The 144179-nt window shown below is 39.2% G+C and overlaps 2 protein-coding genes across 2 annotated transcripts; one reads left to right on the forward strand and one right to left on the reverse strand.

The window, feature by feature from the left end:
* Positions 1-10470: 10470 nt before the first annotated feature.
* On the reverse strand, positions 10471-12051 carry Rag2 (recombination activating 2). Its single transcript, XM_076844348.1, has one exon. The coding sequence runs from the start codon at positions 12049-12051 to the stop codon at positions 10471-10473; it is 1581 nt and encodes a 526-aa protein (XP_076700463.1).
* A 364-nt stretch (positions 12052-12415) lies between these two features.
* Iftap (intraflagellar transport associated protein) lies at positions 12416-70317 on the forward strand. Its single transcript, XM_076844349.1, has 7 exons — positions 12416-12531; positions 29389-29544; positions 51584-51741; positions 52863-52934; positions 54324-54390; positions 63077-63216; positions 69399-70317. The coding sequence occupies exons 2-7, from the start codon at positions 29412-29414 to the stop codon at positions 69546-69548; spliced, it is 720 nt and encodes a 239-aa protein (XP_076700464.1). The 5' UTR covers positions 12416-12531; positions 29389-29411; the 3' UTR covers positions 69549-70317.
* Positions 70318-144179: the final 73862 nt, after the last annotated feature.

The raw sequence follows: 144179 nt of genomic DNA on the forward strand, positions 1-144179 counted from the left end.
GCTGGTTTTTGCAAATGAGTGTTCCTTTGGGTAGCACTGAGGTCTTCTCCTAGTTCCCTTCACTACTGTGTGTCGGGTTTCATCACCCAGGAGGTGGTAGGCTGAAGTGAGAGGGAGCAGATGCTGTAACAGTGTCAGAAATGGATAACTGATGAGCTGATTGCCTGAGCCATTTCGGGAGCTCAGAGAAGCAACAGGAGAAATCAGTTATTTGAAAGGTCAATAACTCAGAACAGGAGTAACTGCAGGGGAGCAGAGATGAATAAAGATATATGTGACTGAGTGTCATGAACATCAAAGCCAAGGTGGTCAGAGAGCAGCCAGTGAGGCCAGGAAAGGAATTTGTCTCGTGGTTTTTTTCCCCCCTCAATTATTATATTTTGTATTGAGATATAATAAGATTTTTCTGTAAGATTTCTATAATAAGATTTTTCTGTTTCATTTTTTTTCAGTTTCTTTATTTTATAAATTTCACATATCTACAAGATTCAAAAGAGCTTTGTAGGTTTCTCTAACAATATCTTACATTTGTTTGGCATGATGACCTTTACAAACTTTTCTCAATGCACTTTCACATTTGGTACATGTATGCAGAAATAACCTACATCAAGGAAGGTTTTGGGAATTCAGCCCTTTTCTAGGTTATTTAAACCAACTCCATCTCTATTGTCACCTTCACAGTTTAGGAGGTCATTTGATGTCCTGAATTTTTCAATTATGAAGTTAGAGAATATACCTGGAAGCTACATTTAGCTATTAAGTGTTTTTGGTCATAAAAGTTTACTTAGTTATCAGTAGTCAAGGCTGTTTTTAATTTCAAGTCTTTTAGAATCTTGAAACTTTTAAAAATCCAGATTGGTTGGCTGTCTATAAACAGATTTAATGTCTTGCTGAGAATTTCTCCCAGTTTTTAAAATATGAAATCTAGGACAAATTTTTTTTTTTTTTAAATCAAATCCAGGTTTCCTGGAGTCCTCCCTCTGCAAAAAGCTGTTCTTTCAATTATGATCAGTTTACTTGCAGTACATCCAGATTTTAGTAGCTGGATACCATTGTACTTTTCCCCCTTGTTATGTTTAGATGGAGACTTATTATAGTGGGAGAGTTAACATTTGTACATTGTTTGTTTTTTTTGTCATTTTTAGAAAATTTCTAATTCCTTTTGCTAATGATAATTCTGTGGTGTAGGTGTGGATATTGTCCTCATTTGATGGAGGGATAATGACTTGCTCAAAGTTACAGGGAAAATAATGAACTGATTTGAATTTGAACCTAGGACTTTTGTCTCCAAATTACAGTTCTTTATACCACAAAAATGAATAACTCTCTTTGAAAATAGCATTAGAACTTATTTGAGATCCACAACTTACCATATGGTTTATAAACCTTAAGATCACATTTTTGGGGGGCAGAGTTTTTTTTGTTTCAGTTTTGTAACTCTTTTGTAAGTTTTTAAGTAATTTGTATTTTTGAGGTCTTTTGATAGAAGAAAGTAATGCTAGACTTGAGAAGAGTCCTCAAATTCTCTGGTGGCTCCAGTTATTTGGAAACTATTGTGAGTATCCTTAGGAATTTGGGATTTGCCAGTTGCTAGCAATTCAGAGCAGGCATGGGATTTTATATACTAGTGAGTCATAATGACATGTTAGTGTTAATTAGTTTTTTTCTTCCTTTGATTTTATTGGCCATAATTGCCACTCTTCATACGCAGTATATCAAAGAGCTTTGTAATTTAGTTGTCAAATGCGCATCAGTGACATTATCCTAAATGATATGCATTTGGTGTGTTTGCAGGGAGTGAAGTCAGTATTTTCCATTAAAAAATACAGTAGTTTTCCTTGCTTTTTTAAATTTGCAGAATATGAAAGATATTCATAATTTAGTTGTCAAAAAACATATACATATTTTAATACTTTTTCTTGAAAATCTTGGGTCTGCATTTTGGAAATGAATGAGCTCCTAAGCTACCCCTTCCCTCCATCCTGCTTAAGCCTTACAGCATGTGTCTGCACTAATAAATAGCTAATTTCCATAATCATCCTATTCCCTGGAGCATGCTGATGCTTGTGTGTAGATTCCCCCGGCCCTGTTTCCATTCTTTACTCAACTGGTGGCACTGTAAATACTTTCCGATGTTAAATTCCCCTTTTCTAGCGTTATAGGGACTATTTTGAATGCATGTGACTAAGAGCATGATTTAAAGCACAACCTTCCTCATAATCCCTTAATCAGATTGCATTTTGATAACATCTGTCCCCAGGAATTTCAATATGTAGAAATTCTGCCTATAGTTATTTCTGTCCTCTTTGTGGAGATCACAATCTTCTCGACCCTGGTTCTATCTTAAGTTTTATTTTCAACAAAACCCATGGCAAATGCAGTCACACAATCCAGGGAAATCCACTAGACTGAATGGAGCATTCCCTGCCCCCTCCCCGCTTTTTAAAATAAGTGTAGACTGGGACTTTAGAAGTGCAATGCATTTTTCTCCTGTGAAACCCGCATCTACAAGTTGTCCTGCCAACCCACCGAGGTGCCCTGCAGGGACAAGTGATCATAGCTGATGAAGGCTGATGGATGGTCGGTGTGAGGTTAAGAAGTGCCCTGGGATTAATAAACATGCACCTGAATGCTGGGGCAGGCGGGAAAGATGTCTTTGTCTTCCAGGTAAACTGGACATTAGTTTTTACTTGAATTTGTTTTCACAAAACACAGATGAAGATGAAGATGGCTTTGGGTTGAAAGTAGGGAACTTGTATTACATCAACCAGAATTTAAATTCTGTACAACTAGGAGGCAGGATTTGTAGGTACCAGTTTGGGCTAGGAAGAATAAGTCATTGTGTAAGTGCACGTGGTTTTTTTGATGACAGTGGTGTGCACCTTCAGTTATTATATGACAAATGATCTTTTCTTTGCATGTTAAGAGATTTTATGTAAGAGTAGATACTTTATACCTGTTTCGCTTTTTTTTTCTTTAGGTAGAGTATCTATGTAACTATACTTCAGAATTAATTTTTGGTGACGCTTTTCTTTTTTGTGAAATTGTTATTCACTTTGTTTTCATTCAAATATTCCTGTATTATGTTGGACAGTTTCCAAGAGTCTTCTTATTTCTCCTTTAGAGAAAATTCAGGTCCTAGGACGCAACAGATTTATTGGATGAAGAAGACCTGTAAAACTTTTCAAATGAAAGTTCCAATACTTATTTTATATTTTAATATTTCCACTCATTAATGTTATGGTTATTGTTAACAGTTTTTTTTGAGTATTTGAAATAAAAGCTTAAGATTTGAAATGAGCAGGTGTTGTGATTTGTGTTATTATTGGGGTGTTACAAATAATGACATTGAGTGCGGCACTTAGAAAAATTAACACCTTTATTGTTGAGGGGAATAGAAAATAAATTTGGCAATCTTCAAAAGAGAGGGAGCTAGCATAATAATAAAGAGTATGATTTATCCTAATGTAAGTTGAGACAATTTGGCTCAGGATACTGAAGGTAAATTGTAAACATTTGATTTTCTTAAACTTCTTTGAGAATCTAATGAAAATATATAGGCTCTTCTCCAGAAAATTCTTGCATACTAAATACTTTGGTTAAAACTTTTAGTGTTGACTTGTCCAGGATCACTCAGATTATAGCGGAAGTAGCTTGAGACAGGTTCTTTTGTCCAGCGAAGATGATGGTGGTGGTGGTGGTGGTGGTGGTGATGATGATGATGATGATGATAGAAGCTACTTTTATCAGGTTTCTTGTTGTATCAAGTACTTGGAATGCATTTTTCCATTTGCTCCTTTTGGCCTGGGGACCACTGTTTTCTTCATGCTGCATGAGAGGTCACAGAAATGTATCTCAGCCAAAAATGGCAGAACCACATCCTCACAATCCTCCCTCTGGCTCTGCAACAGTTTGCCTTTGTAATATTTGATCATCTCCCCTCTCTGCTGGAGGTTTCCCTGCTCCCTCGAACTGAGGACTGAGATTTAATCTACCTCTCTGTAGCTATACCAGTTTTTTTTTTTAAGTATTCAAATATGTCTATACTTGCAGGTAAATAAAATAGCCTGTGCCCCAGACCCAGGTACCCCTATGGTACTCCACCCCATCATCCAAGAACCCTAGATCACTCTCATAATGTTAACTCCTGGCAGAACTGGGGGACTTCTTGATCTGGATTTTTGAATATTTGAATAATACTCCTGCCTGTGAGAATGTGGTATCTCCTTCCTTTTAAGGCCCAGCAGTTAAGTCTGGATCCATCCTGATACTGTTTCTAACTACTTTTGGCTATATTTTAAACAAATCTGCCTATCTAAGCAGGCTGTGTGTGCTGCAAAGGGCCATCATTAGAGATACGGTGGTTAACAACCTGTATAGTTTGGCTCACAAAGAGCTGAGACTAATAAATGCTAGGCAACATACTTTAGAAAGGTGTCATGAAAGCAAAGCACTAGATGCAACCAGGAGAATAGGTGCAGTAGGAAGAAAAGTACAATAGAATCTAAACTGGGGAGCCAGAGAAGCACCTGGGAAGAAGAAACATTTAAGTGGAGACAGGCAGGAGTGGGATGAGGTCAGGTGAGTTACCTGGGGTGATCCACCTGCAGTGGACTTAGTCTGTGGGGAGACTCTGCAGTAGAAGAGCAATAAGAAGTACTCAGAAGTTTCAGGAAGCAGAGGCTTTATCATGCAGAACGCAGTGGATTTCCCCTAGTTGCTCCATGTAGGTGCTTGATATGGGCAAATGATGTGATCCACACCATGTTAAAGGGGAGCACAAGTGGAGTGCTTTGGGGAGGTGGGTATTAAGAGTGAAGGAATCCATCCAAGTCTGAGAAGGGTCATGCATGTAAATCTAAGTAATGGGGTAATAATTTTAAGCATTTCTTTTCACTTCAATAATACATTGCTTATGAATTCAGTCTCACTCTCCCAGATGTCTGTGTCCAACCCTGGGCAGGACGAGATGAGGGAGGTTCTTAGCCTTTTCCAGCCACATCTTTTCATGAAGGCCTTATTTCTCCCCCTCCCCTCCCTCTTTCTTCTTTTTTTTCCCTCATCCAAGCTTTTATATAATCCATATTTTCCCTTCCTGATGACAAAAACATATTTCTGACTTCAAAAAAAAAATGCATCTTGACTTACTCGGAGGCTGAGATCTGTTTATTTTCATACTCGGGTCAATCAAGATTTAGATAAACACCCAGTCTCACTAGCTATCTTTCCATCTTTCTCTTGAAGAAGTGCATGCTTTTTTTTTTTGTGGTTCAAGGTCAATGATTTATCCATCTTTTGCATACACACAAAACCTTCCTCTTTTGAGTTATCATTATACATTTTCTGTGGCATTTCAAAAAAAATCTAGTCTTCATTTTCTGTTATCTTGGTCACAGCAACACTTCTGTAGAGGTCAACATAACAAAGAACATTTAGAGATATTTGGCCCAGGTTTGTAGTTTTACCAGTATATTCCAGGTTGAAAAAGGCTGTTTGTAAATAAATAGCCTGCACCACATTGGCTAGCTAATTGCTTTAGTGTATTATTTTATGTCCTATAACTCTCCTGTCCTGCCTGGGCTTCTTTCTATTAGGAGGTTACAAGTTTCCTAAAGATGAGGCTCCTGTTTCATGTTTCTTTTGCAGGTCCTATAATACTTCATGCAGATCTTGGAATTTTAATAAATGCTCACTGACAGACACTTTAAAGGAAACTCAGAGAGAAACGGATTCATTCATGCAGGGTATCTGTTCCCAAACTGCACACAGTTATCAGCCTTTTAAGAGAAAAACTATTGATAACTTTTCCTTCCTATTCTCACAAATTACGATTTGATTGAATAAGTATTTGTTGGATCAATAGCTGAAGACAGGTAAAAGCTTAGTTCTCTTAGAAATGAGTGCGCCGTATCCGATGTTCCTGGAAGGAGGAGGTTTGGGCAGATGCGATGTCAGTCATCTATGATAAATTCCTAGTCAAACAGCAATGCTCCATAGTAGGGCGGTGTTGGGGGTATATGAGCAATTTGTAATTCCTGTCACTGTGGATCCCAGTGGCTGCCCATTCTATCTAAACTCACTATAATATCCATTCTAATCCTGCTGAACTCTTTTCATAAGAAAGAAAAATAAATTTAACCCAAGATCTCATTTTCTTCTGTGAATTCTGATGTACTTTTATTTATTTGTTTTTGGTTTCCAAGTTCTATGTGATATTACAATCAGAACAAGAATTTATAATCTTTCATTTATTAAAGAATCAGAAAAAATGAGACTACGACTGCAGAAGTGAGTTCATTTAAGCCTACATATAATGAGCTTAACTCAATCCAATGAGTATGTAATGAGCAACTGTTTTTGCATTAAGGACACAAAGTTAAAAAGGAAACAGTTGCCACTCTGAAATAGAAAAGGCAGATATAAATAAATGTCATATAAGTCCACAGGTGCCAAAAGAGACAGCTTGGGTAGGAAGTGGAGTGTTCCACTTTGTTTAGGCTGAAGTCTTCATAGAAAACATGGTAGTTATTCACTGGGGGAAGGATTTTCCTTTGGAAGATGCTCAGTGTTGTTGGAGAATCAGGTTCAAAGGGGGCGTGGGGGAAGGGAGGCTAGGTGAAGAGAATCATGGCATGCCATACTGACGTATCTGGACTTTTCCCTAAAGAAAATGAGGAATCAAAGAAATGTCAATTTTTGTTTCTGAATGATTGCTGTGCTCTCAGAAGAGTCAGAGGATTGGAGGGGGACTGGGTGGAGGCAGGAGGATCATTGGGAGACAGAATAGTGTGAGTGAATGGTAATAAGGGCACTGGCCATGTATTTATAGAGAATGTAGTCTTATTTCTAGTTTAACAAAGACATTAATACTTAGCTTGGTATGGTGGTGCATGCCTGTAATCACAGCGACTTGGGATGCTGAGGCAGGAGGATTATAAATTTGAGGTCAGCCTCAGCAACTTAATGAGGTCCTAAGCAACTTAGTGAGACCCTGTCTCAAAAAATAAAAGATAAACAAAAGATTTGGGGTTGTTGTTCCGTGGTAAAGTGCCTCTGGGTTCAATCCCAAGCACCCCCACCAAATAAAAGAAAAAGCTATTTATATTTCTCATTAAATATACAGCATACAGGATACAGGTGAGATACTCATCAAACACATTTTCCTTTGTGGACATATAACTAGAACCCAGACTACTTGCATCTCATAGGGGCCACGTGACTAATTTTTGTCAATGGAATATCAGAGGAAATGGAGTCTCACCTCCACAATGAAGTATTTACAAGTGGGTATACCTTTTCCACGTTTACTTTTTCTTTTTTTTTTTTGTATCTGAAGTCTTCAGGACACACGATGGAGATAAAGATAGCAGAGTCACCTAATAGAAAAAAAAAAGCCTACATCCTTGAGATGCATCTTGGAGGAGAGTCAGCTGCTCAGGAAGATAGCTTGATAAAAACTAGTGCGTGGAATTTTTCATGAAATAAACCTTGACTGTGACAACTTATGGAATAGTTTGATTTTTTTCTAGTAGTGAGTGTTAATCACCCTGATTAATACTAATTTCCTACTCTTCCCTATGCAGTCAATTAGAGGTTTGTTGATTTCATTTCTGCTCACATCCTTGGCTTCTTTAGTTGTTTTAATTTATTTTCTTCCTTTTCTGCTAGATACTAGAGGTTAAATAATGAATAAACCAATAATATCTCTGCTGTGATGGAGTTCAGAGTCTAGAGGAAGAAAAGATAAGTAATAGGTAATTAGTATATCAAATATAACCAAGCATTCAGTACCTTATGCTAAAGCATAGGACACTTTGGTTACCTTCCATGGGAGACAAATGGAACTCACTGAGACATTTAATTCAGTTCAGCTCAAGAACAATTTGAATGTCTCCAACACGACAGGTATTAGGTTAAGCACTCCATATATAGAAATTCAAAGATTTTGTTCTAGTCTTCATGGAACTTATACTTAGTTGGAAGAGTCAGACACTTACATAGTTAGTAATAAGTACTTTTGCTGGTTTAGATGTAACAGCAGAAATCATGACAAGGTGCTGTAGCAGTAGCAAGGAGGGAATGGTGAACAGAGTAGTATAACATTGTGAGACAGTACTTGATTTGTTTTCCTCCTACTTTTTAAATATTAGGTTTGTGTTTCAAAAGTTTGTGCCTCAGGGTTGAATGAAGATATTAGCATTATAATTTGAAGAATATGCCCTCAGTCATTCATCATTCATTCATTCAATATTCATTTAGCCACTCAGTTGTATTTGCAGATATTTATAATCCCATAAAATGATCACCCCAGGAAGCCATATACTTATTTTTTGATACTACACTTTCATTCTTGTGCAATTTCTGGACTTAACTTTAGAACCCATCTATGACCCATATCTGAAAACCCATTGTGTTAGCTTGTATTCACGTTTTGCTTTTTATTTGAAGTGGCAATGTAATACTGAAAGTTACACACTATTAGGCTCTGAATGACATTTGACTGTTTCCAGAAATTAAATTCAGCTCTGAGAGGCAGAGGGACAATTATCAAACATCTTCAATGGAGTGAACTACAGATTCTGAAAGAGATTGAATGTGAACTCCCAAAATATAAGGGACAAAAGCAATGTTGGAATAAGTGTGTTAACTTCTAAAGTGATTCATTTGAATGCATATGGTTATAAGAAGGAGCCTCATTATCTTAAGGTCACATCTGATGGGCTCATTGGTGATGGCTTAAAAAAGGCCTATTTTTATTTGCAGAGCCCTGCTGCTTGTTCTACACACACACACACACACACACACACACACACACACACACACATAGAGTTTACTAGTGAGATCTGAGTTTGAGTATAGAACTCAGTGAATTCAGAATTGAATCACTTAGGTTGTCATATCTTGATCTCATCAACTATAAAACAAATATGGGATAATAATTCTTTAATTGTTGAGTCACTGTGGACAGATCAAGATAAGACGATCTATCTGTAAAGGATATTTCAGCTTCAATTTATGCTGTTTCCTACTAACAAAAAGAAAATAAATCAAGATAAAATGATTCTGAAACAATTAAGTTTTTTAATCTTGCCTTTATTTGGGTGACTATAAATGTTAATTATTTGAGTACATCAATAGAAACAGAGAATATTTATGTTTCATTATTTTTACATAGAGATAGAAATAAGAAATCAAATCAATGGTACAAACAATTGTTCAATGGCAATATTCATCAAGCAACATTACTGAAAGAAAAAATAAACATGATTTGGTTTATTAAAGTTAATTCCAGTATCTGAGACATGCAAGTATTAACAGAATTCATCTCCTGTATAGTTCATGTTTGGAAAATATTACCTTAAGAACTGTGGATTCTGAAGAATGATTAATAAGAGACTAAAGCTGAAGACCTTAAGATGAGGTTAAATGCTTTTCCAGAAAGATATTCTAGGTGGAAAACATTTGTTTCTAAATTCATTACTAACTGATGTCTTGAAGAGTCATAATTAACAGTCCTTTTAACTACCTAGGAAGTATCTAATTGAATTTTGGCCAATTTTCAGATTTTATAATATTCAAGGAGAGCAAACTCCACAAGTTTACTAGGCACACACTTGCACAGATTTCTTTTTTCCGGTTTGCAATCTGCTTCCTGTTAACTTCATAAAATGTTTAAAACTTTCATTATTTTGAGAAACAATATTTTTATTCTCCATGATATGTATTTGGTGGTCACTTATCAATGTATTTTCATTCCTGTCTTTTCCCAGGATCCTAGTAATAGAGGGTTTGTGTTTTCTGGTGAATATGCCTTCAAATAAATGGTACAATGAGTGTATTTGACACATCATCAGTGTATCAAATAATAGGGAGAATTATTTGATTCTTAAGGTCACATCTGATGGGCTCATTGGTGAATTGAAGAAAGTGCGTGCAGATGCTTCAAGGAAATATAACAAATTTGAGATTATTTCTTCAGTGAAAATTACAAGAGTACCTAAGATGTTCTGTTCGTGGGCATAATCCAAGGGGCTGCTTAAAGGCATATGAAAAGCAATAGTGTGGGAAATAGTTGATCTTGGTTTTAATTCCCAAATTGATACCTTGCACAAAATAATTCATTTAATCTTTTGTTTACTAGTTTCTTTATTGGTTAAGGTTGTCTCAACTACTCTCTAGGTTGTTACCAAAAATAATATAAGGAATATAAACATACTTTGATTATCACTACTGTTTTGTGTTTAATATGTCTTGAGTGAAAATATCAGATAATATTTTCATTTCAGATATCATTTCAGATATTTTGAGTCAAATATTTTAAAAATGTTTAGGCTTTGGGCGAACAGTATTTAACATTGTGTTAAACCTCTAACAACTCAACATTTTCAATTAAAATTGAAATATTTTTCTCATTGGTAAAATAAATGCAATAAATGTACTTGAATCTTAAAGCCCCCCACCCCGCCCCAACTAATCAAACAACCTTCTAAGAAAAGATTTCTTGGCAGGAGTCAAAACTTTCCCAGAACCTTTTTTGTGGAGAGATTTCATTGGAGGCTTTTGTAAGGGTAGGGCTCTTTTAGGAGTTTGTAGAGCTCTTGCAATCTTCACATGCTCATTGCAGTAATACTTACTGCTTCCTTCTGACAGATGGATGAGTGTACGTTCTGCCAGATCCATGCACTGAGCATGGACCCAGTGCCCATCTCCATGAGAACAGTAGATCATGGCAGGTTTGTTGAGCTCAGTTGAATAAAATGGTACCCACGTGTTGATATCCACATCACAAGTAGGGCAGCATGTTATCCAGTAGCCTGTCACAGACTCATCTTCCTCATCATCTTCATTATAGGTGTCAAATTCATCATCACCATCAAAGCTATATGCTTCTGCACTGAAACAAAATTCTTCTGAATCTTCAAAGGGAGTGGAGTCTCCTGGATCTTCTGTTGATGTCTGACTGTTTGTGAATGTTTTCTGATCTTCATTCAGGTCATCTTCAGAGCATCTTAACATATAAAAATAGAATGCATCAGAAACAGCCTGTTTATTGTCTCCTGGTATGCCAAGGAAAACTGTTCCGTTTCCCATGTTACTTCCAAACCATATCTTGCTATGCTTAATATCTGGGGTCCAATCCGGGGTCTCCATCTCACGAATCTCTATCTTGCTATCCTCTAAAGAGATAATGTTGCAGACCATTCTCTTTTGATTGTCAAACTGATAGCCACCAACAATAATGAATTCATCACTGTTAATTTGAGTCAGAATTGCACTGGAGACAGAGATTCCTCCTGGCAAGACTGTGCAATTCACAGCTGGGCTACCTAAGGGAAGATCAACCTTTATTCTGTACAGGTTGGCAGGGCGGATGTTATTGGCAAGAGAATGTCCTCCTAAAATATAAATGGTATCATTTTTGGCAATAGAGACATGAAAAGACAGCCCATCCTGAAGTTCTGGAAGAATGTATGATGTAGCACATCCAAATTCAAAATCCACCAAGTAAATATGGGGCAGGCAGTCAGTTACACTATTCCATTTTTCTGTGGTTCTTTGGGTGGAAGGCATGTATGAGCGTCCTCCAAAGAGAACACCCATGCTTTTGCCTCGACTATATACCACGTCAATGGAATGACCATATCTGGCTTCAGGAACATCTCCCACCAAGTCTTTCTCTGTGCAGCGGAAAGTAACTTTTTTGTTGTTCTTGCAAACAACAGACATGAAATAAATCTTATCTGAAAGCTCATTGTTTGGTGTTTTCCCTCCGTGAATGATATATTGCTTTTCAGACTCCAAGCTTCCTTTGAATGTGCAGATGGCTGGGTAGCGAAGAGGAGGAATGTAGCAGGAATCCTTAGAGAAAATTGCAGGCTTCAGTTTGAGATGGTTATGCTTTATGTCAAAATGGAAAACTCCAGTAGGGCAGGATCTCTTAGGCCAGCCTTTCTGGCCAAAGAAGAAAATTTGTCCATCAAAATTCATCAGTGAGAAGCCTGGTTGAATTAAGGCTATATTATTACTGATTGTTATCATCTGCAGTGACATTTTCTGATTGTGGGTAGATCTTTTATCTGAAAGAATTAAAAGATAAAATGACTTAGAATATCTTTATATATATATATATCACTGTTGAGACTCATTCACATGCGAAAAACTTGTTAAAAAACAAAATCCTCTCACAAACTTGCCCTGGAACCCAGTTAGCAAAATTCAGGGAGTTAGGTTTGGAAAGAGCCACAGAACATTCCTACCGAATTCAAGCCAAGTAGTTGGGACATATTTTAGAGATGGACTCGCCGCCATTTGATTTCTGGGTATTGTAGTTCTTTTTTTCTTAAAGACTCTCACACGTGAGCCGAAAGAACTACAATTCCCAGGAATCTGTGCTCTATGGGATGTGTGCCTGTAATGATTTGTCTTTGTTTCTTCGGGAGAGTAGACTTTCTAGTATGTCTGTCTGAGTAAAGACGCCAAAAGTGCGAAGTGACTAGATGGGAGCCAAGGCGGACCACTGGGGATCGGGAGGTGAGAGTGGCTGGCGCAGACCAAACATCGGGTTACGGGGGCGCTGCAGCACCGAGGGGTTTCGGGCAAACCGATGTCCCGGAATTGCTGGAGCTTCCCCTGGGGACTCTTAAATAGGTGACCCAGTAGGATGCACAACTGCTTCTGGCCCGCGCGTGGTTGCCTGGAAACGGCAGTCTGAGGGGACGCCACGGCGGACTCCTGCCCAGACGCGTTGAAGCTCCATTCAGAATTGCGCCCCAACTCAGAATTGCACCCTCGAGGATCCTGGGCTGCTGGGGAAGGGATTGAAGGGGAGCCAAGGTTACAATAGCTGTTGACTATCTTACAGAACCTAAAGACGAGTCTCCGAATACCTAGAGGACAGGCGAGAAATTGCTTGAGAATGATCTTACCACTCCTGCATTTAGTAGTGGAAATACAGTAATTAGACCTTTACAAGTGCCCCTTTGTTTTCTTGGGCGATTTACTCCAGTTTTTAGGATTCTTTTAGGGAGGAGGAGAAGGTTCCTAAACACATCTCCCCTTACCCACTCCTAGAAAAATAGAATCGCTGTTATTTCAGACCTCTTTTTCAGCCCAAGAACTTTGAGGTAATTCTTTAGTAACTCTGTAGAAAGCAGGCACTAAACAAAGAGGTGCAAGAGTTATTCAGGACTTTATATTTTTATTATGATATTAACGAGATGTTTACTAGATGAAGTAAGCTTGGCAAATTTTTATTTTATTATTACCTACCTTAGAGAGATGTGAAATATACTTACTGTTTGCAGAGTGAAGTTTTAGGCGCCAAATGTTAAAGCAAACAGAATAACACAGATTCAGTGACTTTTAAGAGTAAGTTGTTAATATACTTAAAGCAGAATAAAACAGTATGGATTTTCAAATGCTGACTGGCTAGATTCAAATCCTAGCTGTCATCAAGTACATGACTTTGGGCAAGTTATTTAACTTCTCTGTGCCTCAGTTTCCTTTTCTGTAGAATGAGATAATTTTATGTTGTATCTCATGGGTTGATGTCAATTATAATTAATAATTTAGTAAAACATTGCACATAGTAAATGATAGTTATTATTATGATTATTATCAAACTTATCAAAAGTAAGGTTGTGTGTGCACAATTATCTGCTAGGGATGACTGATGATATTTGTAATGTTGAAGATGGTTAAAAGACTTTGGAAATTTATGATCTGGTCAGTGGATAAGATAAACTTTTGAACTAGTAAGAGTGGGATAAATATATATAATGATGCTGGTGGTGGATTAATTTAAATAGCAGTTGATATTTCATTCTTCTTGTCAGTCTTTTTTCTAGCCCTTTATTAAATATACAGGATCTAGAATTGAATCTTCTGAGTCCAAATCTGGTGTTCTAACAATTAGTTGCTGTGTAACCATGGTGGGCAAATTATTTTTATCTTTCTTTTTATTTGCAAAGTGGGGATTGATACTATAGTTTATTTTAGTTTTTACTTATTCTTTTTAGTTATACAATATACCAGGAAACACCCTGACATTATCACAGAGGTAGGGAACTCAACCTGTGCCAATTCAATCCCCAGCACTTCTCCACCCCCACCCCCACCCCTCTCTTCCCTCCACTCCACTGATCTCTCTTCAATCCATTTACAGTTTACTTTTTTAAAAAATTAATATCCTGTGGATATCTCTGATGCCAGGATCCACTGTGCCACATCCATGCATACACATATGAAAGACTGTTTTATTTTTATTCTCCTTGTAAATGTTCCTTGGGCCATTTAGAATCCATGGTCACTCTAATGAGATGGTGTTTTTAAAACAAATTTTTTTTTTTTTTGCCTTAAGTACTTCTGTAGATCAGATTTCTCATGTACTCTAGGATTTTTAGTTTATTTTGGGTATCTCTTAAGGTGTGATCTTTTAATATTTTGGGTTATTAAACCAACTTTGGAAATGGGGCCTGAGAAGAATTAGTTCCAAAGCTATAAAAGCAAGCCTCTGTGGTCTGAGGACCATGTGGATTTGCAGATTCAGCAACTTCCCCTGCTTATGAAATAACCTGGGAAACTGTTTTATTTATTCATAACTTATCCACATAAACATGAAAGAAAGCATCTAAGAAATTAAAGGGAATTAAAGGAACTTAAAGGAAGCTAAAAGAAATGTTATTGACCCTCAATTCATTAAATGAAAACTGTAGGTACTTAAACACGGCATGAATTATTATTCTCAGAGTTGTCCCATTTTGGGTGGAGGGAGTCCCAAAGCCAAAGCTTGCTTATTTTAATCATCTGTGATGCCATACAGGGGTAATAAATTCCAGACCAAAGGAATTTCCCAAAGAACATTTGTTTTTAAACAGCAAGCTTAAAAAATATTTTCATTGTAGCCTGTTGACTTCATCTTAAGGTTTTCATAGGGATTTTGGTTTGTCATAAGTGAAAACATGATTCTTATAGATTAGGTAGAAACATTTTCTTGGGCAAGATGTAAAGAATATTATCCATTTTTGTAGCTTAGTTCAGGGCCCTAAAAAAAGTGGTAAAATTTATTGTTATAATGAATTATCTCCTTTTGTAATGCCATTTGTGAATTTAATTTTAGATTACTCATTTTAATCAGATGATTTCAATATTTAATAAATAAACAAGAACATTGAAAGTGTTTTCACATTTTTTTTTGCCATAGTTTTTGAGATTTTGCTTTACTGATTTATGTTTTCAGTGGAGCAGACCATTGTGTCTCTTCCATGGTTTTAATATGAGTATATTAGTTACATCTTAGTTTTTAAAAAGCATTTTTAAAAGAGTATAATAGACCTAAAATAACCTACTGAAAGGTTTCTCTTTAAATAGACTAAACTAAAACAGGCAGATTAAAAAAAAAGAGGCCTTTCTTCAACTGAGGGGAATTTCAAAGTCAACACATTAAAGATTCTTTTTAAAAGACAGAAATATAGGGCCAATACACACACAGTCTTCCCAGCCTCATGCTAACAGTCCGCAGCAGGGAGATTTTCATTTATTCACTTTGAAGGCAGGGCATAGTTGAGTATCAAAAGAGGACTAATGGTGTGAGGTCTGGGCTTGTAGTTCCTGTGTCTGAACTAACTTATTTTTCTTTCCAAAGAAAGACAGTGTACTCTGAAGCATTAAATCTTATTGCTCAGTACGGCCCATGTTTCCTGATTGCTCCAAAAGCAAGTAACCCCATGTAACTGCAGGTATTTAGTGCATAAATTAAAACTGTTTTACACGGTTAATCAGGTTTGAGGCATATATTATTTGATTTTTGCTGGCAGTAAAACCATGATTAGGTCTTTCTTCCCACACTTCTGCCAGCGAAGCATTTATGCACTAAGATTAATAATGTGCTCTGAAGGCATAGGAGTTAAATCCTCATAGCAACCTGAGAATAGGAAGCCCCACATTTTCCAAATTTACTCCTTCCCCATCTAGACACCCCATCCACCTGTAGTTACCATACTCTGAAGTAGGGCACCTGCCTTCCCATAATATCGGTTCCCATCTTTTAGCTTGGGGAGAAATGAAAACATTGGACCTACCTGAAGGCCAGAGGGGCTGCTCACCCCTCTCTGAATCTCTGTTGCTAAAGCAGTATTAGGAAGATTCACTACTGCCTACTATGCCTGCGGTAAGCAGAAGCTGATGTAAAGAGGGTGCTTATGTGCCTACAGATGTTCTAATGAACTCGGATCTAACAGGAGTAACTGACTGTGACTTTTTCTCTTTGAAGGTTGAGGGAGATAACCACCAGGGTGTACCCTCCAGATTTAACTATTTCATTACTAGTTACAATGGAAACACAATTCACTATTCATTTGTAGGAAAAAAAAAACATAGATGAAACCCAGTTTATTAAAATTAAAAAACATTTTATTAAACAGAAAAAATGAATGCAATTATTCTGGTTTAAATAAATACTCTTGTGAATCCAATGGGATGTTGCTCGCCCCAAAGCAAAGACCAAAAGTGCCAATTGTAGTTATTTGATCTTTTCATTGCTCTTCTGTGGTCTCCTTTCTTTAGTGCAGGCTCAGAAGGAAGGAGTTCTAATTGTTGGAGGACCTCTTCTCACTCAAGCAGCTGCCGTGTAGTGTTGTACAAGATAATATTTCTGAGAATGAGGTTTGGTGTCAAGTTGACCTGGTTTTCTCTGCCTGCTCTGCCATTTCTCAGGTGGTGTCATATTAACCCTCAAGCCTGCTTCTCCATCTCTGAAATAGAGATAACAGAAATAATGACCTCAAATGGTTGCTGGGAAAAGATTAAATGAGATAATATATCTAAAGCCCTCAGTCAAGGGAAATGTTAAGATTCCACAGTGATCTTGTAAACTGCCTTTATACTTTTTAAAAGTTGCATAGAATTTCATTCAGTTAATGACACATGATGACCTAACCATCCACTGGTTAGGTGGTTGGTCATTTGGTTTCCATGTGGCTTAGATGATATAAGGTAGTGATAAGAGGTGGGTGGATCTGGCTTTGCATTTCAGTGGTTGCACTTGCTAATTGAGTGATATTTTTGAGCTTTGGTTTTATCTCTAAAATGGGAATGATACCTTTTTTATTGTAAGGATTCATGGATATAAAATGTCTGGTATATACAGTGTACCCAGTAACCACAATGAATCTTGCCTAATGATGATGGGGCTATAGATATATTTGTATATGTTACTACCATATATTTTTTGAAAATATTAAGATACATTTTCAGGGGTGACTTTTCTTTCTTTTTTCTTTTTTTTTTAAATAGAAGTGTGGTTCAATTGTTTGGTTGATTTTTATCTTTTGAAATGTTGGTCCATCATTTATAAAAGCAACATCACCTCCTCTAATTATTTTCCATGATTTTTGTTTGCAAAAGGATATTTGGTTGTTTTTGTTACTTATTAGTGGTATTACATAATGATTATGATGCTTGAAATTACAGAATCAATAACAGTGATATATCTATAGTAAATACAATTAGAAATCATGGGTAGGTTTGTGTTTTTAGCTTTTGTATTTTATTAAAATAAGAAAACCTGGGAATTTGTAGTGTAGCAGTAAGTTGCTTAGTTGCTCCTGAGGAAACTGGAGGTTAGTACATTCGTCCTCCCTTATCCATTATTTCATTTTCCTCATGCTATGGTTTGGATATGGGGTGTCCCCCCAAAGCTCCTGTGCAGGAATGTTTGGAGGTGAAATGACTGGATTGAGAGAGCTGTGACCTAATCAGTCCATCCTAGTTTGAATGAGCAAGATGGTAATTGTAGTCAGGTGGGACATGGCTGGAGGAGGTGTGTCACTGGGTGTGTGCCCTGGAAGGGCGCATCTTCCCTGTGGCCCCCTGTCTGCTTCCTGACTTTGCCATGAGCAGAGAGCTTTCCTCTACTGGGCCCTTTTACCATGATGTTCTGCCTCACCTTGGGCCCAGTGCAGTGGAGTTGGTCGTCTATAGACTGAATCCTCTGAAACCTTGATCCCCAAATGTGTTGGATTGAGTACAGTGATGAAAAGCTAACAAAAACACTCTGGTTTAGTTGCCTGTGGTAAATTGTGGTCCAAAGATGTTAAGTGGAAAATCCCATAAATAAGCAATTTGTAAGTTTTAAATTGCAAGCCATTCTGGGTAACATTATGAAAATATTGTACCGTTCAGCTCCATTCTACCCAAGGCACGAGTCATTTCTTTGTCCAGTGTGTTCAAACTGTGTAAGCTACCTACCCATTAGTCACTTAGTAGCTGTTTTGGTTATCAGTTCCACTCTCATGGTATCACAAAACTTGAGTTTAAGCAATCCTTATTTTACTTGATAATGGCCCCAAAGTGCAAAAGTAGTTGTTCTAAAAATTCAGATATGACAAAGAAAAGCCATGAAGTGCTTCCTTTAAATATTACATAATCACAAGAAGGGTAAGTACAGTACATTAAGATATTTTGAGGTGGGGGGAAGGAAGAGAGAGACCACATTCACATAACTTTTATTATAGTGTATTAATTGTTTTATTTTATTATTGGTTATTGTTAGCACTCTTACTGTGTCTGATTTCTTCTTTTTAAGCAACAAAACATTTATTTATTCACTATTTTCCCTCCAGTATGTTCAATGTAACTGTAAAACAATGAAGCTTTAAAAAATAGTGAGCAAGTAGAACCTTAAATCAATAAGTTTCAAATGTAGTCATTTTATTTATGTAATAATAATAGCTGATATTATTGAATGTTTGCAGGTAATTATTATAAAATATACTGTCATTATTAACTTTTAAAAAATCTTTATTCTTCTTTAGTTATACATGACAGTAGAATGTGTTTCGATGTATTATATAAACATGGAGTATAACTTCCCATTCTTGTGGTTGTACATGATGTGGAGTTACACTTGTGTATTCATGTATGAACATAGGAAATTTATGTTTGATCCATTCCACTATCTTTCCTATTCCCATCCTCTTCCCTTCACTCCCCTTTGTCTAATCCAGTGAACTTCTATCCACACTTCTCCCACCCCTGTATGTGTTAGCAGTCCGTATTGGAGAGAACATTCTGCCTTTGGTTTTTGGGGATTGGCTTATTTCACATAGCATGATAATCTCCTGTTCCATCCATTTACCAGCAAATGCCATAATGTCATTCTTCTTTCTGTGTGCCTAATTTCTTTGTTACAATTATGTACATAGATCAAAGGGTTTGGTACTTAGTAGAGATTTTGGAACATATCCTCCTTGGGTAAGAGGTGACTACAGTAGTAAACCATGTTTATTAAGTATCCGCTGAGTGTAGTTGTGGAAAATTGGAAAAAAAAGTCAAGAACACAGGCCTTTCCCCAAAAGAACATACATGAATGAAGTAACTTTTGATTGCCAATCAGCACCTTACATTCTTGGCACATTCAGTCCAACCAGCCTGCCTGCCTTTCTTTTCCTCCCCTCCTCTTCCCACTGCCCTCCTCCTCAGGTTACTGAGGATCTCACTGAATTGCTGAGGCTGGCCTTGAACTTGTATCCTCCTGCTTCAGTCTCCCAAGTCTCTGTGATTAGAGGTGTGCACCATTGCACCCAGTTCCTAGAAATTCACAATTACAGGCTATTCAGCCATTCTTATACCTTGAGGCAGAATCAGATCCAAACTCCGACTAGAATATACTGATTTATCCTTCCTTTCATCAAAAACAAACAAACAAACATAGAGAATTAAAGAAAACAAGTCAGTCTAATTACAGAACAAAATAACTTTATTTCATAGGTGAGATAAAAGACTTAGTAACTGGATGTAGTAATATTATAATTAAAAAAAAAGGAAGAATTACTGGGAAAAAAAAGATGGGAGACAACTTGCTGACATTCAAACCATGTAAGTATAAAAAGTAAAATAACTTGCCAGGTGAATATCTGTGTACATGATGGGGTAGAGGAGGGAGAGAAGCATTATTTTGTGGGCTCATGGAAGTGTGTATCAAGAAGTGCAGTGTCCCTTTGAGCATTTCCATCCCCATTTTGTAAGTGAAGGAACAACTCAAACTACGCTGTCGCTTCCTGAGTTAACAAATGTTAAGGTAAGGTCAGTGACAACTTCTTTATAGTTTTAGGATTGGCATAGACAATTTGTAAGGGAATAATGTAAATAGTATTGGAAAGGGAAATGCTTGGCTTGTTGAGTGAATGCTGCAATAGGAGCCACAACTGAAACTGGCAAAGAAAAGAGGAAGGAAAAGGACATCGATGGAGGGAAGCGGCCTACAGTTAGCATGATGAATTGTCAAGAGAGGAGCATGACAAGTGACCTGTCAATTTTTATTCAAAACATTTAAATATGGCCACTTGACCAGGATGACTAGTTTTTTCTGATAATAGTTCCATACTCTCTGATTTAAGGTAGACTGTTTGCTTTAAAATAGAGTGTAGAAAAATTACAGAGGCATTTTGCAATGTTGTGCTAGAAAAATAAATCGCTTAAAGCTTCTTTTGTTAGAGTAGGGAGTTTGTGATTCCCATTTTCTTTGAGTATAGAAACCATTTTGGCTAAAGGAAATTTATATGAATGTACATGTGTGTGCTATGTTGTGTATATTGAGGCAAAAAATTGTCAATAAAATATTGAGAGAACATTCCAGCTGGGGAATCTTTTATTACTTCTGAAAGCCCATTTATTATTCCATAGTCATAGAAATTTAGAATTAAAAATAACTAAGCAGCACATCTCAAAATTCTTATTTCTTTTAAGAGAATGCCAGATGAAAAGGTCAATTTTGCTTGCAAGATCTGGCATTTTGAAACACTTAGAAATGTATTCCTTCAGGCAGAGTTGATTTAGTTCAGTTGGTCTACACCTGCTCCTAACCAGCTGTATGGGTTTTGCTTTAAAGTAGGCTTTTTGGTATTGTCAAAGTGCTGTGCATTGTGCAGGTGGCTGACAGGCTCAGGAAGTTGGCGAGAGGGATAATTTTAATCAAGCCTGGATGCCTTTGTGTTGTAGTTGTTATGCAGAACAGATAAAATAAGCATTAATGGGACATTGCATAACATGTGAAGGTGGGATTATATTTGAGCTAATAAATCTTTAATGATTGAAACATTATTGTGAGATTATAGAGCTATAAAGTTGACTTAGAAACCCTACTGCCTTGTGGATTAACAGCTTTCTCAGAGGCCTTGAGAAAAATGTTTACTGGAGCATTCACTCTTAGCAGCTGAGTCACTGATGTGGTTAACGCTTCTGAGGCTGGGAGGTCAGTTTTGAACATGGATGAAATATTTGGATGGCAAAGTTTTCTTGACAGATGTACTAGTCTAGAGGTCAGTTAGTGTGTTTGTAGGAGTTTTGTTAGGGGGTGAAGGTAGACTGTTTACTTGTGATTATACACAATTGTAAATTTTTCAAAAAAGAAAAGAAATGAAAACGGTAGTGGAAAGTCAATCTTCCTGATTTCAAGAGCATTGAATTTTCTGGGTTTATCCTATGAGTATCTGCTGCAGATTCCCTGTGCACAGTTGATCTGTTTTTTAAAAATGGTAGGAAATGAGTGGGGAGAAGGAGTTCCAATGCTTCACTGCTTGCATTTTTCATTGTTTAATGGAATTAATAACTGTGTAATTGAAAACAGTCGAATACTCAGTTGACCTGCCTCAGTGAATCAGTGCAGATATTTCTGGATTGACTAAAATGGCTGGGAGGAAGATAATATTTTGGGGAGATGAAATTGATTTTATGCAATCTGCTGATGAACAGAAAAGCTTAATGAATGATAGCCTCAAGAAACATCATTATGGTAGCTTGGGTGGATGAGCAGGAAAGGGAAACAAATTTTTCAAGAGGAAAGTTTCTGCTTAAGCATGTAATTGTACAGGTTAGTATTATTCCTGCCCCCCGCCCCCAGCTTTCTGCAGAGGAAGCAATCAACACACCTGGGTTCCAAGATTCTTGGTGAACGTTTAGTGGTAATTATTTTTCTAACTCTCTTTTGCCTTAATTGGTTTACCCTTCTTCTCTACCCTCCACTCCTTCTTTTTTTTTAACATTTTTTTTTTAGTTGTTGATGGACCTTTGATTAATTAATTTATATGAGATGTTGAGAATAGAATACAGTGCCTCACACATACTATGCAGGCGCTTCACCACTGCGCCACAACCCCAGCCCCTCCACTCCTCCTTTTTAAACTTTGTTTTTGTTTTCTTTTTTCCTAACAAGACACACATTTCCTCCCTTTCCTCCCTCCATATCATGTTGTCTCCTCTCCCCAGAAGCCCCAAGCCCCATTATTTTCCTGTACTCAGAGTGCTTTAAAACTTAAATCATCTGGTTTACCTTGGAGTCTCATGTTTTGTGTGATGTATATACATATGTGTGTGTATACACACACATACAGATACCCCACATATTTATATGTATATATATATGTAATCAAAATGGGTTTTCTCTTGCTAATCTGTCTATTGCTATTTTATTTCATATGCTCAATTATGGACCCTCCAGAGGGCAAAGGAAGAGTTTTTGCTCTCTCCTACACTTACAAACAGTTCAACTGCTTTTGTCCCTGTCACCAATCCAAACTACCATTATCTCTTTCTTTTACAATTATGGGGGCTTCTCATAATCTTCCCTTTGAGAGATTGAAGTGGCACCCCCACTCTAAGGAAATTATAAAACTGTAAGGAAATTGTAAAAACTTGTTCACAAATATCAATGCTGCAGACAGAGTGGTATTTTCAAATTACACATCTCATTAGTTAATCCCTTGCTTAAAACTCTCTGAAGAATTTTCTCTCAAGTTACAATGCAAACTCCTGGCCTGGAGTTGCAGGCCTTCAAAGATCTGTCTCCTGCCGACCAACCCCTAGTTCTTTCCCCACCTGCTACATTTTGCACCACCTCAGGTCATTTGTCCCTTTTTATACATTTGGTTTTGAAATAATTATGGAATTATAGGTCAGATTCATAGTGTTGTAGGGACAAATGAGGCAAGGCACCAAAGATAGCAGGTAACAGTTTTATTTGGCTGCAGCCAGGTTCAGAGGGCACAGCTTTTGCTGTTATCAATTAATCCCCTGAAACCCGAGTTCAGGTAGTGTCAGAGTTATATACCCAGCATGTAAGGGAGGGGCTCAGAAGTTCAGAGTCTGCAGAAGTTCACATAAAAGCAGCTTTTTCTCTCACTGTTTTGGGCAGGTAACCCTTCAAGGACAGCACCTGAGAAGGGGAGAGCTTCTCCCCTTTCTTTCCTCCCTCTGCCCAGCTGTTACCATGGAGCCCAATTAGTAACATCTTAAAAATGTAGACATTTCTGTGAAGCCCAGCTCAAGGCCAGAGGCCTTGTTTGCACATTTCTGTAAACTAGTGTACTGGATATGTTTATGAAAAACTAGTAAGGGGGTGTCCAGCACCTGGAGTGCTGGTATCTTCTTGGCTAGTGGCCAAGTAAAACAGAGGGACACGAAAATAGGAAGTTTATCTTCATTGAACTCTTTTGCAGAGATTCTTTTGTTGACAGTCCTAAAATCAGCCATGGTGAAGATTTCTGGAGAAGCCCAGTTAAGACTTTTCTGTGGAGAAAGGGGGTGCCACTTCAATAGGAGGATGCAAAAAATTCATAGGGAAGTCCATGCATCATTGGTTTAGCATTGTACATGATTAACACCTTGCATATAATAGTGTAAATGTAAAGGTTGGGAATTGATATTAGTAAAAAGCCACAGAATTTACTCAGATTTTATTTATTATGTCTATTCTCATTTGTGTATGTGTGTGCAGTTCAATTATATCACACGTGGTCTTGCATAACCACCCCCATCCTCTCCCTCATCCCTAACCTTAGTAACCATTAATTTTTTCTCTCCAAATATATTATTCATAAATACTACATAAATGAAATCATCCCTTTCAGTATATTTCTTTGAGGTTCATCCAAGTTCTTGCATGAAATGACAGTTTGTTCCTTTTGATTGCTCAGTAGTAGTCCTTGGTGTGAATGTACCGAAGTTTATTTAACCATTCATCAATTAAAGGACATTTAGGTAGTTTTCAGATTTTGGGTCTATGAATAAAGCTTTTGTGAACATTTGTAAAGAAGTTCTTATGTGAAAATAAATTTTTATTTTTCGGGATAAATGTCCAAGAGTGTAATTGCTAGTTGCCACACTATTTTCTGGAGTGACTGAATCATTTACATTGCTACCAGCAGTGTTTGAATTATGTAGTTTCTCTGCATGCTTGCTAGCATTTGGTATTATCACTATTTTTCATTTTAGCCATTCTGGTATGTGTGTAGTAATATCTTACTGTGGTTTTATTTGTATTTCTCTAGTGGCTAGTGATACCAAACATCTTTTCATGTGATTATTTATCATTTGTATATAGTCTGTAGCAATAGCTGTGCATGTTCTTTTTAAGTTGGATACAGTGTTGACTTTTGGAAGTTATTTGTGTATTTAGATGCTAGTCTTTTATTGAAAATATATTCTTCTAGTCTGTAAAAAATTTTTTTCAATCTTCTTAAGAGGGTTTTTGGTAGAAGAAAAAAATTAATTTTGATGAAATTCAATTAGTCAGTTTTTTTCTCTTTTTTTAAAAAAACATTTTAATTGTAGATAGACACAATAACTTTATTTTATATGTGTATTTTTTTTTGTGTGGTACTGAGGATAGAATGTGGTGCCTCGTATGCACTAGGCAGGTGCTCTACCACTGAGCTACAACACCAGCCCCAGTTGTTTTCTTTTTGATCATACTTCTGGGGTCAAATCTAAGAACTCTGTCTAATCCTGTGTTTTAAAAATTGCCTATATATTTTTCTGCTTGCTGTGTTTTGTCTTGACGTGTTTTTATTTTTCTTATTCCTGTTACCTCCTTCATTTTAAAATGCTTTCCCTGAATTGCTTTAACTTGAAGAAATCATGGAAAGGTTCATCAGAATCATTCATTACAGTTGGGGTCTATTTTAGAATATGTAAACTATCAATCTTCTCAGGGAAGGAACTAGATCTGTTAAGACAACCTTTGTGATCTCTCTGTTCATGGGAAGTGTGTACTGAACCTGCATTTAAAAATTATGTGTAGTTTTAATATGGATGTGTTCTTTCTCTTTTTCTTGAGTTATGTTTTTTTTTTTTTTTTTGGTCAAGAAAAAGTGTACAGCTATGGAGACATACCTATTTCTAAGACCTCTGCATAGGAGGTAACCATCTCTCTTCTAAAGCTTTGGAGTGGACAGTAATCCAAAACCCTTCCCTCCCTCCCTCCAAATACTTTCTTTAATAATGAAGAGAGTTTTACTGAGAGGAATTTACATAGAAATCTAGATGCTTATGCTATTAACTTTTTGGGTAATAATGAAGCATTTCATGCCTTTTATATGTTAGAAAAGCCTTGTTGGAAGAAGTTTATCACTTGAAGTGCCATGTATTCTTTGATGCTAGAGTTGTGTGTTTTTATCTCATCTTGATAAAAAACAATAAAGGAGTTTTAGGTTCTCTTCTATTTAATAAGCTATGTTTTGTTTTATGTTCTGCCTTCTTTCTGCCTTTTATCTCTTCCGTTGTTTTCTTGGGTGTATTTATAGGTCTCAAAAATAATGACACATGTATTTTCTCAGCCTTAAGGTGTTCTATGTATTATTGGGATTCAGAATGTAGCTGGAGGCCTGAGGATGCCTATCCAGGGGTAGCTTGTCACTTGGTAATATCCTGCTTACTTTGTGTGTCCCTTAAATTTCATAATCATGAGAATCTCATTATGGTTCAAAAGACTCATTAGTTGACAGAAGCCCTACCTGAAGTTTCTTTCGCAGATTCATTATTTTCTCAGATTGGACTAGATAAGTATCAGGTTTCTCTCAGCTCAGAGATTCTGTCATTGAATCTATTTCTCCTTAATATTATGTAAAGGACATTAAAAAGTCAGAGAATGCATAACTATTATAGTTCAGTAAAGGAAAAAGAAAGCAGTTCCTACCCGGTCTTTTCTATCATGTATATAAATCTGTGCAGTTACAGTGCAATTTGGTCTTTTGGAGACTTGAGCATTTGTACTAATATAAAAGGCCACCCACCTGTGAAGTACAGGGTAATGACTTTATTTCCTTAGGTGAGGCAAATTATTTTGATAATATTTCATCTTCCTTTCAACATAGCAGTAAGTCCTGATTGCACAGAACTATAAAGGTTTGAGAAAGTGGGCTTTGATAGACCCTGCACAACTCTTTAAAAATGTGTTATTATGTATTATTTTTGCGTTTCAGTAGTAAACCTTAATTTTTTTACCCTCTCCCACCACTTTTTGCAGGCATACTACCCTCTTTGCAGGCAATGCACTTTGAGAGTCTAGTTCATTTTAAAGCTTACCACTGATATCTCTGGAAGTTGTATTTTTTTTTTCCTGGGGGTAGGGAGGGGTACTGAGGATTGAGCTCAGGGGCGCTCGACCACTGAGCCACATCCCTAGCCCTATTTTGTATTTTTATTAGAGACAGGGTCTCACTGAGTTGCTTAGCACCTTACTTTTGCTAAGGCTGGCTTTGAACTCAGCCTCCTGAGCTGTTGGGATATCAGGCGTGAGCCATCCGCCTGGCTAGAAGTTGTATTTCTTTTGGGTAAGTTTATTAAGCAGCAACTGAAGATAAAAATTTAAGGTGTGCTAAGTCAATGGTAATACTTTTATACACCATATTTCATAATAGTACACTTTCAGAGAACATAAAACTTTAACTAGCTTAGATAATTGTTGGTTTTATTATTTGAAAATAGAAAATAGTTCTTCTAGGAAATTATGTAATTTTTACCCCCCTCTTACCCAGTGCTGGATAAAAAGAGAACCTGGTTCCTACTGGATGCTTTGCCTGTGAATGTATTGCTTCTAATTAACTGGTTGATGTTTATATACACTTCCTTATCCTTATAATATGTACTAGGTCTTCCATGTGGTATGCAAAGCCCTAAAACATAAACCAAACAATGAACCTTGTTGTCTAGACAAGTCTCCCCTATCTTTCCCCTCAGAATAATACTTCATGATAAAAACACAAAAGTATGTGAATGGTAACTAAAAAACCAGCTTCCTTTTAGAAAACCACTATGATTTGCATAAACCACTTGAGTGTCTGGCCAATGATTATCTGCTTTGTCAGTCCCTAGGGCCCTTTAACATTAGTTATTTATATTTTTATAGATAAGGAAAGTTCTAAATTTGAAGATGAATACTTTTAAAATTCTTCCAGTAATAATTTATATTCCAAAGTCTTAGAAAGTCATTAAAGTCAATAAAATCTGTATTGTCATAACCTTATGACCATATAGATAAAATTAAAGACCTTGAAGGATTTTGAATTTGTGTTGTGCATAACCTATTAATTGTTTGTTCCTGGTATTACTGAGATGTGTTAAGGGTAAATATTCAGAACATACCAATGCACAAATTGGAAAGCAAGTCTAAAAGTATTTCTGTCATTACTGTTAAAATATCCTCAAGAGCTGGGTGTGGTAGCATATGCCTATAATCCCAGCAGCTCTGGAGGCCGAGGCAGGAGGATTAGGAATTCAAAGCCAGCCTCAGCAAAAGCAAGGTGCAACTCGGTAACTCGGTGAGACCCTGTCTCTAAATAAAATACAAATAGGGCTGGGGATGTGGCTGAGTGGTTGAGTTCCCCTGAATTCAATACCCGTACCCAAAAAAAAAAAAAAAAAAAAAAAAAATAGTAGTAGAAACCACAGCCTGGCTACTTCTTTTGATGATTGTTCATTGAAGCACACTACCAGAGATGGCTCAAGGAGGAGATTAATATTATGCATTGCTGAAGTTTTGCTTGGCTCGAATTCTGGAAAAGTACATCGATGTTGAAATTCTTATAATTAGGTACACGTCCTACTGATAGTGAAATAATAGCCACCATTGAGATTATTTATCAGTATTTATTATCTAGTAACTGCAAACATAACTGAGTAAGCTTCATTGCTGAAGCCTGGTATTGTTACAGATAAATTTGCATAAGCCATAACTGATGAGTTTTCATGTCTAATTTTCCAGGTACCAATAGTTTGAAAGTTTCTTTCAATTTTAATTAGTATCTACATACACTTTTTATTTTCACCCAGTATTTTACATGTTTTATCTGAGACTGTAATGCATGGGGAACTATTTGGATTTATCTTATGTAACATCAGTACATTCCATGTTAGAGTGGTCACAGTCATGAGAAAACTTTGTGGAAGCAAAGGACAGAATACTAAGACTGGTCCTGTCCTCCATCAGTATCATCATCATCATCATCATCATGGTCATTATCCCTAACAGATCTTGAGATACATAGTAATTTAATCATCATAGTAATCCTGTGAGGAACATGTAGCATCACAATTCCTTATTACTTTTCCAGAAATTTTTTGGAGTAAAGCAAAGGCAATCAGTGCACATACCATCTATTATACAGATGTGCAGTGGGGTCTGGGAAAGCACCTCATAGGCAGCCCAGTAGGATTTCTTTAGGGAAACATGAATAGTTGTACTGAGTAGAATAAACAAAAGCCATAAATACTCTCATGTTAATTCAGATTAGTTCGCCCCACCACACGAGTTCAATGGGAGGTTAAGGCATTTGGAGAGAAACTGAACTTTGAGCTGGGATTTGACAAAGAAATGCATTCCAGTGAATAGAATGAGAAGATCCAGAAAGGAGAGTGTGGCCCAGTTTTAATGTATGAAAAGATGTCAGTTACAAGAAGGAAGGATTGAAATTATTAAGGACAAGCTCACTAACTCAGGGCCCAGTTGGGCTAGGGTATAGAGGTGATAAAGCTGTCCAAAGACTGCTCTGGAATGTCAGTGTTTCCAATTCCTGGATGTGTGAAAGCAGAGTCAAGTCACCTGTTTGTCAGCCACAGTAAAAGTGAGTCACAGGATAGAGTTAAGCATAGTGAAGTGCATAAGGACTTGATTTCTGGGATCAGACTCCTAGCACTGACACTTCTTTCTACTGGCTGTCTCTGTGACCTAAGCAAGGGTTATGATGATTTTCATTAAAGTGCTCAGAACAGAACCTGGTACACAGTAAGTACTAAATAAGTCACTAATAAAATGTGCTCATATTGTTGTCATGGGATGAGTGCTTAGTTGATATACCCTTTAAAGTTACTCTCACTTTAAGAGACTTTGAATTTCTAATTGTGTAGTTATGTGACAATATTCTTAAAAATTAAGAAGATGGAAAGGAGGAAACTGAAACTAAACACAAATGTGCAGATATATGAATAAAACTGATTTATTGACTACAATTTTTTCTGTCCTTTTGGGGCCTTGGAATCTTGCATTGCCCGTCCAGGGTATTTTCTGAGCAGCTGGGACTGCATGACTCTCTGTTCATGTTTTACTTTGTGTCTTAGGTTAAGTGGCCTCGTGGACTGGGATGCCTACCCAGAAATTGGGATTGGAGATAATGGATGAAGATCAATTAATGGAAGAAGTCTTGGATAAGTTTGTTAATTGTCATGAGCAAACATATGAAGAATTTCGGAGCACTTTTACTCATCTTTCAAAAGGTAAGATGGAGAAGTAAACTTTCTACAACAGTAGAGATAAAGAATTTTATTATATGTCTTTGTGTTTGCTGCCTTTTAAGAAGGACCATTTCATGAATACTCCTTCTGTTCCTTTATCAGGTAATTTTTATTAGGGCAACTGTGACAGATGTGTGTAAATACCAGTGTCTTTCTATATCCGAGAGCTGTGTCATGGAGTCAGAGCCATTGAGTTTGATAACTCAAATTGCCCTAGGAAATTATTTAATATAATCCCTTCATTTTATTTTTAAAGACATGCAAATGCAAAGAGTACAGGTTGTTAAAAGCATTTTAAAAACCTAAGATATACTACAGTGCATTTGGATCCTGGTGTCACCATTTGATGGCAATGTGACATTGGGGGGTAGTTGCTGAGTAAAGGGGGAATAATAATAATATACCTGTCCCAAGGGTTGATAACGACTTGTTGAGAGCCTTGTAAAACTCAGCATAGTGGTTAATGCATGGTAGGCACTTTATGAATTCCAGGTATTGTTAATGTTGTGATGTTGGTGATGATGCTGTGGCTTCTATAGACAGGAAACAACTTTTTAGACCTGCTGTAATAACCTGAAGCGTAAAGGTCAAACCCTTGCTGTGTGTTTCATGACATGCTTTGTTGCTTCACACAGTGTCATTTTTTAATTGTGCCAGTGCTTAAAAGTTGGACAGTTTTATAGGAAAACCTTGATTTGTGTCTTTTTCTTTTTTTTTCAGATCAAGTGAGGATATCTGTTATCTATTATTTCCCTTATGGTAATATGAGCTGAAGGTCAGGAGCCTTAGCCTTGTGAGCTCTCTTAGTATATACACTTTTGGATGCTCAGTCTAAAAATGTATGCACATGTTGTTTGCTTTTTCATTTAAGTGGCTTTCATGGGCACTGGAGTTGTAATCTTCATTTTAGGTTCTGCCTCAGGTTGTCATTAGTTGGCTGTGAATCTTTGTTCTTTTTGGACCATTGATCTGCATTTGAAGTGAGGTCATTTGTTCTCCACCTAGGAGCTTTAAGACCATATTAATACTAGAGCCCACTCTAAAGCTCAGCCGGGGCTAAGGACTCAGTATTTTGTAAAAGTTCCTCTAGTAATTCTGTTGTGCACGTAAAGTTGAGAACAGGGGTTTCATAATCTCTGAGGTCATGACAGTTTTAGGAAACCTGATCTCGTAATTATAAGTCATGATTCCTATGCTCTAAGCAGATGTAAAAGAAAGATAGTTATCATGAAGAAGAGGAAATGTGATGTTAGTCTGTTTTATCATGCAGGATACAGGTTAATCTAAAAATCTGAAATGATTTAAAATTCAAAACTTTTTGAGCACTGCTATGATGTCACAAGTAGAAAACTATATACCTGTCCTCATCTGATAAGTCACGGTCAAAACACCAGTGCCCTAAAAGTATGGTATAAAATTACCTCCTAAAGTGTCTATGAAACATGACTGGATTTTGTGTGTAGGTATGAGTTTTATTCTCAAGATAATGTCATTACTGTCTATTTCAAATATTCCAAAATCTGAAAAACCTGAAATTCAAAGCACTTCTGCTTCTAAGCATTTGGAAAAGTGATACTCAAGCTCTATAATAACATCGATACTTGTTTTGTTTAAACTCAAAAAAAAAAAAAAATAAAATAAAGAAACCCAAAAACAAAAACAAAAAACATGGAATGTGGGTTTTATTTACTCTTATGGGTCATAGAGATTTTAGGTATGGGATGTCAGTGAATGATGTGTTTTGATATGATATGCAGATCAAATCTGGAGAATGACCAAATCTCTTTTTAGTTTATGAACTTAGGTTTAGGAAGGTGCTTCCTTTTTCTGAGCCTTGATTTCCTTCTTACCTTCTGGACCCAAATATGGCAGTATGAATAGCTGGCTGGGGTGGGGTGGTGGAAACAAGGGTAAAACTGGTAAGATGAATGAATTTTGGATTGCCAGTGGCATTGTGAAAATCCAGATTATCTTGGAAATTATTTGTGTGACCCACTTCATTTTTGTAAGGTGGAATAGTAAAGTCTTATTACAAGGACTTTGATATTGTAAGGGGTTACACTGTGTTTATCTTTGGGGTCAGAGTCTAGTCTGTTTTCAGTTTTTTGTGTGGTTACTGCATGCAGAGAAAGCAACTGTTGCAGATGTGGTAACTTAGTTTTTTTTTTTTTTAATTTTATTTTTGGTAGTTGGAGATGGACATCATGCCTTTATTTTATTTGTTTATTTTTACGTGGTGCTTAGGATAGATCCCAGTGCCTTACATGAATAAAATAAATTATAAGACATATTAGAATATCAGCAGGCAGATTTTTTTTTTCCTATTGTTTGTAAAGATATTACAAGGCAAGCACTCTGCCACTAAGCTATAGCCCCAGCCTGGTAACTTTGTTTTGAGTTTGGTTTGGGGCCCCAAATTGAGCTGAAATGATGATGATGCGAGTCACATAAACTGCATCTCCAAGCACAGTTGTTTTTCCTTTCAAAATATCCCTAGGCACCAGTTCACATTATAAACTAATGACCTGAAAAAATTCCTCTTAAAGCACAAAGAATTGTGAGTGAAAAAATATTTTAAATCAGTGTCTGTTTTTCCTCTGAAACATTTAAACACCTTCTGCAAAACCAAACAGGACTTGGGGACAGGCCTAACTAAGAGTTGAATAAGAACCTGGAGAACTCATCTAGGTTTACATGATCAGTTTACTTGAGAAACACATTAAGGCTCATTCTTCAAAGCCCCTCCTCTTCCTTCCAGGCCCTTCATTTGTCCGAATATTTGTTTGTTTTGCTTATATGTAGTGAATCTTCTCTCTGTTATCACCATGCATACTTATGTACATTTCCTTAGTAACTTCTGTTTCTCAAGTCCATTACCATTTCTACTGATTGACTGTTCTGTTTATTTTTATAATAGTTGTATGCCCGAATGCTTATGAGATTCATTTTCTTTCCAAGAGTGTTAAAAGGGTCAGTAATCCTATTAAAAACATTTCCCTAGAAAAAATTAAATTATAGCCTTATTGAAAGAAATTCACATTACTGCTTCAGATTCTTGGAAAACAGTTGGAAACTGTTAATATTGCAACATAATTCTCACTACAGTACATTTATGTTGATAGTGTTTTGGAATTTTTTCTTTTATAAAACAGCTCTAGGTTTTTTAAGTCCTGATATGTATTTGAGAATAAATATACTGTTACATCAAAATATTTAAAGAGATATTAATTGTTAAACAGTTATAATTGAATTCTTAGTAGTGTCTTCAGTTCAAGAGGATAAAATAAATTATAAGACATATTAGAATATCAGCAAGCAGATTTTGTTTTTTTTCCTATTGTTTGTAAAGATATTATATTATTGACATTGTGGATAAATGTAAGTATCAAGTTTCAGTTTCAGTCTTCTGTGTCTCAGTTTCTTTGTGAACATAATTTATAGGTCTTTTCAGAGTATCTGTGGAAAAAGACTTCTTTCTCTTTTTCACATTTCTATCATTTTGTTTTTAGGTTCTAAAAACACAGGTGTGAATATTTCTTTTTGATTTTTTGTTAATGCATTTACTAATTTATTCATTCATTAATATTTTGGGTGGGATACCACTGAACCAACTTCAGGTCCTAGATCCTAAGACATTAAGTATAGCACAGGAAGGTTTGACGGGTAAGAGCAGAAGCTGACAGATGTTAAAATGCCTCTGCTGGGTCATGGTTCTGTTGGTTTGATACTGAGATATGTGTCTCTCTATATCTGTATATGCTTTTATATAATTCCACTTTTAAAACAGTAAGTATTCTGGATGAAGATGTAGCTTTGGTTTAGTAGGTTGAGAATTACTTCTAAACTGCTGAAGGAAAGAGGCAATTTCTTTTAATGTCCTATCTCAGGGTTATCACATGAACTGATTTTGGAAGCAGTTACTCCCAGCTTTTAGAGTGCTAGCTACCATTCATGTTGCTGTCTCACAGAAACTGTGCAGTTAAGAAGCTGGTGACTTAGAAGTTGACATTAAATCTTTTTAACTCCATTTTGTTACATACAGCAACTTTGGGGGTGTGCTGTAGAGCTATGGTTTGAATGTGGCTTGTTCCCTACAGGTTTATGTGCTGAAGGCTTTGTGCCCTGTGTAGCAGTATAGAAGTGGAGTAATCTTTTAGAGGTAGGGCCTAGTGAGGGAATTAGATCATTGGGAATGCTGTTCTCTGAAGGCATAATACTGGTCGGTCTTATGAAGTGAGTTCTGGTGAGACTGTTTTGTCATAAAAGGCCTCACTGTCCCTTCCATGGTCTTCAGTGCCCTCTTTTACCTTGTGATCTCCCCCTCTTGCACATGCTGCCACTGTGATGTCATCTTCCATGAGGTTCTTATGAGATCACTAGCATCATCCTCAGTAGATGATGGCATATGCTCTTGCATTTTCAAAACTATATGCTCAATAAAGCTCTTTTTCTAACGTACCAAGCCTCAGTTATCTTGTTATAACAAAAGAAAACACACTAATTCAGAGGGTTACAACAGTCTTCAATTCTCAGTCTCTTTCTCTTTCCCTTTCTCACACATATGCACCCTATTATCATTGTCCTGATCTTGTGCTTTAGGCTACATGATTAATTTTCATGAAAGTTGCTTATTTTACCAACTAAGTCAACCTAAAATAGTTTGGAAATTGAAATAAATCTACTGTGATTTTATGATTAATTCGTAAATGAGTCTTTTGTCTTTTCATTCATTTCTTTCTTAAAATATCTGGGATACAGTTTCCCAAGTGATTGTATGAGTTTCTGTATTAGTATATAGTGCAGTTTTATATTCATTGTTGCATTTATCAACTTTAACCTATTTTAGTATGTGTAGATTTGTTTGAATTAAATCCCCCATTAGATAGAACATTCTGTTTCTGGATGTTTAGGACAAAGGCCCATGCCTGTGGCTCTGTGCTGGTGGTGTTTTGGCCTTCCATGGGCTCAAAATCTAGGATTTTCAAAACCACCAAGTGGGTTTCACTTTTTCTTAGATTTTAGTCATGTTGTGTAATCATTGAGAGTTTAGTCTTTATTTACTTTATTTGCATTTAATTAGGTCATGTAGGCCTGCATTGTCCAGAACAGTAGCTTCTGTCCACATGTGACTTTTGAGAACTTAAAATATAGCTCATGCTACCCAGAATCTGGATTTTAAGTTTTATTTATTTTTAATTAATTTATATATAAATTACTAGAAAATCTTTAAAGGTATTTGGGACTCTGGGTTTGTGGGACAATTTTAAGATGTAAATTTTATGAAATCTATAGATTCTGATGAAAAATTGGCATCTGAACTCTGATATGGTGTATGAAATAAACACTGAATTTTGAAGATATTATAAAAATAGAATGCAAAATATATCTGATATTTCATATTGACTATGTTTGAAATTTTTAAAACTTTGTTCCAGATGAAATATATTATTAAAATTAATTTTACTTTTTAATTTTACTGTTTATTAAGAAGAGGCAACTTGAAAATTTAAAATCACATATGTTGTTTACATTACATTTTCATTGGGTACCACTTCCATAGAGTAGGAATTCTTAAACTTGACTGGCTACCAGAGGCTTTTATGATAGCAGACTTTCATGAAAACACAGGTTCCCAGGTCTAATCCATGTTTATGAAATGAATATTCATGGTTACGAGTCTTAAGAATTTTGATATTCATAAGACTCTAGGTAATTCTGATGTACTACAAGATTTGAGGATCACTGTTTGAACTACAAATTCGCATAATGTAATCCCTTAAAATCAGGACTATTTATACATCTTTAAGATAATTATTAATGTTTGTTTGTGTTTAAATTATAAACTGGAAGTGATAGTACCATGCTCCTGGTTTTATTAATATATTCAGCATTTTTTTCAATAACTTATTATAATGATGCAAAGAAATAGCCATGATTATTTGATTTTACAGCCCAGGGAACTGAAAACTGTAGATTATAAACTTGTCTTGTGTCAGATCAAGGATTCAAACTTCAGACAGCTGACTCACTACCATTTTGTCTCTCCCACAGATATCAGACAGTGTGAGATTATCAAGAAACCAGTCTAATGTTATTACTAAGAGCACTAACATGTATTAAGTATGGGTGTTACGCTTAGTACTTTACATGGATCATTTCACTTAATCCTTACAATGGCAAAGTAAGGCTTAAGGTTAAGTACCTTACTACTACAGACTGACTGTATATCCCTCCAATTTATATGTTGAAGCCCTAATCCTAACATGGAATATATAAAGAGAAGGGCTTTTAAAGAGATAATTAGGATTAAATGGGGTCAGAGGGTTGGGCTCTAATCTAATATGATTGCTGCCATTTTAAGAAGACAGACAGACAGATTCTCCCCACCTCCCATCCCCGAAACGTGCACAGAGAAGAGGCCAAAAGTCATGTGAAGACACAATGGGAAGGTATGTGGAGAGAGACCTCAGGAGAAATCAAACCTACCTGCACCTTGATCTTGGGCTTTCATCCTTCAGAACTGGGAGAAAATACATTTCTGTTGTTTAAACCATCGAATGCATGGTGTTTTGTGATGTCAGCCCAGGCAGACTTGTCCAGGTTTACATGACCAGTAGTTGGTACAGTTGGACTGCCTGTCTGGTCAGTGTGGCTTCAAAGTGTACTCCGAACCACATTGTTTTCTGCTTTCCTTACAGAGGAGGCAGTGCTTCTCAAGCTGAGGGAGGCACTGACCCACAGATAAGAGGGGCTGTGGGAATGAGTCTGTTACCCTGAACATTTATTGTTTCTTCTCTAGAGTGTAAGCTCCATGGAGGTGACTTCCTGTGAGTTTTCTTCATCACTTTAGTGCATAAAATGATGCCTGGTATTGTGAAATAAGTACATGCTTAATATTTGTTGAATAAATGAAACAAAAAGAAAATAAGAGTGGCAGACAGGTAGGGGACCTCAGATCCAGCTCTGAAGAATATGCAATGACAGGCACAGGAAAGCAAGCCTACGAAGACTGCAGTGCCCTGGTTTGAATTTGACATGCTAGGTAGCTGGGAGCTAGAGTAGGACTTACACATGAGAAGCAATAACACAAACTGCAAGTGATTTTGAAAGGTAGAGGCAAAGTAGAAAGAGGTACTTCTTCTGCTAGCAAGGAGGCTGAGCAGAAGTACCTAGGTGGAAGTCTGGATTCAGGTAGTGGAGGAGGAAATGAAGAGCCACAGGGCCTATGAGATGTTCAAGTGAAGGACTGACAGACAGCACTTACAGGTGACTGACAGAGGACCGGGGAGAAGAAAGAGTCAAAGATGAGTCACAAGTATTTTGCCTGGGAGATGCTGAGGCTCACAGAGGCTAAGCCACTTGTTCAAAGTTAACACTGTTCTTATTTCAGGAGCCTGTTATTTATTTATATATATATTTTCTTGATTGAATGTATGTTCTGTCAGGAGCTTAGAATCTTGGGTTGGGATTTGGTTTACACTTCTGGACTGATAAATTTTGACTTGTCAGTTCAGCCATAGGAATATCACTACTCATACTTGACAACTTCTAAAAAATGTAATTAAAAATGAAACTGGTGACAGCACATAAAACAACACTTTTTTATGTCTAAAGTTGACATATTTTGGTCCCCAAAGCTGTTTTGAATTTGAGCATTAGAAATGCATCTTTAAACTTCCATAGGGGTACAAAGAGAGGCTTTTCCCAATCTGAAGAATGAATTTTAAATTGGCTGTAGAAAATACCATAGAGAAAAATAGAGAAAGCAGCTGGCCCTCTTACCAATTTCAGAGCAGGAAAGGAATTTCAGTAGAGCATAAAAACAGCTTTCCCTCATAAAAAGAGAACACAACAAGAAAAATAATCCTAGCTGTGTAGCCTTTTGCAGTTATTTTCTGTCGAGTATTAGATAGAGACTAGAGGGCTTAACATTGTTTTGATACCCTTGCAACTGGCAGATTGCCTGCAGAGGAAGTTGGAAACAACTGACCAGCTCTCTGTTTCCAGGTGGCACTTAGGCCACATTTTCTGCACTGTTGTTATCAGTCATTTAATTCCCTACTGAATATTGAGTGATGTTTTTAGTTCACAGCCCATTTGCAGTGTCTTTCTGTTTCCTTTTTTTCGTTAGCCACATAAGAAAAAAAAAAAAAGGCAACTCGAGGAAACACTTTTGCAAATGTGAATTGAACAGTAAAGAACCCATTGAAAAATAACAGAGCAAATAGCAATAAACTGACCAAAGTCATAGGCCATTGGCATGATATTAACTTTAAGGGAAATCTGAGAAGACATCATATGTGGATTTGCTAGTAAAAATAGCGAGGCAATTTTAAAAAAATTAATTAATCTGACATCCCCATGGAAAGAGGAGGGAAACGGTGTAATTTTAAAGTTTTTTTTTTAATATTAATTTGTGGTTTAGTATCCTTGAAAAGAATAAAGGGGCAAAAAAAATCAGGTAGTTTTATGGCAATCATACATTCAGTAGTTATCTGTATGTGACCTCTTTATCATAGCATCAAACATCATATAGAACACTCAAGAAGAAAAACACATATTGAACAGAGTGAACTAATTAATAGCCATGTCCTGTGAAGACTCTTAAAACATTAGCAACATTAACCTGTTTTTTTTTTTTTCTTTTCTCTCTCTTTGGGGGAAACATCTGCAAACTGTAATTAAGCAATTTCCATTTGTTTTTCTATTTCTTTTGTCATCACTAAATCACTACACTTAGGGAACAAATTGACAAATTATGAAACACAGAAAACTGCTGGTTCAGTTGCAGAAGGAAATTTCCCTCCTCAAATTATGACAGATTTTGAGCTGATCGAGCCATTTTGTCTCAGATGCATTAGCATAAATCTTCAGTTGAGGTTGTTATAATTCATACTCATTCTAAACACGAATGTTTGGTTTATAGATAATCATTTGTTTTTCATGTCTGCTATAGTTTAGATGTAATTGGATAAAGAAAGAAACGTACTTAAATATATACAGCATTTTGAATTATAATCATTAAATTTATTTTTGGCAGTGTTCTTAATGCATAGTATTTTGTTACAAAAATATCTTTTCTAGTATGCTTTTACAGTTACATAAGATTTGCATATTTAAAATATTTTTTGTTTGTTTACAAATAAAGTAATCATTTTCTTTGGCTCTTTGTCTTTTCAATTTATAAATGTTAAATGTGGTGTATTTCATGTGTACATGTGAATTAGAAAGTTGAACTTTTATAGGGAATTTGATTTTAAACTTTTACAAAACGAAGAGAAATATTATTAGTTAAATACACTCTTCAGATAGTCACATGAACCTTTAGCCTATTTAAACAATATCAAGTGGGTGTGCATTTACTGAGTATACATTTCTCTTTAACTGGTGACATTATTTTTAGTTGTTGTTCAATGTATTGTTACTTGAAGGAAAGGGGTAAATTGCTTGGCTTGAAACTGAGTGGTCATAATCTGCATCCTTTGATTCAGTTGAATGAGCATGTATTCAAATTAAAATAGTTTTAGCAAAATGTTTTTTTATCCACGGGACAATAATATTTTTTTGAAATGGTCTACTAAGCCTAAAGGGATACAAACAGGAAACATTATTTTAGCCAAACTCATGTCTTCCTTATATGAAAATCAAGCCACAGTCTGTCTAGTATGTGATTTTTATGTCTTTTTGGTTTTTTTTATCTGGATTTGTTCTAGGGGAGATAGATTTATGTGATGCCAGTCAGAGCTTTTCTTCTTGCAATCAATTTTCCCTCCTTAGCATAGGGTAGAATCGATATACCATTTTTATGTATTTTCTGGACTTGGTCTGCTTTTACATTAGGTTTTATAGTGTGTGAGCCACTAATTAGAAAAAAGAGATTGTAACCAGTCATCTAATTCTGGGTATTGGATTTAGTCTCTAATTATAGTGTCAATCCCACTCTTGCTAAATTTTGAGATAGAAGTATTGATGCCCATGTTTTAAGCATTGAGTTATACACTGAGAATACAGAAATGAATGAAATGGAGTCCTTACTCTCAAAGAATTCATCAGCTGATATGTTATTCTTATTAATTACTACCTGCTTATAAATACAGTTTGATTCCCAAGTGGTTTAGATGTATTTGTATGTTTATATATTATGTAGGTAGAGCTGATTAGTAAGGAAATATTAACTACTCTTTGCATAGTACTGATAAAAGTAACATCTGGAATATTGCCTTTGGTTCCAGGGTCACAGTTTTATGTTGAATATGAACTCTATGAGTTAGTCAAAGAGCAGTAAGAAGGATTGGGACAGTGGATTTTCAGACTGTTTTCTTCTATTTTTACTTCCAGCTTTTATTTTATTTTATTTTTTTAAATGAGGGATGTCCTGGAATTTCCAGTAAAAATGAAAAAGTATGCAATACTTGTACAATTTAAGTCTGCTGTTGAACTTCCCTAATGCCACATGTCAAAATTTGAGTTCTAGATTATTACAGATTTATATGGCTGATGTCATTCTACCTCTGGACGTTTCATAACTTCAAAGAAAGATTTATTTGTAAAAAAGAAGGAGAAATTAATCCCTCTAACTTTCTCTACCTTTGTGAGTCAGGCAGTTTGCCTTAAGTAGATGCATCTTTAATGCCATAGGCAGAAAGGCTGATCTCAGGGTGAAGGAAACTGTTTTAGGTTGAAGATATTTAGTTTTATGAAGAGTACACTATACTACCCTTAGTCTTCTCATTTTATTGTAGGCAGGGTCAGTGTAATGGAAAAGGACTGCTTTATCTTTGGATCAGAAGTCCCACGTACTAGTCCAGGCATATAATTCCTTGAGACCCCAGGCTTGCCACATGCTTTCTGCATTTGTAAACCAGGAATAGTTCTGCCTGTTCACTGTCTCATGTGGTTGTGGTGAGAATCAGATGAAATATACATAAAAGTACTTGGTAAGTTTTAAAGACTTATTCAAGTATAAAGTTTCATGGTTAGGGGGACTGTTTATGATATAAAAGAGAAACATCAAGGTTAAATGTTCAAGAAATCTTGAATGAGCAATATAAAAAGCGAAAAATATTCACCATTGTGTTAGTTGTTCACACTCTATTCCTTGAAGTAGTTAAAACCAACTATATGTAGTGCATATTGTATAGTGTATATGTATATGTTATGGCACAAGACTGTAAAACTCAGGAAATAATCCCACACTGGCCTCTGGTGGATGGACTCAATATTGTGTCTACATGTACGCATCCATCAGGCAAAATTACATGTGTTGATCAAGATAAAGAATCAGATTTTTTTTTAATATATACCAGGGATTGAACCCAGGAGCGCTTAAACCTGAGCCATATCCCCAGCCCTTTTAAAATATTTTATTCAGAGATAGGGTCTCACTAAGTTGCTTAGGGTCTCACTAAATTGCTGAGGATGGCTTTTTAAACTCATGATCCTCCTGCCTCAGCCTCCTGAGCTGCTGGGATTACAGGCATATGCCACCACGCCTGCAAGATCCTTCTTTTTAATTATCGGTTCTTAAATTCTACTTCATGAAATCTTGTTTTGGAAATTTTATCTTATGAATATATAAAAACCACATGGAGATTCTAATTAAAATACAGATTCCTAGGAATCTGTCCCCAAATTCAGACTGAGTAGTTCTAATGTGAAGCCTAGAAATTTTGGCTTTTAGACAAACAGTTTTGAAAAATATGCCCTAAATGAGATCAAGGAGGGATGAAAGGATATACACAAATTCTTAAGAATTTTGTGTTCACTTTGGTATGTATATGTTGCATTTTTTTCTAAGAGTAAAGTCTATAGGTTTTAAGAAATTGTGACCCCCGCAAAGGGTAAGAACAATTATTTTACCTTAAAATATGACTTTTAGTTCAAAGTCACCATTTTACATTATTTAAAAGACATTTTGACAGGGAAAAAGTGTGATAGATTATAAGAATAATTTTTGGGCTGGGGATGTGGCTCAAGCAGTAGCGCGCTCGCCTGGCATGCGTGCGGCCCGGGTTCGATCCTCAGCACCACATACAAATAAAGATGTTGTGTCCGCCGAAAACTAAAGAAAAAATATAAATATTAAAAAAATTTCTCTCTCTCTCTGTGTCTCTCACTCTCACACTCTCTCTTAAAAAAAAAGAATAATTTTACTGTTATCTTTGTGATCTCTGATACAGCAACTAGAATGTAATAGCTTGCAGAATTTAGGGTGAACTTTGGTTTAGCAGACATTCTATCCCATGTCTGAAGAATTATAGTGCCTCTATCTGTGGGTCAAAGCTACCCTACCAGAGGAAATGTTCTTACCACTTCTGGTTTTTATTTTTTAATTTTTTACCAGAACTGTGTTCTTTGTGAACATTTTGCCATCAGCAAAGAGGAAAGAGACCAGGAGATGATACAGGCTCTACAGGCATCTTGTTGCTTGCGCTTTTAGAAAATGCCCCTCCAATAATTTTGATGCTTCAGGTTACTTTTCTTCAGTATATTTCATACCTGCAGGTACTTTGCATGTTTTATAGAGTTAATCAAAGAAGTAGAGTTTTAGGAGTAGGGTATCTATGATTAAAAGAGGGACATCAAATTAAAATATTAAGGAGTCTATCTACAATATAAAAATATAAAAAATTCTTTTTTCATTATTTCCAAGAGGGGCTTTTAATGAATGAAGGTGATGTATATAGTCATTCTCCCTAGGTTGAGGATTGGAAGAACCTGGGTCGCAGAAAATGCTTGTTACTTCCATAGATAAAAGCTTGTTTTTATTTTTTTTTGTTTATGGTAAAAAAATCAGAAAATCCTGAGTGTTGTCAACACACACATCCTAAACTCAGCAAAACCCCCCAACTCCACCCTGCTCTTTCCATAGCAGTAGAATTCTTAGCTATTCCATTGCCACCTAGGTAAAAGATTGCACTTCCCACTCTCTTGCAGCTGGATATAGCCATATGACCAAGTTTTGCTAATGAAATGGGAGGATAACTTCATATCCTTAAGCTATTTCTCTTGGAATCTTTCTGTCTTTTTCACCGTGGGTGGATATTGACAATCATTAGGACAACTCCTATAGATCTAGGAATGGAAGGCTTGTGCTCAGGATTCAGAGCACCCTGCAGCCTGGATCCCTGGATCATCTCATGGAGGAGAGCCTACCCACCTGTACTGAGCTGTGTATGAGAGAGAAATAAAATTCCTATTAGAGCTGCTCTTATTTGGTGCAGTATAGTAGCTTAAACCATACTTTACCTGTCGTTTACAGGGGAAACTATGAATGTGCCTTTGTCTTCCCCTTCATCCTTTTGCTATTCTGGATTACCTGGAGAAGGGATGGCACAGTAGAAAGGTGGGATTCTGGATGACTTTGTGGAGTAGAACAACCACATTAGCTCTGGATTATGTACGTCTGTACTAGTACATGAGAGAGAAATAAACTTCCATCTTGTTTAAGTTGTGACTTTAGGTCTCTTTTATGTAGGCAAAACCATATCCAATTAATTAATTAAATCATTATCCTGTGTCTTAGAGATAAACTATGGGTGTGTAATCCTTTCTGAATCTTTCTGTGTTTATTAATTTATATAAATGTTTATAATTATTAAGAACGTGAAAGTTATAGATAGCTAGATTTGAATCTGAGCTTGGCTGCTAACTGGGTAGGCTTGGAAAAGTTACTTCATCACTGTGAGCTTCAGTTTTATTATCTGTAAAATAGATACAATAATTTCTACCTGATACACTTGTTTTTAGGATCAAATAATTACATATGTATAAAATGCATACACATTTTATTTATAATGCCCAAATTATAATTAAGGGCTCAATAGTATTTTTTCACTTGTTTATTCATTAAACTTAATATAATTATTTTAGAAAAGTGGGGTTACACTATACATATTCTTTTTGAAATTTGCTTTTTCACATAATATTATGTTACATATGTATCTTCTCATGGTAATAAATATTATTTAATACTGGTTTTGATGATCACATAGTATTCCATTATATGGATATGCCACAATTTGTTTAACCATGCTGTTTTTGTTGGAAATTTGGATTATTTCCAGTTTTTGGCTCTTGTAAATAATGCTACTTTGCACATCCTCATCCATTATATAAATGTTTATTGAATACCTACTTTATGCTAAGTGCTACTCACATGAGTGAATGCTAGTGATAGATCATTGCCTTCAGAGAATTTGCATTCTATTGGAAAGGGAAACTAGACAATAAGCAACAAACATAATAAGTAAGAAAAGTATCTAGTTAGAATACAGTAATTTTTCTTAGGAAAAAGAAACTAGGAGCAGGGCATAGTGGATGACACGTGCTGGTTGGAGGGTACAGATTGCAGTTTATATTGGGTGATATGGTTAGGTGTCCTTGGAAAAGATTATGTGTTTTGGTCAGCTTTTGTATCACTGTGACCAAAACACCTAACAAGAATAACATTTAGAGGGAGGACAGTTTATTCGGTGCTCAGGGTTTTAGAGGTCTCAGTTCATGGATGGCTGACTCCATTGCCTGGGCCCAAGGTGAGGCAGAACGTCATGGGGAAGGGTCCAGCAGAGATAAGTTGCTTAGCTCATGATGGGATCAGGAAGTAGATACAGAGGGTGTAGGAACCATAGGCAAGATGCACTCTTCCAGGCTCACCCCTAGTGACCCACCTTCCCCAGCCACCCCCAGCCTGCCTACAGTTACCACCCAGTCCGTCCATTTAAACTAGGATGAACTGATTAGGTTAAAGCTCTCCCTGTCTAATTATTTGATCTCTAAATATTCCTGCATCAACACAGGAGCTTTTGGGGGACCCCTCATATCCAAACCATAAGAAAGATGAGGGAGTTAAACCTACAGGTATTTGAAACCCAGGGCATAGCCACTGTGCAGTAGTAGCAGCCTCTGGCCTGTTTGAGGAACAGTGAGACGGTATGGTGGTGGGAGAGGTGTGTACAAAAGTGAGAGGACTAGAAGCAGAGGTCAGAGGATGTAGAGGTTGGACAGACCAGCATGGGTGGCCTTATGGGCCTCATAAGGATGTTATCTTTTTTTTTTTTCTTTAAATGAAGCTACAATTTTGCATCCTTGTTATTTATGGCCTTTGGATATATTTTTATTCATGGAAATTCTGGTTCAAAGATATGCAAAAATTTATGGCCTTGGTTAAGTAAAAAATTGCAAGGGAATAGATTAGACATTTTTGGCTTTGTAGAGAAATCATTGCCCACATACTTAATCATTTCTTTTGGATAAATTCTTAGACATGGAAATGCTGGCTGAGAGTTATGTAAAATGTTATGCCTTTGAGTGGGTAGAAGCTTTAAGGGAATAAATTATGTTTCTTGTAGGCAAAGGCCATGTTATAGAACTTTCTTATAACTCTACTTCTTGTCCTCCAGCCTAGCAGAGTAACATTCACTGCAGAGCTTGCTGATTGAAGGGTGGAGTATCAATCTAGTTCCAATCTTAATTGTTTCATATCCTTTGGAGCAAAGTCTGAGTGTTTTACCTGAGAGAAACTATGAGTGAGTTCCTAATGGTGAGCTCCCTACCCTCCTTAGGCTTATATCTTAGCAGGAAGAGATGGGCAATGAACAATTTAAAAGGTCATTTCAGATGATTTTATATAAAATTGGAGAAAGCAGGGCCATGAAACAGAGTAGCCTGATTCTGCAGCTATGGTGACACATTAAGGAGATGGAGTGACCAGAGAGCCATAGCCTCAGGGCACACATGCCTTTCTCCCTCTGGGTGTGGAGAGAAGCTGAAATTAGTTATTTATGGGTTCGATTTCATCTTGTGGCACTGCATGGAATTGGATTCATGATGATGATCCTTGAATCAACCTCAGTGTCACCAAGGATGCAAAATGTGGAAACAATCCCAATGTCCATCAGATGGTGAATGGAAAAGCAAAATGTGGTTCTATTCATATGATGGAATATTATTTGGCAATAAAAGGAAATAAATACCAACACATTGCACCATGTGGGTGAATCTCCAGTAATGTTATGCTGAGTGAAAGAAGTCAAGTGCAAAAGAACACGCTCTATATGATTCTACTTTCGTGGAATTTCTAGCAGAGAAGAATCTATTGCAACAAAAAAATAGCTTAGTGATTGCCTGCGGTTGGGAATAGTGATAGGGAGAATCTGCAGATGGGTACCAGACATATTTTGGGGGTAATGGAAATGATCTAAAAGTTAAATTGTGGTGATTGCCATAGGACTCTATATATTTATTAAAAATCATTGAGTAATATGCTAAAAATGAGTAAATTTTTTAGGCGCATAAATTAAAACTATAGAGTGGTAGAAGTATTTGGTCATATATACTTGGATCCTTACCCTGGGTTATTCCAGATAGGCATGTGCCTTTGTGACTCTGGCTTTGGATGAAGAACCTGGAAGGTCTGGCTTCTGCGTAAATATTTCCCATATTTTGTATAAACTTGCAGGTTTTAAGTAGAAAAAGATTATATTTGTTTTCAAATGAACTCCTTGAATATGACACATACTACCTTATGTAGACATTGTCACTAGCAGCTGTCACCCTGTTAGCTCCCACTCTGGGCAGCTCATTCTGTAGCCTTGACTAAATCAATTGGGAATGTAAGTTCATCTTGTGAGATAAGTCTGTGTGGCCTTTGTGCATGCACAAACTGTAGTCCTTTGATGGATTATGAGCATGCTGTGTTGTCTACTGCCACCATCATGGAGATAGCTAAAAAATAGTTACCCAGACATGCCAATTTAAATGTAAAAGAACGGTACAGAGTGCAGTGGAAAGATAAGGTGAATTTTCTGTGATATCTAGAAAAGGGAACATAAGCAGCTGGAGATAGTGTCTTTGTTTCTATTTTACAAACACAAAAAGAACTAACTTTGTGAGCTCTTTTTTCCTTTCTTAAATTTCTACTGTTCGTACCACCACCACAGTAGCTATGGCTTCCTTTGCTTCTCACCTGGATTACTACAATAGCTCTGTACTTTCTACTTCTAGCAGTGAACCACTCTGCTCTCTGTTTCACCTTCTTAAGAACACTGTTCTATTGATCTGTCCATTTGTCACTGAATATGCGCTCCAATCTTCTCGAATACTCAGTGATTCTACTGCAGGCCCTGTGCATTTTACCTTGGAAGGTTTGCTCATGGACTTTCCCCTTGTGGAATAACCTTACAGTGCTCACCTATTGAAATTGTAGCTCTCTCTCAAAGCCCAGCTTAGATGCTCTTTTTCCTATGTAAAGTCTTCTGTGATTCTCCCCAGCCAATTATGATTTTGCCATTTTCTGAATGTCTGTCTTGGGTACTTTCTATTTTGGTAGCTTGCATACCAGAACTTCGTAATTTATAGTCTCTGTAAGAGCAAGGATGGGCCTTACCCATCTGTGTAACCTTGCACATAGTTGGTGCCCAGAATAGAACTTTTTTATTTAATTACCTGCATAATCTAGTTATCACATAGATTTTTCTTCCTGAAAATAAACTTCCAGCAACTTTATGCTTTTTTTCCCACATTTTTTTGCTCTGTAAGTGCCTAACTGTGGACATTTCAAAAATTTTATCTTACTGCCATTGTGTCCCTCATCTATGGCTTTTGACATACATTTTTTAAAATTTTTTTTACCCAGGCCAGGCTTGTGCATTTGTGCCTTGGCAGGTTGATGGCTGTGACTGTGAATAATGAGTCAATTATGATCCAGCCTGGGGGAAAGCACAATTACTCCTGACTGGCCAGGCTGAGGTAATCCTCTCCTCCCTGTGCCCTTTCAAATAGAGAACATAAAACAGTTGGAATTCAGAGCACTGCAAAGGGAATTTAGACAAAACATTCATGTGCTGAATTTAGCTTCTTTGGACTTATCCTGATTTATGATTGATTGGTTTTTAAATTGCTTATTTAATCCTAACGACTATTGCTCCAGGGGAGGCCAGATACCAAGAAGCATGTGATCAAGAAGCAGTGGAGTAAAGTAGTTTGGCTGGACAAATCAAGAGCAAATATTATTGTCCAGAGAAACATTGCTCTAGGCTAGCAGTATAATGTGAAAATCACCCCTTGACTTTCAAAGTACCCAACCTTGTTAGAAGCATGATTGCTTATCCCCTATTCTTTTATTAGACGGTTTTTTGCAATTGCCCTGAGTTGCATAGAATATTCTCCCCCATGAATTTTTCTTTCCTTCTAGCAGTGTATGCAGCATCTTGTGACTGGGGACATGCTCTTGATTTCTGTTGCTGTTGATAGTAGTGCAGAGTAACAGACACTTGGAAGTTGCTCTCAGGATCTGCTCATGAATTGTGATGTTGGTTGTGCAGGTCTGAGAAAACTTTTCTCAAAGTGTGGATCGCTTCTCAGCACACGAGCACTGATCTGTCTGGCTTTTGCATGGAGGAATTTGAATGTTTTAAAAAAGTTTATTTCAAAATCAAGTTCTCCAAAAATAATCACCTTTATCTGGAAGATATATAATCAATATGTGGTTAGTGTCTAATTTACCAGGGCATCAAAAGTTTCCATTTTTTTCAAGGAATGTGACCTTTTCCTTTTGTCCCAAATTAGAGGCTGAAGGTGTTGTGATGGCCTTGTAAGGCCAGTCTGTTGTAAGCTTGTCTGTTATCAAAAGGAAATTGAAATTCCATTGCTTCAGAATAATGAAACCTCTGAACACCTTTAGAAAAGCTTTGTCTCATGTATTGAAGTTTGGGCTCAGAAATGCCCAAAGAAATACTCTTTCAGGTCTCAACCTACTTGTTCTCTGAAACATTGCTGTTAGATTTCTAAGCTGTATTATGCCTAGCATGTATTTCAAAGGAAGAAACATTAGGGATAAGATGAAAGGGTAGTAAGGAACTCTGATGAAAAACAGAAACAGAAGAAGAGGAGATGAACAGTTGGGTGGCATGTGTAGATTGCCACCAGGGTCACTCTGGGAGACAGCAGCTGGCCCTGTAATCAGACCATCCACCACTTCAGGTTCTAGGCTATGCCAGCATCTGCCATTTTGACATTATCATATTGAAAAGGACTTTTTCCTATCTCGTTCTGCCAATAGAGTTACTATGTACTTCGTTCGAAAAACTGATGAAAACCTTTATAAGGAGCTGTTTTGGTGTTTGGAGGGAGATGGTATGTATTCTTGTGAAACCGATTTCAACATTTAGGAAGGAGCCTTAACCTATAGGTTTAATCACAGAACAAGTTCTTTACTGCTTCTTTTGGTGTTTTAAAAATTAAAACTATGTTTACAAAAGGGGGGAACTTTCAGAGTGGACAAGAATTTTGTTAGATCTGAGACTCCAACAGTAGTGCAATGTCAACATCAGAAGCTGGGACTTGATTATATTTTGTTCTTTATTTCAAAGGATTTTTATTTTGTTACCTGTCAGATAACTTGAGAGTTTTACTGGAAGTGGCAGAGGATTACATTGAGTGATCATGAGAACAAATGGAAGTTGTCCTTCTATTTTCACACATTGCTGTGCTTTTCAAGTGTTTAAGTCAACACTTTTACAACAGTGTTGTGCCAGGTGCATAGTATTTTCTTAATAAATAGTTGATTTAGCTTGTGCTTGATTTTAAAGATGAACAGGGAGAACTGAAGCTGTTCTACGGCTTATTACAGCAGTGTACTGAGAAGCAGTGGCAGCCACAGGAAGTCTTCTCTTCCCTTTTAACTTTGGTGGAGTTTGAAGAACTCTTTCATTCCTCTTAACTCCTGTTTCCAAGACTTTCCATGCCTCTCTCGCCGCACCCTGTTCCCACTGCTCATAGTTACCTTGGGGCTGATTTAGTACATCTTTGTGACTATCAAAGAAGAAGACATCTGGGAGTCCTGGACCACTTGTTCCTCCTTATTCTGTGGTCACCGCAGCAGTAGTCTTAGCAACCCTCCCAACACCTTGCTCAGTCTCCCAGCCCCACCATCCCTGGCACCCAAGGCCGGGACTCTATGCCAGAGTTGCTGGGGATTTGTTGGAGCAAAAGGCAGAGATCACCTCTTGTAGTGGCTAGTTAGGAGTTCTGGTGCTAGTGCAGTAGACGGTTGTAGAGAGCTGGTCTGAGCATGTGTTATTCATGGATATGACCTTTTCAAGAGAAAGTGACACATTCAATATTTGTGTTTTTCCCCTGTAGCTTATTAATGACATTGGGTTAAGTTATGTCTGTTCCCCAACAGTATTTCAGTGGACATCCTCAGAAGTCTTAATTCTACCAACAACACGGAGGGTATTCAGAAACAAACAAGGGATTTCAGCACTGGACTTGCACTGGGCTGTGATCATCACACGGCCTGGTCATCTCACTGATTTTGATGTCATGCAACTGATAGCTCAAGAGAAATGAGTGTGGGCACTTTGCCACTTAGGCTATCTCACAAGCTTTCATTAGAAACCCACCTGAGGAATGCACGACAAAACCATCCCTGCATCTGTGGAACATTTTCACGGCAGAGTCTCAGGGCTTAGAGGATTCCTGAAACCAACAATAGACAGTGGCTTGATTGCCGCCATTTGACTGCTTTTGGATTTTTTTTTTTTTAAATCACTCTTCTCAGGTTCTGAGACAGAGATTCCTGTATTTGCTCTTGTCACAGCAAGCAAGTTCCAGTTTGGGACCGTATCCTGCAGCCTTGGGTCTTCTTTGGCTAATTGTATGCTTTTCTTCTTCTTTTTTCTTTCTTGGACTCCCCCACCTCACATTTTCCATCTTTTTTCTTCTTCTAGTCTGAACTGTTTCATTCATTTGCTGTATTATTCTAGGTAGCAAAGCACAGTGGTCAGGAGGGAAAAAAAGGGTCTGGAAAAAGAAGGCCTGGTTCTGATCCTTGAACAAATTACTTAATCTCTCTGTTGGCCTTGGTTTCCTTATCTGTAAATTAAAGTGGGGATAGTAACAGTATTGCAAGTTATAAATGCAATGATTCATGAGATGTTCATAAAAAAACATTTTACACAATGACTTAACACTCATTAATTTTAATGTTCTCCTAATATTACTACTAATATTAAAAATAATTTTCTGGCTTAAGCTATTACTTCAGTATAATCGATGGTCATCTATTTACCTATAGCTATGATCTCTCTCCCACATTGTAGCCTACAAATGCAGCTACATTTGGGTCATTACTACCACAGTTTCCACTGGTAACTCAAATGCAGCGTGACCAGAGCTAGATTTACTGTCTCTCACCCAACTTAATCCATTACCCTCCATTTCTGTTTAATGGCACCATAATATTAAAATTTTCTCAGTCTCTTAATTTTAAATTAATCTCAGGCTTTTTCCTTATCCTAAGGAGATTATCATGAACGTGCATGGATTTAATTCAAAGGTATTATTGTTTGTAATTTTAAATAGTCCAGAAAAGACATTGGTCAAATAAAATACTTTGTATTTATATAACAGAATGCTCTATAACTTGAAATTACATAAAAGAATATGTAATAATATGAAAAGAAACATTGGCAAATTGTGTTATAATATGTGCAACATGATTCCATTTTGGTTTTTAGGAGTATATGATTCATAATAAAAGAGCAGAAAGATAATCATTGAAAATATTTTGTTGTGGTTATTCTGGATCATGGGATTATGAGTTCGTTTCATAGTTTACTTTTTTTTTTTCTTTTTAGAAATTTTCTAAAACTATCCATACATTGTTTCTATGTAAAGGAAAAAAAATCTCTAAAATTTAGCAAAAATGTGAGAAGTTTAAAAATGTCTAAAAGTCTTGCAAATACTATATTTTATTGATCTTTTAACAATGACCAAGGATAGTGTTAGATACATAGTAGGTACTTGTTAATAAATATTTGCTAAATACTGAATGAAATAGTGTAATTCTGTGTATTTTTAGAAATAACTTTTGATAATTAAGAGGGCTTAATGCCTCAAGCATTGCTTGTACAGTTCTTTGAAAAGTATTCTTTTTGGAGGAGGGAAAAATGAACACAAAATAAACAGAATTAGATGTGGTGGATACATTCTAATACTATACTACTTATCATTTCAGAAGATAATGTGACCAAAAGAGGAGCATTTGGAACTGACGCTTCAGAAAAAATATTTACCTCAGTAAAATTTATTCATAAAAATGAACTAAATGACCACCATCTTAGAAATACAACTGTATTTCATCAGACTTCATCACAATGTTCGGAAGAAGAACAGGTAATACTGTAGCACATTTTGGAAACAATCTGAGAACCAGGGTGTTCTTTATAAATTAAAAATGAAGCCATAAGAAACACTGGACAGTCACTCCATTGGTAACTTCCAGTTCTAGGAGTGACATTGGGGCATTTTATTGAAAATCATGATTACATTTGCAGTTGTCATTTATGACAGTAATTTGGTTATCCCAACTGTATTAAAAACCTTGTTGGATATGCCATCTACAAATTCTTGAAATTATTTACAAAGGAAATTATTTATTATTTATAGCAAGGAAAGTTTCTTCCTCTACTTCTTTGTGTAGATTGGGGCTTTCTTTTACCTGCCCTAGAGCCATCTCTTGCTAACTTAAAGTAGAAAGTGTTCTGGCTTCTGCAGTAAATGTTGGGTGTTCTCTTCCTAATCTTCAAGACTTTTGAGACTCTTCATATTCTCCTTGGCTTTGTTTTTACATTATCAAGGAATAATGGCAGACATTGTCCTACTTTTTAAGCCATTTAGTTTCTATTTCTGCCTTATCATGTCTTCTTTGTGATATTATAGACAGAACTATATAAGAGATTATGTAATTATATAAGAGATTACACCAGGGAACAAAAATCTCCGAGTTAAAAATGTGTTAATAAACAGCAGAGGCCCATGGTTCCTTATTTCCAGAACTTGCTTTCAGTGATGATTGTGAGATAGGAACTGTTTTTCCTTAGAGGATTCATGCTTTACTGGCAATTATTGGTTATTGGGTCTATAATATATATTGATTCTTTGATCAGCATGTGAAAAGCAAAGAATTGCTAGATGGCCTTGTTTTCTGGTAACTTGAAGGTATTGTATTGCATTCTCCGATTTGTCCATCACAGATTCCTTGGAAGGAATAGGAGGTGGGGAGTGTTCTGTTTCACACATGAAAATGCTGGGCTAACTGGTCTGTAGGTTACCTTGTAGATGAGACTGCAGAGGACAGGAGTAGAAGTCACACCTCTTAAAACCTGCTCCCTGATTACTTCCATAGCTTAGAGAATAGTCTTTCATGAATAAGTAATTAACAAATCACAGAAGATCAGCTTCTTTACTTTTAGTTGTTTCATGTTCCCATCAATATGTCCTCACTGTATTTTCAGATAGTGATGGATGAAGGTCAAAAAGTTGGCAGTTCCCTTCAAGGTGATCTGAACAGGGCAGGAAAGATCAAGGTAAGGCACAATTCAATTTTCTTGCATGGTAAAAAACCCATAACAAACAAACAAACATCATAAGACTCGTTTGCTTTCTTTTATACAAAGTTGGAGATTTCAGCAGATTTTTCCTTGCTGGTGTCTCTCATTTCTTTCTTTCTCTCTCTCTCTCTTTCTCTCTGTGTGTGTGTGTGTGTTTTAACTGCTGTTTGAATATCTTAAACTATTCTTGCTTGGCTTGGTTCTGGATCTTTTTTCCTTAAAGCTTAACAAATAGAAGGGGTGCTTTGAGAGAGTAAAGTGTCCTCAATCTCCTTTCTTAAGAAAAATGACAACATAATATGATAGATACTCAAATTTTACTACTAAAACCATCATATGGCAGTTACTTTTGGATGCCATGTAATAAACGCATTCTTATACTTATAAGCAATGGAAGTTACCATTTTAAATTCCTATGGAGTAGCCATGTCTGCTATTACAAGTAGAACTAGAAGGAGAAAGACAGCCTGCTTTTGAATTACAATTCTGAAGTCTAAGTTTGTAATTTTAAAGTATTTTGTTAGGCCCATGTTTAGGTCGAGAGCACAAAAATGCATTGCGACCTTATGCTTTTACTACTTGTCATTTTTACCACTGGTGAAATCATCTTCTTATTTACACTCCTTGATATTCCCCTGAGATGAATTAGTTCATGTCTGAAATGTTACCATTGTGCTAATCTAAAATGTCTCATTGTCAGCTTGCAGTGGAAAGCAGTATTCCACGTGGAATAGTTTTTCATTGAAATGCTGCTATTGTGTCTGTAAAGGTCACTTGCTCTGCTTTTTCCCTTTGAAGTAATTTTCAGTTTTAATTGTTTGAAAGAGAGCACACTTGCTTTTTTGCCCTGCTCACCTCTCTTGTGATTTACCTGGGGCAGGATGATTTTGTTTGGAATGAACTTTTCTCTCCTGCTTTCTTTCTTTTCTTCTCTCTGGCTCTTCAACATTAAAAGGAAGTCGACTGTTAAGCCAGATCCTCACCACCACCATTTGCTCAAGAAGCAATACAACAAAAACAAAACCCAGAAACCCTGTTTAGGACTGTCTTGGTGGTAGTATAAATCCTGGGAGAGGATGTGGGACAAAGTCTCTTTTCAAAAACTCCCAACCTCTTTTTTTTTTTCCCTTTCAGCGTGGAGAGCTGACTATGGTGCTTGCAAAATCCAGGCCAGCATCCAGATTTACTGCTTTTTTTCAGATGGGAAAGCACATGAACACAAAGGGTTTGAGCTGGGAGTCAGAACTGATGAGAAAAGTAGTTTCTGCTGCTCAGTTGAGTGTTGTCGAAGTGGATTCATTGACTTCATGGCATTTTTTTTTCTTCAAGTCTAATGTGCATAAAATAATGTTAATCCTTTTCTAGGTAGACAACTTCCTAGATTTAGAAGATTTTGATATGGATGAAGAGATTGAGCCCCAAATGAGCAAGGGTATGCTTTCTATTTCTTTTTCATACTGTTAACTACTTTACAAGTAAAAAAGTACAAGTAAGGCTTTAGACAGCTTTCTTTCTTTCTTTTTTTTTTTTTTTTTTTAAAACAATCCTTACCTCTACCTCCTATGAAACAGGAAAAACTGAAGTTGTGGAAATTTCTGTTTCACAAATGTTTCTCCAGCTGGATCAAAGCCTTTGGAAGATTGTAAACCTTTGGTCTTAAGTGAAATGAAGCTACCCTCTGTCCCTACAATTTACCACATGATTGATTCTTGAGTGATTATTTCAAGTAAAGATAAGTCATAAAGTCATCTCTGTATTTCTCAGAAACACAGTGTTGTAAATGGAGATTATTTTTGAGAATAAGAAATAATGATTGCTCATAAAGATCATAAATATATCAGAAATGATCATAAAAATAAACTAAAAGAAAATCCAAATTTTTGTTTTTAAAAACTCTCCATTAAATATGTAAATTACTGAAGATACAGACATGTTGCAAATGTTTTTTTGTGGGCATTTTTGCAGTGGGCTGGACTGGAAGGGGCTTCATGCTAGGCCATTGATGTTTATATGCATGATGGGTTTTTCCCTTCCCAGTTAATATCTCTGGGTAAGCATAGGTATCCTTTGTTGATCAAAGGATCTTTGAAATATATTCAAAATTAGGGTTTTTTTTTTTTTTTGAAAACATCCATTCCTCATGTAATATGCAAGAATGTCTCAAAAGTCAAGGTTAAACTTTAAGACAGCTCAGTTGACTTAATTGTTGTTTAAAGTCTTTGGGTGGATTATGGTCATTGTTGGGGAAAGGGTGGGGTTTAAAAATTTTTTTTTAGTTGTTGATGGATCTTTATTTTATTCATTTATTTATATGTGGTGCTGAGAATCCACAACCCCAGCCCAGAAGGGTGGTTTTTTAAATACTCAGAATTAAAGTGACTGGGTAGAATTGGCTTGGGAATGGCAACTATGTCTGTAAATTGATTGTCAATTCCTCACTCTGGCTTTGGGTTTTTGAATTGGTGAGACTTTGGTAATTAGAAGCAATCAGCACTTTTATTCCACTTCCAAACATCACACTACTCCACCAAAGAGTTGGTTCTCAGGCACTGTATTAACCAGTGGACTCTGATTTTAAGTTATTTATTTGATTTAAGTGCGGTCAGAGATCTAAAGGAATCATATCTTCCACGGAGGCTTCTCCAGCTCTATACCTTGGATGGCTCTGAATTGCTGTGGGAAGTAGGGGGGCTCCTGCTGGACTAGAAAGGAATCATATCTTCCACGGAGGCTTCTCCAGCTCTATACCTTGGATGGCTCCTCCTTGCTGTGGGAAGTAGGGGGGCTCCTGCTGGAAGTAGGGGGGCTCCTCCTAGGTCTTGCTCCTAAGAGTCTAATTCAGAAGCTGTGCATCTGGTGATCTGCATTCACCCACACTCCATGCAATTGAATGTGGTTAGTTTGAAGATGACACTTGAAGACAGTTCTAATCTGCCTGTAATACATTTGCTATGTAAAATCAGTTTTATAGGAGAACACAGATGTGTCTACTTTGCACATTTTTGTGGTGGTTTAAACTTATCATTTCCTTCCAGCAAAGATGAGGTCTGTATATTGACATAAACCAATATAGCCAGCAATTTCGATTTAATCTTTTAAATTAGCCTTTTAACCTTTTCCTTTTATTGTTGCATCTTTTACTTTACACATTTTCAAGTTGCATCTTTTAATTACCAGATTTATTCCTTTCTTCATAAAATGAAGTATAAACATCTCACTAGTATGATTTTTCCAGAAAGCAGATAACAGGCAGTCTTGCATTTGTATATAAAGGTTACTGAAGCTAAGCCAAGTCTCAGTGGACTTGAACGAACTGGTCAAGACCCTCCCACATGTAAAATAATGTACAAAGCCCCTGCTGAAAATCAATCCAGGCTTCAGTGATTTATTCTAATTACCCAAAAGACTACCAGGGCATCACAATTTTCATACGATCTGGGTCACTTGAAAGGAAAAAAGAAATTAAATAGTTTGTGCCAAGGTGAATTTTAGTTTGGGCCTAATTTGTATTACACTTCAGGAATGTGAGCAGAAGGCAAATATTTATATCAGATGGGAAATGTGACATTTTAAATAGGCAAGTTGCTTGTATAATTTTGGCAGCTGGGAAGTTTACTGATTAGATTCTGTTGTTATTGTTTAAGCAACAGACTTGCCTGGGGCAACAAGAAAGTGAGTTGCATGTTGTTTTTCTACCATTGATTTTATTTGTTCACCTTATTCATTCTCATAAATATTCTCTAAGATTCAGGAATGAGATTCTTTCTCAATATTTGGATTAGCATTTTGGCAGCCCAGGTGGAGAGAGTGGAGACAGTTTTTCAGAGGAACCAACTTTGTGCAGTGGTATTGAGCAGTTGTATGAGGGTGACATTTGCCAGGATGCTAGGTGCCCTGTGTTTATTTGACATCAAGTTAACCAGTTTTTCTCCTTCAAATTTAAGGTAAGGTAGTTAGCCTGGTGACTGTCATGCCTCAGATACAATAGCTCAAACTGTTCTCCAGCAAAATTATAATTTGGAATAGCTGTTAGTTGTTATGCTGAGGCCATTAAAGTAGGAAGACTCTTCTGTTCATTGTTATGATTATGATTATTTTTGCCTCCATAGTTGATCCTACCTCTTTTCTGGCTAAGTGCAGATGGCTCAAGAGATTATTTTTTTGAGGGCCAGTTGTCAAAATCATGCTTTCTTCTATAGGTCTCTTGGCCAATGGGTGGATTTATATGGTGGCTAATTGTGTTGAATGAAAACAGGCACTGATTACTGCTCAGTCATTGGCAGTAATTTTTTATTTTTAAGTTCTCTAGTACTTCTAATCATTTTTAGTCAATAAAGGGTGAGTACATACAATTTTAAAAAATTCCTTAGTTATCTGCAACTTTAACCAATTTTGGGCAACCTATGAATGACCAGGATTCTTATTCAATAAATATTTAAGAAGTACAGCTGGTCCGGAACATAAGGAAGAATGAAAGAGAACAGATTCCTGTCCTTATAATTCATAATTCATTGGAAGAATTAGGCACTTATCATGTAATCACAAATATATGATTATAGATTGCTCTAGATCTCATGAAAGCATAGGGCAGGGGAACTTTAGTTTGTCTAAGGTATCAGAAAAAGCTCTCTGAAAGCCTAAGATCCAAAGGATGAGTAACCATGAACTAGATGCGTGGGTAGGTGAGGGTAGGAGAGAGAGGAAAGTGTAGGAGCAACATGTGTAGAGATCCTAAGCTAGGAGAAAAGGGCACATTTCAGCCAACTTAAAATTTAGACATTTTATTTTTTTATTTAGAACTCTTAGAGATCATTCTTTCATGGCCTTTCATTCTTTCATGTTAGAGACCATTCTTTGATGGCTGGTCCTGTATTGGAGAATTTGCCTTAGTGGTCTGATGTCTGTTCCAGACATCAGCATTTGGAAAGCTCCCCAAGTGATTCTAAGGTGCAGTTACAGCAGGGAATCATCTCTAGATGGGAGTCTGGGGGTGTTTCTCTTGGAGTTCCCATTTATGAGATGTGGGGGTATGAAGCTACACCTGGGTGCCAGCTGTACAGACCTTTTCTTAGTGGGGAGTAATCAAATGTCTAGGCTTGAAAGGAAGGCCTGCTAACAGAAGCCCAGTTTTAACTGTGGACAAGCCCAGTTTTCAAAATCAGCTCTACCAGTAAGTTAGAAAGTTCATACTTTGATTTTTATTATTCTAACTCCTGCATACATTTATCTTTGTACTTGTACGATAGATGGTTATGATTTACTATTGCTGTCAAATGCCCCATTCATGAAGTAAGTCTTCCCTATTTTTCCCTAACTTCTACTTGGATGAGCAGTAATTTTCTTCTGCACTTCTATTTTCCTTTGTTCTGCATCTTTTTTTTTTTTTCTTTGCAAAGTGTGTTTTAGGTTACTTGTAAGCAGCATAAGGTTTATATAAATGCATTTATGTAAACACACATATATACATATACACATAGATACATATATTCTAAATCTATATTTAATCAGAATGTGTTAGTTCACTTATATTTAATGTAGTGAAATTATTTAGATTTAAATCTATTATCTTGCTATTGGGAAACTTGCCTTGCAATGTGGGAACTGTTGGGAAATGCTGAGATCTATAGGTCAAGTGTGTTGATAGTTGCACTGATGTTGCAAAAGCACTGATTGGTGGAGAAGCTGGTACCTTAGTGTCAATTAAGGTAGTTGCACCAAAACATACTAGTAGTTATAAATAATTTGTTATAAATTTATTTTCAATTAAAATTCCCTTGATGAAGTAGTAAAAATTCCTCTTTTTTCTAAATCTTGGTTCTCTGAAAGCCTGAGATGATTTGTAATGATTTATGTGCCGAAATAGCAAATTCCCACAAAGCACTTCTGCTGCATATGGAGATACACTGGTTGTCTTATAGAAAAATACAAATGATTAAGTGGTATGCTAAACTAGTTTTTCCCTTTCATGAATCACCATTTTTACTTGAAAGAATGACTGACACACAAACTATAGTTCTGCAAAATGAGTGATGTGAGTCTGTCTCTTCAAGGAAAGCAACTGATAGTATTCATTGCTAATGACAAAATTGGCAATAGATCAAGTGAAATTAAAATTTTAGAAAACTTATATCCAGTACTGTGAGCTTGATGGCTTCTCAATATTTGAAAGTTTTTTTGGTAAAAATGCTGATATAAACTAATGTGATTTTTATTCTGCATAATGAAGTATGTCAACATTTGGAACAGCTGCATAACACAGTGAATCAATATTTTCCAAGTAAGCAATTCATGATGTTACAAAATTTTGCATAGAGGAAATAACCATCAACTTGTGAGATAGACCAATGGATTTTAATGACCAATGTGAAAAATTAAACAATATGGTTTCAGATTTTTAAAACTAACCTTTAAAAAAACCCTATTATTTGTCAACTTCTGGTGTAGTAATGAAAAATATTCGTAATCATATAGAAAAGACAAGATAATTTTTCCCTTTCCAACTACTTATCAGTGTAAGAGTAGATCTTTGTTTACTTTAACTGAAACAGGATATTTTAAAAATTGAAGAAACAAATATAGAATTCAGCTTTCTTCCTTAAGCCAAACATTAAATAGATTTGAAAAAAAAAATAACACTTGTCACTATTTTCTTTGTTTTGGGAAAATATGTTTTTCATGAAAATATTTGAATATGTAAATAGGATTAATTTTAATGATTCATTAAATAGTATTGGAATGTTTGTGAGCTTTAAAGTAGTATTCTGATTAAATATAGATTTAGAATATATGTGTATATATAACCCATATATACAAAAGCTCTTTGGGATCTTAAATAATTTTTAAGAATCACTGAAGTAGACTTTTCTAGCTGGCAGCTATGTGTTGAGGGATGGCTAATGCATTTCTTAAACATATTCCTTTTGGATGTAGAAGTCTGAACTTTCAGGAACTATCAGCTATTTTACATGGTAACTGTTACAGTTTGGATATGAAGTGTCCCCCAAAGATTCATATATTGATATATTCATATATTGCAACAATGCTCAGGGTGCAATTTTAGCGAATTGATGGGATCCTGAGGGCTCTGACTTCATCAGTGGATTAATCAATCTTCAGTTAGCTCTATGGACTGCTGGGATGGGGTAGAAGCTGTAGGCAGGTGGGCATGTTGGGGGAAGCAGGCCATGGGGTGTACCCTTGAGAACTATGTTTTATCGCTAGCCCTTCTTTTGTTCTCTTCTCTGCGTCCTGGCTGCCATCAGTTGGGCAGATTTTCTCTGCTAGGACCTTTTGCCATGATGTTCTGACTCACTTTGGGTCCAAAGCAGAACTGACCAGGCCCTGAAACCTCTGGAACCAGGAGCCAGAATAAATCTTTCCTCCTCAAAGTGGTTTTCTTCAGATGTTTGTCATAGTGATGAAAAGTTAACATTAGTAGCAAATGAACAGATTGGTTAATTTTATAAATATGCTGGGCAGATTAAATGTTATTGTAGTCTGAATTAGATTGGTGACTTTTTAATATATCAGATTACATGGATAATAACCTTTGACTTGCTGATCATTGACTAAAATCAATAGACAAATGACATGAATAGATAGTTCATAAATATTAGAAATTCTTTAGTCTGCCCACCAAATTCTTCATTCTTAAGATGAGATTAAAATGTTCCAATCAGTCTTGCCATTCATTTCTGGAAGTTGCCCTGTGGCTCATATCAGCCAACACAGTGACATTTAGTTAGGATAAAAATGAGGCTTTGGATGTTTTAGAGATAATAGTTAGGATTGGGTTAAGTCTCTTAAAACACTTCAGTTTTAGAAAGATTACAAGGAATTTCAGAAATCCTATTCACCACCATCAGTGAATACAATAATTTTTCCTCCTGAGAGAATATGGGCTTGTGCATAAATAACATACCTACAATTGTCAAATGGCTGCAAGACTGCAGCTTTCTTCGTAACATGTACCCAGCTGGGCTGTTTTTGTTCATGTCATTTTACCCTTTTGCAAATCTGTTATCTTCAGAGTTAGAGACATTCAATTTTGTTCTTGATTATTCTGACTGATTTTAAATGTGAAAGAATTATCCTGTAATAATCTTTCATTTTTGAGGGAAAGTCTACAAAATCCTATTGGCAGGTCGACTCTTGATCCTTTCTGTTCAGTTTAAAAGCTGACCCATAGGGAATTCATCTCCTGTCTCCAGGTATTGGTTGTGAATTCACTACGCAGAAGGTACTGTTAGGCACCAATAGATATGCATTGATGCATTTCCCTTTACACTGAAAAAACAAATGACAGGAATTTAACATGTGAAGCATACAGTCTTGTTGTTTTGAAAGAATTGTTCCCATGGCAGTAGAACTGTTGTTAAACAAATTTTGTTGAAAATCCTACCTTAAATAGCCTTGGAAGCACGATTGATTTTGATTTCACATTTGAACTGATGCTGCACTGGCAGCTAATGGGTCCAGGAGATATTGGTTTTCACATTAAGAGATCTGAACTTTCTCTTTCTTGTCTTGTTGTGGCAGGCCCTAGCCAGGCTTGGATCAGTCCTAGGCCACTCCACAAGGAGCTCAGTGAGGGAATTTAGCTTTGAACTCATAAAACAGGTACATTACAGTGCCAGTCTGTCAGCCAGCCATATTGGATTTAAACGTTACTTCTCTGTGTATACTCTGCTATATAACCAAGATAATGTGCTGCAGTAGTGACATTTCTTGACCCTGAGTTTAAGTGTATAATTTGATCAAGTTAAATAAAACATGTAATGAAAATGCTTAATTTTAGAAGTTCATGATTGACATCATGGGCTAAAATATGAGCTTGTGGATAGACTGCTTGGCTTTGCTCTTTGTTGCTGTGGAATCTCGAGCAAGGTTATTCAGTGCTCAGAGCTCATTGATTGCAACACAGGAAATAACAGAGCAATTGGGAGGATTAGCTGTGTTAATGCATATAAAGTGCTGGGCATGTAAGTGTTGGCTGGTATCATTGTTTTTATTTCTGCTAATGAGTGAGATCATATTCTAAGATTTTAAAAACTGATCATAGCAGAGCTACCCTAGTCACCATCTCCCCACTGCAATTCTCAGTTTCCAGACTATGTCCCAAGAATTTATGAGGATATTTTGTGAGGGTGATATCTACTGTGATGAGAGATGCATTTCAAATATTAATTTCAGTTTTTGAGGATCAGTACCTGCTCAGTTATCTCCTTATATGTGCTGCCATTGGCAACAGCCAAGGCAAGCCTGTTGGTAATTAATCAGTTCCACTGAGAACTTAATTAGCAGCTTCATTAGGATCATCCTCGAGTAGCAAGCAGCAGAATCCTGAGCCAGCTGCAAATTCCTGGCTAGCTCTGGCTAGCCCCTCTGGCCTGATGGAAATTCAGACTGAGGAAGAAACCTGTTGTGCTTCGATTTGTTTGTCTTCCTTCAAGAAGGCTGTGGAATATCACTGGTTGTCTGTGATGTATTCATGAACTATGCGAAGATAAGGGAATATATCCATTTATAATGAATTGGCCAGAAAACCAAGATTGGTTATTGAATTCTTGTGTTTGGGCTGAGCAAGCAGGAAACAGGTTGTTGTTTGCGAGTGTTGAAAATGAGACCATGCATTTTGAATATGATAGAGTACTTCATTTTTCTGCTGAAAGTTAAAGTACTTCCCTTCTAGCATCATTGTTTTGTAATATATATATGAAATATTGCTGTATTGTTACAGGATGAAATCAACACTCCATTTTCTTTTTCTTCACCCCTAAGGAAAATATGGGAAAATGAGACAAAAGTAGCATCTTCCTTGTTTTCCTGTAGAAGTAGAAATTGGGCTAGGAGTGCAAGGCACAGTCAAGGTACTCCAGAAGCAGCATTTCTGCCAAACCCTTTGGATGGATTGTAACTTTGCAACAGTAAGATAAAAATAAATACATCAGCATCCTATTTTACAGAAAGGGTATCCCTGGAGTCAGTTTCTCAAATGAAATGGGCCTGTTTTGCATGGGCATGTCTAACTCACTTTTTTGAATATTCTAAGGTTTTTAGATGACTTAGGTAAATTATGGACTTGGCAGAGGATCAATTGAAACCTTTGTATCCAACAGATTTCCTGCTGCTTCCAGGACAAGTGGAAGAGGATGTGAGCACCAGTGTTTGTTCTTTCATTCCTTCTGTGGACAAGCCTCTCGCTGCTGAGGGGAAGCCAAAGCCCACTATTAAGGGAACAGAGAAGCAAGCAGAGGAGGTACTGCACAGGGAATTCATTTCAACACAGCCTGGATTTTGTAATTTGTCCTTTTTATACCCATGTGCTTTTGTATTTTTCTCAGGTTTGGGAAAATTTAGAATTGAAGTAGTTTAATTGATCCCTCTCACTTTTATATATCTCTAAAGTGTATATTTCTTTTTAAACCCATAGAACACTTGTGTTTTTATGTGGAAACTGTTTTTGTTTAATGCTGTATGCAAGGCTATAGAACAGTACCACCTAGGGACCATGCATTAGAAGGAACAGACAATGTCTTATCTCTGGTAGTCTGAACTGGCCATGTTTCTTATTATCATTATTTCTAAGGTACTGTGAACCTTTTGTATTAGTTAAGGTCAGATCAGGCTGCTGTCACAGAGAATCCCAATAATAATTTAATGGGAAGTAGAGTTTATTCCTCTCATTTGACAGTCTGTAGAGGCTCTTAAAGTAACCAGGTGGCATCATCAAGGACCCAGTTTCTTTCTCTCTGGATGTCCACTATCCCTTGGGAAAATGTCCTCTTCTGCATGTCCTCCTATGAATCAGGACACCTTTATAAATGCAGGGGCAGGAGATGGGAACTTGGGAGCAGTATTCCACTGCAAGGTTGAGGACCCAGGGCCCATCGTTGTTGCTCACATTCCTTTGTCAAACACTTAGTTGCATCTTCATGTCTAGCCACCGAGGAGCCTGGGAAATGTCATCTAAACATATGCATCAAACACAGGGAAGAATGCAATCTCTGCTCTACATTTACTTTCCCAAATGTAAAACTTGGAGGTCATCTTTTGCTATTATTTTGTGACTCTTCTATGCACTTAGCAAATGTGCAGCAGTAGAAGTTGATGGTGGTGCAGGGAAGTGACCTTTCTCACCCTTCTTGCTCTAAGGTAAAGGGCATCAGGCACAAGACTTTGCTAAGGGCTCTTCATTGTTACTTTCTAATAAAACCCCTAGGGCCACTCTTGATTATTTTAATTGTTCAGGTACTTGTCATTAGAAGACATTCTGTTATTGAATTACTCATTCCATCAGAAATAATTCACACATTTCAGTTTTAGATTGCTCTTTTTCTCATAGTATTTTTGTTCACTGACATCATAAAAGTATACCCCAGGATGCTTGAAGGCTTATATTAAACTCCCAAATTGGTTACCAGAGAAATCGATTGGGACAGCCACTTTTCAATATGCTTTTTGAATTATAGATTGCTTTCTCTGAGTTGTAAGGAGCTAAAATTGCAAGGTTATTTCTAGCAGAAACCTGTTTCTTTTGAAGACCCGTTTATGTTCTTGACTTCAGTTGCGACTATACAAGTTATTGGACTGGCTAGTGGACGTGGAACCTGATACTTTATAAGAATTTGATTATACCTAGGTGCAATTATAGAATATACATATTGTAGGACAATTATAAAAATTGTCATAAAGTGTTTTCAGTTAATGGGTTAAAAAAAGCTTAATGTTCACTGAGATCTATTCAATAGCCAGTGAAATACAAATTAAAACTGTCTAAATGTATTTTAAACCTGAATATAAATTTCTTAATTTTACAGAAAATATAAACATTTTTTAACATTGGAATCAAAATGATATGAAAAGTTTTTGTATTGGCAAACTTCTCAGCCATCAATGAATGACTTTTGGTGTCTTTTGAATATCCAGACTAATATTTTGGTTGGAATTTTTATTTCTAATCATTACTTTTTTGAGAAGCTTTCCACAACTGTCTAGATTCACAATATTACACCATCTGTTTCTTGGTTTAATAGCATTAATCTTATTTTAAAGCATCTAATGTCAGTAAAAGAACATAATCATTAGTTTCCAGAAATATGTCTTGTAAGGGCCTACCAGAAGGCCATTTGGGGACTGGAAATGGTACTTGCTTTCTGTGACTTCAGTCTGGAAAGATGAACATTTGTCCTGAATGTCCTGCCTTCCTCTTACTTGCCTATTAAGAGCCCATCAACTTTCTGATATGGATTAGGTCTTTTTAAAAATTTCCCCTTTTTTATTATGGTTTTATATAGGCATGTATTTTCCTCTTAGAGTCCAACATTTTCCAAAAACTTTCCTCTTCTTATTTGTAAATAACTTCATGCCATGGTCGCTCTATTTTGAGGAATCTTGGAAGTTTTGGACACCTTTATAGAGCAAAATGAATTCACATTGGAAAGAAGAAAAACTGTAGAAGCTATAGAAGAAGTCACAGAAGAAACTTGAGCTGTGTTTTAATAAGAGATCTCCTGTTTTGCCAATTCATAATGGGACTCTAAAATCCCAACTGTGAAGAGAGTTTATTTACCATATTATTTTGAACACTAGCCTACAGCTAAATGCTGCCATTATTGACTTGAGCATTAGTTCTGTTTTCTTTAATTTGCCTATGTGGTACTATGAATGAAAATGTGTCTAACAGTGTCTCTGTTAGAATAAGTCACATGAGTAATTTAAAGGAAACTTGGGGTTTTCTAATAGTGCACAGATTCTATTCTCTGAGAGGCTACAAAAAGATTTCAATTCGATTTGAAATTATACACCTGCAATCCACACATTCCTCTCAGCTCCTTGGGCAAAAATAACAAGTTAATAACCTAATTCACAAGTTTTTGTTTGTTTGTTTGTTTTTGTTTAGCAGCAGGGGAGTTAGTGTTCTACTGAACAAATTCTTCTTTGAAATAAATCAGAATTTCTGTTTGGAATTGAAGACCTTGGAGTCTTAATAGCTTAGAACCCTAAAATGAACCCAGCTTAGAAGAAGAGAATTCTTGGAGTGCACTTCAGCACCCACAAGTTGAAACACAGAAATAGAAATCCAACCTTGGTGTATTTTAAAAGCTATCACTTGGGAGGTCACAGTGATGTTTTCTGAATTGCAGTCCTCCTTTGAATCACATGTGTCCCTTGTCTTGGAGGAGTGTAAATTCACTCAAGCATGTCTTCATAAGCTTATTAAATTCAAATGCAAAAGGTCAGAATGAGTGTTGATCTTGGTACAATACAAGACAGACAATAAATATTTATGGAGTGAACAAATAACATGGTTGGGGTCATTTTCTCCTTTCTTCTCTCTCGATTCATCCCCTTCAACTTGCAAACGTGTTCAAATCTCTCTCATCCTCAACAAACCAGAACAGAACAAGGAAAAACAACCTTCCCTTCCCCTTGGACCTCTCTTTGGTTACTGTGTATTTATATTTATTTTTCTCTCTCCCTCTCTCTCTTCTTCTGCCCTCCACCCCCCAATTTCAGAAGCATTAGGTTCTACTGGTTGATCTTTCTTCCTTTCCACTCATTCAGTATGGTGCACAATGTGCTGAATCTCCATCACCTGCCTGGATGTTATCAGAATGGAGAAACCGATTACTTCACAATGATCCCATCAGGTGGACACTTGCAATCTTTATTTTAATGCATCCCTGTACTGTGACACCACTGATCTTCCCCCGATGCTCTGTTTCACTCGTTCTTACTTCCCTGTTCTCTGACTGTGTACTTCTCTGATTGTTCTTCTCTGCCTCCTTTGGGTTTTTTTCCCCATCCATCCTTAATGAATTGGTGTTCCCCAGGGTTCCTGCTTAGTGTGGTTTTTCCTACGCTACATACTTGGGTGCATTTTCATATTAAATCACTACCTGTTATGTTTCCAAATCAGTATCTCTAGCTTTAGGCCTTTTTTTCCCTGAGCCTTAGGTTTGTATATTTAAGTGATCTCTATCTAGCTTCTTTCAGGTACTTTGAGTTCAACATGTTAACCACTGAACTCATCTTTACCTGCTTCCCTTCCTGTACTCTTCTCCCTTCAGCCATTTCCATATCTAGTCAGTCATCAAGCACTGCTAATTTTACTTTCTAAATATTTTTTCGATCTTTGCTACCCTTGCCCTGTTCTCATTATTTCTTGCCTGGACTGCTTCAGCAGGATCTCAGTAGCCTTCCATCTCATGCCACTCAGATCTACCCTCTGTTTAACCTTCACAGTGAACTGTGTTGATACAATCTCCAAGAAGGCAGGGCATCTTTCTTTTTTGTACTCCAGCTCCTATTTTACTGTGGGCACTCAGTAGACAGTTGAATAAATGAAGGAGTTTAGCTGAAATGCATAGAGGACCAAGTGTCTGCCCTGCTTTAAAAAGAAAATCCTTTGGGAACTTTCCATCTTCTCTATGATGACTTGGCATTATTGCCATCTCTTGCCACTTTTTTTTACAGCTTATAGTGTGACAATGCTGAACTCCTTTCAGATGCAGGAATGTGCAATTCTGCATCTTATTTTTAATCCTGCATTGCATTTCCCCTGCAAAGCTGTTTCCTCTCAGCCTTGTTACCTTGTACACCCTTTCTAGCAGTCTGGCTTCCTTTCCAACCCCCTCCAACCTGGTCTGGGGAAGTGGCCCTTCTCTGTCTCCATCACCTCTTATCTATACCATTTGTGCTTACCACATTTTATTATAGTGATTGTTTATGTATTTACCTCATTTGTCTGTGATTTCATGCAAGTCTTCATATTTGTATTCCCAGCACCTTACACAATGCCTAGAATTTAAAGGAACAGAGTTTGTGGAAAGAATGGAAAATAGCTGAATGATTGCAAGAGACCATTCCTCTAACATTTTGACTTGGGGGTAAACTGGCCATGTGGAATTATATCCCCTAAATGGTTAAAAATATCCGGAGTATCATATTTGGCCATTGCAAATGTGAAATTATTGTATCTTTGATTTCTTGCCTTTCTATTTCAGCATTTAACAGACTACCCAGGAAAATAATTTAACAATATCAGTTGTTAATAATTCTTAGTTTCTAAGTGAAGAAATTATATATTTAAATATGTTTTTTATACCCAAAAGTTCATTTAAATGAATAATCTTTACACTGGCATTTTAAGAATGAGTTTATAGCCTGGCATAATGGCGCATGCCTGTAATCTCAGTGGCTTGGGAGGCTAAGCTAAGGCAGGAGTATCACAAGTTCAAGCTAGTCAATGGCAGCTCTTGCCATTACTTTTGTCAAGAAAGCATGCGGGTACTTTCTAATAAAAAGGAAATGACTCAGCCAATGGAATTTGTTCTCTTGTTGCTTTACTAAGAAAGGATGGTAAATGGCTGCTTGTTTGCTCTTAGCACTGCACAGCTAACTACAAAATATGCCAAACAGATAGCAGAAATCTACTTTTCATGATTTCTTTTTCACCTGGGGTAGCAGTGTATAGTTTCTGAGCAGTATGCTCCATTTTTACAAACATTGCAAAAGCTACTCAATGAGATCATCTTCCATGCAAGAATATTTAAAGCAGACTGTAGTTTCAGGATATATATATTTTTTATTCTTTCATGAACCATAGTGTTCAGTAGCACTGTACATATAGAGTTAGATAGAGGTGCAGGTTGATTTCATTGTATCACACACACCATTTGGAGGTTTTTTTAGGGCATGATATAATGAGATGTAGGCATTCTTTTTCTGTTTATTAGAAAATATGCTTTGTATTTATTTTCCTTTAGAAAATCTTAAAGACTCACAAGTTTTGAATAAATAGATAAAATTTATTTTATCTCTTTGCAGCTACTCTGACTTTACGTAAGCTGTTATATTGTTTTAAATTATTGGTAGAAAAAAATGGGATTCTGAGCTTTTCAATTTAAGATAATGCTGTGTGTTTTCATAGCTGTTGTTATTAGTTAGGTATTATGGGTATTATCTGAAGAATGATAATAAGGGTAGTCTGTTTTTATCTTTGAAAATTGTGTCTTATTAATATGGGTCTTTTTAGTAAACGGTGAAAATGTACTTAAGGTTGGTCTAATCTTAAGGCATATTTTCTCGCATTTTAATGTGACTCCTGTTTTCCCACGTGTGTCTCTATCCCTGTCACTACAAGTGGTAAAAAATGTAATGAATGTGTGCTGGGGAGACTTTCTGATTCTTGCCTTGGGCAGAATTAGTTAATGATATTCATTCAGATACAGCATGGTACAAATGGGGCATATTAAGAGTCCTAAATTAAGTCCTGAATAATTGAATGTATTTCTTTACTTAAAAACAGCTTAATTAGATGAGAATGTTGATGTCTAAAAAAAGTATAATTAATTATTAGTAGGGAGTTTGTGTTTTCAACTTTATCTTCATTTACAATAATTATTAATGTTTTTTCTTCCTTTGTTACCTTTATAGATATTTGGTGATGAAGTCCAGCCCTTCTCACTTGATGAAGAATTTGATTATGACAACGTGGCTCTAACCCCCAAGTTCACTGCTGCGGAGATGGAGACCATCAGAGAGCTGTTGAAGCAAGAGAGAGAGAGCACCAACACAGACCTATGACTGATTTACCAAAGCAACTCTGTTTATTTTGTTTTGTTTTTAGTTCTTCAAGCAGTATCAGAGTAAATGATAAGCTAGCCATAATTCCCTTTGTGGAAATCTGTACGTGTGCCTTCATTTTTCAGAGTTATCTGTCAGTTAGGAGAGAGGGCAACTGACCAGAGAGCTGAGGAGGTGGCCTTGTCCTGTCATATTGTTGCACCCTGTGACTCCTGGGGATGGAGAGGGAAATGGGGACAGGAAGTAAGAATTACCTAAGGGATTATTGATGAGAGCACAGCACAGGGTGATCCACAAGGGTTAAAGTGAAAAGGGCAGACAGGAGCGCTCCTTTCTGGGTGAAGGACAGTCACACCCGGGAAACATGTTGTAATACATAGAGGAAAAGTGCTCACAGAGGTCAGAGATGGTGGCATCAGTGTGTGCGTTGAGAGAGCTAGCTTCTGGAATTGATTGGGCTTCGCAGAAAAAGAAGACTTCTAAGAATTGATTATATGTCATATATAGAATTCTCCAATTTGTTATTAGTGTTAAACCATGTGTGATAGTTACAAAGTACAAGGAATGATTTCTGTATCCAGAATCTTTTAAATTTGAAGAGGCAAGACAACTAGAGAATGTTGGAACATTGGAATGCAAATTACGCAGACCACCCACAAATGCATCAAGGAAAAGAGGGGTGAAGACCCAGAACAAGGGGGAATAATATGCATGAAGTAATTTTTAATGTTGAAGGAATTGGTAACAAATTAAATGTAATTAGTCTTTATTGGTTTTCTTGCTTCTTTTAAATATATTTTGTTTTTTAAAGCAGTTTTAGGTTTACAGCAAAATTGGGAAGAAATTAAGAGCGTTCCCATATTATTCCCTGCCTGCTTCCTCCCTGACTATCAGCATCCCACACCACTGAGTACATGAGTACATTTGTTTTCTTTTGATCTGATTTTTTTTCTATTGCTTTTCTTCTCTTTTCTTCCTTTGTGATAAGAACACTTAACATGAGATCTACTCTTAAAATTTTAGGTACACGATATTGTGAAAGCCAATCCTATACAGTGGGTCTCTAGAACTTACTTATTCATGTGTAACTAGAGGTTTATATGATGGAATAGCATCTCCCTGTTTCCCCTCCCTGTGTCCCTGGTGGCCTCCACACCACCCTCTGCTCCTGTGGTTGATATCAGTGGGTGTGTCATATTTGTCCTTTGTGACTGGCTTATTTCACTCTGCACAAAGTCCTTCAGGTTCTTCCGTGTGGCCACACGTGGCAGGGTTTCCTTCTTTTTCTAAGGCTGGACAGTTTCCCAAGGTGGGTGTGCATCACATCTTCTTTAATCATCAGACAGTGGACATGTAGGTTGTTCCCATGTCTTGGTTGTCGTGACGAATGCTGCAGGGGTGTGTCTGTATGAAGAATTGTATGTGAGTGTGCAGAGATACTGTAAAAACGTCATTTATATTCTTGCTTTCAGTGTTGTGTTGTGGTAGAGTCAAGTGATTTACAACTTTGTTTATTGAACAAACTTTCATAAAACACCATTATGTCTCAAATCTCATTCACATTAGAATGGGAAGATACGAGTAAATTAGACATGGTCTAATGTCATGAGGAAGGGAGATGAAGACACAGATAATTACAGGAGAGCAGAATTATCCCACAGAATAAGTACTAGCTGCATTCTAGAGCTCTTGAAATGTAGTCAGTGTGACTGAGGAACTGGTTTTTAAATGCTGCTTGATTTTTATTTCAACTGAAAATAAAAAAAAAAACACCTGATATTTGGTATAGATATTAGAAAACTTTCAAGTATATTTAGAACAACTTGACTACATGAATATGAATTTTTCAACCGTAAATTTTGTCAAATCTAAATATAGATCAGTTAGTTTTGATGACAGGTCAGTGTCTGAATTTAAAATATGCTCTAAGTGTATAACACATTGGATTTCAAAGAATTGACATGAAAAATTGTTATTTTTTGGTATTGATTATATGTTGAAAAAGTATTCTTTTGTACTCAAATTCATCTAGTTAAATGAAATACATTATTAGAATTCATCGTTTCTTTTGACCTTTTTAGCGAGGCTACCTGGAAGTGTTAAACTGCACATGTTGCATGTGAATTTTTATTTGTCAGTGTTGCAGCAGAGGATAAGAGTGTTGTGTAGCAAGAGCTACGGTGGCAAAGCATGTGGGAATTTTTGAATTATGCCACGGGGAGCCAGGAATCTTTACAGTGAAGCTGATGCTATGGTGCCAGGAAGAATCAGTAGGGGTTTTCAAGGCAGTGGAGGGTGGAGAACATTCAGTCAGGGAATAGAGCCCAGAAAGCAGAATGAGGTATGACCATGGCTGTTTAAAGGAAAGCCATAGCCTTCTGTGGGTCATGTCAGGATAACTGGGAAAACTGCAGGGGAGGAAGTCGGGAATGTAGGCTGAATGCTGAAGGCCATGTGTGCCGAAGAGTCTTCTGTAGTTGATGGGGAGCTGTTCAGCGTTTCTGAATAGAGGAATCACAAGATCCAAAATGTATTTCAGGCAGGGGACTTGGTGTGAGTGTGAGGGGTAGAACGAGCAGAGGTGACACTAAATCAGGGAGACAAGTTTGGAGGCTGTTAGAAGTTTGCATGGGAGATGATAAGAAATGAGTCGAGGCAGCGTGGGTGGAAGTGGAGGGCCTGGATTTGATTAGAGATGCAGGGGCAGAGCTAGCAAGGACTGTGGGCTGATGCAGTGTGGGATGGAGAGAAGGATTGTGAGGTTAAGACAAAATATTAGTGTGTCATCTATGCCTGTGCTGAGTTGGGACAATCTTGGGATGTCACTGTTCACCGAGTCAGAGACCCTCATTGGACTCTAGGTGGTATTTTGCTATTCTAAGTAAAGAAGACCACTATAAAAGATATCCCAAATTTATGGACTTAGTTTTATAATAGTAACAAGAAATCCATCTTTTGTAGTGTTTAAGAAGTCTGCCCTTCAGTGGAGTACTTCCTTATTTATGAATGCCTCTATAACATGGTCCATCTGTAGGGTTGGTATATTATGTTTTGAATTCATTCCTCCTGGCATTTTTGATCCCTGAATTATTTGAGGCAATTGTACATTATAGCAAAAATGACACAGGAAAATGAGTCCCTTAAAGCCTTTGACTTAAATTGTATTATCTCCATTGTATCTTACTGTTACCTTAATGAGCAAAGACTTTCCATGGTTTCCTTTCAGTTTTAGTGACCCCCTGAATGGGGAAAATGGATTGTTTTAATTGGCTGGCAAGCCCGAACCAGATAAGCTTGTGATTATCCAGATGGATAACTCTTGCCTGCATGAGGTAGTGGCAACAGAAAAGAAATGCGGTATATAGGGTAAGGAGAACCAGCCCAGTGTGCACACCAAAATGGGAAGGAAGAACAGGAAAATATAAGAAATACCTTGAAATAACGTGACAGATGCAACACAGACTAGCCTGCAATGGAGAAAATGTCGCTTTAAGCCAGCAACACAGTCCCAGCTTGCTGGGTGTGGTGGCACAATGAGCTACCTTATGACTTTCAGAATTCTTCTTTGGTGGCATAGCACAGAAGGAGGGAAAATTATTTATGCCTAATTTTGAACTTTGATTTCTTTACCAGGAATTCTCTTTCCTTTTCCTGCAAGTGCAATATAGTCTGGCTCCTGTTACTTCTCCCACCTCATCTTGTGCCCTCTCCCTCATGGTCCTGGCTTGTTGGTACTCTTTTTTTTTGTTTTGTTTTTAAACAGTCCCCCTTGTGTCCACCTTTGGACCTTAACTCGTTCTTCGTTCTGCTTGGTCTTCCCTGTTCATCATGTGGCTGGATTCTTCTCAGTACTCAGACCCCACGTGAAACTCGTCTTTCCAGAGTCTGACAAGCATCCCTTCCTCACAAACCTGCCGCCCTGTCACAGCATCCTGTCATCCCATCCCGTCTCCTGTGTTATCTGACTCCAGTTAGAGCATAGTCTGTCAGAGGGCATGGGCATAGATCGTCTTTTCATTGCTGTGTCCCTAATGCCTGAAAAAGACCCAACATAAAGTAGATGTTCAATAAATATCTACTGAATTAATCAAAACTGAAAGGATAAGTTTATTACCTCACAGAACTTGGAGGTCCATTTCATTGATTCTCTTTGGGTAGGCATATGTTGAGCATGTCAAGGCAGTCAGTGCAAATTTGAGAAACCTCACCTGGTGGGCTGGAACTGCCCCTTGTTCAACATATTGCTGCTTTCCTCACTATGACCCCAAGAGAGAATCGAGAGAATGTTGGTTATCATGGGAACATTGCCTGCTTCTTAATTTCTCTTTTGAAATCTTATTATGACTTCTTACTTTAAAAATCCTATTCAGGAACAATTCATGTGGTGTGATACTGCTATTGCCAGCAGTCTACATCAAGAAAGTATGATTTGACACCTAAAAGAAAATTTAGAAGGAAAAGGAAAGAAGAAAAGAGAGGTGAGATCAGTGGGGAGAAGAAAATTCCATTTGGGGAGCTGTCTGTAAAGCACAATCCTTTTCTGCTCCTTCATTCAAACTGTTAATGCTGCTAAGAGTCATCAAGCTTGAGAGGTAGACTGAAAACCTCCTCGCTTTATTTTCTTTATTCTCAGTGCAGTAAAAGCTATGAGAGGCTTTTACTCAGAAAGAGACAGGATGTGATAGTTCAGGAGAGATGATGGGAAGGGAGCTGGGGGGCTGTGCTTGGAAGGGTTGAGAGCCAGCACTGAGTCTTGTTGGGTTGCAAAGAGCCTTCTCACTATTTCTGAAAATTTATGCTGATATGTGTGAGTAAAGCTCCATTTTCGTCCTTCACTCTGGGTATGAGTAGGCTATTAGCCTAGAAAGTTATGTCTTTCAGTTTGGGAAACTTTTCTGGAGTTATTATTATTATTTTTTTTTGATGATTTTTTTCTTTACTTTTTCTCTTTGTTTTCTTCTCACCATGGCCTCTTTGTGGATGTTGAACTTTTTAGATTGTTTCTCTAATGTTTTCTTATTGTCTTCTCTCCCATTTCTATTTATTCTGTTTTCTGAGATATTTTCTCAAATTCATCTCCCATATTTCTTTTTTTTTATTGTTGGTTGTTCAAAACATTACATAGTTCTTGATATATCATATTTCACACTTTGATTCAAGTGGGTTATGAACTCCCATTTTTACCCCGTATACAAATTGCAGAATCACATCAGTTACACTTCCATTGATTTATATATTGCCATACTAGGGTCTGTTGTATTCTGCTGCCTTTCCTATCCTTTACTATCCCCCTCCCCTCCCCTCCCCTCCCCTCCCCTCCCCTCTTCTCTCTCTACCCCCTCTACTGCAGTTCATATCTCCCCCTTGTATTATTTTTCCCTTTCCCCTCGCTACCTCTTGTATGTAATTTTGTATAACCCTGAGGGTCTCCTTCCATTTCCATGCAATTTCCCTTCTCCCTCTCTTTCCCTCCCACCTCTTGTCCCTGTTTAATGTTAATCTTCTTCTCATGCTCTTCGTCCCTACTCTGTTCTTAGTTACTCTCCTTATATCAAAGAAGATATTTGGCATTTGTTTTTTAGGGATTGGCTGGCTTCACTTAGCATAATCTGCTCTAATGCCATCCATTTCCCTCCAAATTCTATGATTTTGTCATTTCTTAATACTGAGTAATACTCCATTGTGTATAAATGCCACATTTTTTTTATCCATTCGTCTATTGAAGGGCATCTAGGTTGGTTCCACAGTCTTGCTATTGTGAATTGTGCTGCTATGAACATCGATGTAGCAGTGTCCCTGTAGCATGCTCTATTTAGGTCTTTAGGGAATAGACCGAGAAGGGGAATAGCTGGGTCAAATGGTGGTTCCATTCCCAGCTTTCCAAGAAATCTCCATACTGCTTTCCAGATTGGCTGCACCAATTTGCAGTCCCACCAACAATGAACAAGTGTACCCTTTTCCCCACATCCTCGCCAGCACTTGTTGTTGTTTGACTTCATAATGGCTGCCAATCTTACTGGAGTGAGATGGTATCTTAGGGTGGTTTTGATTTGCATTTCTCTGACTGCTAGGGATGGTGAGCATTTTTTCATGTACTTGTTGATTGATTGTATGTCCTCCTCTGAGAAGTGTCTGTTCATGTCTTTGGCCCATTTGTTGATTGGGTTATTTGTTATCTTGTTGTCTAATTTTTTGAGTTCTTTGTATACTCTGGATATTAGGGCTCTATCTGAAGTGTGAGGAGTAAAGATTTGTTCCCAGGATGTAGGCTCCCTATTTACCTCTCTTATTGTTTCTTTTGCTGAGAAAAAACTTTTTAGTTTGAGTAAGTCCCATTTGTTGATTCTAGTTATTAACTGTTGTGCTATGGGTGTCCTATTGAGGAATTTGGAGCCCGACCCCACAGTATGTAGATCGTAGCCGACTTTTTCTTCTATCAGATGCCGTGTCTCTGATTTGATATCAAGCTCCTTGATCCATTTTGAGTTAACTTTTGTGCATGGTGAGAGAAAGGGATTCAGTTTCATTTTGTTGCATATGGATTTCCAGTTTTCCCAGCACCATTTGTTGAAGATGCTATCCTTCCTCCATTGCATGCTTTTAGCCCCTTTATCAAATATAAGATAGTTGTAGTTTTGTGGATTGGTTTCTGTGTCCTCTATTCTGTACCATTGGTCCACCCACCTGTTTTGGTACCAGTACCATGCTGTTTTTGTTACTATTGCTCTGTAGTATAGTTTGAAGTCTGGTATCGCTATACCGCCTGATTCACCCTTCCTGCTTAGCATTGTTTTTGCTATTCTGGGTCTTTTATTTTTCCATATGAATTTCATGATTGCTTTCTCTATTTCTATAAGAAATGCCATTGGAATTTTGATTGGCATTGCATTAAACCTATAGAGAACTTTTGGTAATATCGTCATTTTGATGATGTTAGTTCTGCCTATCCATGAACAGGGTATATTTTTCCATCTTCTAAGATCTTCTTCTATTTCTCTCTTTAGGGTTCTGTAGTTTTCATTGTATAAGTCTTTCACCTCTTTTGTTAGGTTGATTCCTAAGTATTTTATTTTTTGGGGGGATATTGTGAATGGAGTGGTTGTCCTCATTTCCATTTCAGAGGATTTGTCGCTGATATACAGGAATGCCTTTGATTTATACGTGTTGATTTTGCAATGTATTGTTTTTGCTTTCTTGCTGCTGGGTTCGAATCCAGGGCCTGTGTGTGTTAGGCAAGCACTGACCACTGAGTCCCATCCCCAGCCCTTCAACATGTGTATTTTAGTTTTTTGCCTTTTATATATTTTTAAATTCCAAAATTTTTAGAAAAAGTCAAATAACCAAGAAAAACATCCTTCTTTGCCAGACTTGCTTCAGGACCAAGTCTTATTTCTTATACTGTTGAGCACCACGCCCCTTGATGGTAAACTCTTTGTGTTTACGCTGCTAACAAATGGGGTAGGATGCAAAGAGGGCCTTGGATGTTCTTGTCATATTGGAGAAAGCCTCAGGTGCACCCAGCGGTAGCTGAGTAAGTTCTGGGATGGCTGATACCAAGAGGGGAGAAGGGGCATCGATTGGGTGGCTGACCCAGGACAGGGCTGCCTTTGGTGTGTGCCAGGCATGTGTGTATTCAGAATGCCATCCTCTTAAGCAACTTTTCTTCTCTTCCTGAAGTTCTTTCCTTCTGTTCATATACAAGTTGGTTGCCAGGGTCTGTTGGTTTTGCTTCTGCATTTCCTTTCGGTTCCAATCTCTCCTCTGTATCACCCCTCCTACTATTCAGGCCTTCATTTTTACTTGTCTCCTTCTGGGGTCTTCTTACTTTCCAATGAATTTATAAATGTCTCTGTTCTCTTAATTCTCATCTGTTCATTGCTTTCATATTAACTTTTATGTTACATCTTATTTCAAAACTTAGAGCTGCCCATTGACTACTGGATTACTAAAAATGTCTGTATGTGACACCCAAGGACTTCTCATGTACTCCACGGTACACACCAACTGACTGCATGTGGCTCCAGAGTGTTCTCTTTCTCCCTGCAGCTCCTGCTGTTTCTATCTGGAGGGCCAACCATCATTTCTACCGACTGAATTTCTGCTCAGCCTTTATGATGTGGCCTAGGTGTCACTCCCTTCATGAACATGAAGTCTGTCTTTTTCTTCTTATTTTAAAAAAATTTAATACCAGGGATTGAACCCAGAGTTGCTTAATCACTGAACCACATCCCCAGTCCTTTTTATATTTTATTTTGACACAAGGTCTCGCTGAGTTGCTTAGTGCTGTGCTAAGTTGCTGAGGTTGGCTTTGAACTCAAGATCCTCCAACCTCAGCCTCCTGAGCTGCTGATGAAGTCTTTCTGATTCTCTCCACCAGTTGTAATCTCATCTTGCCTTGAATCTTGATAGGATTTTGTGATACTTGGCGTTTGTCTCTTTCTGCCTTGTAGATAATTATTTGTGGACACATTTTTTTCTCAACCTCCAGAGGTTGAGAAAAGCACATTCATTCTTACATTTTTAGTGAGTTTTGCCCCTTGGACATTATGATTCTCATAGTTGATTTCATTAACTTATGAAAGCCACATGGGATACCCCCAAAATGAATCATATGAAGATTTATTAGTTCAACTAATATTTATCCAGTGTCTTTTTTTTGTTACATTTTGTTATAGAAAAAATATCATGATTAATCCTTGGAATTTATGACAAAGAAACTAATGAAAAAGTGTGTTCACGAGCTTCACCCGTGTGCTGATTTATTGAGATAGCAATCAGAAAAAGTTATTCTTTCTAGTACAAAAGTGGGTAGAAAAAAAACCCCCAATGTTATAATTCTAGGTAAATCTTGCAAGAAGGAATATAAGAAGACATTTTAGTGCCAAAATAATAGTAAATCAGGAATAAAAGTTATAGCATATGATAAATAATTATAAAAATGCACAGTATTTTTATGTCTATAAAAATGTACAGTTTTTTGGTTCCACTTCAGTTGGGAGCAGATTGTGATCTCTATAGTTTGCACTTAGAATATTGACGTCCCTATTAAGATTTAAAAAGTAAATCCAATAACTCTCTAGATTGTGTTAATATTGGCTATTTCCTTGGAAAGAAATTAGCATCAATTTTCATTTAGATTGAAAAGTATTTTCAAAGGACGGCTTATGTGCAAGTGGTGGTAATGGCGCTTGAAGTCATTAGGGTGTTTTAACAACCAGTTAGAAAAAAGCCCACTAATTATTCTTTTCCCCCCACAAGGATGGGAGACACTGGAAAGGACTTGGATCATATACAGATTTGGTTTCTCCCCTCCTTTTTAACTTACAGTATCAGAGGTCTTTGCAAAAATAATTTCCCAAGTCCTTTGAGTTTAAGAGTACTCATAGTTTGGACCTGTAGAGAACTTAGATTTGGAAAATGAAGGTCATCTGGCTCCTGAAGAGGTCTTGCTTCATGAAGAATATTTTATGCCTTTCTTTAAATGATTTGTTTATACAATCATCTGTTGCTGATTCATGGACTGATGATTTTTGTATGTACGTATAAATATTTTATATATACTTATACTGTGTGTATGTTGATGTTTTTGCAGCAAATCCACCTTATTTTCAAATGTCAGTAAGTCATACAGATTAGTTTGTATTGCCTTTTTGTTTTTCTGAAATTGGATTTGCTGACCTTTCTCAGGGAAAAGGACAGCATTTGTCTTGACTAAACTCTGTATTCCTTTCTATTGTTCTGGCTTGTGGGCTTTGCCTGGGGCATCTGTTTCTGCTCCTCACAACCCTCAGAATGTAAGTGTAACATCCAGATGGGTGTTGGGTGTTGTTTTGTGTTGAAACAGATGAACACCTGGTTGTTCATGTGCAGGTGCACAGGACTCTGGAGAAGGGGTTTAATTTTAAGACAAACAAAAGTAAGAATACCTGCATGTTGCAGAGGGGACTTGGGTGTTGAATTTAAGATGCTTCTGTGTTCAAAACTGAATAAGGACATGTGAGTCTCTTCATATGCCAGGGATGGTATAAAATATTGGTCATAGAATTTGTTTTCCAAAAGAAATGTCTTCATTGACACAGAAACTTCTGCATTTGTCAGCCAAAACGATTCTATTGTATCTTATTTAGTTAGTTGTTTTATTTAAGTTACTTATTTAGTAACTTATTTTGCAGGAATCACAAAGAATTTACACAGATGACACCAAAGTGGTCACTTTACATAGCTCTGTGATTAGGCTTTAATATCCTAAATATCAAATAAATAACCTGTTCAATGCCATCATACAAATTAGAAAGAGAAATGAAATAAATTTTGTGAAAAAATTGTACCCACATGTTCATTTTCTCCAAATGGGTAGGATAGTCATTCATTACATTTTAAAATAATAATTGATCAAAATAGAAAAAAATGAAGAAAATAGTACCAGTAGAGTCTACAACATATGTTCATGAACATCTTAGGTCAGATGGATAAGAAGGAAATAAATGAGTATTTTTTTTTTTACATCACAGGCAATTTTGGCACAAAGAGGTTATGGAAATATCTAGAAATATATTATCTCGATCAATTGTCTCAAAGTATTTACTTTTTATAGCTAAAAAGAAAGATAAATAGGCTTTCTTTATGCTTGCTGAGAGTGGAGCTCAGTATTCTCCTGGGAGAGGTGGCTTGTTTCTGTTTTCTGGCCCCAGTGGTAAATACCTATGTACACGTGTCTTTTCCTTGACTTGCCCCACTCCTCTGTCCCACAGATGGCTCACGTGCGTCTTGTGGTGAAGTTCTGACCTCAAAGGCAAAGAAACCCTTGAAATCCCTCTCTGCTAGCCCACAAGAGCAGCTTCTATCTACCGCAGCGATGAGAGCTGGAGATAACCGGGGCATTCCCACCGCTGCACTCTCTTGTGGGCAGCTGACAGTTAACACAGGTGGGCGTAAGGTGCCGGCCACCTTTTGAACTTGTCTGTTGAAGGGGAATGCCACCTCCCTGGGATTAGTCCCCCATGCTGGGCCGAGGAGCTGCTTCTGAGAAGTAACCAGGTGGAGAATACCTGCCGACTTTTCAGAAAATCACAAGTGGCTGTAAAAGTCCCACTGTGGTTCAAAGGCTGCCAGAAGAGGTGGCCGTTGAGGGGCCACCTTGATTCTCAATGTCTTCAGAGGCTAAATTCAATTGCTGGCAAATAGCCCTTCTACCTCCTCCCACTAACTAGATGGGAGGGAGGCCTGGTCCATCGTCTGAGGGAGAGTACACAGAAGGAGCACAAGAAGGGAGGCAAGTGTTAAATGAGTCTGCCATTCACCAGGCAAACATCATTTTGTTTAAATTACACTGAGCTGTTTTATCTTGACCTGCAACCAAATGGAACTCATTGTAATACATTATCACATACAAGATAGTTGGCTCATTAATAAAACCGCAGGAAGGAGACAGGGGTAAACGATGAAAACTCCCACACATTAGCACTATAATGCACTACAATATTTTTCCTTCTTTTCATCAAAATTCTCCATGTAATTAAATCCCAAGTAAGTCAGCAAACAAATCCTCAGGATCTTTTATTGTACTCTCTCTCTCTTTTTTTTTTTTGAAGTGAATTAGTTATTTTTCATACTGCGAAGCAGTAACTAAGCACAAACTCCCGAACTCAAAGTTTTCCTTACAGACAGTAAATCTTCGTTGAATGCTGAGGATGTGCTGGGTACTGGCATTCGGAGTTATAGCAGTGAATGAGACAGAACACTGTATTAGTGACGGATGCTACGAAGCAGAATAATGTGAGTGAAGGGAAAGAAAGCATTTGGATGGTAAGGGAGAGCCTCATTATGGAAGTTCAGGCAAATCAGGATGGGAATGTCAGGATGGAGCCAGCATATGACGTCCTGGGGAAAGAGTGTTCCTGGTCCAGCCAATATAGCTGAAGACCCTGAAGTGGGAATAAGCTTGATGGACAGAGGAACATGAGGAGGAATTGGTGGCTGGAGTGGGAATGGGAGAAGGCTAGATTGGTGAGAACAAGGGAACACAGGGGGAGTGGGAGGCGCCAGAGGCTGACATCGTAGGCCACACTGAGGGGTTGAGGAGTTGTCTTCTAATCCCAGTGCTACATTTGGGTTGTTAAATGTGATGTTACACACAGACATACACACACACACACACATGCAGGGCTAGCTCATTAATAAAACCCTAGAACAGAGGTAACCAGTGAAAACTCCCACCCATTATCACCATAATACACTAAGTACAAATAGTAGGTATATATCTATACACCACATATAGTACATAAGTACATATAGTATACATGTCTCTATATACATTTATGTGTATATCTATAGATAGATCTATATATCTATATGTTTCTGGTAGTAGGGATGAAATCCATCACCTTGTGCATGCCAGGCAAGTGCTCTACCACAGATCTACGTCCTCAGCTCTTAACATTTTCTTTTTTGGGGTGGTGGGGGTACTGGGGATTGACTTTAGGGGTACACAACCACTGAGCCACATCCCCAGCCCTTTTTTGTATTTTATTTAGAGACAGGGTCTCACTGAGTTGCTTAGTGCCTTGCCTTTGCTGAGGCTGGCTGTGAACTCGCGATCCTCCTGCCTCAGCCTCCCTAGTCTCTGGGATTACAGGCGTATGCTGCCGCGCCTGGCTTTTTTAATTTTCTAAATTTCCCAGGCTGGCCTTGAATTTATAGTCTTTCTGCCTCACTCTCCCAAGTAGAGTAGCTGGGACTATACCATGTGTTATTTGTTTTAAGAGATCAACTCTGCTTGCTGGAGTTGGCATGGTCTGGAGAAGCAGTGGGCTGGGGGGAGCAGTGAGAGGCTGGCATTGCAGCCATCCAGGTGTGAAGCCATGGTGGCGAGGGTGCCGGGCTGGAGATGGAGCTAAGGAGCAAAGCAGATGGATTCAGGACTTGTCCTGGAGAAGGAACTGATGAAAATGTGGTGATGGATGAGGTCTGCAGTGGGAAATGGATGAAGGGAGCTGAGACTGAAGCTGCTGGTTTTGCTTTACAGGTGTCTCTCCCAACCTCCGAGGACTAAATCCTGCTGCTGGGAGCCTCCTGGAATTTCCAAAAGCAATGCTGTGTGATATAATGAGGTGTCATTGTCTTTTAAACATTATGCTCTCTGACTTGGATGTGATTGTCTCAAGCCAGTGCTCCATCCCTTCTTTTCACGTTAAAATCTATGAATTGCTTAATACTCTGACTTTGCAGTTGCCTAGCCTCCTCCTGACTCCTCTCATCATCTGAGAAAGGTTTTAAGTCAGTCATTAACCATCATTGGTGCCTAAGCATCTAGCATAAGCATGGTCTAATAAATTGTCTAATAAATGTCCAGAATGGAATTGAATAAGGACTTAGGGAATTAGTAATAATTGGTCCAGGTCCTAGGCTATTCTGTGAACTGTCATAAAGAGGTCACAGAACTAGTTTTCTACCTGAGAAAATCATGTGTGGCAACATCTGGGGAAGCAGAGCTGGTTCCTGCTCTTTCCTTTCTTGGCTTGTCCCTTTTAAGAAGGTCTCGGCAGGCTAAGACGCTCCTGATGTGGGCAGTCTTTGTAGGTAGCTGGAAAGTGGAGACAGGATGTGAGTGGAGGAATTCCAGAAGTCCACTTTCTGGGAGAGAATGCTAGTTGAGTTTGAACAGGCAATAGAACACTTACGTGGAGCGCAGAGGAAGAATGTTATCTATGTCTCCTTCCAAGGAAGTCTGCACATGGCTCCCAATGGGCAATTTGAAATTGTCTTGCTCTGTCAGAAAGCCATTAACTTTGGAGTTGGTAGATGCTCACAAGACTATTTAGTGCCTTTCCCTCATTTTACAGATGAAATAACTGATATCCTAAGGAGATATTTTGAGACAAAAAGCCCTGTAGGATCCAGAAGCCCAGGATAAAGGGAACTTGCTGGTCTTTTCCATGACTCCCTAGCAAGGTGGTGGGTGGCTGGTTTTCATGATGCTCATTCTCCACTCTTCTGATTTTGGTCTACTTTTTCACAACTCCACATCTCTGTGAAATTGGAGCTTGTGAACCCATTTTTAGCATCTTGTTTTGACATTAACCGAAGTCCTGCTTAGTTGTAAATTTGGGCTGGAAAAATACAGTAGCAGCTTCCCTGTTCAGAACACCTGCCATTGGAAATATTTGCCAGGAAAGCTTCATGTGGTGCCTTTCATGAGGAAACCAAGCAACAGGTGGGATTGATCTGCATCTCCCTCTTTATTCGCTCTCAAGAGGACTTTGCGAGAAATTGTTGTTTGAGGGTTTTCGAGGCTCGGTGAGTAGCAGAATGAATTTTGAGGTCAAGGTAACAAATGCAGATGATGAAATGACCAGGGAATCTGCTGGGTCTAGTGGGAGGATCACCTGTCACTCAGGACAACAGAGGCAACAGAGTTTACTAGATAATGAATGGGGAAAAGGGACTCTTCGGCTGGAAGCTGCTCAGTTTGCTCATGTGATGCCCTCACCAAGGGATGGGCTCCCATCCCCTCGGGGAATTAGAAGTGGTGATACCACTCATCTGGGCAACCTGAGAGGGAAGCCCAAGCCCCAAGACTATGGTTTTCTATTCCACGGGTTCATCTGTGGGAAAGAGGGAGGTTGGTGTCCCTGTGAAATTCATGTGTGGCTGAGAACATGGAGCAGAGAGGAGCTGTTAAAGGCCAGCAAACTAGGACAGGGATGTGAGGTAGAAATGGAGGCAGAGGCCAGGCCACAGAGGTCAGGTCACAAGAAGAGAGATGTCTGTGGGTAGGATTTGGATCTGGTCTGAGGCTCCTGGGTTCCATCCTGTGCTGTGGAAGGCAGTGTCCCATCCAGTGGAACTGGCTGAGCACTGGGACTTCACGGAGATGGGTGGTTCTGAGAACTTTCTTAGCCTCTCTCTGTGTCTCAGTTTTCTAGGGTGTCAATTGGGTTCATTCCTACCTTACAGGGCTGTTATATGAGAGAAATCACATATCTAGTATCCGGAATAGTGCCTGGTATGCACTGGAGAGTAGAAATGTTAGTCACTGTTTTTACTTATCAGTGACTTTTCAGATGACTAGGATCACAAAGTCCCTTGAGGGCGAGATGGCTCAGAAGATGCATGAATGACAGTCCCTTTGAAGCTTTGATAAATAGAATAGTTAACTCAGACCAGCATTTCTAAAGGTAAGCTTCTTAGAATCTTGGGATTTTTGAGATTCTCTAGAATAAAAAGGCCCTATGCTCAAATATTTAAAGTATCTCCTTTTGGAATTTCAAAATGCACATTAGAATATTAAAGGCTCTGAGAAGTCCTGTGGCAAGGAAAGGTCTTTTTGCTTGAGGAATATTTTCCAAGCTCACTGTCTCTTTCTTTTCTTTTTCCTTTCCCTATTCCTTCCTTCTCTGTTTCTTCCCTCTTTTCCTTCCCTTCTTCCTTTCTTCTCTTTCCAAGAACACCTTGAGATTTTGCTGGATTTAACCAGGGAATGCAAAGGCCTACTTTGAACAACAGAGTAATCCAACCTAGAGACTCATCTAGTGAAATCCCCACAGTTCTTGAATACATTCAAATGAAAAAAAAAATTGCCTAGAGAAGAATGTCCAGTCTGATTTTTTTGTCAATACTTGAGGAAAAAAGCTTTCTCTCTTGTGGATTAGCTCAAAATGGGTTGGGTTTTCTAGAGCAGCATTTCTCCAACTTTAATGCACATGCGGCTCCTCCAGGGAATTTATTACAATACAGATTCTGATCCAGCAGGTCTGGTTTGGGGCCTATGAGTATTCATTCTAACAGGGTCCCTGGTGATGCTTGTTGGAAAAGCAGATTTTCAGGCCTTACCCTAGATCTATGGAGTCAAAACACACTTTCACAAGACCCCCCTGGTGGGATCTGTGCATGTAGAGTGTGAGACGCTCTGGTTAGATCAGGTTCTGTTGCACTCAGCTCTACTGGCATTTTGGACCACATGATCCTTTGCTATGGGGGCCATCCTGTCACATGCAGGATGTTCATCAGCCTCTCTGTGTTCTACACCCTAGATGCTAGTGGCACCCCCTTCCAGTTGTGTCAACAGAAAAATTCTCCAGAAATTGTCAAGTGTGCTTTGAGTGACAAACTGACCCTTGTTGAGAACCACTGGTCTAAATCTGTCGCACCTTCTCCTCTTTCTGTTCCTGCACCAGAGATGTTTTGAATGAGAGAATCAAGGGACTATTGACCATCCATGGTTCTTTAAGCTGCTACTTGCAGAATCGTTTGGGCAGATTTGCAGATTTTGACTCACTATGTTTGGGTAGAAGTTTAGGACCCCTCTCCTCCATATATATGAATTCATAAATATATTAATATATTTAATCAATATATCAATGAATATATTAATATAGTCAAACAATGTACTAATATATTATTAAGTATATTGATATATTAATACTTATATTATCTCTATATTTTATATAAACATATTAATATATTTATAAATTATATATAATTTTTTGAAATAAAGGTATAGTAACTATGTTAGGCATATTATAGAAGAGTCTTTCATTTAATTCTCATAAAAATATTATGAGGTAGGTATGATTTCTATTTTAGAGATGAGAAAATTGAGCCATAAACTACCTTATTAAAATTCTAGAGTCAGTGTTGGAAACTGGAGGAGAGAAGGTGTTTGTCTTTTAGACTGCGGAAACAGTGTCACTGTGCTGGTGGCCCTGAGGGTGGCAGGTATAAGAACCAGGTATGAGAACCAGCTTTTCATTCTGTGACAAACACATGAAAAAAATCACCATAGAGGATGGAAGATTATTTTGGCTCATGGTTTCAGTCTACAGTTGGTTGGCTGGGTCTGAGGTAGGCGGAACATCATGGCGGATGTTGTGGTGGAGGAAGGCAGCCAGGAAACAGAGGAGGCAGGTGTGTTCACATTTATTTGACTGTTATATCAGTAGGAACTTAACTGTTTTCTGGGTATCAACAGCTGGGCAATTGAGCACCAGGAAAGACTGGCCATTCTCATTTTCAGAGTTGTGTCCTTTGATTAGATTGCTGCACTCTTCATTTCACCTGGGCATAGGGACATATAGTTTGCCACTTATGGCATATTGACTTCCTCCCCAGAAATCTGATAGAATCAGTTGACCCCTCTTGTCCCTCCATTGTCCCCTTCTCCCAAAGTACCAGACTTCTAAAACGTGAGATAGCATATCTTGAGTTTTTCAAATACAATGGGGGATATGAATATGTATATATATATATATATATATATGTATATATATATATATATATATCTCACCTTGTGTGTATATGTATACACATATATACATATATATGTGAACATATAGATGTGTATATATGTATATTACCTTGTGACATTTTCTGAATGAAAAAAGTCAATTAAAAAGATCTAATATTTAAATGATCAGCACTGGTGTTACTGACATCTTTAGACTGGTGCTGATAATCATCATTTATTTTCACCATAGCTGGTACAGAATGACAGTGTTAAAGCTTGTTGTGACTAATTACAGTGGCAAGAGTGGAAATGAGGGCCACATGAATACAAGATGAAATTTTAAAAGACATTAGTGCAAGGTCCTTCACTTAGGTCTAGACATCCAGAGACACAGTTCCTATAATATTCCTTGGCATTATTTCCAACATTAAACTTGTTTAAAAAAGAAAATAAGAGATAGGACAAATTAATTTACTATAAATAAGTATAAAATAAATATTAATTTACTGTTTTCATATTACTTTACTCCATTTCAGACATTGAAGTACTCTAAATACATCTACTTCTTTAGTCCCTTTAGCAACCCTACAGGGTAGGCAGTATTTTACAGATGAGAAAATTGAGGCACAGAGGGCATGATTTCCTTTATATTCCCATGTCAGAGGGGGTTTCACTGGTGTGACTTGGGAGGAAATTTAAGGGGTTGTGGACGTGCTGGAATAGGCTTTTGGGACTAGGGAAACATTTTCCGAGTTCCCAATTGCCTCATTCTGTGGAGTCTGAAGTGTGACTCGCGGCTCTCAGCAGAGGGCACTGTTCTCCTGCAGAGGTGGAGGAAATACTGCAGCTTCTCAGCATTACTCTCCCTTGGGAAGACCTGGTAATGATCCTGTCCTCACTTGGACTCCTAAAGCTTTACTTAAAGCAGGATCTTGCCCTCTGAGCACTGTTTGTCCTCTCCTGAGGATCCAGAGGGAATTCTGGCAGAGGGTTCCCGGATCTCCCAAAGCAGCTGCCCACAGCCTCCTAATCAATTTGCTCCCTAGGCGTCCCAGAGTCCCCATCGCCTGGGTGGAAAGTGTGATCTCCTTTAGGGAAGTGTTTTGAAACTCTGCTGAGATATTCTGGAAAACCCAGTCTTTTAGAATCCTCATTTAAACCTGAAAAAAAGATATGAAAATCAATTAACTTCACACATGAAAAAATTCCTCATATGGTTAATCTTCCTTTACATAATTTCTTGATTATGTTTGGAAGTAAATTGCCTTGATTATACCTTGGATGGAAAGGAATGTCTTTTAATTAATTTGAGACAGGCTGTCGTGGGGCTGATTCATACCGTAGAATGATAAATTGGGTTGAAAGCAGGAAGTCTTTGAAAGGAATGAGCTGAAGTGGGATTTTTGATTTTATTTTAAGCTGAGGAGTGGACTCAGAGGTTGGCTTTTTTAAGGGGATGAACTGGAGAATTTGCACCTTATTTGAAAGTCGGTCTGAATTTTATTGGCTTTCGATTGCATGGTATTATGTGGAATTATTTGGTCAACCTCTGCTGTCTGTCTGCCCACCTTCTTTCCTTCCAATTATCAAAACCATAAACTGAGACACTGGCATATTTGAATCTAAGAACTCTGATAGAGTTGAACAACAGAGCTGAAAAAAACCAATTGTATGACAATATCTAGTGGCTACCCTTTATTGAGGAATCTTGTCCTTTAATTTTAATTCACTTCTCAGAAGAGGAAGTTTGCAGAGAGGCTAAAAACCTGCACAGGCTCGTATTTCAAGTCCGCTGTGGAGCCTGGTTTCAGAGTCAGCTGTTTTGATTCCAAATATAACGCCTGATTGTTTCCATGTGCTGTTTCCTCTTCGGATCTGAGGAATTTGGGGTTTTCTTGTGTGATTAGTGGCAAAATACCAAATTGGAATGATGTTTAGTTGGTAGGTAGCTGACTTAGGAGGTTTTTTTTTTTTTCCTGGTACTGGGGATTGAATTCAGGGGCACTTGACCACTGAGCCACATCCCCAGCCCTATTGTGTATTTTATTTAGAGACAGGGTCTCACTGAGTTGCTTAGTGCCTTGCTTTTGCTGAGGCTGGCTTTGAACTCGTGATCCTCCTGCCTCAGCCTCCCGAGCTGTTAGGATTACAGGCGTGTGCCACTGCACCTGGCTTATGGGTTTTAATGTAGGTATTTAGATAGGAGATAGGCCAGATAGACTCTAGTTTCCCTTATGCCTTGATTATTTTAGCAATAAAATAATTTAGAACTAATGAAAGATTCCATACAATAATATTATTATTGATCTGTTATTTTTATTGTGCAAAGGGCTCACTCAGCTCACAGAAAGACAGAAGTCAATCAATCCAGAGGCAAAAACATGGCAGAGAAGGAACTTTCTTACCATGAACTATCTGATTGGAGAACAGAGGACCATCTGTCCTAAAGGGCCATCTGCCCTGGAGGCTGATTTGGGGACAGATGGTTAACTGCAGACAGGTAGGTGCCTTCTCACAGGTGAAGGTGTGTAGTCAAATATCACAGATCCTAATGCCCAGCCTCTGAGCTGTTTCTCAATTCTGCCAATCTCAAGAACAAAGATCCTTATTTCCTTGGTCTGTTCTTGTCATTGATTGGCTTGCTCAAGTGCAGTTCCTGACGTTGTACTTGATGGACAGGCAAGAGGACCTTCCTGTCCCAGACACTCTTGCTAATCACCAAACTCAGGTAATGGAACAAAATATTGTTCACCTGATGATTGTGGAAGTCCAGGGTCAAGTGAAGTTAAACAGGGAGTTGGCACCAGGTCTTGCCTCAGAGCTTGGCTTCGGTATGAGTCCATTATTCACGCACAGCGGTGGCATTCTTTAAATGTATGTAAATGTATGGAGGGCACTTTCTAGGATTTAAAATACATTGTGTAATTAAGCAACAAACGGAACACCCAATGAGTACATTGCTGAATATTTTGCTGATAGAAATGCAGCAAATAATGTGGGTGAGGTAGGGCGGTGGGTTTCATGTTAAGAAATCTGCTTTTTTGCTTTCTGTACCTTGACTATTTGAAAATAACTGGTAAAGTCCTGAACTCATTTGATTTTTCTTTCCTGCCCCACCTTTCTTTCTTAATGGAAGGGCCATGGTTTCTAATGAATTCTCTCTCCATCTTTATAGATGATGGAAGGACCTGAACACAGAGATGTGTGCTGAAGCCGGCTGTTTCCTGTGCTTTGGGACTTGAGATGTTTAGACGTCTTCCAATAATTAATACATGAATTACATCATCTTCATTTCTCATATGAGAAAGCAAGGCCTGAAATCATTGTTAATTATGTTAAAATTTATCCAGAATGTTCCAGAATCATCCTTCCTTCCTGATACTTAATTCCTAATTGGTTTTATTTTAACCCAAGATAAATACCATTCCAATGGATTTAAATTTCATTTTAATTCCATAGCTTAATATTAAAATATTTTAAAAATTACACATGTATTAAGTATTCAATACAGAAAATTTGAAACATAAAATATGTTCAAAGGAAAAAAAAGACCTTCTTATGATCTAGAAAACCTCTCTAATAAAGGCAGAAGCAAAAACAGTTTGATTATTGAACAAGCATTAAAACAATGTGACCTCATATTTCACTAAAGCAATGGAGAAGACTATAAGTCTGCTCACATTTTCTTTTCTTTTTGGGGTACCGGGGATTGAACCCAGGGTTCACTGAGCCACATCCCCAGCCCTGTTTTGTATTTTACTTAGAGATAGGGTCTCACTGAGTTGCTAAATGCCTTGCTTTTGCTGAGGCTGGCTTTGAACTCTGGATCCTCCTGCCTCAGCCTCCAGAGCTGCTGGGATTATAGGCGTGTGCCACTATGCCAAGCTTGACAGCTCATGTTTTCTAAAGCTGGGCAGATGCAATCCAGCACCTACATGCTTCCCAGGATAAACAACTAATCCTCAAATAAGAGAGTTCTCTTACACATGGCAGCATCTCGCATTGCACACATTTCATCCTAAATTTTCCTGGAAATCAGGGATTACCATCTGCATTTGGTAATTGTCATTCTTCTGTCTTATGTCAGGTGGTAGGTTTCTAGTTTGACTCCAGGCATTGGCTGAAGTTAGCCTCCTACCCTCCTAGCAAGTTGGGAGATGGAGGTCTTATCTTCCTGGATGATTACATTTCAAAGACATGGCTCCCAGGTCCTTGAGGGAGCATCTCCGGTTGTAAAATTGGCAAGAGCCTTACTTAGCTTGTAGAAAGATTTAACACATTTCAAAGAGGCAGAGAAAGAGCTTGCAATGACTAGTTTTCTAAAGCATATGTTCAAAGAAAAGGGATGGAGTGGGAAGGTCTCTTTCCCTTTTCTTTGCACCAGGAGAATTGTAATTTTTTTTTTTTTTTTTTTTTTTTTTTTTTAGTTCTGGTTTGCACTAATCTCTACCAACAGCATCAGCATTATCAAGGAACTTTAGAGATTCAACTTCTCAGATCCCAGCCAGACACTCTGGGGATGGGGCAGCAGTCTGTTTTAACAAGTACCCCAGGGAATGCTGATGCTCCTTGAGGTCTGAGCATCCTGATGGAACACAGTGGACAGCAGGCCACGAGAAAAGGATCTGGGGAAGGCAGGGGATTTTTTATTGCTTGAATTAATAGTTATCTGCAGTTTGCATTAGGGGGATAGTCACAGGCTCTTCTAGCATGTGTTACCCTCAATTAATGGGCAAGAAATTAAGACAACTGACATAAAGAGATTAGATAACCTTCCTTTAGCCAGACAGTAAAATCTTAATGACTGTATAATAGAGGGGAACAAAAGCAAATGCATTACATATATAAACACATTTGTATTCATCTGTCTCTGGAGTGCATTTTCTAATTTAATGTATGAAGAGTTGCCTGAGTTTTTGGCAAATTGTGTGACACCCAAATGAAAGAAAACCATAAAAGCCAATCTCAAAGAAATGAGATAGTTATGCAATTTTCTCTTGTAGACTGTTTTCTTAAGTTCACCTGGCCCTCACTGGGGACCAACTTAATCTTTTTCCAGGGCTTCTCAGTTTTGAATTGGGATCTCCTGAGGATCTATAGTAAAGGTAAAATTGTAGCAGAGACAGAAACAGCAGGTGAGGAGGAAACATATGTTTGGGTTTTCAGGTGTGTAAGTTCATGTGCGCTGAGCCGTGGTGCCCCTCCTGAGAGGTGGTCAGAGTCTTCCAGGGATCTTAAACAGGACAGCAGGAGCAGAGGTCTGGGGGATGTTCTGGGCATAGGGAATGAGGCTGGCTGTTTAGAACAGTTCGAAACTTTCTCACTTAAGAAATCTGCCCTGAGAAAGCAGTTTTTATAACCTCAAATTTGACCTGTTCCTGAAAGAATAAACGGGCACCCCATGGCCAGTTTATTCTTTGTCATTTGTGAAGCAAACAGGCTTTCTCCATGTCTGCCTGGGAAGCTGGTGGAGTCCGATTTCTTAGGAGCTCTAGTGGTCCTGTGGTAGACCATTCCTGATGGGCCCTGGGGCCGTGGCCCATCTGTGCTCACTGTCTGTCTCTTGGGGAGGTGCAGGAGGATAGCCAGAAGGCCCTCGTGGCTGTGGTCAGAGCCATGCCAAGGGATAACTGGACTAGGACTGCGACTGTGTGCCTGTGGGTGGGGACGGTGATCATGGTTGGGTAGAAAGGATCATGGTGCAGGGATGGAGAAGGCTCAAAAGCAGAGGGAGCTTCAAAGAGTGGACATGAGCATCACCTGGGCAGCCCTGAAAGAGAAAGATCAGCTGCTCCGTGGACAGAGACACCTCTTAGCTTCTTAAGGAATTTGAGACATAGAAGGGGATTGGAGGCTACAGAGGGCATGGACAATCTAAGTGTGTTGAGGGCTACATACTGAGACTCGAAAAGGAAGGCCAGGGATGCCTAGATGGTCCAAAGAAGAACAAAAGAAGAACAATCCAAATTATCCTACAAGAACATTGTGCAGATAGGGTAAGGCCCCTGTGGAGATGATGGCCTTCCAGGCTAGCCTTCCAATGGAGCAGATGTGGATTTATTTGCTGGAGAAGGTCATCCAAGGCAAGACGACTGAAACCACGGCACTGTGACAACCTGACTCCAGAGATGGAAAGCAATGTGAAGTCACTGGCCTGTGGCCTTCTCTGTCTGCTCCTGTCTGCAGCAGGTATACTATACCTCCCTCCACACCCTGCCAAAAAAAAAAAAAAAAAAAAAGAAAAGAAAAGAAAATAAAAATCATAGACAATTAAGCATAAGAAATTTTGATTTCTGAATATTACACTTAATGTACTATTTGGCTTATTAAATGTTGATGCTAATCTTTACTCAGTCACATCCCCAGCCTTTTTTTTTTTTTTTTGTATTTTATTTAGACACAAGGTCTCATTGAGTTGCTCAGTGCCTTGCTTTTTGCTGAAACTGGCTTTGAACTCATGGTCCTCCTACCTCAGCCTCCCCAGCAGCTGAGATTACAGCCACTGTGCCTGGCTGATGCTAATCTTAAAAAAAAAAAAAAAAAGTACCAAGGGAAAAATACAATCTAAAATCACACTGGCAACATTAAGCTCTGCATCATTTAAGTTCTGTATGTTTCTGTATCTGCATACCCCCCCTGCCCCAAAGTTAACATCTACCCTTCTCTTAAGGGGTCTACTGAAATTAAGCAGATGGGAAAATCATCTGAAGATTTATTTTTCAGGTGAATCTATTTCACATATAGAAGCCTGCACAGGAACAAGACATTTTGCATAATATTTAATTAGTGGGTGTTTGCTTGGTAAAGTGTTATGTGACCCGTGAAGTAATCAAAATAATTATGGGCACAAATTGCATATGCAGAATGGAGACCCTGCGGGTGTCCTCCATCCCCTCTGCTTGGACCTCAGGGCATTGGGCTCCTGACAATGGGGCTGTCTGCAGCCAGCAGCCTGCGCAGTGTCTGCTTGCTTTCTTTTTTGCTTCAATGCTTCCATTTCAAGCCGCAGAGAGATTTGAAAAAAAATTAAAGAACCTCACAATAGCAGAGAAGGAAAGGAAAACAGGAGTTGGCAGAGTGTCCTTTGAAGGACTCCTTGCTAAAGCATTTATTACCTTCGCAGATCATTTGTGCAAGTCAGATCTTGCCCTTTATCATTCAAGAGCATGGTTTCTCTTCCCACTAAACTGAAGGTTCCTGGAGGCTACGAGCCATGTCTTACCTCTCCTCTGCACTTACTCTTAACGTGGAGGACCAAGCTGGTACTCATCTGGATCTGGAGAGTTTAGTTGAAGAGCTGTGGATAGTACAGTAGGGTGATATTCCGGAAATAGTGTTATTTTGCATTTCCCTGCACAGGGTCTTCTCTTCAGTTTATGTGTGGCATCCTCCTACCATTTAGGATGGTTACAAGAGAGATGCAAAGAGAAGGTCCATATTCTAGTTTGGATATTTAAAGTAGTATTTTTTAGTTCTGTCCTAAGTCAAAAGGATCTTTATTTCAATTTCCCCTTTTTCCTCCCTTCTTGAAGATTTGGTATCAAGAGGTGGGCTTCAGTGGATTAAAGCTTAAGGATTTTCAAACCGCAGTGGCTTCTCTGCCTGCTTGGAACAGGCAGGGCCTAGGACTTTGCTGCCTAGAAAGAGGATCTCATTTAGAGGAAGGAGAGAATCCAGTCTACTACTTCTGGCATGGAGGAACTGTGATTAGGAGAAGAAGGGGTCAGGGAGGTGAGGAAGGGGTGAAGCATGAGTGGTGATCTTTATTTCCCGAACACAAGCCCTGGGGATAGGAAGCACGTGTGCCCACGTGTGTATAATGTCAGCTGTCAGCCTTGTGTTCAGGATTCTGGGTGTGGATTCATTTCATAGGTTGCCCTTATGTTGTCCTGTTGGCACTTACTTGGAGGATGCTGGTGGGTGCAGCATGGTGAGGCTTAGGAGGACCCGGGTTTGCTTTTGTGGAATCTCCTTTAATTCTCAAATGACTCAAAGGAACCAACCAGGGCCTCTTGTCTGCAGGGCAGCCATTGGATTTTGCAATGCCCCACTGGGGAGACAGGGGCAGAAAGGGGTTGCTCAGTGGGCAGAGGAGCTGTGTGCTGAGGATAGCAGGAGAGAGATTCCTGACCAGGCCCCAGGGCAGTGTGCACCCTCCCAGCAAGAGCTGAGCTAGGCTGGTCCAACAGACCCTGAATTATTCCAGCCACAGACTTGACAGAATGCCCAGGGCACACATTCATACCCCAGTGGTTTCAAGGACTCTGGTGGGGATCTTCCATCTACCCTATGAGGTCACATTAGCCTCATTAGTCTGTCCCCTCATACTCCAAGGTCCCATCTTGGCAGGAACAGGAGAGGGGAGGGTCAGTTTCTGAAACACTGAACGTTTGGCCAGGTTGACCATGCAGAGCTGTGAAACCTCACATAGCAGAGGAAGAAAGAAAAACACGAACACTAAATTACTAATTTCCTCCGACCACCAACTAGGTGAAAGCCTGTGAGGAAGACCAGATCAATTACAGAAGAATAAAAAGCCCATTTGTTTTTATACTTCTGAGTACAGTGTAAGTGAATATTGATCTTGCTCTAGTGTGTGTGCGTGTATGTTTCACATTTGTTAAAATACTTTAGGAATGAACATTTCCTAGGCCTTCTCTGTAAGCTCCCAAGTTAGATCCTAGTGTATCAAGGAATCAACAGGAAGCAGAGCCTGGGAGAAGAGCTACTCCCTGACTGATCCAGAGGAGCAGAGTGAGCAGGGGTAAATTAATCCCACCATAGCTATGCACAAGCAGATTTGCACAAAAATCTGCTTTGCTTTTGGATGGTCAGCCCAAGTGTTTCAAGTATTCTAAGTGCCATGGTAACTCCAGGGATGAGGATAAAAGGCATTTTGAATTTAACTTTCAACTAGGAAATACTAAAGTTGTCCTCTACACTCAGGGAGCAAAACAGACTTTACCTCCCACCACAGAGGAGCTTTCCCAGATGTGTGTGTGTGTGTGTGTGTGTGTGTGTGTGTGTGTGTGAGTGTGTGTGTGACTTTGAAATAAAGCATTAAAAAAAGTGTTTTGAGGAAAGGAGTTAGCATGGACATAGAGGACCTAGCCAAACCCTGTCAGGAATTAGGCCATTAATAATAAGGAGACAAAAAATAGGGAAGCATATAATTTTTCTTGGGTGTATATTAAATCTAGACTTCAGTCTTTAAGTGCACACCAGCTAAATGGTGAAGTTATGTGAGGAGAGAGGGACCAAGTGACTCTTATCAGAAGCATGCTGGCAGCGAGGGGTTGGGTGCTACTGTTTATCATTCTATGCTAAGGACTTGCATATCTTTTCATGTAAGATCATATTCAATCCTCTTAATAGCCTCATGAAATAGAGCATTACATATCATGAGAAAACTGAGGTTCCAAGGGTTGGTTTAATTGACCTGTTCAGGCCCCCAGCTGATGGATGGGAGGTTCGAATTCACACTTGGATCTGACTTCTCAAGACCCACATTCTTTCTAGCTACTCTGTCGTCCCTTGGGAGAGGTGAGGAGATCTCCCATAGGGATCCTCCTATGTAGATCTAGTGTGTGTGTGTGTGTGTGTGTGTGTGTGTGTGTGTGTGTATGATATAATGCTTGGCATGTGGTACACATTCATTTTTCACTGGCTAGTTGTAGGTAACCATATTTAAACTCAGAAGGTACACTAGTGCAAATTTTGGCAAATGTTCTTTGCAGATGCCTTAAGTTCACTGATATGTCTTTGATTCATTTAGAAAAAAAATCATTCTCTTTATCTAAAGTTATAAATGGTTTGTGAAATACTTTGGTAGTCACACCAATAACTCCTGCATGATTCTTTGACGATACCCAAAGAGAAGGTGTATAACTCCTAGAGTGATCACTGCCAGAATTATTTGATTTTTTTTCCCCACTCCTTTGCCTTATAAAGCTGAGGATAAAATGATTCCTAATGGTTAGGCGTGAGCTTTGTGAAACAGAGAACAAGAACGGGAGCTTTCTGGGCCAAACCAAATTACCAGCAGCTGAGATTCAGCAGTGGCAGGGAGACCGATGAAGCTGGAGTTGCATACCACCAGCTGCTAACAAGAAGGGAGCAGGGTGGAGAGAGTGGGATTGAATGGGAGTTGAAAATGAGCTCACCAGGGACATGTGACCCCCGGGATTACTATAGAGCTGTCGGACCCATGTCTCATTGTTCATCTGGAAAGAGGCCTTTTCTCCTTTAGAGCGAACTTGGAAGCAGCAGATGCAAAGGTTAAATAAATAGGGAGGCCTGGGAAGCAGTGCATCTATTTCACTGTGGGCGGGTATTATCTGCCTCTGTCATGTCAGCTAGCAACCACACGGTGGCAATGTTGCACCATTTCTTGCAATGCCTTTACCCAGGGCCTGGCTCCAGGTAAATTCAATCATTAAGCAATCACTTTGGAGATGCAGGATGGTGTTTGGTTTAACCAACGAATATTATACTTGTATTTGGTACCCCTGATTATGTTTTCCATGATAAAATATTACATACTCCAGGAAAAGTAATGCCTTTTCACCCCTCATTAGAATGCTTGTGTAATTCAAGCAAATAGCAAACACGGACACTGTCTGAAGTTCAGTCTTCTAGGCCCGGTTTTCCCCAACACTAATTAGTTTTACTCCATCCAGCCAACACCTGTTCGAGAAGAACATTTAGTGTCATACAACAAACCACCCACCAAGAAATAAGGAAACCATAAAAACCCACACATAGCATCATGTTGCCAAACTTGGCTTTCTGCTGAATCCTTATACCTACCCTGGTGGTTTCTCTTGGAGAAAACTCTCTTTTCTAATATAAGCTTTTCCATAAAAATATATATTTTGGAGAGTTCTGAATTCCTATGCAAATAATATTGTTGGGAACCTTTCCCCTCTTTATTAGGAGTCAATCTCTGAGGATGCATTCAAACTTGATTTCTCTGGTTTATATTCACATTTGGGAAAAAGAGACTAAAATGAAATTTGGTTCTGTAATCACAATCACATGCTGTATGGTTACATGTCCTTCACATGCTGTATGGTTTCATGTCCTCTTGGGTCTGAGATGGGCTTAGATGAGATAGGAAAACCTTTCAGTGTGCTCTCTCTCTCTCTCTCTCTCTCTCTCTCTCTCTATATATATATATATATATATATATATATATATATATAAAATTTATTTATTTATTTATTCTATGAGAGCAGAATGCATTTCCATTCATAGCATGCATACAGAGCACAATTTTTCATGTCTCTGCTTATACACAAAGTAGAGTCACACCATTTGTGTCTCATACATGTACTTTGAATAATGATGTCCATCTCCTTCCATTCCTTTTGGTGCTTTTTAAGATGAGGGGACAGGTAACGCACTGGACTCTCAAGGCATTCATTCAGGGGTTAAAAGGAGGAAAGCCATTTCCAGCAATTCTCAAATTGTATCAGGCAATAGAATCACCTGGAGGACTTGTTAAACCAAATCACTGGGCCACAGCCCCAGCTTCTGATTCTGTAGGTCTGGGGTGGGGCCAGGGAATGGCCTTTAACAAGTCCCCAGGTGGTGAGAATGCTATTGGTTCAGGGACTACACTTTGAGAACTACCCTAGATCTCTTGTTCTTGAAAGCATAGAGAATTGGCTGATTCTCATTGAAGTGCTCTGCAAGGGGTATTGAGAAATATTGACTCAATGGAGTGAAGCTTCCTTAGGATTTAAAGATGGGAATTCAAATACAGGCTCCATAAAGTGGAAGTTGGATTTATGGGGCCTGTGACTTAACCCCTAACAACCTCCATTTGTCATCTAAAAAATAGGATTGTACTCAGATATCAGAATTTGAATCCTGTCTTTGCCAATTACTATGTGACCTTGTGCAAATTACTTAGCCACTCAATCTGATTCCTCATGAGTAAAAAGAAAGGTCATTTTGGAGGTCTTTCTTAAGTAAAATACTGGATATAAAAGTGTCTCACAGGATTTTCTGCTCCCTTCCTCCCTTTTCTTTTTCTCAATTTATATATGCACCTAAAATCACTTTATAAATTATAAAACACCATAGATATGTGAGTTAATATTTTACAGAGAAATTGCATTAGGAGCAAGCCTTCCTGGATCCTTTAGATGGTCTGCTTTCTTGACCAGCTAGTTAGCTTGTATAAATTGACTATTTTCTTTCCACAACATCACAATATTTTCTGTCCATAATATCACAATTGTTTGATTGACATCATTGGATAAACCCGATCTTCACCTAATGAGTCAGGGGAACAAGAGGAAGCCCTGACACCTCCTGAAAACCTCTCCAGATTGGGATGGCCAGTTTTGCTGTCCTCCATAGCTGCCTGATCCTTTATTTATTTTTGTGGTACTGGGGATCCAGTACAGGGCCTCTTGCATGATAGGCTCCACTGTGGAGCTACATCCCCAGCCTCTAGCCCCCATTTTGAGAGATGAATGCAAAGTCAAGACTTGGATGACTAAAAGCTTAGAGAACGAGAATTGGCTGGGTCATGGGATCCTTCTAGATCCCTTTCCGGGTCCCAGGAAATGCTGGTGCCCAAGCAGAATTGATTGTCTAGTTTCCATGTTATGGAAAGTGCTCACTTGATGTCAATGCGACTTGTTCTAAAAATGGAAAAAAAAATAGTCCTATAACTGTTGAAAATATTGAAGACCAACTGTTGGTTGTACAGCCTTGGGTTAGCCATTCCCCTTCGCTGCACCTGGGTTTCCCCCATTTACAATGCTACCATGAGAGCAGGCTTCCTAAACAGCACTCTGTAGATGGGATCCATGGATCACCCAAATCTCCATATCCTGTGATTGCACATTTTTGTGGAGAGACAATCCATAGCTCTTACTAGATTCTGATGGGGTCACGGGCACTAAGAAGTTTAACTTTAGGTGTTATTGAAGATCATCCTCAAGTCTAGTCTTGCATCTCTGCCAGTGATGAAGAATAACAGTTCCAACTGGGGTTTCACTGAATGTGTGTATGAGGTCACCTCTCTGTTTTGGTATTGTCTAGATACTGCTCATGGGTTGTATCATGAGAGGAAATGAACCTTCTAAACAATAGTGAAAACTTAGAAAAAGATTCATGGCCAAGGAAAGGACAAAGTTATGTAGGACTTACAGGTAACAGGGAGCAGCAGCTGTGTGGATGTACCACTGTCAGTAACTGGGATTTATTAGTATGCCTTGCATTGAACAGATTGAAGGAGATAGATACTAACTCAATTTACCTGGGATTGATGGATAAACTGGAATACCAATGTGATGATTTATAACGAGAGAGAGCCCCTGCCTGTGTCTGGATGGCCCCCTTTCCAGGTCATGAGCTGCATTATTATTCAATAGATCTTTGAACAGACAGACATTCAGAGCAAAGGGATGCAGATAGTTTGGGGAATACTTCCTTTGGATCAGGGCAAGGTTCCAATTTGCCAGTGTCATTGATTATATTTCACTGAAGAACCTGGTAGATTTTCTGTTTTCTCCTGCTCTGTGTGGATTTATTTGGTTTGACAGTGGGTATCCCCGTTTCCCAGACCTCAGTGAAAATATTCTTAACCACCACCGTGTGAAAACCCACACAGTGATGAGATACAAAGCATGCTTTTCTGTTCACAACACCCTTCAGATTGTCAATCCACATCGACAGCAGCTTGTGTCTAACCTCATACAACACGATGATGTACACCATTATTCTTGGATTTCTGTTAACTTTTCAATGAAATGGAGACTTTTGTTCAATATACTCTTTCTCCATTGCTCTCACTGAAGAAGTCTCTCGTATCCAGATATAAGTAATTTCTGGGGTCTCTTTTTCCCTTGAGTGGGGACTGACTACCTGTTTCCTCTACTAACTTGGAAAATGAGAAAATCTCTTACCAGTTTGGGAAATATCTACCCTGTGCATCCTGTATAGACATTGAAGTCATCAGAATATTCCTGCAGAAACTTGCCCACCTGAGCAGGCATTTTATAAATTGACTCATTGAGTTCTAACTATCTTGGGGGGGGGAGGGAGAGGGAAGTGGGGGAGATAGAGAAAAATACGAAACACACGGTATAAGTTTACCTCTTAGCAAGAGCTTTGCATAACAATTTACATTTATACAAAAATAGCTAGGACATTTTCAGTGTTCAGGACGACCTCACCAGTTGTCACCCGGCATACCTATGTTTTGATTGGATTTATGAAAAGTCATCCGTAGCTTGTCAGAAGCATACCTACTGTACACAGTGAAATCTGGTTGGAATTCACGCTGCCTCGTTTTTGGGGATGTCAGTGGTGCAAAATCAGAGGCAAAATTTCAGGAACTCAATTCTGCTAGATACAGGGAGACTCCTCAACCTCTTGTTTCCATGCAGTTATCCACAATGTTATCAAAGTCAAGCAGGAAGCGCAGACGTGGACAGGTGAGGCTTGCTTTCTCGAACCCCTGCTCCTCTTCTCTGCTTCCCACCCTTGACGGTGGATCTACCCCAAATACTCAGGTCATTGCCTCCAGGTACGCTTTTAACTCCCTGCAAATACACTTGTGCCTGAGAAAAAAAATGACTAAATTTATTCAGTCGGAGGCATTCATAATTGACCATGGTTTCCTATATAATCTATCCTATCTGATATTTGCATTTTAACAGAAAAAAAAAAATCAAAGAAATACATTTCTGATTCTAGAATTTCAGACCATAGCAAAATGGCAGGTTGAGTATTGAGGGAGAGGTAGTGGATGTTGGGAGGCTGCTTGTCCTCTCTCCCAATAAATCAGACGACGGTGCCTCGCATTTCTAGGACTGAATTCTCTGCATGTGTCCCTTATTGTGTAATTGATATAAATAACACAATGGTTACTGCTAGTCCTTTGAGATCAACAAGCATTAACCTGTGGGGTTGTTTAATAGTAATTAAGTGATAAAACCTCTCTGAGGCTGGTGGTATATGGAAGGCTTTTGTTGTTGATTAGCAGGGGAGTGAAGCTGAGGAGTTTATTCAGCCACTGAAGTCCTTGGGTTCAAGTTTACATTAGCACTGAGGAGGGAGGGGGAACTTTCACCCATTGACTGATGTGTAGCCCTTGCTGTTTTAGTTTTATTGGAAGTTGGAGAGGATTAGTCTTTTTGTTTCTCGGTCCAAATGTCAGGCTATGCTGCTGGCTAACCTTATGGAAGGGCCTGGGCTCAGCTGGGGAGTGAGTCACACTGAGGAGGAGGCCCAGTCAGAAACTCCTCAGGGGTGGAACCCCCCCTTGCTTTGCCCCTAGAAAGAGACTTTTGAATGCCCTTACAGGAACATACATGATGTATGGTCCCAGGATGATTCAGATGAAACTCTATGAATGTATCCATACAACCCACCCCGGTGTAGGCAAGTCTATCCAGAAGCATGATCTATTGTATATAAAGAGGAGCACTCTTTTCTCTCCTCCCTCTTTCACTCATTCATCAATATTTACTATAGCGCATACCCAGGTCTAGGGTACAGGGTATGGGGCTTTATGCTGAGGAAAATGCAAAGATCAATGAGAAACAGTTCCTGCTCTTAAAGGGATTGCAGAAAATTGGAGGGATAGACTAGCCAACAGAGCACTTTGTTGTATATATTGTATTGAGTAAATAGAGAAGAGGGAAATGAGTTATTTTGGTGAGGGAACTACAGAATACTTTTAGAAGAGGTGTTGAGTTGGCTCTTGAAAAATAGGTAGGAGTTACTCAGGCAGAGGGGTGAAGACTGGCATATTCTAGCTGGAAGAAAGAGCCCAGTGGGTAGAAATGCTTGCAGCAGAATGACGATGGCCTGTGGCTTTCTGTGGCTGACCTGCTGGGTGAGGAGTAACAGGAGTGCTAGGAGAGGAGGTTGACAAGTAGGTAGTGGCCCAAAGGGGGCTTCTGGGCCAGGTGAAGAACTTTAGAATGTACCATTTAGATAACAGGGTTCCTTCAAATTTTTAACTCAAAAGGGGGGTTTTGGTTCGTGGTCAAATTCAATTTTTAGAAAGAGCCTATGTCAGTACTATGGACAGCGGTTGGGGGAAGAATTGGTGGGGTGTCCAAATAGGGGGCCTGATGTCACAGTAGAGGTGGGAGATAAAGGGATCCAAACTCAATTGTGGTGAGTGTGGAGGGCAGGGACAGCTTTAGGGGATGATTAGTACATTTGGCAGGGCCAATCATATAGCCGTCTGTAGATGGGTGGAGTATTATGGAAGAAAAAGTAGGAAGATCTCTTAAAAAAGGAAACAAGATTTTGGGTTTTTTTTTTTTTTAAAGAAAAAAGAAATATATTTGAATAAAGGACCTGGATTAAGTGTTCTAGATTGTTTTATGACATTTGAACACTTTGTTTTGGAACCATGTAAAGTGGCATTGAACTCTCTCCTGGACAGTGGGGTACAGAGATGGTTAAGACAGGGATCTTGATCTCAAGCAACTCCACCATCTATTGGGAGAGGTAGGTAGATAGGTAAAAGTAAATAAAACAGTGTGGCATGGTATCACCCAGAGATGAGTAGGCACAGAGATGTTATGTAGTATGGTAGTATGCATTCAGGATGTTGCAATAAGTGTCATGTGAGAGAGTGATATGATGAGACTTGGATTTCAGAAAGATCCTGGTGGAGAGTGGATTGGAGGGAGGCCAGGATAGAGCTGGGAGACTACCAGGAGGCAAGTGCTTAGTTGAGCCGAGACAAGTTTGGGCTGCAAGTCTGACACTAGGGCATCGTGGGAAGGAAGTGTGCTTTCTGAGTCCTGGAAGTCTTGCTTGATCCTTGCATCACCTTGGGGACTCATCATTTAATCTCATCATTTAATCTTGGCTTTCCCATTGGTCACTTGGAGATCCTGAGGAATTCTGTTTCCTTCTTACTTCTGATGAGAACATGTGATAAGAGATGGACACTGGCTTTACTATGAGAAAACAGAATAGGGGTGGGGATAAGGGTGGAAAACAGTGTCCAGAGATGGCTGTTTACCTTGAGAGTGAGTTCTGAGGGGTGCTGATGGAAGAGTTTACATGAGGCTCCAAACACTTTGGTGGTGAGAGACGAAGATAAAGGAGGCAAGATAACCCTGAGTGGTAGGTGGGGAGGACCATCCTACATTTTTCCATGGTCCAAACCTAGGTTGGCATTCAGGTCAGATTTTATATTATAACAGTAGTAATATTAATAGCCATAAATTATCTATGTCTGAGCATTTTTAGATGCATTAGTTCATTTAATCATCGTAACAGCCCTGTGAGGAAAAGGAAGCTCAGAGAAGTTCATAACATGTTTTAGGTAGAGCTAGTGAATAGTGGAGCTGAGCTTTCAACTTGGGTAGCCAGTTTCCAGGACTCATACGCCTAATCACTGAGCTGTCTCCCAAATTCTGCTGCTAAAGGAAGAGAGGAGCCCGCACATTCCCAGATTATGTCCATTTTTTTTTAACCTCAGAAATTCTAAAGTCACTTGAATACTGTGTGTTTAAAATTGAGAAAAAGAGAGGAGGATATGGTCCCTGTGCCTGTAAATTCCAGGTGTGAGGGAAGGAAGGAGGAGGGAGGTCATGAGGAGCCAGGATGCCTGACATGAGGGCTGGACCTTTGAGGGAAGAACTGATTGCATCTGAGGGAGCCCTGTCTCACTGGATCTGAAGGCCATGTTGTTGAACCCGTGTCTTTCCTCATCAGGCTGCTCCTGGATAGTGATGGGCGGTTGAAGCCAAGATGACAAAGGAGAAGATTAGAGGCAACCGAGAGCTAACGAAGCCACAGACCTGGAAGATGAAAGGTGTGTCTTGTTTGAAATTGCATCTCCTGGGCCTACTTCAGTGCCCGAGCTCTCAGACAGAATTGTGGTGCACACACTTTTCTTTATTTTAAAAGGTAAAACATTGATTGTTCTGGAGACCAGAAACTCACCTTAGCTGTGAACTAATGCCTCAGTCCGATGTAGGCATCTTTGTCTCCATGGCTTTCTGACCCTTGGGCAATGTTTCCTAGCAATTACCTGTAGAGCCAGTTGCTATAGTTACCTATTGTCTATGCCTCAAGAGTAGAAATATCAAGTTAGTAAGAGAAATGCATACTGAGGTCTGTTAAGAGAGGAAAATAAAAAATAATCTTTATTCATGTAATAACAAGTTTTAGAGCATTTGGCCTAGTCATAGGCTGGTGATCGTGAATCTCCATCCCGATTTGCTATGTGAACCATCCTAGTTCATTGGGGGCCAAAGCAGCCCTGTTTAAGGTAGGAAATTACATTGCCATGGTAGCAGCTGATTGGACCAGGATGAACACCTGACCCAGGCTGGTACTATCAGATTCTGTCCCTTGGAAAATGGTACTAACTCTATGTCTGGACAAATTGCAGGAGCTGTCCTTTGTTGGCATAATAATAATAGGGACCATTTTCTCTTCTGTGGAATAAGGAGAAGCAAATCTGGGGAGAGAGAAGAAACTATTTGCACAGGGAACAGAGGAAAGAAATGTGTGTTAAGAGTTTTTCAAGTCCTGGTTTCGGCACCTTCCAGGGGAAGAAATGTATTCCTACCCTAGAGCTCTTGATTTCTTTTGATAATGATGACGACGATGACGACGATGATGACTTTTATTTCCAACTTTTTTTTTTTGTTTTCTCCAGCATGCATTATTTCTGTTACTTCTCATTAAAATTTATATTCTGCTCTAGAATAGGTTATGTTCAAATTGCTGTTATGGACTGAATTGTGACCCCCTCCATTTATATGTTGAAGTCCCAATTCCCAGTACCTCAGAATGGAAGTCTATTGGGAGATTGTGTCTTTGGAGACATAATGAAGTTAAAGTAAGATCACCGGGGTGGGGTGCTGATCCAAAATGAATGGTGTCCTTGTAAGCAGAGGAGATTAGGACTCGGTAGGCACAGAGGAAAGACCTTGTGAAGACAGGAAGGACAGGGAAGATGTCCATTAACAAGCCAAGGAGAGAGCCCACAGAGGAAATGGGCCCTGCTGTCTGTTAACACCTTGATCTCAGACTTCCAGGCTCCAGAATTACAGGGAAATAAACTACTGTTGAGCCACCTAGTCTGTGGTACTTGTTCTGGGGGTGCTGGTACCCTGATACAACTGCTGTCTTAGACACAAGGCAGAGAAGAAGACTCTAATGGAGTAACTGCTGCTCCTTTTCTTAATGTGATCCACAAAGACAACAGTGAAAAGATCTTTTACTTTGGCTGAAATGTGAACCAATAATTGGCATTCAAGGACCCTGAAGGAGCACGGAGCTAGAGGAATACATCTTCTTAATGCTCTTGTTCAGCTTAAATTAAAAGTGTTCAGCTTCATGACTTTCCGAGGAAAGGTGCCTGCTAAGCTTTAATTTTATGTGGGAAAATGATTGTTTTTTTTACTAATTGGAACGAATGGGTACTCTTTCTTCAATTCATTTAAACTCAGGTGAAAACACAGTGAGTCACTTTCCAGGAAGTACAGGGACTTGCCGATTCTCCCACTTGCCCTTGAGTTCTGAGGTCAGAATATGTAAAGGCATTGACATCCATTTTTTTTTTTTTTTTTTTTTTTTTTGCCACATTAGAGAATTATGTAAAGAAAAGTGTCTATGTTTTACTTTTAATCAGGACAAAGTATTTAGGGAAATTCTATTGAGATTTCAAAAAAAGTTGAGAGGGGAAATGAAGGCCAAGAGTGAATGGAAAAAGAAAAAGATGTTGATTTAGCTGCACAAAAGTGGCATTTAAAAGGTCACTAAGCAGAGTCAAGGTGCAGAGGAAATAGAAAGAGTTTGTGGATGCAGATAGCATTTGCTAAGAGAAGCAGCCACTGAAAGGAGTCTGGCTCTAGTGCGTGTACCCTAAGGCCTTATTTGTTTTCTTAAAAGGAGAAGAGCAGGACTTTGGGATATCCTGTTGTTTTAGTCAGCTTTTTCGCTGCTATGACTAAAAGACCTGACCAGAACAACTCTAGAAAAGGAAAAGTTAAATTGAGGGCTCATGGTTTCAGAGATCTCAGTCCGTTGACAGCTGGCTCCATTCCTCAGGGCTTGAGGTGAGACTGAACATCATGGCTGGAGAGGGTGGTGGAGGAAAGCAGCTCACATCATGGTGATCAAGAAACAGAGTGATGCAAATACAGACCCAAAGCTATGTCCACATTCCCACCACCTCCAACCACACCCCGGCACTTCAGTTACCACTCGGTTAATCCCTATCAGGGGATTGATTCTCTAAATGGGTTAAGACTCTTCCAACCCGATCACTTCTCCTCTGAACCTTCTTGCATTGTCTCATAGGTGAGCTTCTGGTGGCCCCCTCACTTGCAAACCATCACACCTGTAATGGTCTCTTATTCTTGAGAAGAAACAGCCTGGGCTACCATGAAAGCAGACACGGTGGGCAAGTTTCAACTCAGGAGTAGCTCTGAATCGTCCTGGAGGATTGTGTTGAGATGGATTCTGAGGGTGCATTCAGATTAGGTAGGAAGATTTGTCCATGAGGGATAGTTTAATGCATGCCTACATAAATGTTGTACATGTGCCACCTGTGAGACCAGGAGTCACAAATTAATGGCCTCTGGTATAAGTGGGGCCTGTGGGGATTATTTGTTTGGCCCAGATAGATTTCATATATTTTTTTTAACACCCCACTTTTGGCTTTTTTCTGTAAACTCCAGCAATGCTGGGTATCCTTGCCTGACTGCAACAGGATGGAATAGGTGGTATTCAAGTTTGGACACCAGGGTTTGGGATCCCAGGCAACTTTCGCCTTCAGGGGGTTCAGGGATCACATGGCTGTAGATTGAGGAAGTGGATAGCAGATATCCTAAAGGTCAGCAAATGCTGCAATGGTAAGATCATCCCAGCCCAAGAGGCAGAAAAAAGGGCCCAGAAGTACAGCAAAAGCAGGTGTCTTTTAGTGGTATACGTGACAAGAAGACTAGGTACCATAGTGTCCCCAAAAAAGTGGTGAGAGCAGTCTACTCTACAGGGGTCGGGCAGCAGACCTGCAGAGTCCTGCAAGAGTAAAGCTGCTTCCTCTGCAAGTGAGGCTCTGCCTCTGCTGCTTCTGGGCCCCACTTACCCTTAATGGGTTGGACAGTGAGAAATTTCATCAAAGCGTTACTTTGCCTTTTTTAAAAAAGAATTGACACTCAGAGCCATATATCCAACTTCCTGCTTTCCACCCTCACTGTTTCTGTCCAATAGTTCAAGCATAAGTGTCCAACATGAAACTCACCCCTCAACCCCATGGGATCAGGTCCTTTGTGGTCTCTATCTCAGGAATAGCACCTCCCTCCACCAGCTATGAAAACCGGAAGCCTCTGGCTGGTTACCTGCCTCCTCCCCATCTTCATCTAATTATCAAGAAGCCTGTCAGGTTGGTCCCTGACAGAATTCAGTATTGGTTGAATTTTCCAGCTCCTCTCTGGTTCTGCTGATCTCAGCTTCCTTACTGCCATGGCTTTTTGCCAGAGCAATGGCAGAGGCCTCCTAACTGGCTTCTTCACAGGGCAGCTTGCAGCCTCTTGCCAGACTCCATGGCAGCTATGGTATCAACGGCAAGTTGATCCTACCTCCTCTCTGCTTCCCCAAGCTCTACAACTTCCTATTGCTCTCAAAAGTCAAGCCCCACATTCTTTTGTTTACACTTTTGTCATCACAAGAATGTGAGCTTTTTATGTCCCTTGAAAACTTGTCATCCTGCCTGCTACCTTAGCAAATCCATTTTCCTAGGAAATAAGACATTCTAGTTCCCAGTCCAAAGCCTGATTGGGGAGATGTCTCTGTAAGGGATATAGAGACATTCTTCTTCTTTTATTGGAGGGATATTTTCGATTTTTAATTTCTTCTTTCAGTAGTTGCTGCAATGGCAGCAGGCAACTCCAATTTTCCCCGCTGTTTAAATGTCAGAAGCCCATCTTTACATACCACTCATAGAAGTAATTGCTCTGTGTGCCTGAACCGAATAGCAATGAAGTGGCCCAGGGCCAACTTGAAGGTCAGCCTTCCAGTTCTATCTAGAAGCAAATTTTAGGAACACCTAGTTTGGGACTATAGTTACATAGGTTATTTTACTTTGACTGGCCTCCTGAAAGTTTGCTTTTTTGTTTGTTGTGGAAAGTCATATTATGCCCATAATATGTTGTTGTGGAAAGTCATATTATGCCCATGAGTAACCATTCTGCACTGATTAATAGAAGTGATTACTTGATAGAGTATCCTGTTCAGTATGGTAATCACTAGCTATATGCAGATATTTAAATTTGCAAAAGTTGAATGAAGTGCAGTGGGTGTATTCCTATAGGTCGGTAGGCACATGTGGCAGTAGTTACCACACTGGACATTGGATAATTCTATTGGACAGCACTGCTATCAAGCTTCCCACAGCAGGGATCTTTGCCTGATGTATATGATGTACCTTTGGTAATGTATGTTTTATCAAATAAAAATAATATCTTATTTCAAGTGAGAGTCGTTATTTGCTTTCAGTAAAACCACAAGGAAAGTGAATCCATGTAGTCTGGAGAGAAAGAAATAGGTCAAATGGTGGAAGGCAGGAGACTTTTAAAGGGGGTGCCCCCGCTCTGGTGGTTCTCCAGGGTGGAGAGTGAGGGCAGCTGGGTTTAGGTAGTTTTGGGCTCCCATGTGGAAACAGGATTAACTTGTGATTTATGTCCCCAGAAAACCCCAGTCTAGGGACCTTTACACTTTTCCACAGGATAGGATCAATTGTTAAGAAGGAAAATGAACAGTCTTCCCACCAGGAATAGGAGAGTTAAATGTAGTGACATGGCGCCAATTGATTCTTGTACAGGTTGAGACAGAGATCTAGTTTTAATCTTCTACGTGTGAATATCCAGTTTTCCCAGCACCATCTATTGAGGAGACTGTTCTTTCTCCAGTTTGTGTTTTTGGCACCTTGGCTGAGATCGAGTTGGCTGAAGATGTGTGGATTTATTCCTGGGTCTTATGTTCTGCTGCACTGGTCTATGGGTCTGATTTTTGGGCCCATACCATGCTGTTTTTGTTACTATGGCTCTGTAATATGTTTTGAAATCAGGTTTTGTGATGCCTCCAGCACTACACATTTTGGTCCAGTTTTCTTTGGCTAATTTGGGGTCTTTTGTATTCCTTTATTCCTTTTAGCATTGTTTTTCCTAGTTGGGTAAAGGAAGTCATGGATATTTTGATGAGTTTTATATTGAATCTATAGGTTGCTTTGGGTAGTAATATTTTATATTTCAGCTGAATAATTCCTATTGTTCTCCTAAATAATTGATAGTGATAATAACTGCCGTGTTCATTAACGACTTACTATGCTCCAGCCTTTGAGCTGCAGGCAGCAGATGTTTGATCTCATCTAATTTCTGAGGTGGTTTCAGAGGGCCTAAGTGAACATAGGTCCCCATAGGTACAGCTTTGCAAGCTGTACCTCAGTCTTCAAATTGAAGGAAGATCATGGTATTTATTCCACTTTTTGTTAGAATTAAACGAATACTGCTTAGAACAATGTATGAATATAAAATGCTCAATAATTACACTTATTATGTTTATACTTACTCCTTTTACTGGTGTGGAAACTGGGTTTAAGAATGCTAAAGGAGGGTAAGTAATGTTTCCAAAGAGAAATATTTAGCATATTGGAGGAGCTGGGGCAGGGACCCTACCTGTCCTGAGACCAAAGTCATCCCTTTAGCTCAACTGACTTCTTGCTAATCCATCACTCTATCCAACTATGTCAATATGGTACTCAGCAAGATAATGGGTGTGGAAGTGAAGTCGGGTTATTTAGACAAGGCAAGGTCATCATCATCAATATCATCAACGAAAAGGTCTATCTATCGACTTCACTTGTCTCCGTTAACGCCAGCTTTTCTTGTTTTTAAGAAGCAAATTCACTTTCCTTAGTTCCTGAGAAAGGAATGTTTTCATGTCTGAGACTCTGAGCAGAGGTGTTGGAAGGTTTCCAAACTACACTAAAATAACACATTTTGGGGATTAGTCCTGAAAAGCAGCAATCTAGCTTTTCTAGATGAACATACCAATTAGTATTTCAAAATACCAAACAATGTTAGGTACTGGTTGGCAATTATTCTCAACAAAGATTTGTTGGTATGGATGGTGACAGAAGGAGAATTGGTTACAAAAATAATTTAGAGATGATCCCTGCCCTTAAAGGGCACAGACATTAGTGGAGGAGGAAAACTAACAAAAAGTGAAGTAAATCCCACTGGCTCATTCCTCCCTTCCTTTTATTATCCACAAATAATGTTTTATAAGTTGCCTGCAAAATTTGGGTTCCTAGAAAAAAAAAAGACCCTTAATTTAGGCCTGGATGGATGAGTAGAAGATTTTTGAAGAGAGTGAAAAGTGCTTTTTCAAATGGAAGAAAGAAAACGAAGATCACAGGGGACCTCAAGAAATATATATATTTTTTAATATTTATAAATAAATATATATTTCTAGTTTAACAAAAGCTTATATATATATATATATATATATATATATATATATATTTATTTATTAATTAGATGATCAGTTGTGGGTTGGCTAGAGCTTAGGACCCACAGGGACAAGTTTCGGGACTGGGAAGGTAGGCTGAGTTGGGAATCATGCCAAGAAATCCAGACCCTCTTCCAGACACTGGAGAGCTATTGAAGATATTAGAGAAGGTGGCAACTGATGAGGAAGGTACCTTGGCACCTGTATGAAGAGTGGGCACAGAGGAAGGCTGAGCTTGGAGTCAGAAGAGCTAATAGAAGATTATGTACAGCCCAGGCAAGGGTGACATTAGACAAATGGATCCAAGAGATGTTTTAGGGAACAACCCTGGCAGGACTTTGCATACAAAAATAAAGAAGAAGGGAAGAGGGAGGACTTAAATCCCTTAACTCAGTGCTTACTATGCTCCAGCACAGTGTTGGGCACCAGAGATGGAAAAAATGAGAGAAAAGTATAGTAACGAATGCATGCATACCTTATAATATCAGGAATGTAACGCCAGCCACATGCACAGGAGCAATACCTAGGAGGCTACCAAGAGTGAGTCTAAGGTTTCTAGCTCCAGGGATTTGGTAGATGTCTTTGAATAAAAGAAAAAAAAAAAGGAAGAGGTCTAAGTTTTTGAAAGTTTTTAATGCACTGGTTTTGTTGTTGAAGAGGCAATTGGAATTTAATATATTCTAGCTCTAGTTGCAATCTAGCTCATCTTGAATTTGCAAGGGTTACAGAAGAAGAGAAACATTAATTGTCTTGCTTTAAAAAACCCCTGCCGGCACAATGTTTCTCCTTTTAAATGTTTTTGTTATGAGTATAAAGAGAGAGAGGAGAGAGGGAGAGAGGAAAGGTAGAATATAGAAAGCCCTCTTTACCTCCCACAGTCCTGACTTGGGTTTTAAAAGTTCTTCCCACACTAATTACAAGGGTTCTGCCTATTCACCCTGAAAACTTCTGGTTCAATTATTTTTGTAGAAATAGCACTGCATACTAAACTTATTTTCATTTTTTAGGTAAGATGACTGGGGCCATTAGTGCTGATCCTCTGGCAGTTTTATGAAGCTCAAATTAGGAATGAGGGGAAAAAACCTGTCCTCAGAGGGTCTCATAGTTAGCCTTGCCTTTTAAAGTTCAGATGAACTGTAACTTCATAGGGACCTCTACCTGATATGGATTATACAGTCATTTATGGGAAAGTGAAGATTTAAAATAAAACATTTCATAGTTGCAAGGATTAATGAAAGAGACAAGTGTAAAAATGTGAATGGAACCAATTGTCTGGAAAGCAAGTTTAACAAAAGCTGAAAACGAGTATAAGTCAAACCAGCTTAAAAACGAATTTGAAACTCCACTATTATGTATATATTTTTAAATAGAAAATTTCTCTGAAGGAGCTCAAAGAACTCGGCCAATACTGTCCCAGTTTCATGTTCATTTGGAGCCCTGAACCTGCTAGTGCACTAGAGAACAATTATAATCCTGATGTTAGGAATCAAGGGTGACGTATGGTTATGAGTTTTCCATATAATAGTGGGAGAGAAGCGTTATGCATCATTGTGTTCAGGAGAAAAAAAGAGTCTAACGTGGAGATGAGAATAAGCAGATCCAGGATGTCACTCTACACTAGCACAAAGAAGATATTTGAGGCCAGCTGTGTTTGCACTGAATGGTTGTTCTCAGCCTTTTGGACTTCACAGATCTACTGAGCTCCAAGGTTTGGGGAAAAAGTAACCTTCTACTAGGCCAATTCAAAACCCACTGCCTACTGTTATTACTGTAATTTATGAACAGGCATTTCAGCTCATGAGTGTAGGAAGGATACTGTGTGGCAATGATAACTTGTGTTCGACAAGAGCCACAGCTAGACTGCACTTCCCAGTCTCCCTTGAAGACAGGTAAGCGATGTGACATGACAGAATCAAGGTTCACCATTTGCTATTCTGGCCCATAAACCCCTCCCACAGAATCCTCCTTTCTACAATTCCCCGTCTGTGGGACAGATGCTAAACATCCTACACAGGACCCCAGAGCCTTGTGACAGAGTCACAGGGTGACTATGTGGAAGGCCACCTATTGTCCCCAAACCTTTTCCTGGATCACAAGTGAGCAAATGTAGAGTTGACATCCAGACCTCTGAGGGGACTGAGGCCAGCCGTGCTGATACTCTGGGAGTTTCAGGAAGCTCCAACTCGGAATGAGGAAAAATCCTGGAAGCTGGGCTGGGTGCAGTGGCACACACCTATAATCCCAGTGGCTTGGGAGGCTGAAGCAGGAGGATCCTGAGTTCAAACCCAACCTCAGCTATTTAGCGAGGTCCTAAAAACTCAGTGAGACCCTGTCTCTGAGTAAAATACAAAAAAGGGCTGGGGATGGGGATCAGTGGTCAGATGTCCCTGGCTTCAATTCTTGGTACCAAAAAAAAAAAAAAAAAAAAAGAAAGAAAGAAACAAACAAATAAAAAAACTGGAAGCTGGAACCAGCCTGCTGTCACCAGGCAAAGTGGTCCTCAGGTACCCTTGACAGATAAAGCAAAGTAAAATCCCACAAAAGGATACACTGCTGGTGGGACTGCAAAATAGTGCAGCCATATGGAAAGCAGTATGGAGATTCCTTGGAAAACTGGGAATGGAACCACCATTTGGCCCAGCTATGTCTCTACTTGGTCTATACCCAAAGGACTTAAAAACAGCATACTGCAGGGACACAGCCACACTGATGTTTAAAGCAGCACAATTCACAATAGCTAAACTGTGAAACCAACCTAGATGCCCTTCAGTAGATGAATGGATAAAGAAAATGTGTCATATATACACAACGGAATATTACTCAGCAATAAAAGAGAATAAAATCATGGCATTTTCAGGTAAATGGGTGGAGTTGGAGAAGATAATGCTAAGTGAAGTTAGCCAATCCCCAAAAACCAAATGCCGAATGTTTCTCTGATGTAAGGTGATATAAGGGGGGGTTGGGAGGAGGAAATGGGAGAAACAGACGAACTCTAGATAGGGCAGAGGGGTGGGAGGGGAAGGGAGGGGGCAGGGGGTGTAAAAAAGATGGTGGAATGAAATGGACATCATGACCCTAAGTACATGTATGAGGACAGGAATTGTGTGAATATACTTTGTGTACAACCAGGAAAAAAAGTGTCACAAATGAACAGAACAAGCCCATGAAGAAGCATGTCCCCGTCTCTTCATCTTCGAGTTTCCTGGCACTCACGACTGGCAGGACCAGCTGTCAGAGCAGAATGTGGTTTGTGGAATTCCAATCCCAGCACCATGAAGCTGAGAACAGAAAGGCAGAGTTGGAGAAGAGAGACCATAGCTTAAATGCCAGCCCAGTAAGAAATATGCTCTTGCTGTATTCAGCCCCTAAGATTTGCTTTGTTGTCGTGAGCCATCCATGGGCTGCGTGTGGGCCACCCCGCATCGCAGCGTAATGCATAGGAACATCTGGTGCCTGGAAACTACCAGTGGACATTTCCTCTGTGTAAGATTGCCCAGAGACATTGTGAATTCCTATTCCACTCTGCCACATCCCACATAGCACCTGAGATAGTGTGACCAGCCAAGATGCCAATCAACCTACTGACTGCAAGACATCACGAAGCAAGGCTCCGCCCTTGAAACCTTATTCCTGCCTTTGATGGACCCCCTAAAACAAACCACTGGATCCATTGTGTCTACTCTAGTTCCAGCTCCCGTGAAAACTGGATTTATCAGGGGCTGCACTTTTGAAAATATATTTCTGACTCTTTGTCTTTTGTTCTTTACTAATTATTCTAGACTTTAAGTTCTCAGGTGGCTTACACCCTCCCAGGCAGGAAGAAGAACCCCCCCCCCACAATGAGACTCTGGCTGTCACCCCATAATATTACTGCAGTCAATCAAAAGAGATCTCAAAACCAAATTAAAATGGAGTAAATGTAGTCTTATAAAAAACCCACTATGAATTTCTTAACCTGTTTTCTAATTTCATTAAGGGGAATACAAGCCTCTTGGCATAGTTCATGGCCAAGTGTGTGGAAATAACCTGTGCTACAGGTTAACTATTTGAATTTTCAGATGTTCACAGAACCCTCTGTGTGGGGAGTCCATATGTGAGAGACAAAGGAAGAATTTTGGTTGAGGATAGGAACCGGGGAGATGAAAGGTGCAGTAGGTGGTTTAGAACAGTTTCCTTTAGACACCTTGGATTGGATTTCAGTTCCTCTGTTTGGAGGAGTAAGAGTGAAAATTGACCTGTTTCTTGTAGAAATTCAGTCCAGGGAGTGTGGTCAGCAGCTGTCAGAACTGTTCAAGGGAAACTTTGGATCTAAGAAGAGCTGCTTTTGTTCAGGGGTAATGAAGTATGCAGGGACAAGGAAGAGTTTCTGTTCGCTATATGCATTTTTCAATAATTGTTTTCGTTGCTCAAGTTATTCCAGAAATAGCTATTGAGAGGTTGTTAGTTGGTTCTTCTGTCCTTTTGACATATCCCCATTCTTGTGACCGGGTCCTCCTTTTAGTATTCCCTTTCTTTCTGGCATTGTAAGATGCTCTAGGCTAATCTTGTATATTTTGTATATTTCCTATCTCAAGTCTCTCCTTCCTGTGTCTTGGAAATGCACTTGCAGCCCGTTGAGTTGAGGGCACTGAGTGTATATCAAGGCAGCACCTGTGCTGGCCTCTCTGTTCTCAGCTCTTCCCCTGGTCCTTTCTCCCTGCTCCAACTACAGTGGTCTCCTAGGTATTTCTGAGAACCTTGTTTCTATCACAGGATCTTTGCACTTGCTCTTCCTTCCTTGCCTGGGATGTTTGCCTTCTGATCCCACTGGCTCATTCCTTCCTTCCTTTTATTTATCATAGTTTGTGTCTCTTCGATGAAGCAGGGTGTTGGTCTATCTTGTTCACTTCTACATGCCTGTTACCTAGAATAGCTCCTGGCTCCTAATAGGTCTTCAGTATTTATTAGTTGAATTGACATTGTATCATTGGCTATGGACATGATGCTCCCTAAGACCTTCCTAGTCTATGCTTCCTATTTCATCAATACTGGCTTAAATCTCTCTGAATATTTTTTTCTTTGCTGTCAAAATAAATTCCAGACTCAGACATGGCCTGCAGGGCCTTCTCATCCTGTCCCTGTTCATTTCCCCAGCCACACCTCTCGTCACTCATCTCTTTCCACCCTGCTGCCCTGCCATATTGAAATATTTACAGTATCCATTAAAACCAGGGTCCTTCTTATTTTCTGGGTTCATCACACAGCCACTCCTCTTTTAAAAATAATCTCTACTCTTTTCATCCATTAGGATCCAGCTTTAGGCCTCATCTTTCCTGGAAAGAACTGGTTAGTCCAGTACTGCCTGAACTTACCTCCATCATGACGCCCACCGTGATGATCTTGTTGGCCTAGTTAGAACCACTCTGTCTTTGTCTTCTCAGGTTGCTTAACAAAATTAGAGACCAGTTGGTTCAACAGTAGAAATTAATTTTCTCACAGTTCTAGAGGGTCACGGGACTCCAGGCAAGAGAGAATGAGGAGGTTCTGTCTGGGCACATCCGCCCACTGGTCTTACAGACACACTCTGTGCCAAGGTCACTCTGGGTGGGTCAAGGCATGTGTGAGGGCTGTGGCTGTCTTTGGCACATGTCAGGCAGCGTTTGACATTGGGGAGGTGAGTCTAGGATAGCAGTCCTGCAGAGTGCCATCATTTTAAAAACAAATAAACAAGACCAGGAGTTAATCAGCACTGGAGATTCATCAGAGGGGCCAGATCCATCTCCCAGGATGAATGGAGTTTGGTGCAGAACTGGGCAACAGACCTTTTGTGTGGGGTGTTTGGCAGGGTACCAGGGAATCTAGGGTTCATTTACCATCCACTTTGAATTCTTGTGGTAATGGGGATTCCGAGGAGAAGCCCAGCCGTGAAGGGCCCAGGGAGGGCTATGTGTCTGGGGAGTGAGGACACTCCCTGGAGTCTGGGAGCACAAGAACCTTGCCCCCACCAGGTCACTGGATCCCGGATTGGAATCCTCACTGGACTCCTTATCCCTACAGTGCGGTGAGCCTTTCTCCTCACAGTATGGCTTCCTGGAGTTCCCAGAGTAATCTACAAAATACAAAGAAATCGCCATTCGACAGAAACTGGCATGTTGTTGTTATCAGAGTGTCAAGAGCCTCCGGGGAGAAGGAACTGCCTCTCAATCTTCCAGCTCAGGTTTACAGAGATCACAGGAGTCTCTTTACTCCAGGAGGAGCCCTGTCCTCTCACAGGAAGGAGGACTTTTGATGTGAGCACTTAGGGTAACCAAGGCAAATAGCACCTCCACCCTGCTACCTCCTCAGGCCTTCTATAGCAGAAGCTGCGGGCTTCTGAGTATCCAGGCTGCCTGTCTTCCTCAGGCCATAGGGGAGAAGAGAGGGTTATCCCGGCATCTCCACAAAGCTCTCTGTCTTAACAGAAAGAGCAAAGCATTTGTTGGTAGGTTTGTAGAACCATGAAATCATTCCACTTTGTAACTACCAAATCCAAGGCAGAGGAGGGGATGCAGATAAGGTTTCAGAATGTTTCCAAAATGGCTCTGTAGTTTAAATCATTCCTGTCCACTTTATGGTCTCTACTCTTCTGTAGCCTTCATACCCACAGCACCTGTAAACGGCGAGCAGGTTACATTACACTGGAGGGAGCAGGAGGGTGGAGAGGTGAGGAGTCCAAGGTAACACTCAGGCTTATGTTCTAAGCCCCAATTTTTCATACCTAGAAGATGAATGTAAGAGACTCTTATAGAGTTGTTAATAAAATGATGCATATAAAAAGCAATGAAATGAGCCGCTGCCATCATATTCACATTTTTCATACTGAAGCATACAGGCCACGAGGGCAAGAAAGGTGCTTATTTATCCCCAGGCGATCACATGGTCTCCAGCAGGTAAGAGATGGTCAGTGGTCGTTCATTGATCCAGGAAATGGATCTGCAATTGCCCTTATATGGCCACTCCAGGCTACAGCTGTCACTTTGCTCTCTATCAAAGGCTGGAGATTTTGGAACCTTTCCTCAATGACAGTAACATGCATTATAAAATATTTTATAATTCTGTAAGCACAACCAAAGTGTTAGTACAACATAATTCTTCTCAGCACACTGCTGATATATGTTCATAGAACCTCTCTGTTTTCAATGATACCCAAATCTTTATATCTTAGCAATTGTACAATTGTTTTAACTTGTATCTGCATAAGAGTCATCTAATGTGATTGCTAAAATCTAGGGTCTCATCACTAGAGACTTTGATTTAGATGGTCTGAAGTAGAGTCCAGGAATTTGTATTCTAAAAAGACACCTCAGGTAGTTCTGACGTAGGAGGGCCTCCAACTAAACTTAGAGAAACACCATCAGATTCACTGCCTTACAAGTTGAATTGTCTGTGGGAAAAGCTATTTCTATGTATCAACTGGGGTTTAGGAAAAAACAACACTAAAATATTGTGGAAACAAGATATTCGATCATACAAATTCAAACATAACAGGTGGAAGAAACGGAGGAAGTGGAAGTCTGCAAAGGACAGTCAGAGAATCTAAGAAATAAATGGTCATTGAGCAGGATGGCCCAAGCCCGGGCATGGGTGGGTGGGTCACGGCTTGCAGGAGATCCTCAGACCCTGAGTGTCCAGCTGTCAGTGTGGAAGTGCCAAGGAAGCTGATGGGGGAATCTGGAGAAGCTGCTTCCCCTGGAGTGTGCCTCGGGGCTGCTCTTGATTGGTGTGACAAAGGTTGGAGCAGCTGAAAGCCGCATCTGTATTTGTCACAAGGTTTGCTCACTGTGACCCCAAAATAATGACTTCTCCATTTCTTCTGTAAGTTCTCATTTTGGGCAACTCTAGCCCAGATCCATGTGGGAAAGAAGCTTTTAGACAACAGTTTCCAGCTCTTGTCAATGGAGAGAGCACCCGTTGACATGTTTTACTGCATAAAAATTCACACAAACATCTTCACCCTGCTGCTTAGGCCTCTGAGGACTGGCCATTCACTTCTTAGTTTCAGTGTATTTCACGGGCATTTGGGAAAGAAATTTAATGTCTTTGTTAGTGACAATGTTGTAACTCTTTGTAAACCTGAGGATATTTGTCATGTTGGAAGAATGTGCACACTGATCAGCATCTTTGATAAATAATTAAAGACAATGGATGTAGATGGGATATGAGTGGAATATACTTAGAGTCCTATTGCTAGGGAAGTTGACATTTTCACACTCAGGCAATTGCAAACAGAGGAACGTACTAAGAGTATCCTCAAGATGGGCACCCCGAAGGAGCCCCAGGAAGGGCCTTTGTGAATGAAACTCTAGAGTATCCTGTTTGCCCGGCAAAGATGGCGAATGCCTGTGGCAGTCTCAACAATGACTCCCTGAGATAATCAGATCCTAATGCCTGGAACCTGTAAATGTTACCTTATGGTTGTACATAGACTGTGTCCGAAAATTTTCGTATTTTTTTTTTTTTTTTTTATACTGGGGATTGAACCCAGTCGTGTTTAAAGTCTGAGCCACATCTCTAGCCATTTTTACTTTTTATCTTGAGACAGGTTCTCATTAGGTTGCTTAGGATCTTGCTAAGTTGTAATAGTTATATTTGTAAAAAATAAAAAAAAGGTGGGGCTGGAGTTGTGGCTCAGTGGTAGAGCGCTTGGCTAACATATGTGAGGCCCTGGGTTTGATTCTCAGCACCACATATAAATAAAAAAAGTTAAAATTCCATTGACAACTAAAAAATATTTTTTATAAATAAATAAATAATAAAAAAAGAAAATCCCAAAACTTTGCAGATGTGATAGTTTGATATGAGGTTATCCTCGATGACTGTGTGGGCCCTAAATGCCAATTTAAGTGTCCCTGCAGGTGAGAGTCAGAGGGGATTAGACACAAGGACAGAAGAGGAGGAGGCAATGTGACCACAGAGGCAGTGACTGGTGCGATGAGGTCCCAAGTCAAGGAATGCCTGCAGCCACCTTAAACTGGAAGAGGTAATTCTCCCTAGAGCCTCTAGAGGGACCCTTGCTCTGCTAACTCCTGGTGTTCATCCAGTGACACTGAGTTTGAACTTGAAGCACCCAAACTGAGAGAGAACAAATTTCTTTGTTTTAAGCTACCAGGTTTGTGGTGATTTGCTATATCAGTCACAGAAGCATAATATAATACGCCCTTTCCATCCTCAGCTGCCTCCTCACCTCCTGTTGAGTAGGACTCCCAGTGACTGCCATAGTGGGTCTGCTGGTAGAAGGGGGAGTGAGATGCCCTGAGTCATAGCAGGGGAAATTGGCTTTCAGGTACTTTATGGGCTAAGGTGGACTTTGGAACTTATTTCCTTTGTAAAAGCAAGGTCATTGGCAGAGTTTTCCTCATATTGGAAAAAACAACACCATTTTGATCCATATTTAGCTGCATATTTTTGATCCCATTAATCTTAGGTTCACAGTTTCTTTATTGATAAAATAATTTCAATTCTGATCATATAGAATTGCAAGATTTTATGTCCCCTAAAATATTGGGGAATAGTTTCTTGTTTTATTTTTTTTCTAGTCTTCCACTCTGGAAGGCCTGTCTTTGGTTCAGTATTCCTGTTACCATCTATGTCACCTTTTGTAGACTGTTGTCCTCTCCTGTTCTTGTAGATAAGAACTGCAACCTCTTCTACATTCCCATGGCAGAGAGTAAGGTGATGTTCCACACTGTTGGAGTGCACATCCTCATTGCTTCTAGGACTTGCGTTAGCCAGGAATGCCATGCTGAGTGTCACAGACTGGGTGGATTAAATAATAGAGATTTATTTCCCCTCAATTCTGGGGCTAGAAGTTTGAGATCACACTGTTGGCAGGGTTGGCTTCTTCTAAGGTCACGCTCATTGGTTTGTAGATAGACATATTCCCCCTGTATCTTCACATAATCTTCCCTGTGCGTCTCTGTCCTAATCTTCTCTTCATATAAGGACACCTGTTATTGGCTTAGGACCCACCACATGTTCTCATTTAAATGAATTAACCTATCTCAAAATGCAGTTACATCTTTATACTGGAGTTTGGAATGTCAGCATGAATTCTGGGTGAGTTCAAGTCAGTCCATAATAGACCCTAAATTCTGTACTAAGTTAATTCTTGTGAAGGGCTTTGTAGGGTGTTGGGCACATAGTGAGCATTAAATAAATAGCGAACACAATGGTTTGTTTTCTCATATAACTACAAACCATTACACACAGACACACAGATACACACACAAATACACACAAATTGTGTGTGTGTGTATGTATATATATATATATATATATATATATCTCCACACACATTATATAAATATAAATTACCTATATTCTATATAAATAGGGATTGAATGTAGCTCAAGGGCAGAACACATGCAAGGCCCTGGGTTCAATCCCCAATACCCTGTCTAGCACATGCAAGGCCCTGGGTTCAATCCCCAATACCACACACACATATGGAAAAAAATAAACATATTTCTGTGGCACATTCCTTAGTGAAATTTTAACCCTTAATTCAGGCAATATATCTGTTTTTCCCCTATTTCCCAGACTCCTTGAGGATATCTTAAAACAAATCATTCTTCCAGAATTTTCATTTATTCATTGAACAAGTATTTATTGAAGGTGCCATATTAACCTCTGGGATCACAATTTGGTCTGGGACTGAGCAATTACTACCCAGTTTAAATGTCATAGTGAGGCAAGTTCCAGTGCCTCTGGAGCCTGTAGGAAGGGTCCTGTGATGGAAGAGCTTGTCCATGAATTCTCTGACCCTCCCTTAAGAAGAGGTGTCTGTGCCCCCTCTCCTCGAATCTGAACTGGTTCTCACACTGTGTTGGTCAGCAGACTATAAAAGGTGATGATTTACCCAGGCTTTAAAGCATCAGCCTTGGAATTCTGATCTATGGGAAGCCAACTGCAGTGCAATAGTCTGACTGTCCTGAGACCACCATGTTGTGAGGAAGCCCAAGCTAGTTGTGTGAGACACTGTGAGGTATGAGAGGCCCAGTGAGCTCTGGAAGTTCCAGCTATTCCATCCTGGTGCCAACATCTGAGTGAAGAAGCCATTTAGATAATTTCAGCTTATGTAGTGTAGGAAAGAGCCTAAAAATTTAACTAGAACCCAGAACCAAGACCCCATATATGTGGCTCCAGTCAAGACATCCTAGCCATCTCAAGTTGTTCAAGCTGTGCTGTAACCATTCAGTTCCAGTAGGATGTATTATTTGACAAAGTTTTGACTCCATAAAATGATTGTTGTTTTACACTACTACGTTTTGGAATGGTTTGTTATGGAGCAACAGGTAACTAGAATAGGACACTAATTCAAACATATAAGATAATAGAGATTCTGTATATCAATTATCCAACATTAAAACACAGGATGCATACAGGCACAGATTTCTTTGCCTATCTACTAAATCTTGTCTTTCACCTATGAAGGCTAAGGACAAGTGCCTCTTCAAGGCACAGGTCTTACTGTCTTTACTCTGTTGATGAACTCCATGAAAAGTGCTGATTTTGATCCTTATATAAAACTGCTATCTATGTGGGACCTGCTGGTCTCCTGGGGGCTGGTGCTGCAATTTGCTACAGTGGCCACTCTCCAATGACTCTATGGGTCATTAACACAGGCTGCTTATTCAGCCCGCTCCCAGCCCATGGTTCCATGCCACAGAGTATACCTGATTTTGCTACCTAATCTACTTTGCTAGAGGTCCTGATCTTCTTTCTGCTTGTTAATTATTTTTGTCTGTCCAAAGTTACTTTTTTTGCATCAATGAGTCCCAAGACCCCTTGAAACATTATTCCTCCTACTATTTTTTTCATGATAAGTTACAGAAAAATATCATCATAGAAAGATTCAGGATGTGGGTCCTGGAGTTAGGTTCCTTGAGTGTGAAGTCTGATTTTGTCTGGACTCAGGACCTCTGGGATTCAGTTTCCTCATCTTCAAAATGAGGAAAATGCCTTATAGGGTCAGTGTGAAGATAAAAAGAAATCTTTATATAAGATGCACAGAATAGTGCCTGGCATATAGCATGTATGAATTTTACTATTTTTAACATGCCTATTACAGAATGGTAGCAATCTGCTTATATATGAGTCTGCTCACTCGATCTTAAATTCCTTAAGGATAGATAGATAATGTCATGAGAACTTCTACCTCTTTAATATCTTACATAATGTGTGACATATATTAGGCACTTGACTGCATTTTTTTAATGAGCAAATGCCACAAAGACTATTTAAAGATTGTGTTCTCTCAAAGGAATGTCAATTATATCTTTGGAAGACAAAGGTATGTATTAGTCAGCTTTCCATTACTGCAACAAAATACCTGAGGTAATCAATTCATAAAGAGAAAAGTTTTATTTTGGCTCACAGTTTTGGAGGTTTCAGTCCATGTTCAATTGGACCCATTGTTTGGGGCTTGTGGAAAGGCAGCACATTAGGGTGGGAATGCAGGGCAGAGTAGATCTGCTCATGTTATGCCCAGGAAGCAAACGAGAGAGAAAGGAAGAGCCCAGGGTCCCCAGATCCCCCTCAAGGGCATGCCCTCAATGACCCAAATACCTCCTGCTAAGGCCCCAACTCTTTAAGTTTCCATTACCTCTCAATAGCAACAGCTATTGGTGGCCAACTTTGGGAGTTATTTAACATCCAAACTATAGCAGGTAGTGAAAGTTGGATAACCACTTGGTTTTGTAAAATGTACTATATATTGTTGCAGTATTCCAAAGCACATATGTTAATAAGTATAAACAACTGTGTTCTTATGTATGGGTCTCATATGGCTAACTATTAGGTGAACAAGTTGTGTGCTTGATAGTATAAAACAGTAGCAAGCAAGTTCCTAAAGATGTTGGACACAGGGGTCTTGAGCCTGAAGCAACTTAATTATTCATGGAGAAACTGCATAAATGAATGGAGAACTATTTATTGTTACATAGGATTTATCTTGTTTAAGAAAGCATTTAAAGTGCCATACAGAAACTTAGACACTTCATTAAAATGAAATGAAATGAAATCAAGTAGTAGAATCCTAAGGAAAAAAATACAAGTTAGGTGAGGTGGTGTAGCCCTGTGATCTAGCCAGTACAGGAGGCTGAGGCAGGAAGATTGAAAGTTTGAGGCCAGCCTGGACCCTGTCTCAAAATAAAAAATATAAGAAGGGCTGCAGATGTAGCTTAGGGGTGGAGTTCTCCAGTGGAAGGCTCTGGATTCAATCCCCAGTACTGTGGGTTGGGGGAGAGTTAAAGCTGGACTGAGATTTGTTTCTAAAATTCTTAGTTAAAGTCCTATACATTTTCCAGTGTGATCACAAATTTGTTGTTGAATTTTCTACCATATTAATGTGAAAACCATAAGACAACTAATTACATGAACTGTAACTTGGAATAACAGCCAGCATCTATCACATGCTTACCCAATAACAGTCCTGGCTCTCAGTGTTCAATATGCATTAACCCTTAATCCTTGCATCAATCAACTGGGGTGGGCCTTGGCCTAGGGGATGCAGCTGGTATACAGTTTTGTAGCCAGGCACCTTGGTTGGCTCTATGCTTGTACAATCTACCATTTTTTTCAAAACAGCAGTGGATCTCATATATTAAGAAGGCAAAAGAAAGTTTTAATGTTAGTTCTTGAGTTTTCCTCATCTGAGAAATATAGAAAACACTCCAACCAGAAAAGGGAATTGAGTGAATGCTTTTCTAAGGCAGTTCTCAAAGTGGACTTAGACCTGCAGCATCTGCCTCATCTGGGCACTTGTTAGAAGTGAACATTTTTGGTCCTTTTCCCAGAGTTGCTGCATCAGAAGCTCTGGGCGGTAAGGTCCAGCAGTCTGCATTTTTACCAATCCTCCAGGTGATTCTGGGGTGTGCCTAAGTTTGAGAACTGCTCTAAAGGAAAAAGGGGCTTCTGTACCCAAAGGACATAAAATCTGCATACTGCAGTGACACAGCCACATCAGTGTTTATAGCAGTTCAACTTACAATATCCAAGCTTTGGAACCAACCTAGATGCCCTTTAACTGATGAATGAGTAAAGAAAATGTGGTATATATGCACAATGAGTATTCTTCAGCTTTAATAAAGAATGAAATTATGGCATTTGCTGGTAAATGGATGGAGCCAGAGAATATCATGCTAAGTGAAATAGGTCAATCCCCCCAAATCAAAGGCTGAATGTTTTCTCTGATATGTGGATGCTAATTCACAATAAGATGGGGGGCTAGGGAAGAATAGAGGCAGTTTTGACTAGGCGGAGGGGATTGAAGGGAGGAGAGGGGGCTTGGGGGTAGGAATGATAGTAGAATGAACCAAACATTATTACTCTATATACAATATGACTAGACTACATGCCTGTTGTGATCTTACATGGTGTATAACCAGAAGAATGATAAGTTATACTCTATTTATGTACGATGTGTCAAAATGCATTCTACTGTCATATATAACCAATTGTAACAAAAGAAAAAAAAGAAAGAAAAGAGGATTCTGGTCATGAGATGTATGCTATCTCACAATTAAAGCTCTGATAGGAGCTTTAGAAGGTAGAATGGCTTATGAAATCAGGGCACCAGCCTCAGAGACTAGAGGAACTAGGCTCATGTATGTACTACCATAGAAAATCAGGAGATGCTATAAAATCCAGGGACTATTTCTGACTAATCACGCCAATCAGTTTTCTCTATCATGAGAAATATCTGAGATAAATAAACTTAAAAAGAGAAAAGGCTTACAGCTTTAGAGATTTTATTCCATGGTTGGTTGTGGATTGTCTTTGTTTTTTTGGTCCTGTGGCAAGGCATTACATCATGGCTGGAGTGTGTGGTGACCAGGAAGTGAAAGGGGAAGGGGTCAAGGTCTTAATATTCCTTTCAAGGATGTGGCCCCAATGACCTAACTTCCTTCCACCAGACCCCATCTCCTAAGTATTTTACAGCCTCCAGTGGAACTATGGGCTGGGGATCAAGTCTTCAATGTGTGGACCTTTGAGAGACATTCGTCATCCAAATTGTAGCACGGACCCATCAGGTCATAGGGACAGAAGACAATAATGATGGTAATGTCTCCTCATGTGAGTTAGCAACACAGTGATCAACCAAGTGCTTTAACTTAAATTTTCTCATGAGATTGTCATAACACCAATGCCACAGAGATTTTGTAGGTGATAGAACAGGGTCAGAGAGTTTGACTTGTCCAACGAAATGCAGCAGATACATCTCAGAGCGACAACATGAATCCCCCCCTCTCTCTTTCTCTCTCATCTCTAACTATTTCTCAGGACTTTTCTCTCTAAGTTCAGACCTCTGTCTTATTTAAATAGTTTTTTTCTCCCCTTAGATCCAGAATATTCTTGCAAGGTTTTTTTTTTTTTTTTTTTTTTTGTGGTGCTGGGAATTGAACCCAGGGCCTTGTGTGTGCAAGGCAGGCACTCTACCAACAGCTATATCCCCAGCCCTGAGACCTCTGTCTTTTATCTGGAATTATTTCAATGGCTTCCTTACTAGTCTTCCTGTGTTTACTCTTACCCCTCTCCAACACATCCTTCATAGTATTCATCAGCATTTTTTGAGTCCCTACTATGTGCTAGGTACTATTCTCAGTGCTTAAGTATAGCGTGATCAGAATTACAGAGCTGGTACTCACAGACTGCTATAAAATATTATGACTTTAATTCAGGGCACATCCCTTTCATGTCTTCCATTGTCAAGGGCTTCCCACTTTATTTAGAACACAATTCACGCCGTTTGCCCTGGCTGAGGACTTGTCCCATCTGACTCACATCTCTTGCTGATCTAATCTCTACGTGCTCCAGTCACACTGCTGACTGCTCAGCTTCTCAAATATTCTAAGAACTTCCCCAGTGCTGAATCTTTGAGTATCCCACTAAACTGCCTGGAATACCCTTCTTTTTGGTCCTTGTGTGTTATGATTCTTCTCATCCTTTGGGTCTCAGACTAAATGTTATCTCTTCAGAGAGCTCTTCCCCATCCAATATAAAATATCCAGATAGCTGCTTCAGGCAACCATTGGCACCTGGCTGGAATGGCTGAATAGCAAGAGCTTGCTTGTTCTCTCTCTTCCCACACACTCTGCACACAGCTGGCTTGGGCTTCCTTGCAGCACGGAAGCCTCAGGGCAGTCATATATATTACATGGCAGCTGGTTTCTCCTAGAGCAGTGTTCCAAGGCAGGAAACTGCTGCTTCCTTAAAGCCTGGGAGAAGCATCCTTTCTACCATATGACACTGAACAATACAATGTCGGAGCCATTGCAGATTCAAGTAAGGGAGACACAGCATCCCTTCTTGATGGAATGTCAAAGAATTGGAGGACAAGGTTTTCCATCCCAGGTCTTTCCTATCACCTCCAGTGGCACAGTGTATTGTCAAACCTTTACATTTAAAGTGAATCATAACTGCTTAGTCTTAGGCGATGCCATGACCCTGGAGGATAGTGTGACACCTGAATAAGTATTTGTTCAATGAATGAATGAAAATTAAGGTTTGACTCATATTCTAGATATCCCCTATGGTTCTGGGAAGACAAGCCATAAAGCTCCACAAGGGACAATAATCTATCTTGTTCCCTGTTGCTGCCATTGTAATGGGCACACTACCTGGAACATGGTGGAAGGTTTCTGACTATTTGTGGAATGAATGAGTGGGTGAATGAATGCATGCATGTTGAGCCTAGGTCCGCTGCTGTTCAATGGCACCAAAGTCAGATGTCTAAATGTGAACCTCCAAAGTCATTCCCTGGATCAGCGCAGAGCCGTCTCCGTCCCTGGGCTTCCTGTTTTTATACCTCTGGATGCAGGGAAATTGGTAGAGCCACATCCACCAGCTCTTTATCGCATACTTCATACATGAATTCTCAGATACTTGAAGCATGGGTAGCACTGGAATACTGTGTGTCTTAAAAATCCACTCAGTTCTGAAAACAAATGCAGTCAAAGCTAAGAGGTCTCTTAGCTGTAATACTTAGCCTTCTGGAATGTTTTCAGCCTTTCCTTGCAGAGGTCCATTGGCAATAGGCAATTGGAGAAGGAATTGCAGGATGTTGTAAAATCCATAAATACATGAAGGTCTTTTCTCTGTTCCCTGAGAGGATGTGAAGAGGGACTATGAGAACATTGCTAGGGGTTACTGAGAGGCTCAGAATTATAGTCAATTCCTATAATGGCATTTTGCTGTTCAGTTCTATGAGATGATTTCTTCTGGAGGCTTTTTACTCTGATCAGTTTACTTTTGAGTGCTTTAGATTCTGGGTTTGCTTACAAGGGACTACTAGCACAATTACTGGTAAGGAAAGGGATTCTGATGGCTCTATCTCTTTGGTTTAAACTTCCCTCCTGAACTTTAGACCCTTATATCACACCATGGATCACAGTTCTCACCTGGATATTACACAGCTCAATTTCAAATTGTACTTGCCCAAGATTGCATTTATTCTCTATTCTCCGAAATGAGTTCTACCTTTTTTAGTTCCTGTCAGGATCAAAGGCACTATCCTCCATACAGTCACCTGAGCAGAAATTGAACACCATTCTCCCAGCTTCTAGAATATGGATGGTAATAAACAATACTCATTGATAGTATGCTATGTGCCAGGTGCTGTGCTAAGTACTTATGTTCATTTATCCCAATAGTCATCACTGTGGCCTATGACTAAGGTCACATTACTGTTTCTATTTTACAGATGAGGAAATTGAGGTGATTGCAAAAATATCCCAATATATCTCTTTCCCTACAGTCCCCGTCTGGTCTTTCTGGCACGTGGCACTCCGATTTGTCTTTTAAACATACATAATCGCATGTGTCATCCCCTTCTTTAGGAGGCCTCACTGGCTCCTCATTGTCTTCAGAATAGAGCCCAGATTCTTAGCTCAGAATAGAGCTCTTCATGCCTTGGTCACTGAGTTCCATCCAAACTCATTTCTGTCTGCTCTTTCCTTGCCTCTTACCCCCTCTACTGGCCATGTTGAAGACCTGCAATCTCTTGGAATATGCATATTTCCCCAGCCTTGGCCCATTTTTTGTTCATCCTAGGAATATTTTCGTGGAGCCCACTTTGTGCCAAGGGCTGTTCTAGGCACTAGAGATATAGCTGAAAATAAAACAGACCAGTGCCTCCACCCTCCAACTTGAGCCAGAGGAAGGATGCTTATATTGTGGTCAGGAGAAAAGAGAATTTCATCCAAACCAAAATGTACCTGTTTATCTAAAGCTGACATCAAGGATGTCAGGAACATTCTGCATGGTGATGATATTAGGATTTAGTCATAAAGCTCCACATATCACTCTAAAAGTATTGTTTGTTTACCGTACTCTGGGAAACTAGGTGGGGAAGACAGGGGCAGTTATGGTGGTTACAACTCAAGATGGCTGCAGTTAGCTCAAGCTACATCCTTATAAGTATCGGGAGTCACCCCAGCTCCAAAGACTAACTTCCCCATCCCCCAAGAAGAGCCGTCCAATGGTGAGCCCTACTGGCTTACATGATCCTTATCCACCAATCAGACTACCCCTGCTGGCTCACATGATCCTTACCCACCAATCAGAAAGCACCCCAGCCAACTGTCAAACTGTTCAACCATTAAACTGTCATAACTGTCAAACCACCCACGGTTCTATAAATATGCAGAGCTGTTCCTCAATAAATGGGCATTTTCTCCGATGGCAAGCCTGGATGGTTCTTTCAATAAGCACTAACTGGCTTTATATACCCATATCAAGATTATCTCAGAAAGCTTTCTTAATTCTCTTAGTCTTCATCCTGCTGACACAGAATTGCATATCTCTTTCACAATACTGAACCTCACATTTTTGTAGTTACTTATGAATATGTCTGATTTTCCCATCAACTGTGAGTTTCTTAAGGGCAGGATCTATTTCTTACTTTTTGTGTTTCTACCTCGTGTGACACACCTGATACTTGATGGTACTCAATGGAGGTCTGATGAACACATGAATGATAAATGACCAAATGAATAACTTGTTTAACGCTAAACATTTAAAATCTTATTTGAGTGAACAAAGGAAGGCTTTCAATAATTCCATTTGTTCAAAATGAGATATGTATCAATGAGACAACTTTAGAATATAATTTGCAGGTGTAAAGCATCAGATTTCAGAAATTGTAGGAACTTAATTTATGGATTTATGAAGTCCCTTTGACTGCAATGCTATCTGTTGGAGATGGGTATCAGCTCATCAGTCAACATTTGTTCCTGGTTTCCATAACTATTAGCAGCAGCCCAAGGAGAAGCATATGTAATGAAAAAAGTGTTAGCCAAATGGAACCGGAAATCTACCATATGCCTTTTTGTTTCAGGCTATCAAGGATTTCTGCAATATGCACTTCAGCTTCGTGAGGGTGGAGAGTGACTGATGACTTCTTAGGTTACTTATTTTTCCTAACAGCTTTCAATTGGTTTCATGTCTAGGATTTGCTCAAAATTAACCTATCATAAGAAAAAAAATTAACAAATGACTGAAAGGTGACTTATTTGATAAATATGTTAAAGTATTGTACTAAATGATGCAATTTGTTAAAGAAAAGCATTTTTATATCACTTTAAGGTCCCATCAGCCTTAGATTTGAGCAGTTCTGTCTTGGACAGTATCCATCAACTATTCTTTTTCGGCATCTGTATGAGGTCAGCTCGGTTGTGGGACTGTTTGGACTGGACACAAGAGTAGAAGAGACAACATTCTGGTTCTCAGCCTAGACTTCTCAGCTGAAATTTAGCATCTGGTCACGTGTGACTACTGAGCTTTTGGTGGCTAAGGAACTCAAGAGCTGAGTTTTTAACTTAATTTTATTATAATTAGTTTAAATTAAAAAAACCCCTGACACTTGATTCAATTATTGGAAAACTTTTAAGAATGTTTGGATTAACTTGGATGCATGGATCTACTTTTTCAGCTTTAAATTTTATGAGCTTTTAATATGGACCAACTATTTCCGATGAAAATTTAGTGTAGCAATTAAGATGTACTGTAAGTATAAAATTCACACCGATTTAGAACACTTGAGCACAAAAGGTTGTAAAATATCTCCTTAATGCTTTTCATACAATTACATGTTGAAGTAATAACACTTTGGATATGCTAGGTTAAAATATGTTAACAAAATTAATTTTACTGTTTTATTTTTTACATTACAAAATTTAAAAGTTATATACATGCTTATTATATTTCTACTGGAAAGTGCTGGCACTCTGTGCTAGGGATGGCTATTACCTCATCACCATCCATATCCTGTACTAAGTGAAACTACACAGCCCACCACATTCCTGTTCCTGGCTCTGTGATCCCATCTTCTTAAACTGGGATCGGACAATCTGGATTTGGAACCAGTGTTAGAATACTTGGTTATTTGCTTCATCTGTCCCCATGGACATACAGTATCAGATCTCTACCACCCTTTCTAGAAATGTCTTCAAGCTAGACAAACCAAATTTTTTCACTTAGGATTTTGGAATCAAAACTTGCTAGCATGACATTGCTGGACATGGAACTCCAAGGTCATACACCAGAGCAGCCTCATGGAAACCCACAGCCTTGCTTGGGGAGGAAGAACCTTGTAGAGGACCACAGAGGAGACAGTGGGTCCCCATGTAGAGCCGTGAATCCTGGGGTAGGGAACTGGCTGCACTTTCCATGGAGGGTTTTGTTAGATTTTCTTGCATCTTTACCATGCATCTTCCTTGTTTAGCCTAGCTTGAGCAGATTTCTGATTCTTAAGGCTAATGATTTTCATACATGCACATGATTAGGGAAATAAAGCATTTACAACAATAACAAGGCATCAGAATATGCAAGCATTGAAACTAGAAAAATGAGCATGTATGTAGATATGAATGGAATGTAGTTTGAAGCAAGAACTAGAACAGTGGCCCTCTATGTGTGGTCCAAGGGTCACTGGGGGACCCTGGGATCCTTTCAAGGACATATGTATAAGGTCAAAATTATTTCCAGCTATATGAAGTTATTATTTGCCTTTTTCTCTCTTCTCTCATGAGTATACATACAGTGAAGTTCTCCAGAGACAGTATGATGTGTGACAAAGAAACAGACCAACTTTAAAATCAGGTTCAAGATCTCAGCTGCCTACTATAAAACCATATAGTAATGAACTTTATCAAAAAGTAAACCAACACTACTCTTCTTGATAATTTTAGGGTTCTGGAAAATATAGTTATTTACCATAAAACTATTCATGTTAAGTATATAGATTTTGTTAAATATATTAAAGTTTCTCTGTTTTAATTAGTAATATGGTAAACATTGATAGTATGTTGGGGTCCTCAATAATCTTTAAAAGTATAAATGTTCCTGACTTGATAAGATAATAAAATACACCATCAAAGAGTTCTCGGATTGAAAATTGGTTTAGAGTTGGTCTGAAATTTTATTTTCTGTTCACAACGCCTGCATCAAAATAGGGGCCAAGCAAGATGTGATCACAGTGCTGTCAACCCTGATATCAAAATAAATCTGGTGGACTGAAATAATTACAGCTCCCTGGGCTTCTCTCCCCAGATGTTTGTATTGTAAGGACTGAGAACAGAACCAGGAATGTGTATTTTTGAAAAGTGCCTGAGAAGTTTCTTCACATAGCATGCAAAAAGGGGTGAAGATACGACACCATTTAACTATAAAGAGAAGAGCTGTGAATGATGGAAAGAAATGAGGGCACCTAGTCCGGCCTGGCGATTGGCCTTTCCCCAGCAGTTAGGCGAATGAACCCAGGGCCATGAAGCTGGCTGTTAGGTCAGAGGGAACTGTCTGTCCCAGGTGGCCTGTGCTCACCTGGCTGCTTCCCTGATGGCCTGTCAATGCAGTCTCCTGAGCTGATGGCATGGATTCATTCCCAGGTTCTCAAGGGCACACCCTGCAACCCAGGAACCCACTGAAGCTGAGAAATGGAATAGAGGAGAGGCTGCAGACCTGGGTCAGTTCTTGTGCCTCATTTCTAAACTTCAGTTGTTCAAAACTATCCTCAGGACTGTAAGTGTCTTTGGAAGCAGAGGCTGGCTGTATTTCAAGAGGTGGGCTGGATTTTGTCATTTGTATAGCAGAGTAGCAGAAGGTTTTCTTGATGTTCATGTGTGTGTGTGTGTGTGTGTGTGTGTGTGTGTGTGAGAGAGAGAGAGAGAGAGAGAGGGAGGAGGGGGGGAATAAGGAGACCCCACCTTTATCTCAGTAACTTGCAGACAGATACGAATTTCAACTGAGGGTTTGAAGACCTGTGCTCACCTCCCCATTGACCCTAACCCTGTCTACAGGAAGGTATAATAGGGAGGGTTGGTGTGGAATTTTCTTTTTATTTCTTTTTACTCTGGGGTGATATCTTGAGATGGATTATGGGTTTTGGCTTCTTAAATGTTTTCCTTTCATTGATTCCTTCTGGAAATGGACCCTACTTCCCTGGATACCGAAGTACAAAATGATACACAATATCCATATATTACATAGTCTCTTTGGGAGCTCAGCTCTCAACTCCAAACACCTACGGTGACATAGAGTTCAATGTGACTGGCGCCCCCTGGTGTGGCATGATGGAACAGCCCTGCCTTGGAAATTGAGCAGAGGGAGGGGTGGGCATGAGATGGAGCAGGACCAATCAGACTCAGGTCCTGGAATTTATCTGTGAAAGTTGAGAGAGAAGGGTGTGGGGGACTCCCTTTTTCCCACTGAGACTGTTAAACAGACATGTGGAAACTGAGGCTTTGGTCGTCATCGTCCTGGCGGCATGCAGGAAGATTATGGAAGGACAGAATAATGCAAACAAATACAGCAGGAAACAGAAACCAAATATCAGGAGAGAAAAATCCCGGATGACATAGTTTAAGCCCCTGGATACAACTGAGCCTGAAGTGAGACCCATTTTGGGACTCTAATACCATGAGTTTTCTCAGGCAAACTTAAGTTGGAGTACTGGCCAATGATATGTTCTCATTGAAAATCAGATATATGCAAGTTGAGTGGGATATGGACACCTTGGGAAAAATGAAAACAGAAAAATATCCTCAAAACACTCAACATGTGGATTATCCCAGAGATAGCTAGAGGAAACTTTCTAAAAAGTGTCTCACTTTGAGCAGACTCGTTCATTTTATTTATTTATTTATTTTTGGCTGAAGATAAGAGGTTCAATACAGACCTGATATTGATCATCAACAGAAGCATGTAAAATAAAGCATTGCCACCATTTGAAAGTTGATGACAATTAAAAAGAATGTAAAAAATATTGTGAAATATTTTAAGCCTTTTTTGAAAAAAAATTCCATTTTAAATCTAATTCATATGGCCACCTATAATTACATACTATTTTGCAAAAAAAAAAAAGTCATAACCTGACAAAACAATATCAGTAACTTCTTGGTTTTACTTATATCATTACTTTTATTTTAAACATTATTGGTGTGTTGCAAATCAATACAATTTCATGCATTTTGTTGTCATTTTAATTTATTTATCTTGAATTATCCATTGTTATGTGTTTTCCACTCCTAGGTCAATTTATAAAACATTAGTAATTTTTCCCAATATTTTATAAATATTTTCTTCTAAATTTTTATATAATTTTTTTTCATGGAGAATGCCTTTATTATTTTTATACTAAATTTTTTAATGAAAAAAAATTTTATTTGCTCATTGCAAATATTGTAAAGCAATTGAATGATATATGGGCCGATTTATCACTCTTTGATGGTCTAGGCTAGTGATGGCTAATAGAACATGTGTATAATTTATATCTGTGCTGCTGTCCAGTGATAAATTACAGATGGCTGTTAAGCTAGTACATCTGAGAAAGTAAATATTCAATTTAAATTAATTTAAATATAACTAGTCAGTGTGGCTGGTGGCCTCTATATTTTCCTGTTACTCCATTTTTCCTTCTTGTCTAATATTGGGGAAACAGCTTCATATTAAGCCAGAGACAGAGGAACAAAGTCCACTGTAGGCGGGTCTGCATATCTGGACCTGGAGTGAGAATCAGGTGTGGAATTTTGCCAGTCACCTTATCCCTCACCTCAGAATCAGAGTCACAGAATTAACATAAAAGGTGGAGCATGCATTTGTACTGGGCTATGGAAATGGTTTCACTAGTAAGTGACACATGGAGTCATGTATTTACCTCCCGTGACTAGCCAATGACTGTTTGGCTTTCACTTTTCTGTAGTTGAGTCTTCTACTTTCCAGTTCACAGATTGAGAAGGAGTGTTCAGTGCATCTTTTCTGGCCCAGTCCTTTCCCTTTGATGCCATTATATAAACAGATCCTTTAAGGCTCTCTGCTGGGGAATGCTCTGGGCTGATGTCTGGACCTTGACCATTTAGGTGTACCTGGTCTCTCAGGCTTTGGTGAGGAGGTGAGAGGGGATATACTGCCCCCTAGTGTCCAATTAACAATAATGCCTCGCGCCATTTATTCATACTGTAAGGTACCATCACATCAGTCTCAAAATAACTGAGTGAGATAGTGAAGGTATGGTATAGATCTTGTTGTTCCTATTTTAAAGATGAGAAAAATGGGTCCTAAAAGCCATAAGTGAATCAGTGGAAGAGCAGAGTCTGGATATTGGCTCCACCAACTTTACCATTCATTATGATTTATGTCTGGCTGCTTCATGTGGCCACCAGCTATGCATATAATATCCTTTCCATATATCTCATTGCTGAGCTTTTCTGAGTGTGTGTGTGTGTGTGTGTGTGTGTGTGTGTGTGTGTGTGTGTGTGTTGGAGCTTGTACATTTGGGGGAGAAAGGGAAATGGTAAAAGAAATAGTGATAAGCCTGGGTCTGGAGCTATAAAATGATAGAAGATCATGAATATTCTTGCTCACTGCCCTCACAGGAGACTGAATGGAGGTTCCTCTTGGTGGAAAGGGCTGGCAGTAGAATAAACGCTAAGAAAGAGAAAATGAAAAAAAAAAAAAAAGAGAAAACCAAAGGACACAGAAAGTAATTTGAAAAGCAGGGGCAGGAGGGACTAGCCCATCTTAGGGATCGAGCTTCCACACTGAAAAAAGAGCGCAATGGAGCCCACACTTGCTTTTATTGTATGGGGAACATCAAAGGTTTTCCATGGAATGTTCTTTGCCAAAGAAGGTAGGATGTGGGCTGTCCAGTTCCCAACGGGTTATGCCCAATTCCAGAGAGACAAGAGCCGTCTTCCTAGCAGAGTGGAGATAGAGGTCACAAGCACTGGGCAATCCATTGAGTGGGAGGAGCCATGTAACAGTCTGTATTGCAAAACCTAAATCTCCCTGGCTCCATATGGAGTGAAGACCCTCGGGTCATCCCCGGGTGGCTCCCCACAGAATATAATAAATGAAATTGGGATTATGGCATATAAACACCCCATCAATTGATCATCAAGTGAACAGCTTAGATCAATGTAATAATTGGATATTTCAGTGACATTCAGACCATTTTAGTGCTACTAGTTGATAAGAACGTCCTAGATTCTAAGAGTCTGCAGAAGGTCATCAGATTGTAAATGTCTACACTGGTTGTGGTGGCTTTGGAGTCTCATTTCCCCATCAGCACGGGACTGGGAGACAACAAGGACCTGTGGCTCTGAGAGGATCCATGCAGCAACCACAGGAGCTCACAGCAGGAATGGAAAGTGAGTTTTCATTTCAAGTGTCAATTATAATTGATTGGTAGTGGCTCTTTGGGGGACTGGACAGCATGGAGAAGGAATTGAAAGGGCTTTGAGACTTTGTAGGAGTGTGCCATTAATTGATTAGTAGCATCTGCCAGGAGGACTAGATTATAGAGTCTATTAGTGCAGGGACTGGTTTATGCTTGTCGTATTTACTGCTATGTGCCAGCACTTAGATGGTACTCTGCACACATATTTGTTGAAGAACTGTGCATTGGAGGGAAGGACATGATGGAATGAAAGTAGAGTACTTGCCATCCCCAGGAGAGATCAGAGCAGAATGAGAAATCCCAGGAAACCCTGCAGAATAGCTTTCATGTCTTTAGCAAGTTGCTTCTAGATCTCTGCTTTTGTCCTTCCAAACCAAAGGAGAAGCAGCATCTGGAGGGGTTATTGCAAGTTGCCTCAATTGCTCTTCCTCACTTGATTCTGGTGCTTTGAAGATCAATTCTGGTATCATTTGCAGACCTCCTCTTTTCCCAGTTCTTGACTCCTTTTTGATTCTTTTACCTCTCTGGATTGCTCTAATATTCCACTCCCTTTACTCTTGACTGATTATTTATCTTTAACCCAGAGTTAGTCCTGACCAAATTGCTAGAAATAGTAAGAGCTATTTCTGGAATGAATTCTTTTTATGTTCTAGGCATTATACTCTACACATAATACAGTAGGCCCTCAAAACCTGTGGCTTCTGTATCTGTGGATTTGCCAACCATGGATTGAAATGTTTGGAAAGATCTGCACTGAACACGTACATACTTTTTTCCTAGTTATTATTCCCTAAGGGATAATATGACAACTATTTACATAGCATTATACTATCTTAGACATTATAAACAATCTAGTGATGATTTAGAGTCCACAGAGGGCACATAGCGTATATGCAAATACAATGCCAATTTTATAAGAGACTTGAGCATCTTCAGATTTTGGCATCTGTGGGGTGTCCTGGAACCAATCCATTACAGATACTGAGAGCCAACTACATCTCATTTAATCATCACAAGAGCCTAATGTAATAAAGACTTTTTATTTGCCGGTAAGGGAACTAAAGCACTTAGATACTAACTGACTTAAGGTCACACAGTGAGTAAGTGACAGAATTGAAATTCAAATCCAGGACTCTGACTTCAAAGCCAACGTACTTGGCCACGGTATGATACCGTTTCTTGGCCTACATGAGCTCACACTAAACTGCTCAGTCTTGATCCATCCTGACCTCTGAGAAAGTTATGGCTGTCCCTTTAACCATGCAAAAGTCCCTCTCCTCCTAGTAGGTGGCATTGTCTATTGAGAACTGACACTTTGCCTGTCTCCATGCAGAAGCCCTTCAGCTCTGGGCAAGCCTGTGGATCCCCTGCTTGTGCTAAAGAAATATCATTGCATGGACCCCTGGCTACCCAGCCTCTGAGCAGAAGTCCAGGGCTTGAAGCCTCTACCTGCACAGTGTGTCCAAGGGTCTCCCAAGTCGTCATCATTGTGTTTTCTTAGCACGTCTAATTAGATTCTCGTCTACTTGCTGTTGACACTCTCTTTCAGGAGGCTCATTAAGGGATTTTTGAACAGTCACCTTTGGAAAAGCGCTCTAGTTCTTGTACACTTTGACAGCACATGAGGCTCCTCATACCTAGATCTCTCTGGATTCATTTAAACCCAGTTCCTTCTACTGAAAAAAGAAAACTACTGATCTGTATCCCCCCTTTCATCTTTGAAATAAAGACCCAATCGTCTTTCCTTCGATGAATTTTTAAAATAATAACAGTTCCTTTTGCTTAATCTTCTCCTCTAGAGTCGTATGATTGCATTATCTTACTATTCTGGAGGTCAGATGTCTAAAATCAGTTTGACGGAGAAGGAGGTTCTTTCTGAAAGCTCCAAGGAGAATCTGTTGCCTTGTCTCTCCCCGGTTCCCGTGGGCCTCTCGTGCCCTTGACTGGAAGCCCCTTCTCCATCAAACACATCCCTCCCATGTCTGTTTCCCACTCTGACAACTCAAAGACTCTTGGGATTACAGCAGGGTCACCCAGGATCCAGAAAAAAAATCTCTCTCTCTCTAACATCCTCAGTCTAATAAGTAAAAAATGCTTTTGCCACATTAGGTACCATTTACATGTTCAGGGATTAGAATGTGGGCATATCCAGGGAGCCACTATTCAGCCTACCACAAATTAACATGTCCAGATTGGAGGAGCCTCCTTTTTGGCAGAAGAGCTCATGGCAATATGACTTGATCAGGAGTATCATGCTCCACGGGTGACCTTACTCTTCAGAAAACTGTGTTCCTGCAAAATTAATGCCTAATCCTTATAGAAAATAAAGATAATTAAGAAGACCCAAACAAAAACACATTTAATACTATACCACCTAGAGGCTACTTCAGTTTGGGGGAAGTTACTCACCCATGGGAGAGAAGCTCTATGAGTAACCTTCAGAAGTTGGGACTTTCCTAAATGACACCTGGGTCCTTATCTACTCCCAAGACTATCTTACCTCATTACTATGTTAAACATAGAAATGGAGAGGTCTCATAACTAACAAGGGAAGGATAGGTGGGACAAAGGTAGATGCCCCAGGTTCCAGTTCAGTATTCCCCTCTTTCATCTATGCTGATATTTCCCCCTGGGCTGGGGGTGTCATTCATTATTATTTACCTAACTAATTAATACATCATTCAGTAAATAATAGTAAGGACCTTTATTAGGCAGACAATTTTGTTCAATTTTGGGGGAGTCTCTGTCTTCAAGGAGGTGCTAGTCCAGGAAACAGGCACGTGGGCAAAATATTAGACTATGGTATGATAACAGAAGCAGGTGCCAGGCACTGAGATAGCCCCAAAGGGGAATGGTGACCTTTTCCTCGGGGATAAGCGTAGAGTTTTTGGAGGATTAGCATGTGAGCTGGGCCTCTTCAGGTGCAAGAGGCATTCCCAACAGTGGAGCGTCCCAATAGTAGATGCCAAAGCGTAGATGGGTGAAAATGAGAGTTAGGGAGGCTGTGTGAAGTCTGGTGTTTCTGCAATACAGCTCTTGAGGGTTGAGATGGTAGGGATAGTGTGGTCGATTGCAGTCCTCATAGATTTTGTTTACTCACTCTGTGATCCTATTTTTCATTTTCTGGTCCTCAGAGAATCTTTCTCCAAGTCTTTTGAGACTCTTTGGACACTGTCCGTACTATGTCCTACCTCAGTGACTGGTTCAGTGGGGGAATGTGGCCAGAGGAGGACCAGTTGAAGTCTCCCCTGAGATTGACATGTGTTTACTGGGTGGAAGACACTCTCCAGTCTTTGTAGCAGAGGACCTAGGAGGAGGTGGGTCTGGAGCCACTGGCTGAGTCCTCCTCCCTGGGGAGAATCTGCGCTGTGGCCTGAAGGTCAGTAAAGTCACAAGATGAAGAAGGACAGATTCCTGTTAATGTTGTCAGAACCCCTGGATTCAGCCAGGCCTGAGGAGCCATCGTTTAACTTGTGAACCGACACCTCCTTTTTACTTAAAATGTGGGGTTTGCTTTCCATCGACTGCAGGCCAATAATGAAGCTTGATGAGATCAGGAATTTTTGTTTTATTCAATATCTGAGGGACGTCTGCTGAAAGACGTGAAAAGGAACACCGAGGTGTCTAATGCCTGATTGTAGCACCACAGCCCAGTTGTGCGCGGTAGTGGGAATGCGTTGCTGGGAGACCAGAGATGATGCCTGGAGATGGGAAGTGAGATAAGGTTTATTGAAAAAGGATTACAGGAAAAATCCAGTGGCAATGGGATGCCCAGGTGCTTCACCCGAAAGCTCATGGGTGATGGGCTGGACAGGGGCACCTCCCTTTCACTTGGTGCCTCTGGGGCTTTGTCAAAAAAAATACTGCCTTCATTTCTCTTAGTGCTTCATCCAGGGACGGCTCCTGGGTGAGCATCTCCCTCTCTATTTCAAGCCAGTTCCCCTGGGGAAGGGGGTTTATAGGTGAGTTTGCAGAAGCAACATCAGCTTAGCTCCCTTGGTCCCACTGTATGCCTGGCATCCCCAGGAACCACACATCCCTGGAAGAAAGTGGCTTTTACGGAGAGCGCCAATTCCCTGCATTTGTGGAAGAAAGCCAGTGTCCTTCAAGATAAAGGTACCTGGACACTCCAGCCCAGGCTTGCTCTCATTGTTCCTTTAACTTGGCTAGGTTTTTGGGAACAGGGAGGGGCAGTCCCTCTTCAGGAACATGCAGTTTTACGGTCCTCCTTTTCTCCAAGGATCGTGTATGAGTGTCTTCAACTTTGTCAGTGAGCAAAAGGTGACATGCTGAAAGTGAGGGGTCAAGGTTGGAAAAGAGGTCACCTGCTTGCCACAGTCCCCAGGGCATGGAAGTGGGAGCTGTCCACTTGATCATTGTGGGATTAGGCAGGGTCTCTGTTGCAATAGTGCTGATGAAGCCCTGTTTCAACTGGGTTTCGAAGCAATAATTCTAAATCTTCTAAAAGACAAAAATGTTGTCTTTTATAACATTCTCATTTTCAAGATGTTTTTGGTATCTACTACCTCATGGTAGCACAGTGTAGTACTTAAAATGATCGGGTGTTTAATCCATACCACCCTAGGTTCAGATGATGCCTCCAATACAGGTTTGCTGTGTGTCCTAGATCAAGTTGCTTAGTCCCACTGAGCCTTTGTTTCCTTTTTAATTTTTTTGTGGTGCTGGGGATTGAATCCAGGGCCTTAACATGTTAGGCAAGGGCTCTTCCACTGAGCTGCAGCCCCATCCCAGAGCCTTACTTTCCTAATCTATAAAATGGGATTAAAAGCATAACCTGCCTTCATTAGAAGAATGCTTTTGGTTGCATAAAACTGAAAAAGTGAAATCATATTATTTGAAAACTAAAGTTCAAGAGCAATGGTAGCTTCAGCTCATGCTTGATCTAGCATCTTAAATCCCTTGTTCTCTCACTATTTCTAGGCTTTTCTTACTCAGAATTGGCTCTCATCTTGAAAGTATGTCTTCTTCATGCTCAAAACGCCTGCCAGCTCACACTGGGGCCACCAAATCCTTGGTCAAGACTGACTAGGAAGGAGACCATACCTTCATATTCCTGGCAGATTCCTGAAGTTGCTTCTGAATGTAGTCCAGATGTCTTGTCTGCCCTTGAACCAATTGCTGTGGCAAGAGGCGGGGCATCTATTCTGACTCATTAGGCCCAGAAAGATCCACTCTACAAACTGGGGCTGAGGTCCATGCCTGGGGACCAATGGCAAAGAGGGGTGGTTTCTCATGGGAAATTCAAAGCACTGTCATCAGGAGCAGGAGGGAAACACATACCGGACAGCAAATAGCAGGTCTGTCCTGGTGCCCCTCATAAGAACGTAAACGCAAGGCATTTAGAACCGTACTTGGCCCAGGAAATACCCAATTAATAGTAGTTTAGTATTTTAGCTATTATTTTTCATTCACACATATGATATGGATATGAATATATCTATCACTGATATGTGGAAGGTTAAAAAATGCAGGTAAGCAATGCCTGAGCCTTTTCTGGGCTGCATTCCTCTCCTGGGACAGACAGGGCCTCTGCACAGCCTCTGTGCCAGGGGCAACCCAAGTCTTTCCGTGGCAAAGACTCGCCAAAGTTCACAAGATGAGCCAGACCCCGCGGTCCCCTGCCCCCAACCCCCGGCTCCCCTGGATTGCCTGCTCTTCTTGGCTGTCCTTCCTTACCCAGGTGCCTCTGCAGAGCTGCTCTCAGCAGCCAAACTGACAAATGATCTATGTCCCTGGGAGTCCCCAGGAGGCGTACTTTGGAGCCACTGCAAACATGCAGGTTAAGGGCAGCAGCTGCACTGGAAGCCCGTGGATGCTTCCGTTGGAGGAAGCGCTGTCTGCCACTCCGCCTCTGCGGGCACCGGGCACCTTTCGGCTGTCAGAGTCTGCATCAAACCTGTCACCACGTGGGAAAGTGCCCATTAGGGAGGCCACTTCCAGCTGTTCTGGTCTGTGCCCACTTTAGAGCAGTTCCCTCCCACTCCCCCCAAATGTTTCCATTAGGGAGGGAAGGGTTACCATTTTAAGACTACTCCCTGATGGCAGCAGGACACAAAGCAGCCAAATCTATGTCAGAAAACTGAAATCCGTCACTGCTGACAACAGTAATAACAGTGCCTCCAACATGACCTAGTTTATTGCTCCACACCTGGTCTGAGTTGATAAATTCTTTTTGAGAGACTGGTCATGTAGGCATCCAAAGGGAAATACGGCAACAGGGCTGGGGTGGTGTGACTTCAGAGAGAAGAGGGCAGTGAGCACAGGTATGCTGGTATATTACCCATAATAAGTACGACCATTTGTTAAGTGACAGGCACTGGGATACGTGTTTTAAATGTATTTTAGCCTCTACCACTCTGAAAAAATAGATATTATTGTTTCGGTTCCAGTATTTGGAAAATCAGGGCCCTGAGAAGGTAAGGAACTCACCTGAGGTCACACAGCTAGTAAATGGAGAAGCCCGGTTCAGACCCAATTCTGTCTGATCCAAGAGCCCAAGATCTTTACACAGCATATTGCTTTTTCTTTATTGTATTCAGTTGGTGTTTTCTGGGATTCTTTTATGAAAAGGCCACTTAAACGATTCCACATACAGACTAGCTAGTAGCGGGCCTCGATTTTCATTGGTGTTAGTTTTGAGTAACGGGGCTTCCTGGGGGAGGGGTCTGGAATGCTGAGCGAAGGTGCATGTGCCAGCCTGTGGGTGTGTCTCAATTTTTGTGTCTGCCGTGGCCGCAGCCTCTACTTGGAGTAATATTTTCTTAATTGTTCTCCTACATCTCTGCTGGCAGCCTACTGTAATCCTGAGGCAATAGGGTAGAAAGGGACTAAGGATAATCATTTCTTGATTGATGGGGCTGTTCTTTCTGGATTTAAAAGGGCTTGGCTCTAATGACAGTATCTTATTTTCACACTGGACGTTCAACGTCTAGATGGAAAAACCCTAAGAGAAAGCAACACAACAGGAGCTGGGAAGATGACCTCCAGTGCCAGGCTTGCTCTGGGTCTGAGGGCTCTAAGGCAGGCTGAGCCCACGGAGCACAGGGCTGCAGCCTCCCACGGAATCCACAGTACCAGAACCTTCTGTGGCTCTGAGCAGTCCTTCTGAATTGCCCGCCTGTCCTTCTCTTTGGCTCTCAGGCCTTGTCTGCACAGGCTTCCAAGTTCTCACCATCCA

The sequence above is a fragment of the Callospermophilus lateralis genome, chromosome 2 (genome assembly GCF_048772815.1).
Source record: "Callospermophilus lateralis isolate mCalLat2 chromosome 2, mCalLat2.hap1, whole genome shotgun sequence".
In the NCBI taxonomy this organism is placed as follows: Eukaryota; Metazoa; Chordata; class Mammalia; order Rodentia; family Sciuridae; genus Callospermophilus; species Callospermophilus lateralis.

What these genes read in the sequence shown, in the direction of transcription:
- Rag2 (XM_076844348.1), bottom strand. Translation starts at nt 12,051, where the DNA reads ATGTCACTGCAGATGATAACAATCAGTAATAATATAGCCTTAATTCAA.
- Iftap (XM_076844349.1), top strand. Translation starts at nt 29,412, where the DNA reads ATGCCTACCCAGAAATTGGGATTGGAGATAATGGATGAAGATCAATTA. An exon ending in TGAGCCCCAAATGAGCAAGG is followed by an intron (nt 54,391 to 63,076) that starts GTATGCTTTCTA and finishes TGTATCCAACAG; the next exon opens with ATTTCCTGCTGCTTCCAGGA. An exon ending in CAGAGAAGCAAGCAGAGGAG is followed by an intron (nt 63,217 to 69,398) that starts GTACTGCACAGG and finishes TTACCTTTATAG; the next exon opens with ATATTTGGTGATGAAGTCCA.